Here is a 133,274-nt window from a genome sequence, read left to right as displayed (position 1 = left end):
AGGCGAAGAGGGTGTCCCGCATGCAAGGTCACTGGTGGTGAGTGCTCATCTGTAACTCCAAGCACCAGTCACATTGACTGATGTGCTGCTGGCGCAGAGGGGAAACAAGGAAGGAATGTGTGTGTGTCTCCATACAGCAAGTGCGGGGTGGCAGTGTCAGTGTCCTTCTGCTTTGGGAGATGGCTTGCTGAATACTGCATTAGCCAGCTGCCACGAGGAGGTAAGAGTGCTCCTCTGTGTCTGTCCCTCTACCCCTTTACCGCACTCTGCCTCTCACTCAATGACATTTACGCAAGACACTATTATTGCGACAGTCAAAATCTGAGTAGATCTGAGACATCAGACTCAGAGACTGCAGTTTGCATAAATTGAATTGGGCAGACTGTTTTCTTTTTCACTAATTGCTATTTTGACCATCAGATCAGCTCGGAAAAAATGTCTTGACGGGAAAATATCTGTTATTGGTCAAAAGACCAATTAGTGGAAAACATATCAGAATTGGGCTGTCTGTAAATGCAGCCACAGTGTGGGCACACACACAATTACACAGTCACGCGTTCGCATCTTCCTGTCACTGCAGTGAGCGTCCACTTCGACACGCAGTTAAATAGCTTGAAAAAAGGATCTTTCATTGTTTCAAGTGGATACTTTTTAAACATTGATAGATGTTTCCTTTGAACAGCTTTGTTGTTGAGGGCCTTGGATTATTGAACAGTATTGAATATTTATATCACAATTATAGCAGGCCAAGCCTATGCTGGATCCTCTGAGTTCTTTCTACAGTAATTAGAATGTTGATTTGGTTTGCGACTGGTGATTGTTGGAGGTCATTGCTTGAAACACTCAGTGTGTGGTCTTTTTGTGCTAATTAAAAGCTGTTGTTTCCTTTTTAACAAATTCAAATCATTCCTATAATAAGGACATATTCCTCTTTAGTTGGCTCCCCTACGTCCTCTGCATATACTTTATTGCATGCCAATGAAAGGGATTAGAAGCGTGCATAGTCTTTGCATAACCTCTCATAGATGTATCGTAAATGATTCCTCCGTTGTTTGTTTTATTGGTAAAAACTCATTTTGTAAAACTAATTAATTCCTAGCTCAGCATTAATTTGTCTGAGATGTGTAATGCAAAGCGAGGCAACTACAGCAGTGCATCGGTTTCTGGCCTAAAATGCATTTATGCGATTGTTGACATTGTAGTTTCTAATACCTTGAATATAAACAGCAGGTTTCCTGCAGTTTCTCTTCACCCCGCACCCATTCACCCCTATAACCACGAGTCATAACTATCAGTCTACCCCCATCCCCTACTGTGACAGGCTCTCAGACAGAGAGCGGCTGTGCATCGATTCAGTGGCTAAAAAGGCATTTTGAATTCACATGCCATTTACCCCCGCCCCACACACACACACACACACTTTACTCCTGCAATTCCATTAACCTCGCCCTCCCCTCTGGCACAACCCCCCCTCTTCTATTGCTCTCTCTTTCCCCCCTGTCCCCTTTTTCCCTAACTCTTCATTTCTGGTTCATTTGAGAGAGAAAAATGAGAGCGATGACCCCTGTCTTTCTTACTCTCTTTGACCCCCAACCTTAACACCAATTATCTTCATCCTGCCCCTCTCTGCCCTGACCGACCACCTCTCTCTCTCTCTCTCTCTCTCTCTCCATCTCTCTCTCTCTCTCTCTCTCTCTCTGACCGGTCAAATGAATGAAAAGCAAACTGATGTTATCACTAACGGAAAGTCCCTTAAACACTGATTAATTCATATGCATATTCATACATTCCGACAAATGCACCAGGTGGGGCCGGCTGCGGCTGACACACTGACCCAGTTGGCCGAGGAAGTGTAGTGTGTGCGTGAGGAACAGACACAGAATCAGGGCAGTAAAAAAAAAAGAGGAATCCATTTAGCTGGAGGGTATGAAAAAGCACCGTAGGGCCAGCACCGTAGGGCCAGCACCGTAGGGCCAGCACCGTAGGGCCAGCACCGTAGGGCCAGCACCGTAGGGCCAGCGTCGAGGAGAGGATGAGACGTCAGCTAAAGGTGTCAAACATGTCAAATTAGAGGAGAAGAGGTGAAGAGGAAGGGCACAAAGTGAGAGGGGGCTTCAGACATGTGCCCTTTGGTTGGTATAATTTCTAAATCATTTCCACAAAATAACGACTCATATCTGTCATTGTTAAGTGCACCTCCCCCAGTATCTGATCTACAGGGCCGTGAGCAGTTTATTAAAAAGTGAAAGTCATTCTAAATGAGCTTATAATGCTCACCCCTCTCTGGAAACAGCAGACAGACACTAATGGGATGCTGCAGTGCATCTCTGACAAGGTTAAACACAATGGGACGGACAGTCGGGAGATGGGGGATGTAGGACCGTAGGGGGTGGGATGAACTAGCCAACACAAACCATATTTCTGTTCTCAAATAAATAAGCTGCCCCACCCATTAGTACTTTACCTACTGTCCCTTATGTGGGCGATCGTTGAGGGGAGCTCAATGCAAGCCTGACGGCGTCAGACACTGAGGCTGTGAAGTGGTCGGCCTGTCTACTGGGACGTGGAGCATTCAAAAGGATGAACCGTCATGAATTGTCGTGTCCCTCTGTGATTTAGGTCAAGGCCATCTCTCTCATGTGTGTGCATTTTAAGGGTCCAGTCCGACAAGCGCAGAGACGACTCGTGTCGGGCCACCATTTCAAAGGCAGCACAATCGACTGCATTGGGGAGACACCGCTGCTCTTATTAGCGTCCTCTCTCGCCATCTCTCTCTCTCTATTGATCTGAAGCTGAATTGCATTCACAGTGCATACAGTCACAGAGTCCTCACAGGCCTGATGCCTTTAATAGGTTGCCTGTGTGCTGGAGCTAGCTCAAACCACTGAGGGATGCACTGACTACATTCTCACCCTTGTGCACAAACAGAGTGTCAGTGTAGCATCATGATTACCATTGAGGTGATTCATACCAGGGTTACGAGGCAGGGCGGAGTGGGGAGTAGGGGACATGTAGAGCAGAAGGGAACCAAGCAGTTGGACTGGAGTGCAACCCCCCCCCCCTCTCATTATCATTATCATCGTTGTCTCTGCTCTCACAATCTAGTTTGTCAGGATAAAACAGTTTGGGGCAGTCATCATAACAGTTGTGCCCAACGGAAAACAGGTCAGATGGATTTCAGACACTCCCTCACTCTGCCAGCTAGGACTGCACTCTGAAGGACTGAAACCATTAGAGCAGCTGTGTCGTCTTCTCATACCCTACGTGGTACAGTATATGTCACGCCTGTCAATCCTGCTCTGGACTGTATATCTGAATGCATTCAAGTGCCATCATCGGAGAGGTTTTCTTCTCAAAAGATACACAGCACGTCTAACCATATGTATCTATGGCAACACCTCCAACCTTCTCCACCTCCGATATTTCCGTCCCCTATGCTCCGTGACGGAGTAAGTCGACCCAGTGGTGTGGAAAATTAGATCTCTAATTGGGAATCTTCAAGAAGGAATCCTTGATTAGTAATTTCACACGTCTTTGGAGTCTGTGGGGGATGAGCCCTGTGTTGAGAATAACTCACCACCCAGACAGGCGTGCGGTGACGATAACCCACAAACACACAGGGTGCGGTGACGATAACCCACAAACACACAGGGTGCGGTGACGATAACCCACAAACACACAGGGTGCGGTGACGATAACCCACAAACACACAGGGTGCGGTGACGATAACCCACAAACACACAGGGTGCGGTGACGATAACCCACAAACACACAGGGTGCGGTGACGATAACCCACAAACACACAGGGTGCGGTGACGATAACCCACCAACACACAGGGTGCGGTGACAACCCACCAACACACAGGGTGCGGTGACAATAACCCACCAACACACAGGGTGCGGTGACGATAACCCACCAACACACAGGGTGCGGTGACGATAACCCACCAACACACAGGGTGCGGTGACGATAACCCACCAACACACAGGGTGCGGTGACGATAACACACAGGGTGCAGTGATGATAACCCACAAACACACAGGGTGCGGTGACGATAACCTGTTTCCTCTGACACATTGGTGCGGCTGGCTTCCGGGTTAAGTGGGCATTGTGTCAAGAAGCAGTGCGGCTTGGTTGGGTTGCGTTTCGGACGACGCAAGGGGGGGGATGACAAAATAAAAAATAAACTGCCAGGCAAGACTGACTCAACACAACTCCCTGTCCCCCTCACCCCCCTGTCGCTACCTTACTATAGCAGTCCCAGTGTGACGCCTTTTAATCTCCCCCCAGAAACAACAACAGCAGGAACAAGAGTCCTAAGGACAAACACAATGGACCTGCTGGGATCAACCTATTAATCATACAGTATCATATATCACACCAATAACACAGATGACATCACCAAGGCTGCATACTAAACAGGTCTAAAATACTTTGACCGTGTGGCTAGTTATCTGTTAATCTCAGTTCTGTATTGCTCATTGGAGTGTTTCCTGTCAAGTCAAATGTTCATTTGACTTCTGGCACCAGATTTGATCAGAGTGGTTCAGTGATATTGCTCAGTCCCCTCCGGTCCTCTAAAAGGTCTGCGGCGTAACAAAATGATGATGAAAGGGGGAGCCGTGTGATTTTATTGATTGCATTGACAGACAAATTAGATATTAAAGCAGGAAATGAAAAAGGAACTCCTCTCCTCCTCCGCCCCTTTCTGGCTGTCCTGTTCCTCTGCCACGACGGCTTATTTACAACCTCGTTCCACTCCTGTTTACAGCATCGATTGGCCCCGTGTTTGTTTTACCTGTCACCTAGGCCATACATCAACAGAGCGTGAGAGAGAGAGAGAGAGTGTATGCATGTCAGAGAGAAGGTGTGAAAGGGAGAGGAAGTGAGATAGCATTAGCGAATTGTTTGCTCATCAATTTGATTGAGATGGAAATGTGTACCGCACACTCAGAGTGAACAGAATCGCTCAGTAGTGCTGTTGTTAGTTATGTCTCAGCACCAATTCAAATTGAAACATCTCAAGGGCATGTGTGCGGGCGCAGATTTGCTTGCAGAAGGCCGGTTTATTTATAATGCAGCGAGTGGTTGTACTTTTGTTGTCAGTGGTGGTATGGGACAGCGAGATGGCCTCACCAGTATCGCCACTCCCCATTGGTGCTCAGCAGAGCAGACACAGTGACCATACAGTGCCACAAAAGCATCCCTGGCCTCATTCCCTTTGGCTATCTGCTCATTTTACCCCTGCTGTTCTCTTTCACTGTCCTGCCTCCCCCGTAGCCCTGTCTCCTCTCCTGCCATATGTTTCTCTCAGGTGACCAGCCAACGAAAAGAGGCAGATATGAAGAGGAGAAAAGGCACTTGAGTTGAGACCAGAGAATAAAAGAGATAAATAATTAAAATTATAAAAGGATGGATTTGGTGGCCTTTCTGTCTGCCTGTCTGGGAGCTTAAATTACCTCCCCTCTTTCTGCTTCCATCTAAAACCATTCAAATCCAGACCTTTCGTGACTTAAGGGGTTTTAATGTTTTTCTGAGGGGGTTTTCCCTCAAAGCTATCCATAACAATGAAGAAACTGTCATATCAAAATGCAGTCAACGATAGAGAGGGCATAGTGCAATGCAAAGCACGCTGCCTATATGAAGTTTTGCCACAAGATAAGTTAGGTTTATATATATATACACACAATATATCACAAAAGTGAGTACACCCCTCACATTTTTGTAAATATATTTTCATGTCACATATATATTTTTCAACATTGAAGAAATGACACTTTGCTACAATGTAAAGTAGTGAGTGTACAGCTTGTATAACCGTGTAAATTTGCTGTCCCCTCAAAAATAACTCAACATACAGCCATTAATGTCTAAACCGCTGGCAACAAAAGTGAGTACACCCCTAAGTGAAAATGTCCAAATTGGGCCCAAAGTGTCAATATTTTGTGTGTTAACCCTCTTGGGCATGGAGTTCACCAGAGCTTCACAGGTTGCCACTGGAGTCTTCTTCCACTCCTCCATGACGACATCACGGAGCTGGTGGATGTTAGAGACCTTGCACTCCTCCACCTTCCATTTGAGGATGCCCCACAGATGCTCAATAGGGTTTAGGTCTGGAGACAATGCTTAGCCAGTCCATCAACTTTACCCTCAGCTTCTTTAGCAAGGCAGTGGTCGTCTTGGAGGTGTGTTTGGGGTCGTTATCATGTTGGAATACTGCCCTGTGACCCAGTCTCCAAAGGGAGGGGATCATGCGCTGCTTCAGTATGTCACAGTACATGTTGGCATTCATGGTTCCCTCAATGAACTGTAGCTCCCCAGTGCCGGCAGCACTCATGCAGCCTCAGACCATGACACTCCCACCACCATGCTTGACTGTAGGCAAGACACACTTGTCTTTGTACTCCTCACCTGGTTGCCGCCCCACACGCTTGACACCATCTGAACCAAATAAATGTATCTTGGTCTCAACAGATCACAGGACATGGTTCAGTAATCCATGTCCTTAGTCTGCTTGTCTTCAGCAAACGGTTTGCATCTTTAGAAGAGGCTTCCTCCTGGGTCGACAGCCATGCAGACCAATTTGATGTAAGTGTACGGCGTACGGTCTGAGCGCTGACAGGCTGACCTCCCACCCCTTCAACCTCTGCAGCAATGCTGGCAGCACTCATACTTCTATTTCCCAAAGACAACCTCTGGATATGATGCTGAGCACGTGCACTCAACTTCTTTGGTCGACCATGGCGAGGCCTGTTCTGAGTGGAACCTGTCCAGTTAAACCGCTGTATGGTCTTGGCCACTGTGCTGCAGCTCAGTTTCAGGGTCTTGGCAATCTTCTTATAGCCCAGGCCATCTTTATGTAGAGCAACAATTTTTTTTTCAGATCCTCAGAGAGTTCTTTGCTATGAGGTGCCATGTTGAACTTCCAGTGACCAGTCAGTATGAGGGAGTGTGAGAGCAATGACACCACATTTGACATACCTGCTCCCCATTCACACCTGAGACCTTGTAACACTAACGAGTCACATGACACCGGGGAGGGAAAATGGCTAATTGGGCCCAATTTGGACATTTTCACTTAGGGGTGTACTCACTTTTGTTGCTAGCGGTTTAGACATTAACGGCTGTGTGTTGAGTTATTTTGAGGGGACGGCAAATTTACACGGTTATACAAGCTGTACACTCACTACTTTACATTGTAGCAAAGTGTCATTTCTTCTGTGTTGTCACATGAAGAGGTATACTCAAATATTTACACAAATGTGAGGGGTGTACTCACTTTTGTGATATACTGTAGGTACATATTGTATATTTGATTTTTTTTTTTTATGTTTTATTCAGGTTGATATGTTGATTGTTTCACCACTGGAACATTGCTTTTTAAAACAGATTAAAGTAGATGAAGGGAATGAGAAGTAACTGTTAGAAAAACACTGAGGTGGACAGATGAAATGCTTGGGTTGATGGAAGAAGCTACAGACTAACAGGAGGAGCACAGTTCCCATAACTCATTGTAACAATACAACGGTGCGACATGACAGACAACAAAATAACAATACCACAGCTCTAATCTGCATTTCATGAATGACATTATAGGTGTAGGACCTTAGTTTGATCACTCTGTTGCAGGAGAACTTTCCTGCAATGCAGGACATTTTATACTTGTAGTGTATTTGAGGTTTAAAACGGCTTCTGAAATTTGTTATTTCCACTTTGGATATTTCAGACTTAAGAAAAATGTATCAACCCCTACAAAAATGTCCATGAATTATAATCCACATAATAATTCACATATACTGTTGCTGCAGGATTATTTTCCAGCTGTAGCAAACTGTGTCAAATTAAGATCCTAAATCTGTATTTGTCGCCACACCCCTTCAGAACTTTCTCTTAACAACATTTGAATGTGTAACATCATTGATATTCTCTGCTTTAGAAGGGGTTTCATTCGAGATAAGTATATAGTTAAGTGTCATAGCGGGAGGAATTTTTTATTTTTATACATACAGTCCCAGTCAAACGTTTGGACACACCTACTCATTCCAGGGTTTTTCTTTCTTTTTCTATTTTATACATTGTAGGATAATAGTGAAGACATCAAAACTATAAAATAACACATATGGATTCATGTAGTAACCAGAAAAGGGTTAAACAAATTAAAATATATTTTATATTTGAGAAAGTAGCCCCCCTTTGCCTTTGACAGCTTTGCACACTCTTGACATTCTCTCAACCAGCTTCATGAGGTAGTCACCTGGAATGCATTTCAATTGACAGGTCTCTCTTGTTAAAGGTTCTTAATGCGTTTGAGACAATCAGTTGTGTTGTGACAAAGTAGCGGTGGTATACAGAAGACAGCTCTATTTGGTAAAAGACCCAGCCTATATTATGGCAAGAACAGCTCAAATAGGCAAAGAGAAACGTTAGTCCATCATTACTTTAAGACATGAAGGTCAGTCAATTCAGAAAATGTAAGGAACTTTGAAGGTTTCTTCAAGTGCAGTCGCAAAAACCATCAAGCACTATGATGACACTGGCTCTCATGAGGAAGACCCAGAGTTCCCTCTGCTGCAGAGGATAAGTTCATTATTAACTGCACATTAGATTTCAGCCCAAATAAATGTGTGAATCAGGCCTTCTTGGTTGAATTGCTGCAAAGAAACCACTACTAAAGGACACCAATAATAAGAAGAGACTTGCTTGGGCCAAGAAACATGAGCAATACATTTTTGGTTCCAACTGCTGTTCCTTTGTGAGACGCAGAGTCGGTGAACGGATGATCTCCGCATGTGTTGTACCCACCGTGAAGCATGGAGGAGGAGGTGTGATGGTGCTTTGCAGGTGACACTGTCTGCTTTATTTAGAATTCCAGGCACACTTAAACAGCATGGCTACCACAGCAGCGATACGCCATCCCATCTGGTTGCGCTTAATGGAACTATCATTTGTTTTTCAACAGGATAATAACCCAACACACATCCAGACACTGTAAGGGCTATTTGACCAAGAAGAAGAGTGATGGAGTGATGCATCAGATGACCTGGCCTCCACAATCACCCGACCTCAAACCAATTGAGATGGTTTGGGATGAGTTGGACCGCAAAGTGAAGGAAAAGCAACCATCAAGTGCTCAGCATATGTGGGAACTCCTTCAAGACTGTTGGAAAAGCATTATCTATATACACTAACATGCAAAGGTTTGGGGTGTCCTTGTTTTTGAAAGAAAAGCAAATTTTTTGTCCATTAAAATAACATTAAATTGATCAGAAATACAATATAGAAATTGTTAATGTTTTATATGACTACTGTAGCTGGAAACAGCTGATTTTTAATGGAATATCTACATAGGCGTACAGAGGCCCACTTTCAGAAACCATCACTCCTGTGTTCCAATGGCACGTTGTGTTAGCTAATCCAAGTTTATCATTTGAAAAGGCTAATTGATCATTAGAAAACCCTTTTGCAATTATGTTGAAAACTGATTCCTGATTGAAGAAGCAGGTACTATTTAATGAAGTCAAAAACAAGGACATTTCTAACTGACCCCAAACTTTTGAACGGTAGTGTGTGTGTGCAGAGAAAGAGAGAGAGAGAAAGAGGAAAAAAAGAACCTTGGGGATATGTTTGTGTTAGGCCACGGGGGCATTCACTGATGTTAATTACACAGACGGTAGAGAGACCAGACTCCAGGTCCCCTTGATAATGAATGCTGTTTGTTTCTCTCTCCGTCTCTCCCTGCTCCACTGGGGTGAGCCTTCCGATGGTACACAGGTTGGTTCAGGGACTCCTATCACCATGAACACCCAAAAAGTAATAAACACAAGACCAGGCCCCTCCTGTCTTTTACTGGCTTTCAACTCTAAACTACAATGTCTCCCTGCTGCACATACAGTACCCCTCCTGCTACCCTCCCACCGCCCCTGTCCCTCACTAGGAGCAGCCCCATGCTGCGACCCAGCAGTGAAACAACACCCTCCAGGGGCCACCAGGCCTGCTAACAGACTGACAACCCTCCCTCTCCCCATGCTCAGCCCAAGCTCTATCCATGCTGACACCAGAATAGAGAACACCTACTCTACATGTCACGTCCATGTCTGACACAGGATATCTGGGGACCAGTTCTCTCGACCCAGATTAAGCTTTACTCTTCGACTAAAAAAGTATCCTTCCTGAATGGAGAATCGACCTTCTCCTTCTTCCTTAAAGTAAACGATGGTTATCCCCAGTCTAGCGATACACCATGCATCTCCCACTCAAAAGTCTATTAGACACAAACACTCTGGGAGCCCATGGAAAACACACAACATGAGTACATAACACTCTCGCTTTCCCCCTGGGGACAGAGGCTCTCTGTAGATATGAAGTCCAAACACTAAAAGGCTGGACTGACGACACCACTTAATGCCCAGACAGAGTGCCTCTCTCTCATGCTGTTCGCTCTGGCCTCCGTGGTGGATGGGGGTCCTCTGACTGTCAATATTGAGTGTATGAAGTACTAACTCCCACAGCAAGACTACCATTAACCACAATGCTAATGGCCACAAAGTCATTGATTGTTTTGGAATCACATTGATAGAGCACGACATGTTATTCATAACTCATCTTTAACTCCATTATTGCTTTCTGTAAAAAAAATATGGAGAGAAAGGTATTTTTTAAAGCAGACAATAATGCCTTGAATATAAATGTTTGGCCAAAGCGTTGTTCAGAGTGAAAGGTGTTGCATGGGTTTTAAGTGGAGAGATGAATAATGACCAGACATTGCGCTCATCCCACGCCCATTATTGATCTGTCTGTAGCTAAACGTGGCGTTTGACGTCATCGAAACACAGTGTCTGAAATGTCATTGCATGCCGTCCAGCTCGTCACACTGGAGATGTTGTTAACCGGTGATAATGAAGCCTAAGAGGAGTGGTGCGAAGTAACTAGGTTAAAACAACTTTAAGTACTGCTAAAAGTTGATTTTTGGGGCAATCTCTACTTTACTAATCATATTTTGACTACTTTTACTTTTACTCCACTACGTTCCTAAAGAAGATATCTACTTTTTATTCCATACGTTTTGAAAGCTTAGCAAGTCAGGAACATGTTTTTTAATTCACACACTTATCAAGATAATGCGTGGTCATCCGCTACTGTCTCGGATCTGGTGACTCACTAAACACACATACTTTGTTTGTTAATCATGAGTGTTGGAGTGTGCTCCTTGGCCTCCATAAATATAAACAGATTTATAAAAATCGTTCTGTCTGGTTCACTTAATATAAAGAATTTGAAATGATTCACAGCATTTACAATTGCATTTACTTTTGATACTTAAGTACAGTCAATTCAAAAACCAAATACTGTTTTACTTTTACTCAAGTGGTATTTTACTGAGTAATTTTCTATTGTTTCTTCACTTTCATTCAAGTATGACAATTGGGTACTTTTCCCACCACTGCACAGCAGTCAGCACACAAACACCACATACTTTCCGGGGACATGAATGAATGGACAGATTTATGGGTCATGTTAAAGTAGATCGTTTGGGTTGTTTCCCTTTCCACTAAAGCTCGGTGGCCGGCTGTAGGGGTGCGTCCTACACCACTGATTCCAATTGGTTTCAACGGAGGAAAGTCCCTTAAAATTTCCTGTGGGTTGAAATCTTTCAATAGAACTGAAACATTCAAAGGAAAAGGCCTAAAAATCTGAAACAGATTGTTAGATCTCTTAAAGTATAGTAGTGTGCAGAGTGTAGGGTTGATACTTTAATATACATTGAGTGTGAAAAACATTAAGAACACCTTCCTAATATTGAGTTGCAACCCCCCTTTGTCCTCAGAACAGCCTCAATTTGTCGGGGCATGGTCTCTACAAAGTGTCGAAAGTGTTCCACAGGGATCCTGGCCCATGTTGACTTCTGGCACCAGAAAAACCCAGGAGCGTTGCAGTTCTTGACACAAACCAGTGCGCCTGGCACCTACTACCATACCCTTTTCAAAGGTACTTAAATATTTTGTCTTGCCCATTCACCCTCTGAATGGCACACATACGCAATCCATGTCTCAATTGTCTTTTAGGCTTAAAAATAATTCTCTAACCCGTCTCCTCCCCTTCAGCTCCACTGATTGAAGTGGATTTAACAGGAGACATCAATAAGGGATCATAGCTTTTACCTGGATTCACCTGGTCAGTCTATGTCATGGAAAGAGCAGGTGTTCATAATGTTTTGTACACTCAGTGTATGCTCTCTCCATCTCCCTCTCCCTCTCTCTCTCTCTCCCTGGGGTGGGGAGCTATAAATTAAAGTGGGGAATTACTGCTAACTGTTGGAATAAATTAAATAGCTTTTTCATCTGTAAACACAGTCTGACTGTGTAATTACTGCACACTCCCACTGAGAGACAGAGGAGAGAGAGAGAGGGATGAGGGAATAAATAGGATAGGAGGGAAAGAGAGGGCAGTGGGGGAAGAACATGAAGGGGGAACTGACTCGGGCCTCATGAGTGGGGATTGGATAGTAGATTTATTCACTAACTTTGTTTATCTTGTTGTTGAGTGTAAACGAGAGCTGAATAATTTTGAGGTCATAATCAAAAGGCACAGATTCATAATATCAATATTACACACATTAACAACAGCTGTGTCCTCACTGCTTATGGAAAAGAGGGCTACTGCATTGTGTAGGTTTAGCCAGACATTCATGGGATCCAAAGAGAGGAAAATGAGCCCCATGTCAAGTAACTTTAAGCATCAGCTGTCAGAGCAGCTCACAGATCACTGCACCTGTACATAGCCAATCTGTAAATAGCCCATCCAACTACCTCATCCCCATATTGTATTTGTTATTTATTTTGCTCCTTTGCACCCCAGTATCTCTACTTGCACATTCATCTTCTGCACATCTATTCACTCCAGTGTTTAATTGCTAAATTGTAATTACTTCGCCACTACTACCTATTTATTGCCTTACCTCCCAAATCTTACCTCATTTGCACACACAGTGTATATAGATTGTTTTTATTGTGTTATTGACTGTACGTTTGTTTATTCCATGTGCAACTCTGTGTTGTTGTTTGTTGTCGCACTGCTTTGCTTTATCCTGGCCAGGTCGCAGTTCTAAATGACATCTTGTTCTCACCTGGCCTACCTGGTTAAATAAAGGTGAAATATATATATATTTTTAAAGTGTAACATTTATGACGTGTTTATTTTTACTGTGATTGGCCAGGCACATTTTTGGGGGGGGGGGGGGGGGGGGGGGGGGGGTGCAATTGATCTTTGCTGCCCTGCAGGTAGAAGCATAGTTTGATATAATCAGGCAGGAACCAAAGGGCTTGAGCATGCTCAATCAGTAATCAAAGAGAGGATTATTCATGTCACTCACAATAAAAGGATAATGATGACAGCCAATCAAATAGGATATAGTTCCATCAGGCTGACTAAAGGGGCAGACACCACAAAGACTTGAGGGAGAGATAATATGAGGATGAGTTGATGTGGTACACTCTTACAAATAGAGGTGCAAGCTAGAGCCAAATAAGGTTATTGGGAGCTATGTCATAGGGAAACCATTTTAGGGTCTCTGAAGAACCAACCATAAATGGGATGGTTCTTTAAGGAACCATAAGAAAATCCCAAACCAGAAATGTTTTGGCCGTCCAGGACCGGATTTGAATAGCACGGCTGTATGGTTTTAAGCCTTTCACGCTGACCACACCACTCGTGTCGCATGCAAAATAAATGTAGACATTCAATCTGTGTACAGGCGCTAAAATAGAAATTGGTTTTATTTGTGACACTCAACACCACTGCAAGTCCAGCCTCTCCCATCTCCTCATTGGTTTTTAGGAGCATATACCCACATGGGTGATTGAAAGATTAACTCAGGTCCACACTCTGGTCAGTTTATTTAACTAGACAAGTCAGTTAAGAACAAATTCCTATTTACAATGACGGCCTAGGAACAGTGGGTTAACTGCATTGTTTAGGGGTAGAACGACAGATTTAACTTTGTCAGCTCAGGGATTTGATCTAGCAGTCTTTCAGTTACTGGCCCAATGCCCTAACCACTAGGCTACCTGCTGCCCCAGCAAATTGGCCAGTGTAGTAATGTTGTAAAATTGGTTGCCAACTGCCATATAAAGTCCAAAGAAGAAAAAGAAGCCTGAAGGAAGGAGGAGGATTCGGTTTACCGTTTTATCTGTGGATTCAATGTCGGAGTAGAGGATCTTGTGCATTTCAGGTAAAATAACAACCCAGGACAAATTAGCTAGCCAGCTACATTGCTATAAATGTTTCATGCTTTTTGACTTGAACCCAAATTAATATAATTAGTTCAACCTGTGTGTTTCAACCTGGTGTGGGTGAACAAACAACTTGCGTGTGTGGTTTGGTCAGTATGTTACTTGCATGTTTCCCAGGGTGCCTTTCGAGTCTATTTTACAGTTACCAGTACAACCCATGACCGTGTTTGCTAGTGACAGAGATATGGTTGTTGCGTTCATTGATTTCCAGTCCTGTAGCCTTCACAAGTGAGATCATAAGTGAATACGGCGTCGTAAAAAAATAAGACAATTAATAATGTGCAGTTCGCGAACGTTTCACGACTGTTTTTATTGACCCGAGAGTCATGTTTTTGTTTTCTAGTGACTCATTAATTTAAGTCACCGGCTCAGCAGCTCCAGACTAACATATATAAGGAAATAAAAATGGATCATGCAGGCGGCATAGAGAATAAAAAATATATGATCATATACATTAATTGATCGCATGGTGCAAGAATTAATTATATTAATTGATTATTTAACGTTATCGACGGACAAAGCTTTGAACCAAAACCTATAGCCTGACTGTTTAACAAGCTCGAACTCCATAGCGAATCATTCGTTTTGCGGGGCTTCTGCAGTTCGATATGCAGTTCGATCTGCAGTTCGATATTGTGCTCATCTCCCTCACCGCAGTCAAGCAATTGCATTCTGACAAAAATTGTTTAACAATCTAGTCCGGCTGCGGCCGCAAATATACCTTGTTTCAAATGTATCAATAACTAACCTTATTTGAATGCCTAGCAATCACAAAAGTGTATTGTTTGATGCACACTTTTATAAATAATTTGCCATTTTGACCGAACGAGTTGGAAAGATCCAAGTCAGTAAAAATAGTTGAACTTCCCATAAAGACAACACTATACATATTTAATAGAGCCTTCATTTAAGGGCCTAGTTATACCTTAATCCAGTGGCATGAAACTCACAGTTTAACAGGCCACACCAGGCCTGCAAGTCACATTATGCTGGCTTGCAAAGTGATGTATAATTCCTATTGGATTCCGGCCAGAGTGAGGATATTCAACATTTTGGATTTTTATTCACCTGAAACCTGCATTCAGAATGACTGCCAGATTGGGAAGACTAAGATATGAGACTACCTTAAACATATAAACTGGAACAACCATTTCAGTAATGGGTGCATTAAGTACAAGTAACAGATAGGAATAGTTTAGAAAAATGTATGTTATGTATATCTGAGAGAGCGTAAGATTAATCAATCAATCAATGTACATACAAAATCAACCTGCATGCTGGAAAATATGATAATGATGGGCGTGGTTTTAGTTCAACTTTGGTTATTAACGCCAAAACTGGGGTTCTTTTACACCACAGTGTTAATTTAACTACCGAATCAATGCTATAAATGTTTCGCTGAGAAATCAACACTAACACCCCCCAATTTGCTGTGTGCTATGAAAGGGACACATTTGCAGGCTTCCACAAATTTCAAGAACCTTTTAGAATTCTGAAGAACCGTAGATGCAACGTCAAGGACCCCACACTTAACTCAAAAGGTTATTTATCGGGCAAGAGTTCTCCAAAGAACCTTAATAAGAGCTGAGAAAGAGCCATTTTAAGAACCTTCATTTTTTTCAGTGTATGTGAACAAAACCACAGGGGTATAAACATGGCAAGGATGAGGAAACATCAACACTGCAGTAAGAGCAAGAAGAAAGACAACAAAACTGGACGAGAGCAACAAATACAACTGGTCATGTTAAAAAAACGTTTAGAAAATGGAAGAGAGAGATTATCTAGGGGGAAACAGCGAGCGAGGGACCTGTGGGGTGTAGAGGACGGAGGGAGAGAAAGGAAGAGAGCAGACATGTTGGAGTTGATTGAGGGGCTGTGCAGTGTGGCTCTCAGTGAGTCAGTGCGAGAGCAGCGGTGGTCTTGGGGATCATGGGCTTCTCTGTTTCACACACATCCTACACCTCCGATTCACATAGGCACAATGAGCACACACACACACACACACATACATATCCATATATATATATATATATATATATATATAAACCCATACACACAGGCTCATTAGCAGGTGCAAATAGGCAAAGCACGAAGTAGCCAACAAGGCCTGGAGCCTGCAACCAGTTGTGAGACCTTATTTAGAAACCTGGCATGTATATATATATTCATATTTTCTACATTGCTATTGTCTGAATAGTTTGGCTGTCGGTGCCAACATGTCTTGCTGACTTTTCCTGATGTTTTATCACAACTCCACTCTGTCTCTCTCACAGACTAGCTCTCTTTCCTCCCACTCTACCTTTCACTCCCCATCCCTTCTCTCTCGCTTCATCAGGCATACTGTATCCCTTGGAAATGATCTCCTCTCTTCTCTCTCTGTCCCTCAATAATTAACACCGAGGTTCTATGCTTGTCTGCTCTCAGCAAAACCCAGGATGACATGAGAAAGAGAGCGAGGGATGTAGGGATGATGTACTTTTCACTCTGTCTCCAGGTACATGACCAGTAACCATCAAGGCATTACTGAAACTAGTGTTGTTGATAAAGGACATGTTCCATCAATAGAAACGTCAGTTCAAACGCTGATCTTTCCCCCTCTGAACAGAGAATACTCATATGGTCTCCGTCAGTGAGTTTGCTTGCATAGATATATGGGCAGAATGGAATGTGTATGGGCTTTTAGTACGACGTCTAACTAGAAAGCCCATACGGTCTGTAAATGTGACTTGATCACAAAATCTCTGAGGCACAACAAGAGTCTGAGTCACAAATGGAAACAGAAATCTATACAATAGGCCACAGTAACGCCAGGAACTGAAACAGAAATCTATACAATAGGCCACAGTAACGCCAGGAACTGAAACAGAAATCTATACAATAGGCCACAGTAACGCCAGGAACTGAAACAGAAATCTATACAATAGGCCACAGTAACGCCAGGAACTGAAACAGAAATCTATACAATAGGCCACAGTAACGCCAGGAACTGAAACAGAAATCTATACAATAGGCCACAGTAACGCCAGGAACTGAAACAGAAATCTATACAATAGGCCACAGTAACGCCAGGAACTGAAACAGAAATCTATACAATAGGCCACAGTAACGCCAGGAACTGAAACAGAAATCTATACAATAGGCCACAGTAACGCCAGGAACTGAAACAGAAATCTATACAATAGGCCACAGTAACGCCAGGAATTGAAACAGAAATCTATACAATAGGCCACAGTAACGCCAGGAACTGAAACAGAAATCTATACAATAGGCCACAGTAACGCCAGGAACTGAAACAGAAATCTATACAATAGGCCACAGTAACGCCAGGAACTGAAACAGAAATCTATACAATAGGCCACAGTAACGCCAGGAACTGAAACAGAAATCTATACAATAGGCCACAGTAACGCCAGGAACTGAAACAGAAATCTATACAATAGGCCACAGTAACGCCAGGAACTGAAACAGAAATCTATACAATAGGCCACAGTAACGCCAGGAACTGAAACAGAAATCTATACAATAGGCCACAGTAACGCCAGGAACTGAAACAGAAATCTATACAATAGGCCACAGTAACGCCAGGAACTGAAACAGAGCTCGCTTTGAAACGTGTGGTCACAGTTACTGACAATGACCATCGCAAACATAGACACAAATAGTGTCAACGCACTGTGTTCAAAAAGCCTGCAGTGCCAAATCGCATAGGACCTGCCTCCCAGATATCAGTCCTGAAAGAGAGCAGTGTGCTCTTGGATGCCTCTTCAAGGAGTTGACTCACTGTCTTACCACGCCAGTGTTCACTGTTCCCACCACTGGGCTCCAAAGACAAAACTCCCCGCAGCAAAATAAATACAAATGCATCTGCCATTGCAACAGCATCTCTGCAGTAGCCAAACATGCCAGGATGTAAGGCAAGTCGAATAAACATAGCTTCCCTTCACCAATTTACCAAATGAGAGTTTCGACATGATGAAGTGGAGAACATACTTTGTCTAGAGGAATTTCTCAATATTTTTTTGGATCGTTTGTTGTTCTATTGGCAAAACTAAGTTGACAGGCTAAGATGAATATAAGTGAGAAGGTCAATGAGAGGCAGAAGCAAAGGAGGTGGTGGAGGAGGAGGAGAGGGATGGATTTTGATGAGTAGGAATTAGCAGCGCAGATTTATCACTGATATAAACGTGTACGCAACCAATAACATTTTATTTTATTGATTAGCACACAGCAAGGCACTTAACACCCACCCACCCCCCCCTCACACACACACACACAACACCCCAAAGAGTACTGAGTCAACACTCCACTATTATTTAATATTTACACAGCGGTGCGTTACACCCATAAATTACACTTACATGACACACAAAAGAAGTCGCTGCTGCACAGATGCATCACACATCCTCTGTCTCCCTCTCTCTCTTTCAAACCTACAAATACTCTAAACCCACACACATAAAACCCACAGGTACAAATAGAGCGCTTGTTGAAAGCTTGTCTACTCCCATGATGCACATTTAGCTAATGCACATTTATATAGCCAGGCACCTGGGTTTTGCCATATCAGACACACCATCATCCTTGCACCTCAGGCAAAGCCATGTGTAGAACCTACCAGTACGCATGCTAAAGGAACAGAATAAAATGAAGAGGGGAGAGAGCAGAGCGAGCCACATAGTAACTGTGACATACATAGAAGTACAGATACACTATGTATACAAAAGTATGTGGACACCCATTCAAATGAGTGGATTCAGGTATTTCAGCCACACCCATTGCTGACCAGGTGCATAAAATCGAGCACAGCGCCATGCAATCTCCATAGGAGATAGAATAGCCTTATTGAAGAGCTTAATGACTTTCAACGTGGCACCGTCATATGATGCCACCTTTCCAACAAGTCTGTTGGTCATATTTCTACCCTGCAGAGCTGCCCTGGTCAAGTGTAAGTGCTGTTATTGTGAAGTGGAAATGTCTAGGAGCAACAATGGTTGCAACATACACTACCGAGTTCCAAATTTCCTCTGGAAGCAACGCCAGTACAAGAACTGTTCGTTGGGAGCTTCATGAAATGGGTTTCCATGACTGAGCAGCCACACACAAGCTTAAGATCACCATCCGCAATGCCAAGTGTTGGCTGGAGTGGTGTAAAGCTTGCCACCATCTGGCAGTCCGACAGACGAATCTGGGTTTTGGAGGATGCCAGAAGAACGCTACCTGCCCCAAAGTATAGTGCCAACTGTAACATTTGGTGGAGAAGGAATAATGGTCTGGGGCAATAACAAAAAAATGTTATGGTTCGAGCTCGGCCCCTTAGTTCCAGTGAATGGAAATCTTAACTCTACAGCAATGACATTCTGGACAATTCTATGCTTCCAACGTTGTTGCAACAGTTTGGGGAAGGCCCTTTCCTGATTCAGCATGACAATACCCCTGTGTACAAAGCGAGGTCCATGCATTAATGCTCTTGTGGCTGAATGGAAGCAATCCTGTAGCAGTGTTCCAGTATCTAGTGGAAAGCCTTCCCAGAAGAGTGGAGGTTGTTGTAGCAGCAAACAAGGGACCAAGTCCATATTAATACCCATCATTTTGAAATGAGATGTTCGACGAGCAGGTGTCCACATACTTTTGGTCATGTAGTGTAGCACATGGATCATTGACCACACTTGCTTTAATATACACTATTCATGCAGAGTTTGATACTCACTATCAGCCCTACTGGCTGTACAGCATGTCCTTTAGAAATGTCGTTCAGATGTCCTAACTGTGGTCATTAAAGGTCCCTTGATACGGAGGAAGGGTGTTGCCGTAATCAAGACCCCCTGGTTTACTTCCCAATCTAGCCATCCACATAATTGCTGTACCTTTGCCAGCCAATCAGCGACTAGTTCAACAGCTGTGTATCTGGTGCTCTGATTGGATTCCCAGCCTCTGTAACCCTCCACCCCCCTGGTGAACACTTCCTTTAACAAAACCACAGATGAGATGTAGAGTTGGGTACATGAAAGAGATGGAAATAAAATGGACTGACATCATCCTCTATCTAGTGTCGTCCTTTTGATGTCACTTTGTTGCATAGCCACCGTGGCCACTATGGACCCTTTGTATGGAAATACACAACATTATGTAACCTAGACACCAGAGAGAAGATAGTGAGATTGTATACACAGATTCGTACGAACAAATGACATCAATGGGCAATAATACTATCACGATCATTTGTATTTTACTTTGAAGTTATGCTCTAGTGTAGTTCAAAAGCCCATGTGCAGACAAACACGACCTAGTGTATAATAGGCTGAGGTAGACACTGACCTACTGGAGCTTTGCAGAGATTCAAAACTACATGAGTCCAAAGACTAGGCTTGGGTTTGATGTGTTCTGAATCCTTATTAAAATGATTGGCGGCTACAAGTATGTTGGTGTGTATGTGCAAGTGAGTTTTCTGTGTCTGTGTGACAGGAATCAAAATAGAGGGGGGTGATAGAGACAGGGAGTATCCAAGCACATACACAGTCAGACACACAGATGAAAAAAATTGGGGATGGGGTAGCTATGGCAACGGCGAGGCCTAAAGGATAGCCACTGAAGCCAAGTTAATTATGGAGAGGATGGAGATGTATCTGTCTCTGGTGGCACCTCTCTTTTCCCCCCTTCACTCTGTCACAGCAATACTGACAAGTGGTTAAAAAATATGGTTGAAATGAATGAAAGGAGCGACAAAGACGGAGACAGAGGGCAAAAGTACAGACTGAGTAAGAGGGAGAGAGGAAGATGATGACATAAGATGCTGCTATTACTCTGGACATGGAACACCATCTCACAGCATGGACTGAGGGTCTGAATGTACTCCACAGTGTGCAGATTTAGCATTTACATGTACTGTTTCAGAAATGAATAAAGGAAAGGAATAAAGGAAAGCATAGCTAAACCATGGGACTGTCTTTATTTACACTTAGCTTTACGTAAGACAACTATATTGGGTCTTGTTGTTCAGGCCCTTGTGTCAATTTCTCTCTCACTCTCTGTGTGTGTGTGTGTGTGTGTGTGTGTGTCTGTCTCTCTCGTTCTTTCTCTCCCTTTTTTACATGCCCATTGAGACTATTACCAAAATGTTCCTGTGATGTAATATTTATAAGTCCTAGCCTCCGTTCTTCCATCCATCTTTTCCTCCTCCCTCTGCAGCTGCTGCTGCTACCGCTCTCAGCTTAATTGCTTGCATTGTCAAGTCCACTCTTTAAGTTCTGACATAACAGGAGGAAGAAGAAATAAAACGGTGCCACAGCGAATCTTTTCTTTTCCTCCCGTATGCATTCCTACCGCAGAGAGAAACAAGCGAACAGTGAGAGAAAGAAAGAGGGAGGAGAAGAGAGAAATGCATTTATATAATCACTCAGGCAAACAGGCTGATGTATCTGAACGTCTCTATACAGTGTCTCATCGTGACTCTACTATGCCATAAAGGGTTAAATCCATGTTGTTCCTCATACTCCTCATACTTCGTTTCAATTGTATATAAGAACCAGAGCATTCAATCCTACTAACTGTAATTATATGCATATTAAATCCCTTAAACTGTTAATATGAATTATTGCATTTCAATGTTGCATAATAATGGTCAGCTCTGTAATTATCCATGAATATATCTGATGACGTTTTATTACAGGAAATTAGTCATAGTCTCCAGCAGTAACAGTATGCATGCAATATGCCCTAAGGACATTTTAGGAACGCTACGTATCCTATTTCCAGACAAATTGCATCAAAACTGCCCCGTCTCAAGTTGAAAGCAGGAACATGCAGTCACACTGTCTGGGCTGGATGGTCGTCAATAGATACCACAGCAACAAAGTCACAATGATGTTGAACCTAGCTACAGATTTTTACACCAGATAATGTGATTTAACTAAATAGGTTTGGTATCAGTACTGGGAGTACTGACAGGTACTGTTTGGTGTAGCACAGAGAATTGTCGACCAACCTTATCTTAAGGTTGGTGATACTGTCTCTATCCTAGATTTGTGGAAACGAGTCTCATAAAATGTCTGTTTCCAGTTTTCCAATCGGATTACTTTTGATTTACAATAGGAAAAAAGTAGTTCAATGGGATTTTGATAGAGGTGACACAAATTCTATAGGATTGCAAGAATCCCATAGGGTCTAATGGGATTACGTTTGATTCCCAATGGGAAAAGAGGGATTCCACAAGAATTCTGATAGCAGTGGCACCGTGTGAATAAAAACATGGCACACATCTACCGCTGGCAATGTATCAGGTATTGAAGCGTTCACTCAACTGCAACAAAAATTCAATAAAATTGCTGTGTGAGCATGCTGCCACCTGTGGGGTTCACAACATACACTTTACTCGAAAGCTCAGCCCACCTGGTGAGCCAAACAGAGTCTTCGGTGTTCTGAGGTCCAACCCAATCAGAGGGCTGCAAAATATGTCCAACCTCTCTATTAACCTCAAAAACACCCTCTTCAAGCTCTGACTGACCGCCATGGTGGTGAATCTATCATCCACATTCATCATCCACAAGGGACCTGTCTTGTTTCAATGCTCTCAAACTGCACCTTTCCTTTCTTCCTTCCTCTGTAGATATGTGAAAGCTAGTTTACAATGTGAACTTTGTGCTTTATTATCAAGGAAAAAATAAGGCATTGCTGTGGATAGAAATAACAAGATATTATGGTGTGCATGTTTTCAGCTTTTTGTTTTTACATTTTTTTGTCATTTCCATCTGAAAATAGCAGATGCAAACTTTATTCAAGTACAAACGCGTGTGGGCCAGAGGTTTGTGCTACCTTGCGCTTTATTCATCTGCGTCTATGTGAAAGAAAACTAGAGACATGGATATGATTCACGACATTTTGCATTTCTTTTCGTGTGTGTGTGTGTTCGATAGTCACATCTGTTTTCAGGCACAGAACATGGGCTTTGTCAAAAGCACTCTTCACTCTCCCTCGAAGGCATGCTGAGAAGTCACCTCTCTCCTTTGAGTCCCCCTCTCCTCGCGACAGCAGAGCCGCTTTTGCTTTCCTTCAGCACCACTTCCCATCCTATTCTCTCTCTGTCCCCTACATCCCCGAAACGCTTACCAGCTCGCGTCAGCGCAGAGAGATGACGAGCAATTTGGGGAAATAAATCACGTTTCAGCGCAATTTATTCCTTCGAAAAATAGAGGATGATGAGAACGTAGAAGAAAATAACATAGGCAGTAAAGAAGCAAAAGAAGGAATCACTAATTATTATAACCTAACGCACAAGTTCGTCAGCGGTCCAGCTGTCGGCATATTTAATTTATTTCGGGTTAATTGCACATTTACTGTAGACTAGCTATGTCGCAGCGGGAGGATATTGAAAAAGGCAGAGGGGGGTAGGCTGCTGAGAGAGAGGGAGATAGCCTTGGCAGCACATTATTATAATGATGCTGAGTGAGTGACTGATCCACGCATTCAAATTGCGCTGGCGACTTTAATTTGGAACTACAATTCAGCAAGGGCGATATTGTATTTTTGTCTGCTTCTGGAAGGCATCGGGAGGAACCTGCAAATTGCCCGAACAATGCTCCAAGTGGCGCCTTTTATCAGGCTCGGAAGAAAGAAAACGGAGCAAAGGACGACTGCTATAGAGGTAAGGTGAATGTTGATCGTTTCGCCAGGGGAGGATTGTCAGTAGTCTAGTTTGGTACTTCATTGTGGATTAGTTTGGGTGAGGCTTGCGTGCAGATCGTCTAACAAGTCAAAACTACAGTGTTGTCTAAAGTAGGCCTACTAAATGCACAAAACTACAGTGTTGTCTAAAGTAGGCCTACTAAATGCACAAAACTTGTTTGGAAGGTAAACATCCACAAAACAAATTCACGTGGAAGGTATTATTATTATTATATTTTTAAAAAAAGGTTGTAAATGTGGTTAGCTTCTCGGTTTTGCATTCCCCCAAAATCAAGCGATTCTTTCATATGAATAGCGTACTAAAGGAACATAGCCTACCAGAGGACCAATTGATGGATGCACTTTCAATAGCAAGTTAATGCACACTTGAATTGCTCATAGAACGTTATAATTAGGCGACATTTCGTGCATTTGGCCTATTCAGGTGCTAATGGCAGCGCTAACAGGTCGGGAGAGTGGTTACTTCCCGTGTAGGTTACCGGTGCGTGACAAATTCTGCTTGTGTGGCTGTGTTTGCGTGCGTGTGCCAGTGTGCGTGTCGCTATCGATGCAGAACATCAGCAGATAAGACAGTCAACCAGGGTGCTATAGCCTATGGATAACATGTATTTGGTTGCGGCACTAATTTTCAGTGATACTGCTGTGTATTCTCTCCCCTCTATATGACAGGTGTGATATCAGGCCCTTTGGGTTGGCTATACTGGCTATACGGGGGTGCCAGTAAAGGTTGAAAGGCTCAATGAAGTGGGTCCACATAGTACCTTTACAATATCCCACTTACACATGTTCTGGCCAGAAAACCCCCAAATATACCGATAACAATTACCTGACAAAAAAAAAAAACGAACTAAAATATCAATGTGTAAATTATGACAAATACCAATAAGCTCTTTAGCGACTAGGCCTATCCGATGGATTCCCTAGGCTCACTTGCGGTTTGAAGATTACCGTCTCTGTATTTCACCCTCACACAATATCTCATCTGCTCAGTCAGTCCCACCCCTTAATCAGACGTTTGTGCTATTTCCTCGACTTGGCACAACACATCGGGGAGATTGACTGACACGGACTCCACCGGTTAAGCTTTAGAAAACAGGGATACAGCCCAACGAGGAACTCATTCTTTGTGAGATTGCTTTTCCTTGACATTTTTACGTCGCATGTGGCGTGAGCTTAGGCGCTTCTTAGGTTTTCCATCACAACAGAGCAGCTCTAAATGCCTGTAGATGTATTAGAGTTGCAGTGTAATGATTTATCTATCCTTTTAGAGGCTGAGTTCCCCCCTGAGCCCCCTCTCTCTACTGGACCCATCAGCCTACCCTCTCCATTTCGCTCTTTCTCATTTGCTCTACCTCCTTTCCTCTCTCCTCTCTCTCTTTACCTCTTGTCTTTTTCTCTGTCGATGAGCACATGCATCATTTATGGCTGTTGGAGGATGGTCTTAAAGTCAGAGAAAAACTCCCCAGGTATTGACAATGACTTAAGACAGAAGTATAGCGCCTCATCCATTGAGGGGCAGAACAGCAGGCACCATTATGAATGATCAATCACACTCTTTTCTTCCTTCCTTACCTAAATGGAGTATACAAGGATCTGGTTGGAGGCACTCAGAAACGAATGAATCATTTGGGAATGGGTCTTGATTTCTTCATGCAAATATATACCTTGCTTAACTCTCTGAATATGCACTGAGAACAAATATAAACGCAACTGTGTTGGTCCCACGTATCATGAGCTGAGATAAATGATCCAAGACATACGCACAAAAAAGCTCAACTTGTTCAACTTGTGCCACTCTAAAATGTGCAGTTTTGTCGCACAACACAATGCCACAGATGTCTCAAGGTTTGAGGGAGCGTGCAATTGGCATGCTGACTGCAGGAATGTCATTCAGAGCGGTTGCCAGAGAATTGAATGTTCATTTCTCTACTATAAGCCTACATCGTTTGAGAGAATTTGTCAGTACGTCCAACCAGCCTAAACACGCCATCCCAGGACCTCTGCATCCGTTTATTCTCTCACTTGCGGGATGATCTGAGACCAGCTGATGAAACTTTGGGTTTTGCACAACCAAAGAATTTTGTCACAAACTGTCAGAAACCGTCTCAGGAAAGCGCATCTGCGTGCTCATCGTCCTCACCAGGGTCTTGCTCTGACTGCAATTAGGCGTCCTAACCGACTTCAGTGGGCAAATGCTCACCTTCGATGACCACTGGCAGGCTGGAGAAGTGTGCTCTTCACGGATGAATCCCAGTTTCAACTGTACCTGGGAGATGGCAAACAGCATGTTCACGAGCGGTTTGCTGATGTCAGCGTTGTGAACAGAGTGCATCATGGTGGCGGTGGGGTTATGATATGGGCAGGCATAAGCTACGGACAACGAACACAATTTCATTTTATCAATGGCCTATTTTGAATGCACAGAGATACTGTGACAAGTCGTGTCATTCATCCCCCCCCGCCATCACCTCATGTTTCAGCATGATAATGCATGGCCCCATGTTGCAAGGATCTGTATATGATTCCTGGAATCTGAAAATGTCCCACTTCTTCCATGGCCTGCATACTCACCAGACATGTCACCCATTGAGCATGTTTGGGATGCTCTGGATTGACGTGTACGACAGCATGTTCCAGTCCCCGCCAATATCCAGCAACTTTGCACAGCCATTGAAGAGAAGTGGGACAACATTCCAAAGGCCACAATCAACATCCTGATCAACTCTATGTGTCGCGCTGCATGAGGAAAATGGTGGTCACACCAGATACTGACTGGTTCTCTGATCCACGCCCATACCTTTTTTTTAAAGGTATCTGTGACCAACAGATGCATATCTTTATTCCCAGTCATGTGAAATCCATAGATTAGGGCCTAATAAATGTATTTCAATTGACTGATTTCCTTATGAACTGTAATTTTGATATTGTTGCATGTTGTGTTTTATATTTTTTGTTCAGTATAAATTCCTCCCATTTAAAACTGGGTTATTATGGCAGAGTTTTCCTGGTGTCGTTTGAGGCAAAACCTTTCTTTAAGAATCCTGGGCTTTTCTATTTATACAGAGAACGAAGCCAAATTTATTCTTGGGCAGTTTATCCTTATTACTCAGTGAAGTCATTTGAATATGACATGGGCACATTAACGGAGAGAGGTTGAACACGTACTTCCTCTGCAAACACAGTGATGAAAATGTGTGCATAATGATAGTATATTGTTATTATCTTTACTGAGGGCCTCTGCAAACATGAACGTACAGTATAATCAGCATATGCATTTACCAGCCACCCTAATTACATTACTACTCAATGTTCAGTACTGTTGTCATTAGCATATGCATTTACCAGTACTATGATATGCTAATTACATTACTACTCAGTGTAGTGGTTAGAGCGATAGGCTACTAACCGGAAGGTTGCTGGATCGAATCCCCGAGCTGACATGGTCAAAATCTGTCGTTCTGCCCCTGAGCAAGTCAGTTAACCCACTGTTCCCTGGGCGCTGAAGACGTGGATGTTGATTAAGGCAGCCCCCCGTGCCACTCTGATTCAGAGGGGGTTGGGTTAAATGTTTAGTTGAAGGCATTCAGTTGTACAACTGACTAGGTATCCTCTTTTCCTTTTCAGTATGGTTAGCATTAGCAATAGGCAGTTGCAACTTTCTGTCAAACCATTCTTTGCCCATCCGAAGCATCCGGTTGGCGTTCCCACTCACTACCAAGTACTGTATGGTGATGAGATGAAGCATAGTGGTTGGCAGTGGGAGAAGATAGTGAGAGATGGATTTTGGCCGACATTCTGCACATTTTTTCATTGATGAAAGATTTGATCTCCATACAGTTTTCTCTTTCCAAAACTAGAATCTGTAACAAACAGGGTGGACTGCGTTATGTAGACATTAGCCTTTGCCGAAGTTGTTTATAAGTGCATTGTTTAAGAGTGCAAGGGCAAATTTAGTTATTGCACACGCGCACTTCACAGAGTAGGTGTTCCCTAACTGAAATATACAAATAAATGCTAGAATGCACCAATAGGATCTCACTAGTTTGTGCTTGGCTCTGCCCACTATGATTCATTTACTCCCATTGGAAAGGACAGGCTCTGGTGTACCTGCCTCTGAGCAGCCATGTTGCCTACGTCATCAGGAAGGGGAAAAAATAAGAGGCAAAGAGAGAAGAGAGCCTTAGGGTTTGTGTCCTCACATTGACACCCCTCCCTCGATTCCTCTCTTCTCCTCCATCCTCCTCTCTCACTCAGTGACAGCTGGCAGCCAGTAGGGCACAGTGGACATGCCAGCACAAGTGCAGACATTTGCCAACTCACAGAGACATACATATAGAACATGACTAATTCACACACAGCTCTCTCTCTCACACTCACTCTCCCTTTTTCCTCACACACACATACCGTACACACTCAATGGAGCGTACATATACATATTACGCAAAGCCCAGAGTCAATACGCTGCACCATATTGAGAAACTGGATTATATTAACAGGATTCAGTGTACTCTAATTGTTGATAAAAATGCAGTCAGTGTATTAAGACCACACTAGCTGAGCTGAGTGTCCCCTTCCTCCTAAATCCCTGACAGAGTGTACATTGCTCTCCTGGTCTCGTCCTTTAGAGCATTGACCCCATTTAATTCAACAATTTACACAAGGAACACGTTCTCCTATCACTTTAGCATGCTACCGGCCATTCTGCACATCATGTAGTGTCTCGGGTCCTTGAAGTCCAACAGCACAGTTCTTTTTAGGTTATTCCACAGCCATCCTGGTTAATTGGTCCTGGAAAGTCCGGCTTTTGAAGAATGCACAATAACTTTTGATTAAGTGTCGGATTAAAAAAATAACCTGCTGTTGGTTGTTTATTTTTAATTGGTGTGTCACACTTACAGTCACAATTCTTCAAACCTCTGCACTGGTTTTAAGAAGACTTTCGGGAAATAGTGTTGCCAATGAAAACGAGTGGGGTTTTGTTTTCGGGGGATGACAATTACCAAACCATCACTGCTGCTGCGGAGGTGAGAATATATTTCCATAATTAGCCTAAATGCATATCAGTGGTGCATGTTGGCCTGAAATGGTAATTCAGCACTTAAGGCATTTTGACTCTGAAACCCTCAAGTGTTTCGAGACTTGCATGCAAAATGGGATACGATTTTAGATGCTCCCGAAATGAAAACAAAAAGTGAGAAGGCATTTCTTGATCAAACACAGCAACAAACAGAACCAGTCAAAAGTTTGGACTCAACTACTATTTCAAGGGTTTTTCTTTGTTTTTACTATTTTCTACATTGTAGAATAATAGTGAAGACATCAGAACTATGAAATAACACAAATGGAATCATGTAGTAATAAAAAAAAAGTATATTTAGATTTTATATTCTTGAAAGTAGCCACCCTTTGCCTTGATGACCACTTTGTACACTCTTGGCATTCTCTCAACCAGCTTCATCTGGAGTGCTTTTCCAACAGTCTTGAAGGAGTTCCCACATTAGCTGAGCACCTGTTGGCTGCTTCTCCTTCACTCTGCGCTCCAACTCATCCAAAACCATCTCAATTGGGTTGTCAGGTGATTGTGGATGCCAGGTCATCTGATGCAGCACTCCATCACTCTCCTTCTTGATCAAATAGCCCTTACACAGCCTGGAGGTGTGTTTTGGGTCATTGTCCTGTTGAAAAACAAATGATCGTCCCACTAAGCGCAAACCAGATGGGATGTCGTATCGCTGCTGAATGCTGTGGTAGTCATGCTGGTTATCTGCCTTGAATTCTAAATAAATCACGACAGTGTCACCAGCAAAGCACCTCCACATCATCACACCTCCTCCTCCATGCTTCACGGTGGGAACTACACATGCGGCGATCATCCGTTAACCTACTCTGCGTCTCACAAAGACACAGCAGTTGGAACCAAAAATCGGAAATTTGGACTCATCAGACCAAAGGACAGATTTCCACCAGCCTAATGTCCATTGCTCATGTTTCTTCCCAAGAAAGTATCTTGTTCTTATTGGTGTCCTTTTGTAGTGGTTTCTTTGCAACAATTCGACCATGAAGGCCTGATTCACACAATCTCATTACATTTACATTACATTGAACAGTTGATGTTGAGATGTGTCTGTTACTTGAACTCTGTGAAGCATTTATTAAGGGCTGCAATATCTTAGGCTGGTAACTCTAATGAACTTATCCTCTGCAGCAGAGGTAACTCTGGGTCTTCCTTTCCTTTGGTGGTCCCCAGTTTCATCATAGCGCTTGATGGTTTTTTGCGACTGCGGTTCTTGAAATTTTCCGGATTAACTGACCTTCATGTCTTAAAGTAATGATGGTCTGGCGTTTCTCTTTGATTAGTTGAACTGTTCTTGCCATAATATGGACTTGGCCTTTTACCAAATAGGTCCTTGTCACAACACAACTGATTGGCTCAAACGCATTAAGAAGGAAAGAAATTCCACAAATGAACTTTTAACAAGGCACACCTGTTAATTGAAATACATTCCAGGTGACTACCTCATGAAGCTGGTTGAGAGAATGCCAAGAGTGTGCAAAGCGGTCTTTAATGCAAAGGGTGGCTACTTTGAAGAATATCAAATGTATCAAATATATTTTATTTGTTTAACACTTTTTTGGTTACTGCATGAAGAAGCCAGATAGAAATATGTGTTGTTTCATAGTTTTGATGTCTTCACTATTATTCTACAGTGTAGAAAATAGTACAAAACCTTTGAATGAGTAGTGTGTCCAAACATTCGACTGGTACTGTAATACATTCAGAATCAGACCTTTACTAAAAAACTCACACAAAAACCAAGAAGAAAAGCACAATGTTTTATTAAAGATTAGAAATTTCACTGAGCAAAAAAATATAAACACAACATCCAACAATTTCTAATATGTTACTGAGTTACAGTTTATATAAGGAAATCAGTCAATTTAAATACATTCATTAAGTCCTAACCTATGGATTTCACATGACTGGGGCGTGGATCAGAAAACCGGTCAGTATCTGGCGTGACCTCTATTTGCCTCATGCATTGCGACATATCTCCTTCGCATAGAAATGCTCACTAACAGGGATGTAAACAAATTTGTGTTCAAACATTTTAAGAAATCATATTTTTACGTGTATAGAAAATGTATGGGATCTTTTATTTCAGATCATAAAATATGGTTAGGTTTCTTTGATCAAACCTGCAGACAACTCTGTAAAGGTATTGTCAAGGAAAGGTCTCCACAGACTCTTTGTGGTTCTGATAATGATATTTCAACACTTCGCGGCAATGTTTTCATATCAAAATTCTGACAGACTGTTGATTTCAAATTCCCAGAGATAGGTTCGAGCCCTCTTCCGCAAATGGGACATGACATTTGGGTTGGTTTGATGTTTGTGAGGGGGCTGGAGGTTTAAAAAGAAACGTTGATCTGATCACTCTGGGCTTTCTGTAGGGCTGGGTTTACAGACCTCTCCACCAGATTATGAAAGTACAGATGCCAGCCATTGCAAACACATGAGATTACGGAAATACAGAGTGGCCGCAGACAAGATTATAGTACAAGGACCATGCATGGTCTCACACACACACACTTTCTCGCACACATATTAACACCCCTACACATTTTTACAGTTGTGCCCGGAAACACATCTACGTGAGTTTCCACGTATAAAACGCACACGTAACACACATGCATTCAATGGCTATGTGTAATCCGGGATTATTACGGGCAGTGCTTGTCCAACACTTCATATTAAAGCCACACACAATGCAGTAGCAGATTAGAGGGAGGTAGAAATAGAAAGAAAATGAAGTAGACAGACAGGATCAAGCTGAAGATGAAAACACAGGGACGAGAGCGTGGATACAATAATGAATAGAGGGGGAGGAAGACTTGGTGTGTGTGTGTGTGTGTGTGTGTGTGTGTGTGTGTGTGTGTGTGTGTGTGTGTGTGTGTGTGTGTGTGTGTGTGTGTGTGTGTGTGTGTGTGTGTGTGTGTGTGTGTGTGTGTGTGTGTGTGTGTGTGTGTGTGTGTGTGTGTGTGTGTGTGAGAGAGAGAAGGATCTGTCAGGGCTCTGTGGAAGTGTGTGACAGTTTGCATGCCTTCCCGCCATCCTATCAGGTGGATTTCTTGTGACCGCTATTTTAATCATCAACATGAATTAATGACAGGCGAGCTGGCATGTTTGCTCTAATTTGGCTTGGTTGGTTTTCTGATGCTGTGAGTTGCATCATGGATTTCTCCCGCGAGGCTTCCAGTTCCTCTACTCCTTGAGGGAACTACAGGTCTTTGGGTTAAACATGTAGATCAAATGCTGTGTGATTACAGCTCTGGCAGGTCAAAACTTAAAGGATATGTTCATAAAACTCATTTACTAAGTATTTTTTGTTTTCTTTCGAAGGAAATGGTAGATCAATCATTTATTCCCCTGTGTCTGGTTATAAAGTGTCTGGGAAAGAAGCATGCATTAATCCAATCACAAAGTACATTTTTCGAAAATAAATCAGGTGAGCAAATGTAGCACAATGGTTTCTTGGATTCCAACAGTTCAGAGCCGCCGGGAAAATGTGTGGTGAGAATTTGCCCCGGTACCTTTTCAATCTGGTGTGGTGCACCACTTTCAAAGCAGCCGCTCCAAACTCGTTTGCAAGACATGTTCATTAGTTCATGTCATAGATAAACATAGAAAGAAAAAATAAGTTTTGCAACGAAAAAGAACGCAGGCGTTTCTTATTGGGCAAGTTGACATAGTATCTCCCCCAAACTAGCTCTTATTGGCAGAGAGGTTTCCCACTGGGCACAGATGTCAGTTCAAGGTAGTTTTGATTTACATTTGGTTGAGTTGTCAACTGACGTGAATTCAATGTGAAATCAACAAAACATTTCACCATGTCTTTGGATTTAAATTAAAAGTTGGGTGAAAAAAATGAGGAAATTCCCTTTACATTGAGGACTTTTTTTCAAATGCTATCAGTTTTCCACATTGATTCACACGTCACATGACATGGAAACAACATGGATTAAACCAGTTTTTGCCCAGTGGGTTGTAACTCTCTCTCTTATTGGTCTATTAACTCATTTGTGGTGGCACCAGGCTGGCCAAAACCCCATCCCACCAAAACAGGCTGAAATTTCAGGCAGTCTTTTCAAACAGCTCCTACACTAAAAGGGCATTATCATACTTTTCACAATTTCACACTATTGTTCCAACCTCATAATATGTAAATACTGTATATATAAAACACAGAAATTCACGTTTTTGAGTGCACTGTGCCTTTAAAGACATTCTTTGCATATTGCTCAGCTCTGCTATAGTAGTTCACAAAACTACAGAGTATAGGTTCTCTATTGAAGTTGTCTTTGGCTTTTACATATATATATATATATATATATATATATATATATATATATATATATATATATATATATATATCAGATTCAGATTGAATATTAACAAGGTTTGTGGTAGTTTGAAAGGCCTTGATCCACGTTAGGCCAGGAGTGTTTCCAATTCACCCGACAAGAAAAACCTCAGCCCTATAGTCACAGCACAGATGAAAAGGGAAGCCATCTATACTAATAATATTTTGTCATAGCCTACGAATAGGACCCAGAGTTTTACCTTACCAGGTCACGAGATCAGGAAAAACTCCAAGCTGCAGAAAAGACACTTCCGAATTTTGCCACAACACTTTTGAACCTGTGGTGCCACCTCTGTACCGGTTACCCTATATAGCTGGTTATCTCTCTACCATTTTCCAGAGAGACCCATTCTGAGCCACAGTTTGAGGAATTGACAGGAGACTGAGTGTAGACTAAAGAGATATTCAGAGGTAACTGAGCCCACAGCCAGTCCCAGCTGTTTTATAGCGCCCCTGAGACGTCTGTGTGTGGATTACCTCAAATGATTGCCCTTCACCTGACCTCTAAAGAATTTAAACCCACACTTGTGTTTTACTAGCCATATGGGGACATTTTCTCTATCAACCGACCAATCAATCAATCCTTCAATTCAACCCCTCGATCAATCATGTCTTAGTGGATGATGTGCGTTAAGCGGCAGACGAGCCGTCACGGGGATCTTAACGTAATGAGATAAGGCAGAGGACCGCACCTAATTGGATTACATTAGCAGACCGCATTCACAACAACAGAGGAAGGCTTGAATTAAATACGTCCCATTTAAACACACATACGGTTTGTTGTAAAGATGAGACTGGATCAGGTGCAGGTGGATGGCCTTCCAGAAAGCTGCACTGGGTGGTGTGTGTGTGTGTGTGTGTGTGTGTGTGTGTGTGTGTGTGTGTGTGTGTGTGTGTGTGGTGTGTGTGTGTGGCGAGTACAAACAGGCCCATGTGCACACAGACCTATCTCTCCAGCAGCTTGGACAGGTTCATCCCTCCCTCCCTAGTTGCCTCCTGCCACTGAGAAGTCCTCTCTGTGGTTCCGGCTCTGTCATCTCATTTGTGAAATGAACTACGATCATCAGTTGTTCCCGGGGTTCAAATAGAGTCTCCCGGCTGTTTTTGTCTTCTTCTTCTCTCTGTCCTTGTATAGCCAGAGTGCAATTTTAACAATGCTTCGGAATGAAACGTCTAACCACTAATCGTTTCTACCTCAGTCTGTTACGTTTCTTCGGTCGTCTGGCTGCTGCCTTTCCTGTTGCGTTCAGAGGCCGTGAAGAGAGTTCACACTCAAACACAAAGGTTCCAGTGTGTAGTCGGGTTCAGGTGACGCATTGGCAAAAACCAACATGGATCAAAAGAACATCTATGAGAGTGCATTGTACCCCCCTGTCACTGTGCGACTCATCTAGCTGGGAATGGGAGGGGGAGGGGGCGGTGTCTGAGTAACAGGCGTCTTTTTTCTCCTGAAATAATACAGAAGCATTGAGAGAGTGGCGCCTTGAAACCTTGATGTGCAATTTTGCAAAGTGTCTGACAACTAGAATGCTTCAGTGGAGGACACTCATAGGGAACCATACGGGTGTGGATTCGTCCCTGCACGTGGTCTGGAAAGAAAGGAGGGGCGGTGGGTTCTAGAAATACTGGCTTGGCAAACACAGGAAGTTGTCTCAACGTGGAAGGGAAATTATTGCCCTTTGTGGCGGTGTTATTAAGGGAGTGGGTTTATGACGAGCAGCTTTTGAAGGGCTAACGGGAGACAATGGAAGCTGCACTCACTTTCAATTGTAAAAAAAAAGGCAATATAGCTAATGGAATATTGCCTTGTGGTCCGTTTGGGGAAGGACCCACAAGATGAAAGTTGACACAGAGAGAGTGTGCGTGCATCTGTGTGGGTGCTGAGGTAGAGCGGGGGATTGGCGGAGTGGACCGCAGGAAGAAAAGCAATTGAGAGAGAAATAGGAAAAGCCAAGGGAACAAGAGAAGAGACCGAGGGAGAGTGACAAATTCGAAATCAAGTGGGAATGTGGAGACTGCGATGTAGAAGAAACGGCATTAGAGATGTTCAGTCAAAGAGAGAGAGGATCAAGACCTCGAGAATTAAATGGGAACTCTGCCAATGTCCCCCTCTTCCCTCCTTACTGCCGTCTCCTTCCATTTGTCTCTCTCTGCTGTCTCTTTCGATCCCTCATTCTCTTTCTCCATTAGCGCGTGTATGTAGAGTATGGTGGCTCAAGTGGCCCAAAGCCTATGGGATGTGTCAACATGCGAACCCATTAAATCATTAGAGTCTATTTATTATTAACTCAGAAGCACACATAACTGGGGCTGCAACCTTTTAATATTCATGCAGTCTGACTGAACAGAAGTGATACTAACAGGGGGAACTGGGATGAGAGAAACACACGCACACACACACACACACACACTTGAAGAGCATCCTCCATCGACTCAGCATTCGGAGGTTGGTGGGGTTGATGTGGCTGGTTAACTCAGACTGGGTGGTTGTTTGTGCCTTTGTTGTCAGAGCTAGCTGCCTGCAGGCTTTCAGAGGTTGGAGGCTAGCACAGTTCATTGGGCTGAGTGGTTAGGACAGGGTGACCCATCATTCAAACTGCGGAGACTTTTTAAATGGAAGTCACAGACCGAGTGCTGCTCACTCAGCTCTCCCCCCGCTCTACCTTGCTGCACCATCAATCAAAGCTGCCATGTCATTTTTCACACCCTCCCAAATGTGGAATTGACCAAAAACAGAGTCTATATTGATCAAACAACCTGGGAACAGAGGTGGCGACAATGGTTTAGTGGATGACACCCTGTTGCCCTCCTGAGGGGTTTAAAGATGTCATTTAAAGGTGTCATCCAAATATGAGTCACAGATCAGATTAGACTGTGTTCTCTGATCACCCTCTGTCCCTCTGTCCCTCACCACTTTCTCTGTGCATCTACCTTGTCCCCCCTTCCTCCACTTGTGTGTGACTCTGGGACTTCTGCATTAGATAATGAAGGTAGAGAGGAAGCATATAGGCAGAGAGGAGGTAGAGAGAGGAGGAGCAGAGAGGAGGGGGAGCAGAGAGGAGGTAGAGAGAGGAGGAGCAGAGAGGAGGTAGAGAGAGGAGGAGCAGAGAGGAGGTAGAGAGAGGAGGAGCAGAGAGGAGGTAGAGAGAGGAGGAGCAGAGAGGAGGTAGAGAGGAGGAGCAGAGAGGAGGGGGAGCAGAGAGGAGGTAGAGAGAGGAGGAGCAGAGAGGAGGGGGAGCAGAGAGGAGGAGCAGAGAGGAGGAGCAGAGAGGAGGTAGAGAGAGGAGGAGCAGAGAGGAGGTAGAGAGAGGAGGAGCAGAGAGGAGAGAGGAGGTAGAGAGAGGAGGAGCAGAGAGGAGGGGGAGCAGAGAGGAGGTAGAGAGAGGAGGAGCAGAGAGGAGGAGCAGAGAGGAGGAGCAGAGAGGAGGTAGAGAGAGGAGGAGCAGAGAGGAGGGGAGCAGAGAGGAGGTAGAGAGAGGAGGAGCAGAGAGGAGGTAGAGAGAGGAGGAGCAGAGAGGAGGGGAGCAGAGAGGAGGAGCAGAGAGGAGGGGGAGCAGAGAGGAGGGGGAGCAGAGAGGAGGTAGAGAGGAGGTAGAGAGAGGAGGAGCAGAGAGGAGGTAGAGAGAGGAGGAGCAGAGAGGAGGGGGAGCAGAGAGGTGGAGCAGAGAGGAGGTAGAGCGGAGAGGAGATAGAGAGAGGAGGAGCAGAGAGGTGGAGCAGAGAGGAGGTAGAGAGAGGTGGAGCGGAGAGGAGGTAGAAAGAGGTGGAGCAGAGAGGAGGTAGAGAGAGGAGGAGCAGAGAGGAGGTAGAAAGAGGTGGAGCAGAGAGGAGGTAGAGAGAGGAGGAGCAGAGAGGAGGTTGAGAGAGGTGGAGCAGAGAGGAGGTAGAGAGAGGAGAAGCAGAGAGGGGGAGCAGAGAGGTGGAGCAGAGAGGAGGTAGAGAGAGGGGAGCAGAGGAGGTAGAGAGAGGGGGAGCCGAGAGGAGGTAGAGAGAGTTGGAGCAGAGAGGAGGTAGAGAGAGGGGAGCAGAGAGGAGGTAGAGAGAGGGGGAGCAGAGGAGGTAGAGAGAGGTGGAGCAGAGAGGAGGTAGAGAGAGGGGGAGCAGAGAGGAGGTAGAGAGAGGTGGAGCAGAGAGGAGGTAGAGGCAGAGGGGGGGCAGAGAGGAGGGGGAGAGAGGTAGAGCAGAGAGGAGGTAGAGAGAGGGGGAGCAGAGAGGAGGGGGAGAGACAGAGGGGGAGCAGAGAGGAGGAGAGAGAGAGAGGGGGAGAGAGAGGGGGAGCAGCGAGAGAGTGGGGAGCAGAGAGGAGGGGGAGAGAGGTGGAGCAGAGAGGAGGTAGAGAGAGGGGGGGGAGCAGAGAGAGAGAGAGGGGGAGCATAGAGGAGGGGGAGAGAGAGAGGGGGAGCAGAGAGGAGGGGGAGAGAGAGAGAGGGGGAGAGAGAGAGGGGGAGCAGAGGGAGGGGGAGAGAGAGAGAGTGGGGGAGCAGAGAGGAGGGGGGAGAGAGGGGGAGCAGAGGAGGTAGAGAGAGGGGGAGCAGAGGAGGTAGAGAGAGGGGGAGCAGAGGAGTAGAGAGAGGGGGAGCAGAGAGAGAGGGCGGAGCAGAGAGAGAGGTGGAGAGAGAGAGGGGGAGCAGCGATAGAGGGGGAGCAGAGAGGAGGGGGAGAGAGGTGGAGCAGAGAGGAGGGGGAGCAGAGAGGAGGTAGAGAGAGAAAGAGGGGGGAGCAGAGAGGAGGGGGAGAGAGGTGGAGCAGAGAGGAGGGGGAGCAGAGAGGAGGGGGAACAGAGAGAGAGGGGGAGCAGAGAGGAGGGGGAGCAGAGAGGAGGTGAGAGAGAGAGGGGGGAGCAGAGAGGAGGTGGGGAGCAGAGAGGGGGAGCAGGGGAGCAGAGAGGAGGTGGAGAGAGAGAGAGAGGGGGGGGAGCAGAGAGGAGGGGGAGCAGAGAGGAGGTAGAGAGAGGGGGAGCAGAGAGGAGGGAGAGAGAGGGGGAGCAGAGGAGGGAGCGAGAGAGAGAGGGAGCAGAGAGAGAGGGCGGGGCAGAGGGGGGCAGAGAGAGAGGGGGAGCAGAGAGGAGGGGGAGAGAGGTGGAGAGAGAGAGGGGGAGCAGAGGAGGGAGAGAGAGAGAGGGGGAGCAGAGAGAGAGGGCGGAGCAGAGAGAGAGGGGGAGCAGAGAGGAGGAGGAGAGAGGTGGAGAGAGAGAGGGGGAGCAGCGATAGAGGGGGAGCAGAGAGGAGGGGGAGAGAGGTGGAGCACAGAGGAGGGGGAGCAGAGAGGAGGTGGAGAGAGAGAGAGAGGGGGAGCAGAGAGGAGGGGGAGAGAGAGAGAGAGGGGGAGCAGAGAGAGAGGGGGAGCAGAGAGGAGGGGGAGGGAGAGAGAGAGAGGGGGAGCAGAGAGAGAGGGGGGAGCAGAGAGGAGGGGGAGCAGAGAGGAGGGGGGAGAGAGAGAGAGAGAGAGAGAGGGGGGGCGAGAGAGAAGGGGGAGAGAGAGAGAGGGGGAGCAGAGAGGAGGTGGAGAGAAAGAGAGAGAGGGGGGCGCAGAGAGGAGGGGGAGAGAGAGAGAGGGGGCGCCGAGAGGAGGGGGAGAGAGAGAGGGGGAGCAGAGAGGAGGGGAGAGAGAGAGAGAGAGAGTGGGGCGCAGAGAGGAGGGGGAGAGAGAGAGAGAGAGGAGGTGGAGAGAAAAGAGAGAGAGGGGGGCGCAGAGAGGAGGGGGAGAGAGAGAGAGGGGGGCGCAGAGAGGAGGGGGTGAGAGAGAGAGAGAGAGAGAGGGGGAGCAGAGAGGAGGTGGAGAGAGAGAGAGAGAGAGAGAGGGGGGAGCAGAGAGGAGGGGAGAGAGAGAGAGACAGAGGGGGCGCAGAGAGGGGGGAGAGAGAGAGAGGAGGGGGAGCAGAGAGGAGGTGGAGAGAGAGAGAGAGGGGGAGCAGAGAGGAGGGGGAGCAGAGAGGAGGGGGAGAGAGAGAGGGGAGCAGAGAGGAGGTGAGAGAGAGAGAGAGAGAGAGAGAGAGAGAGAGAGAGAGAGAGAGAGGGCGCAGAGAGGAGGGGGAGAGAGAGAGGGGGGGCGCAGAGAGGAGGGGGAGAGAGAGAGGGGGGCAGAGAGGAGGTGGAGAGAGAGAGAGGGGGGGGGAGCAGAGAGGAGGGGAGCAGAGAGGAGGGGGAGAGAGAGAGGGGGCGCAGAGAGGAGGGGGAGAGAGAGAGAGAGAGGGGGCGCAGAGAGGAGGTGAGAGAGAGAGAGAGAGGGGGTCGCAGAGAGGAGGGGAGAGAGAGAGAGAGGGGGCGCAGAGAGGAGGGGGAGAGAGAGAGAGGGGGGGGGCGCAGAGAGGAGGGGGAGCAGAGAGGAGGTGGAGAGAGAGAGAGGGGGGAGCAGAGAGGAGGGGGAGAGAGAGAGAGAGAGAGAGAGAGAGAGAGAGAGAGAGAGAGAGAGAGAGAGAGAGGGAGCAGAGAGGAGGGGGAGAGAGAGAGAGGGGGAGCAGAGGGAGGGGGGAGAGAGAGAGAGAGGGGGGCAGAGAGAGAGAGAGAGGGGGAGCAGAGAGGAAGGAGAGAGAGAAGGTAGAGAGAGAGAGGGGGATCAGAGAGGAAGTAGAGAGAGGGGGAGAGAGAGAGAGAGAGAGAGGGGGGAGCAGAGAGGAGGGAGAGAGAGAGGAGGTAGAGAGAGAGAGAGAGGGGGAGCAGAGAGGATGTAGATAGAGTGAGCAGTGAGGTGTCCAGCACTTAAATTGCCTGTTTATTTCCAGTCAATGCATCAATTACACTGATACAGAGAGCAGGAGAGAGAAAGGGCAGAGAGAGTGTGTGAGTGAGTGTGTCATGGACATGTTTGTATCTGAGTGTGTTATCCAGAAAGAACACAAGGAGGATAGAGAAGAGAGATGTGGTCTATATTTGTTTTGTTACAGGGGAGACATGGAGAGGATATTATACCATGTGCAAGAGGGGGTATAGAGGGATGATGTGGTTAGGTGGTCAGTGCACTGACGCACACAGTGTATGTGTGTGTGTGTGTCGAAGGGGTGCCAGTATGTGGATCGGCAGCAGAACCTTTCCTCTCGGGGGAGAAAGGGGCGTGTCTGTGCCTGGGATAGGCTCCAGTGATTAGTGGAGCTCAGCAGACAGAATTGATCAAACTCAGCTGAGGGCACAAGCCGTTTCTGCCTGCAACTCTGCAATCTGTCTCCCACTTACACATCATAAGAGAGGGACAAATGGGGACTGTTCCATATGCCTTCTTACAGCCTCACATGTTAGACTGGTGATGTCCTTTTCTCCCAGGTACTTTAGCTACATATCTGGTTATGTCAGACCGTGTTGACGGTAGTAGTTGTTACTATAGTGTTGTCACAGTGGCACTACACAGGTAGAAAAACAACTGTACGTAAAGGGAATGGCGATTGTTTTTAGTCACATTCTGTGACAGGGAGCGCTGAACCCGTCATCTAGGGATTGTTAATGGATACTCTTGAATTACGCTGCTGAGTGCAGGACCGCGTTTGGGAAACACCGAACAGCCAATCCTGTAAAATGGAGGGAAAAGATCTCATTTGATGAGAATAAGAGTAGCTGCTGCTTCTGCAAAAGCGAATGGATCCAAATGAGCAAATAAAACCAAGTAGACGTGGCAACTTGAGCACCTTGGAGCAAAGCTTTCCCACACTGATCCTTGTAATCGGGAGGTGGTCTCTTCAACCACAAATCTGACTGGTACGCTCACCTCTGTGTGCTATATTAGCGTGTGGCACATGGACAGTGTGTGTGTGTGTGTGTGTGTGTGTGTGTGTGTGTGTGTGTGTGTGTGTGTGTGTGTGTGTGTGTGTGTGTGTGTGTGTGTGTGTGTGTGTGTGTGTGTGTGTGTGTGTGTGTGTGTGTGTGTGTGTGTGTGTGTGTGTGTGTGTGTGTGTGTGTGTGTGTGTTTAGTGACCGGTCCTCGTCCCCCAGGGATGGCTCACACAGCCCTTTTATGACCAGTGAAATAATGAATCATCTGATCATGAATCTGAGAATGTTATTAATTAGAGCTCCGGCACAAGGATGAACGTTTCAAAATCTCTCCCTCCATCACCCCCTCTGATTCTCTACCCTCCTATCTATGTCACCTTTCTCATTTCCTACCTTCCTCTCTCATATCCTTTAAAACATGGCCCGCCTGTCCCTCTTGCTCCTTACACACCCACATCCTTCCCCGTCCCTCTTTTTTTTACCCCCCTCTTGACATTAGTCTCACTTGCTACTCTATTTGGCTCAGTCCGCACCAATATTTGTATTTCCGACGAAGACCTGACGCTATCTCGTCACTTAATATTTCCCCCCGCCTTTTCATTCTTTTTCCCCACATTTCCCCTGCAACCACTTTCTTCTTCACCCTCTCTCCTCCGCCTGAATAAGGCGCATCCAATCTCATCTAGTTAAGCATTTAGAGAGACGGCTGATCGCAGAATAGAGAACTGTCTGAAGGGCTCAAAATGGCACCGGCACAAAAGGGTAGATGAAACAGAAAGGCCAGACTGCAGACAGAGAAGAGGGATGGAGGGAGAGATTTATGGAGAGAAATCTGCAAATGAGGAGAAAGGGAGTCACAGAGAACGATTTTGAATGAGATTAGAGGGAGGCAGAGCTGGGGAGAGAGAGCAAATGAGAGAGACAGAGAGAATGAGAGAGACCGAGAGAATGAGAGAGAATGGGAGACCGAGAGAATGAGAGAGACAGAGAGAATGAGAGACACAGAATGAGAGAGACAGAGAGGATGAGAGAGACAGAGAGAATGAGAGAGACCGATTGAATGAGAGAGAATGAGAGAGACAGAGAGGATGAGAGAGACAGAGAGGATGAGAGAGACAGAGAGGATGAGAGAGACAGAGAGGATGAGAGAGACCGAGAGGATGAGAGAGACCGAGAGGATGAGAGAGACCGAGAGGATGAGAGAGACCGAGAGGATGAGAGAGACAGAGAGGATGAGAGAGCCAGAGAGGATGAGAGAGCCAGAGAGGATGAGAGAGACAGAGAGGATGAGAGAGACCGAGGATGAGAGAGACCAAGAGGATGAGAGAGACAGAGAGGATGAGAGAGACAGAGAGACAGAGAGGATGAGAGAGACAGAGAGACAGAGAGGATGAGAGAGACCGAGGATGAGAGAGACAGAGAGGATGAGAGAGACAGAGAGGATGAGAGAGACAGAGAGACAGAGAGGATGAGAGAGACAGAGAGACATAGAGGATGAGAGAGACAGAGAGACAGAGAGGATGAGAGAGACAGAGAGCATGAGAGAGACAGAGAGACAGAGAGGATGAGAGAGGGGAAATTGAGCATCACATGCTGCATATGGGTCTCTTAATTAACTGTGCTAAAAGCTTTCTTATTAGGACTGATGCTCTACAGTGGAGGGAGGAAGAGAAAACACTCTCTTTCAGCTGCCTGCCGAGCCCAGCCTCAGAGACAGAGACAGGGAATAAGGAGGAGTTTACTGTAAATGTTGTCCTAGGTGTGAAAGAAGAAAAGTTTGTGGTCATCTGAAAATGTGAGTTAATCTCACATACTTTCTCTCTTTGCTCTGTATTTATAATTGCTGTTATTCTCCCACTCCGCTGCTCTCTCGCTCTCTCTCTCCTATCTCTCTCTCTCTCTCTCTCCCCCCCCCCCTCTCTCTCTCTCTCTCTCTCTCTCTCTCTCTCTCTCTCTCTCTCTCTCTCTCTCTCTCTCTCTCTCTCCCTCTCTCTCCACTGCCAGTGAATAGATGTTATGTGCAGCACCATGTTAAAAGTCCAGTCACATCGCACCGTGTCTGTGCGAGAGAGTATGTGTGTGTCCAATCATTTCAGGTTACTGCGTCTCCGCTGTCTCCAATGACTGATTCACATGAAATCAGAGTGACTAACAAACGGACACACACTGTATTGTATTCTCCGTTTATGTACTCGAACACCTCTTTGCCAAAACAGTATAGGATTTTCCTTTCTCTAATGCCTTTGGGAACAATAAAAGGCAAAATGGAGAGAGAGGAAGAGGAAGGCAGGCAGAAGGGAAAAGAGCTGTGATGCTTCAATGCAATTTTAATAATAGAATAAGCTAATAAACACAGAGCAAAACAACCGGCTCATCTTTCCATTTTACTGCTGACTGGGGACTGTTGGCAGTCTCTTGGTGGCTGTTCTGCATCCAGTACCCACACATCATACCCATAATTCATATACTGACAGATGGCCTAATTCAGCCGATCACAACATTATCACATTCGTGTATTCACAATCACATGAAGCTGCAGAAGACCCACGTGGGAAGAAAAGATGCAAGCGTACACAGCATCTGATCACACATTCCGAGCACACACACACACAACAAATACAAAAGCAATAATCCTGAAAATCACATTCATAACACACACACACGTTAGCGAGGGATTGGGCATGCTTGTGTTTTGCCTTAGGATTGACCAGTGTCCCTTCCCTGTCACTCGTTGAGTTGAGCCTAATTGAACCGTTGCTGAGGCTGACCGTAATTCCTGCTTCCAACCTATCCTCCAATGAGTTCATGACCCCTCCCCTCCTCTCTTCCCTGTCATCTCCCTCACCCACTCCCTTCCCACCTCGATTTCCCCCATCCCTCACTAAATGATCAATTGAGAGGCAGAGATGAGGGGATGGTGTGTACAGAATAGTTGAAGAGCTAGAGGGAGGAACACACTGAGCCGTACACACACACACACACACACACACACACACACACACACACACACACACACACACACACACACACACACACACACACACACACACACACACACACACACACACACACACACACACACACACACACACACACACACACACACACACACACACACACACACTCACACAGCTATAAACCTACATAAATGTAGTATTATTCACACAGAGATTTCACACACCCATATGTGAATGTTATTAACACTTCAGCAAGGTCTCTCTCATACTTCCCACTGCTTAGGAAGGGTGTTATCACAGCTGTTTTTCCTCACACATCACGACAGTCCAATGTGCGACGCGGGGTCTACGTTTTTGCATCCATTTGAATGTTAATCCTCCAACGTGCTCATCGTTCCTCACCCAGCATGACCCCATTCCCCATAGGTGCGTAGGCTAAATGCTGTTGAGCGTATAAAAGAGGTGTATGAAGGGCGATACTAAAATCCCTGAAGCATAAGAGGACAATACCTATGTGATGAGATTCTGATTGTTGCTGTATCCCGGCCTCTTCTGCTCTCACATCAATGGCGTCCCCCAGAGCTCCGTGTGTGGTATTATTACAGGGTGTTATAACGGCCACCTGGAGAGTTTACACTGTAAATCAGGGTTGGGGTCAATTCCAATTCAAAAACACTCGACTCTGAAGTGAACGTAAAACTTCAATTGTTTTAAACAAATAGCTTCTCCTTTTCAGTTTATTGAGACACCACTGACAATGCATTTCTATTTTTTTCTTCTTCAATTATTCAAATTGGAGTTTGAGTTTACTTGACTGACATTTCAAATTGACCCCAACCCTGCTTTAAATACAACCGATCGGTACTGTGCATATTGATTCATGAATGGGTTGCTAGATGGTCAAATGATTCCATGGTACTTATTCAGATTGATGCGGTATCTCGTTCGGCTTTTTTCGTCATTCGTTAATCATAGCAACACATCAAGTTGTCGCGGTACACATTATAGCCGGTGGCCCTTTCGTCAAGCTCAAGTATTATTGAACACGACTGTGCGTCATTGTTTCTGTGTCTATGGCGTATGGTTGTGGCGCGCCCTCGCGGATGGCCTTTTCTGTTTTCTCCACAGAGAGTCACTGTGAAAGGCTGAGGCCACAGTGGAGCATCAAACGACAGGTGTGACTGAAGAGGCATTTCATCCCCTCTGATCAACAACAGAGAGGAATCTGTCTCTACTGGCGTCAGGACAGGTCGACCTGAAAAAAAAAACGATTTTCAAAAGTTTCAAGAACGCTACCCTCAAACAAGCAAGGCTGACGATATCAAGTCTTTGAATGGGACTGAGTATCATGTCTTCATGATTGGCCTCAGTTCATTTGTTTTCAAATACCAAAGCCTAATAATGGTTGACATGGTTTAATGTTCGCAATGTTGTTAGTTCAAGAACACTTTTCTGTCTCCTAGAAGACTAATATATTTGGTGGGATTCCTTTTTGGTAAAGGAACTGAGGCATAGAATAGAATAGAATAGAATAGAATAGAATAGAATAGAATAGGGCAACAGGATCTTAGGCTAAACCTACTTTTAATCTTTTTAGATCCGTCGAAATATTCAGTCTCCTTAGTATATTCCGTCCCCATTCTGCCCAGCTCTGAGAGGGAAACGGATAAGATGATGTGGACTCCGCTCCGATTGGGATATGGCTTTGAGATCAGACATTCCGGGAATCGAAGCGAGGGCTCTACTGAGATAGAGCGCACCCGGTTACTCCCACAGCCAGCAGCATTTTCTCTGAAGGATTTTTTTCTTGGGAAAATCCAAGCCCACACCAAGGCCTAAGGCAAGTGTAAAGTAGGGCTGCCTGGGAATAGTCTGAATCCTGGAGGTGGACTGGATCTATTTAACCACTGCACCAGGACCCACAGGCTCCAGGGGAGACAGACTCACAGCTCCAGCTTGGACAAGACGAGGTGAGAGAGCTGTGTTCACATCATCTCCACTAACAATTAGCCATGGATTTAATTAGCACTTTCTCGCTACCACAAATCTGTATAATGTACAACACAAAGAGGCCTTTTTTATTCAAAGTAACACATTTAGATCGCACATCAGCCTGTAATAGACTAACAGATTGATGAATTGTGTTGTGGTTTCCAGATCGGTGCAATAGTAATTAGTGTACGGGACTGGAAGAGATGCTGAATGTTATTATCCAGTGTTTGTTTATTGGGAGGGTTTGTCAGAGAGAGGGTTTCCGTGCTTTTTCCCTTTTAGGTATTCATCATCTGAAGGAGAAAGGGACAGCAAGACTGGATTAAAGAAGCACCGCCATAGACCAGAGAGAGAGCGAGAGAGAGAGAGAGACAGAACGAGAGGGAGAGAAAAAAAGAGAGAGAGAGAGAGGTATGGGAAGAGAGGAGCGAGTAGTGCACTGGTCACACACCAAAGGATGCATAGAAATTTGCAGAGAGAGGGAGAGGAAGAGGGACGGATGAAATGGGAGAATCAAAGGGAGACGAGGAGTAGGCGATAAAAAGAGCCACTTACTCATCAAACAGAGAGAATGAAGGATTAAGACAGGTTTTGATATAAATACATAGAGGTGCAGGGAGACGAAGAAGGAACTTTGTGAATAGCAAGAGTAGGGGAGAGAGGGAAGAGGTTGTGAAACAGGGCAGCGTGGTGAGAGAGAGAGAGAGAGAGAGAGAGAGAGAGAGAGAGAGAGAGAGAGAGAGAGAGAGAGAGAGAGAGAGAGAGAGAGAGAGAGAACCAGGGAGAAATTGTGACTCAATCAGCCACCTCATTGCTCACGCAGGGCACGTGCAGGAGAGGAGTGTGACAAGGAAGGCAGAGCGAGGAAAGGAAAGAGAGAGAGAGAGAGAGAGAGACGGTGTCTTCAATTAGACATGTTACACAAACCTCTCTCTTTATATTGCACATTAGAACATTGGCTTGAATCGTCCCCACACACATGCATAAACAACGGCAAATATGTGCATGCAGTAGTAGACACAAATACAGTGGAGGCTTGCAGGAGGACTTATAGGAGGACGGGCTCATTGTAAATGGCTGGAGTGGAATGGAGTAAAACACATGGTTTCCATATGTTTGATGTGTTTGATACCGTTCCGTTGAGTCCATTCCAGCCATTCCAATGAGCCCGTCCTCCTATAGCTCCTCCCACCAGCCTCTGACATACACACACAGGTCATTTCCTGTGTAATTTGTATGTCTATTTTATCTCTACACTGGGCAGTGTACTGTATGCCAACAGAGCTGGGGAGGGAGGATGAGCAGGTGATACAGAAGATACAGGCTGTCTCAGGTTCTGCCTGTCCTCTGCACGTCCAGTTCAACCGCTCCAAACCACCACCATGCTCAAACTGAGAAGCAGGGCCAGGGTGATGGCAGCAAAAAACGATTTCCTGTACAGTAATCCATCTAAAAGATATATTCTGCCCCCATCCGACCATTACTCAGTGTTAGCTAACACCCCCCCCCCCCTGTCCTGTCCTGTCCTGAAATCTAAATAGTGGATTTGATTTATTAATGGGTATTCTCTGCTTTTAATTTCTACTTTGGTTAAAAGTGTTGCCAACTCAACTAATAAAAAATGTACTCCCGGATGTACTCCCGGAATATAAGTATGTGAGACGGAAAGAGAGATAGAGTCAGAGAGAGAGAGAGGGAGAGAAATTGAGAGTTTTAAATCTAGTGTCTTTCCTGTAATTGCCAACTAACATAAGTGGATAAAAGAAAGTTCATGCATAGATATTGAGTTTTCTAAAAACCCGTGTTTGTGCAGTATTGCCTTATAAGCTAGTGGAATCTATAGCAGGTTGTGTGTGTGTCCACTACAGTACTTCTAGTCTGGCTGGGAAATGCAATAACAGAGAGAGTGAAGTGCCAACATGGCAAAACGTCCATGATGATGGAGCACCTCTTTCAATTCAGATCGAACAGCCAACCTGGACATATCACAGTCAGGAATTCGTCAGCACCAGAAATCACATGCACCATTTCATATTCATATATTCCTATTTTATATCATCTGATGTATTTGGTATTCGCCTCTGCTCATGTGTCAGAGTGGCCCTCCACTCCATGCGGCAGCATTGTGCTGCAGGGGGGGGGGGGAGCAACGACTCCTCTGTTAATACTTACAGGATTTGCTTTTAATCTGGGGTTCCTGGGGTAGAGACATGGAGCCAAATGACTTCATAGAGCAGCAGTGACAGTAGTAACAGCAGCAGCAGTGACAGTAGTAACAGCAGAGGCAGAGACAGTAGTAACAGCAGAGGCAGAGACAGTAGTAACAGCAGCAGCAGAGACAGTAGTAACAGCAGCAGCAGTGACAGTAGTAACAGCAGCAGCAGAGACAGTAGTAACAGCAGCAGCAGTGACAGTAGTAACAGCAGCAGCAACAGTAGTAACAGCAGCGGCAGTGACAGTAGTAACAGCAGCAGAGACAGTAGTAACAGCAGCAGCAGAGACAGTAGTAACAGCAGCAGCAACAGTAGTAACAGCAGCGGCAGTGACAGTAGTAACAGCAGCAGCAGAGACAGTAGTAACAGCAGAGGCAGAGACAGTAGTAACAGCAGCAGCAGTGACAGTAGTAACAGCAGCAGTGACAGTAGTAACAGCAGCAGCAGAGACAGTAGTAACAGCAGCAGCAGAGACAGTAGTAACAGCAGCAGAGACAGTAGTAACAGCAGCAGCAGTGACAGTAGTAACAGCAGCAGCAGAGACAGTAGTAACAGCAGCAGCAGTGACAGTCTTAACAGCAGCAGCAGAGACAGTAGTAACAGCAGCAGCAGTGACAGTAATAAGAGCAGCAGCAGAGACAGTAGTAACAGCAGCAGCAGAGACAGTAGTAACAGCAGCAGCAGAGACAGTAGTAACAGCACCAGCAGAGACAGTAGTAACAGCAGCAGCAGAGACAGTAGTAACAGCAGCAGCAACAGTAGTAACAGCAGCAGCAGTGACAGTAGTAACAGCAGCAGGAGAGACAGTAGTAACAGCAGCAGCAGTGACAGTAGTAACAGCAGCAGCAACAGTAGTAACAGCAGCAGCAGAGACAGTAGTAACAGCACCAGCAGAGACAGTAGTAACAGCAGCAGCAGAGACAGTAGTAACAGCAGCAGCAGTGACAGTAGTAACAGCAGCAGCAACAGTAGTAACAGCAGCAGCAGTGACAGTAGTAACAGCAGCAGCAGAGACAATAGTAACAGCAGCAGCAGAGACAGTAGTAACAGCAGCAGCAGTGACAGTAGTAACAGCAGCAGCAGTGACAGTAGTAACAGCAGCAGCAGAGACAGTAGTAACAGCAGCAGCAGTGACAGTAGTAACAGCAGCAGCAGTGACAGTAGTAACAGCAGCAGCAACAGTAGTAACAGCAGCAGGAGAGACAGTAGTAACAGCAGCAGCAGAGACAATAGTAACAGCAGCAGCAGAGACAGTAGTAACAGCAGCAGCAGTGACAGTAGTAACAGCAGCAGCAGTGACAGTAGTAACAGCAGCAGCAGAGACAGTAGTAACAGCAGCAGCAGTGACAGTAGTAACAGCAGCAGCAGTGACAGTAGTAACAGCAGCAGCAGTGACAGTAGTAACAGCAGCAGCAGTGACAGTAGTAACAGCAGCAGCAGAGACAGTAGTAACAGCAGCAGCAGAGACAGTAGTAACAGCAGCAGCAGTGACAGTAGTAACAGCAGCAGCAGTGACAGTAGTAACAGCAGCAGCAGCAGTGACAGTAGTAACAGCAGCAGCAGAGACAGTAGTAACAGCAGCAGCAGAGACAGTAGTAACAGCACCAGCAGTGGCAGTAGTAACAGCAGCAGCAGAGACAGTAGTAACAGCAGCAGCAGTGACAGTCGTAACAGCAGCAGCAGAGACAGTAGTAACAGCAGCAGCAGTGACAGTAATAAGAGCAGCAGCAGAGACAGTAGTAACAGCAGCAGCAGTGACAGTAGTAACAGCAGCAGCAGAGACAGTAGTAACAGCAGCAGCAGAGACAGTAGTAACAGCAGCAGCAGTGACAGTAGTAACAGCAGCAGCAGTGACAATAGTAACAGCAGCAGCAGAGACAGTAGTAACAGCAGCAGCAGAGACAGTAGTAACAGCAGCAGAAGAGACAGTAGTAACAGCAGCAGCAGTGACAGTAGTAACAGCAGCAGAAGAGACAGTAGTAACAGCAGCAGAAGAGACAGTAGTAACAGCAGCAGCAGTGACAGTAGTAACAGCAGCAGCAGAGACAGTAGTAACAGCAGCAGCAGAGACAGTAGTAACAGCAGCAGCAGTGACAGTAGTAACAGCAGCAGCAGAGACAGTAGTAACAGCAGCAGAGACAGTAGTAACAGCAGCAGCAGAGACAGTAGTAACAACAGCAGCAGAGACAGTAGTAACAGCAGAGGCAGAGACAGTAGTAACAGCAGCAGCAGCAGTGACAGTAGTAACAGCAGCAGCAGAGACAGTAGTAACAGCAGCAGCAGAGACAGTAGTAACAGCACCAGCAGTGGCAGTAGTAACAGCAGCAGCAGAGACAGTAGTAACAGCAGCAGCAGTGACAGTAATAAGAGCAGCAGCAGAGACAGTAGTAACAGCAGCAGCAGTGACAGACGTAACAGCAGCAGCAGAGACAGTAGTAACAGCAGCAGCAGAGACAGTAGTAACAGCAGCAGCAGTGACAGTCGTAACAGCAGCAGCAGAGACAGTAGTAACAGCAGCAGCAGTGACAATAGTAACAGCAGCAGAAGAGACAGTAGTAACAGCAGCAGCAGTGACAGTAGTAACAGCAGCAGCAGAGACAGTAGTAACAGCAGCAGCAGAGACAGTAGTAACAGCAGCAGCAGTGACAGTAGTAACAGCAGCAGCAGTGACAATAGTAACAGCAGCAGAAGAGACAGTAGTAACAGCAGCAGCAGAGACAGTAGTAACAGCAGCAGAGACAGTAGTAACAGCAGCAGCAGTGACAGTAATAAGAGCAGCAGGAGAGACAGTAGTAACAGCAGCAGCAGTGACAGTCGTAACAGCAGCAGCAGAGACAGTAGTAACAGCAGCAGCAGTGACAATAGTAACAGCAGCAGAAGAGACAGTAGTAACAGCAGCAGCAGTGACAGTAGTAACAGCAGCAGCAGTGACAATAGTAACAGCAGCAGAAGAGACAGTAGTAACAGCAGCAGCAGAGACAGTAGTAACAGCAGCAGAGACAGTAGTAACAGCAGCAGCAGAGACAGTAGTAACAACAGCAGCAGAGACAGTAGTAACAGCAGCAGCAGAGACAGTAGTAACAGCAGCATCAGCAGCGAGTCGGGAAAAATGGCCACAAGATGGATGCTGTCTCAGATCCCAGGTGGAACATGCATAGTGGTGTAGTGCTCACATCAAGGCACTTATCCTCAATGGCTCATGGGTAACATTCTAATCTGACATTCACGGCTGTTACTGAAACGTTCACAGAAATCATGTCATACGGTCACTGGGAGATTTGACTTAAGAGTTGAATGTGCGTATCTCGTGTTTGGATTTGGCGCTAAGGGACAGTATTCAGATGAAAGGCAAGACAAGGTAACAGTATCGTCTGCACGTTACTTTGATTTTAAGCATCTGCTCTGAGTTTATAAATTGAGTGGATTAGGTACGTTCATGTAGTTATTTATAAATTGATGTGTGCATATTTCAAGCCATTAATAGTGATATATTTTAAATGTATTTAATACAATCATGTGTTTTTGGAGACTACAGGACATTTTGAAGGCAGCTGATTCAGATTTACTAGCAGTAGCATCAGTTCAGAACTAATGACTCTGAAGAGGCCCAGGGTCTTTTCCAGACAAGCAATGAGGCTCACTGATTGGACTCTGCTGACTCAAGCACAATGAATGGGGTTCTAATAGTTTCTCTCTCACAGAAAATACTATATACACTGTACATTACTGCCAAAGACAAGGCCTTGCAGAATGGTTCATTCATCCTATATTGAGATGCATACAAACAATAATCTACGGGCATTCGATTTTGGGGAGTAGATAGTACAAGGATGACTGAATCGGGCCGTATTGTAGCATAGCAAAAGTATATGGGGAATGTTTTTTTCTTCTCAGCCTCCTCTGTTTTGACCATCCTTTGATTTATTTATTTCCTTCATCACCTTGGCCTTCTCTTGTTTGCATCACGCCTTCCTCTGCACCAATCCCTAAATTTGAAATTAGATTCAAGGACATGGGCATGTAAGATAAGCTTCGTGCCAGTATTATCTCCACTCTGCCATCAATCGAGGGGATTTCCCGATACACTGCCATCGTCTTTGGTTATCATTCCCAGATTTTCCTTATCATGAATATGTGAATGTGAGTGCTGCTAGATATGGTTTCTGTGGTGGATATCATGGTGAAGATAGCAACAGTCAATGTGCTCATTCTAGAACTGCTCTCTCTCTCCTTCCTCTCCCTCCTATGTCTCTCTCTCTCTCTCTCTCTCTCTCTTTCTGTCTCCCTCCTCTCTCTCTCCTATGTGTGTCTGTCTCTCTCTCTCTCTGTCTCTCCTTTTTCTGTCTCTTTCGCTCTCTCTCTTATTCCTCTGTCTCTCTCTCTCCTTCCTCTGTCTCTCTCTCCCTCTGTCTGTCTCTCTCTCTCCCTCTGTCTGTCTCTCTCTCTCCGTCTCTCTCCCCCTCTCCCTCCCTATGTCTCTCTCCCCCTCTCCCTCCCTATGTCTCTCTCCCCCCCTCTCCCTCCCTATGTGTCTCTCTCTCCCCCTCTCCCTCCCTATGTGTCTCTCTCTCCCCCTCTCCCTCCCTATGTGTCTCTCTCTCTCTCTCTCTCTCTCTCTCTCTCTCTCTCTCTCTCTCTCTCTCTCTCTCTCTCTCTCTCTCTCTCTCTCTCTCTCTCTCTCTCTCTCTCTCTCTCTCTCTCTCTCTCTCTCTCTCTCTCTCGTTCTCTCTCGTCTCTCTCTGTCTCTCTCGTTCCCTCTCTCCCTCCTCTCTGTCTCTCTCTCCCTCCTCTCTGTCTCTCTCTCCCTCTCTGTCTCTCTCTCTCCTCTCTATGTAAATTGATCCGGCTGTCCTCTCCATCTTGCTCCAGTTCCAGTATTGGAAAATGTAGGGCTGTTTTGTGTACTGTACCCTGCCTTAGGCGACTGCCTGTCTGGCCAGCCCATTTCCACACAAACACCCTCCCCATTCCCTTCACGCAGCCCCACATTGCCTGACGTCTCCCGAATACAGATGACTGTAACTTTGACTGCAGCAACGTGTGGGGACACATGCAGTACGTGTCGTGTACAGCTTGGCTCATGCTCACACACGTCTATAGACATCTGTGACTGTACACTGCCACACAGCGTGTACCCCTACAATTATACACAGACACACACAGTCTCTCACAACCTTAATGCATCTGCACCGTAGCTGTAAATGAGGTCATTTTCTGTGGATTGGACCAGCCCTGAAAGCATAAGCCAAATGAGTAACCATGGAATGAACAAACTAATGTAACAGTAGGAAGTGCTTAATATAGATAAACTATGTGCCATTCTTTCTGACGCCTGCTTAATCCACCCAATCACAACTCAATATGTTCCCCTAATCCCTCCCACTCTCTCTGCCACATCAATCAATCTTGCCTTTAAAGGGACTGACCCAAATACACTCTTATTTGCACAGCTGCTCAGACTCAAAAATACACACAGCGACTCGCTCTACACTGCCACAAACACATACTGTACACTCATGCTTACACACACACAAACACATACTGTACACTCATGCTTACACACACACAAACACATACTGTACACTCATGCTTACACACACACAAACACATACTGTACACTCATGCTTACACACACACAAACACATACTGTACACTCATGCTTACACACACACAAACACATACTGTACACTCATGCTTACACACACACAAACACATACTGTACACTCATGCTTACACACACACATACTGTACACTCATGCTTACACACACACATACTGTACACTCATGCTTACACACACAAACACATACTGTACACACACACACACACACACACACACACACACACACACACACACACACACACACACACACACACACACACACACACACACACACACACACACACACACACGGAATAGTTCATGTAAAAATTGTGGGATGTTCTGTTTACACAATGTGCTTGGCCAGTGTGTCCTGGAAGAATTCAAACAAATACACTAGTGTGTATGTTATAGGGCCTGGAGATGTCCCTGAACATGTGGTCAGACCAGCAATAACAGGCCCTAGTTATTGGATTTAACCAGGCCCGGTTCTTTCAGGAGACAGATCACAAAACTGTATGGATTGTGTTGTAATTTCCCTTTACCGCCTGACTCAATTTCTCAAAATGATTTGATATATTTGATATATTTCATTGTTTCTTTTACTGAAAGAAAAATACTCTACAACTCCTGCTGGAAGCAGATTACAATACTGCCACTTCACCATGACAAGGGGATTGTAGTCGAGATATTAAAAGGGATTATAATACTGTAGCAGTTCAATTTCCATGTGACCATGAATCATTTGTTGGATATGGTTTAGGCAGAATTAAATAAGGGTACATTGTCAAGCTTGTTATATCCTGGCAATTTGAAGTGATTTTGGAATTTCAATGAAACCTTCTTAGTAATCTGGTCACTTGAGCGGATTGTTAACTAAAACCTGTCCTTTTCATTCTTTCCAGGGCTGGCCTGATTTGAGCTCATCATTAGGATTCAAGGAGCTAAGACGTTGAGACCGAGAGGAAGGGAAGTTGAGACCGAGAGGAAGGGAAGTCGATCATCAGCACCATGGCGCCGGAGGGAGTGGCCGAGCTGCGTGATTGGCTGTTCCTCCTGATGCTCTGCCTGACTCTGTTGGCCGAGGTGCTGGAGGTTGCTGCAGCCACAGGCTACGAGGAGGAGGAAGACTTGGTGTGCCCCTCAGTGTGCCGATGTGATGAGGACTTCATCTACTGCAATGACCGTGGCCTGAGCTCTATCCCCCCTCTGCCCCCCTCTGCCACTGTGCTCTACCTTCAGAACAACCACATAGACAACGCCGGGCTTCCCACCTCCCTGGAGCGACACCTAACCGTCCGAGTGGTCTACCTGTACGATAACGAGCTGGATGACTTCCCCATGCACCTGCCCCCTTCCCTCCGGGAGCTGCACCTGCAGGACAACAACATCCGTACGCTTCCCCGCGCCACCCTGGCCCGCATGCCACTGCTGGAGAAATTGCACCTGGACGACAACTCTGTCTCCACCGTCAGCATCGAAGACAAGGCCTTCGTTGACAACCCGCGGCTGCGTCTGCTCTTCCTGTCTCGTAACCACCTGTCCAGCATCCCCTCTGGGCTCCCGGCCTCCCTGGAGGAGCTGAGGCTGGACGACAACCGCATCTCCACCATCCCCACCCACGCCTTCCGCGGCCTCTCCTCCCTGCGACGCCTCGTCCTGGACGGAAACCTCCTGGCCAATCAGCGCATCGCAGACGACACCTTCTCCCGCCTCTCCAACCTGACGGAGCTTTCGCTGGTGCGTAACTCCCTCCTGACACCGCCACTCAACCTGCCCAGCGCCCACTTGCAACGTCTCTCCCTGCAGGACAATGCTCTGATCCACATGCCCCGTGGCTCCTTGGACGGCATGAGGAGGCTCCAAAGACTAGACCTGTCTGGCAACAACCTGACCACCCTGCCTCGGGGCCTGTTCAAAGACCTGGACAGCCTGGGACAACTGCTGGCGCGGGGGAATCCCTGGCACTGTGGCTGTAACCTGCGCTGGCTACATGACTGGCTGCACGCTAGGGGTAACTCCATCACGGTGAGGGGCCTCACCTGCCAGGCACCCGAAAAGGTTAGAGACATGACCCTCAAGGACCTGACCAGCCAGATGGAGGAGTGTGAAGTCACAGGGGTAGTGCCTGCCGGGGCCGGGGCTGGAGCCACAGGCAGTGGGACCAGAGACAGAGTGGGTGGAGTAGGAGGAGTTGCCGCTAGCTCCACCACCCTTTCCCCTCCACAGGGCTCCCTCTTCACCCTGCGCTCCAAGCGGCCCGGCCTGGGGCTACCAGACTCTGGTCTAGACTACACCCTGGGTAGCAGTGGAGTGGGTAAGAGCCTGGCCCTGAATGTCAAGCCCCTGGCCCACGACAGCATTCGTGTCACCTGGAGCGTGGCCCAGCCCACCTCCTCCTTCAGACTCAGCTGGCTGCGGCTGGGCACCAGCGCTGCCATGGGCTCCATCACAGAGACCCTGGTGAGAGGAGACCGCAGAGAGTACCTGCTCACCTCCCTGCAACCCCGCTCCAGCTACATCATCTGCATGGTGCCCCTGGCGGCCAGCTCCGGGGGTAAAGGAGCCATGGCAGGTGAAGACACTGACTCAGATGAAGCTCCAGTGTGTGCTAAAGCTGAGACGTCAGACCCCGGTCAGCCAGATGTGGGCCATGACAACCAGGACCCAGAACACATGGCTACTCTGCCTCTGGCTGGGATCATTGGAGGAGCTACTGTCATCGTTTCTCTGGCCCTCATATTCGCCATCTTCTGCTGGTACGGGCATCGGGCCGGACGCCTGTCTCCTCGTGATCAATACAGCCGCGGCAGCTCCAGGAAGAGCAAGCACTACGATGACTACATTGAGTCAGGCACAAAGAAGGACACCACCATCCTGGAGATCCGAGGCCCAGGGTTCCAGATGACGCCCATGGTTACCCACCAGCCGTCCAAGCCCCTCCGGGAGGATTACATCATCCACACTATATTCCCCTCCAATGGCACCGGCCTCTACAAAGGTGCCCACCAAGTGTCCAATGCAGGGTATGGCACCAACCGTGGCTATAGAGAAAGAGGGATCCCAGATATAGACTACTGTTACACGTGATCGACCTGGCCCGTTCCACACTGTTCTAGATGTACTGTATGGATACTGTATTTTGTCCGCATGGGTTCTTCTGAAGAGCCACTTCGTGCCTTCCTCTTCTAGTCTCCCATTCTAACTAAGCCAGCGGTTCACTGCACTGACACTATTTGAATAATTGGCTGGCGGGCCTGCAGGAAACAGCTAGCTGGTACACAAGCAGCAGGAGCGAACGAACGGCCCATTCCAGGTGTTCACACGGACTGCTTCTTCACACACTTAGTAATGATCAGTGAATGTTTTCCTTCACTGCTCCCTCTCTCTCAGTGACACAAGTGAGAAGAATGTGCCCTCTGTGTTGAGACTGCAGGATATTGTCACTTACAGTGCAGTTCCATTCCAGGTCTTACGTTTGGCAAAGCCACACCAAGATAGAAGGTTCAAAAGTCCTGAAAAGGGTCAGAGAGACAAACCTCTTAGATACACATCACTTGGCCCACTGGCCATATTTTGCCCTCTTGTCTCGTCCGTTTAAAATGCCTCAACTATCCTGTGGCGCCCAGTGTGTCCTATCAGTTACCTGAAGACAGGGCTCTGTAAAAGCTGTGAATAGTTCTCTTTCAAACAGCCCACATAACCGCTTGTCTTAAAGCAGACTAGTTGTGGCCTGGTCCAGTGGTTCCACCGGGCGAGGGTCTTGTCAGGGGCGAGGGTCTTGTCAGGGGCGAGGGTCTTGTCAGGGGTGAGGGTCTTGTCAGGGGCCAGGGTCTCGTCAGGGGTGAGGGTCTTGTCAGGGGCGAGGGTCTCGTCAGGGGCGAGGGTCTCGTCAGGGGTGAGGGTCTTGTCAGGGGCGAGGGTCTCGTCAGGGGCGAGGGTCTCGTCAGGGGTGAGGGTCTTGTCAGGGGCGAGGGTCTCGTCAGGGGCGAGGGTCTCGTCAGGGGCGAGGGTCCTTGATGATATCCCTGCTGACTTTCGCAAGTTGACGGAACAATGCATTGAATTCAATTGCAGCCCAGGCTTGTAGACACTTTACTTAGATAGACATCCACTGGACTGTGTTTGGAGAAGTCATTGTTCCCTGCGTGTTTCTTTGATCAGTCTCTCACTGCTACCCTTATTTATTGGTTTTGTTTTTGGGGATTTTGGGGGGACTCACACTGGACCTGGACTTTTGTGATTGGGAAGTTACTCCTTCTTTCTTTTTTTGAACAAGAAGAAGATACAAAACAACTCTTGAGGTCCAACTGATGGTTAAAATTGTTCTTGACTGCACCAGCTTGAATGTTTATCTACACCTTTTTAATGAAACTTTCTGCAGCAAGAGAGACACTGTCCGATTACAATGCAGAAGTTGGTTAATAAGAGCCCCCCCAAGACTGACAAATCACTCCTTTGAGACATAAGAGTCCAACCTCCATTCTCCCTCTTGTGCCTGTGTACTTATCCAGTTACCTTAGAAGGTGGTGGTATTCGGGTGAGAAGGGGAGCCTCCCTCACTAGATGGCATTCTGTGTTGTTCCCCAGTGGGCCCGATTCCCAACAGGACAGAGGACTTCTGTGGTGCATCCTGTGGACAGACACAGCATTCATGTAAACGGGAATCGGGAAAATGAGTGTGTAAACAGCGAGATATATCAGGTAGATGATCAAAACCGTAACACTGTGGACCTGCACTGTGGGAGGGGGTGAGGGAGGTGGAGGATCTGAGGTGGGGGTGAGACGAACAGTGGGGTGAGTTCTATTTTACTTTGTGTAGGCACTAGTGATAGTCCTCAACTCAGTCCACTTCTCCTTCCAAGTAGCACTACAAATGTAAATGAATCAGCACTTACAGCAACGTAACAGGGAGGGAGGAGGGCAGAGAAATAGACCTTGGGAGATACAGGGGAAAGGCGAGAGACAGATTCAGAAGACGGCACAGAAATGATGCCTCTGGAACGACGGACTTCATCCGTGCATAAACCTATTTGTCATAGCCTGCTACTCCACATTGCTGTAATATTTTCCATTGCTTGTTAATCACTTTATGGTTTCCAAGGTGGAAACGAAATCGTGCTTCCTTGGCTGTTCTGTCTGATAGGATTTCATAGTAGGCCGACTGTCAGACAATATGTCTGAGGAGTGTTCATTTTATTTTAAATACAAAATGTGAAACTGGAACAACCATCACTGTTGGTGGCAGGTTTATATTTTGGAAAATGTTGATAGAAATTAGAGCAATTTAATGTTATTCATTTTATGCTGTTAACATGACAATCACTCAGTTCCACTTTGAGATATCATCCACACCTGTCTCTACAGGAAAAACTAAAATACTGAGCCTTTAAAAAAAAAAAGTGTACATTTTTTGTGGTAGTGTCCCTGTTAAGTGTACACCTGCTTAGAGATCCATTCTTACAGAGGGGTCACAATTAAAGTATAAATCGATCACATTACAGCAACAACGTCGCCATTTCACCTCATGCAAGAATACAAAGAACTGTTCAAATATTGTTTTCCTGATCTGAAAGTAGCCACACATTGGGTTATTAGTGAGGGGAAGAATCATATCACAGTTTACATACAGAAACCAGGCATATTTCACTGTTCATTCCTCGTCGCCTCTATTACTCCACCACTCTCCTATAAAACACATGGCATTTCTTTGGTGTGCAATTATTGTTCCTAGTTGAGCTTGCATGCCTAGATGTGTATGTTTGGGCAAAATTGAGAGAGAGAGAGAAAGTACCACTTCCATTTTAGCTGACACTTTTATACATTTTCATATTGGTCCCCTGTGGGAATCAAACCCACAACCATGGTGTTGCAAGCACCATGCTCTACCAACTGAGCAACACAGAACCTTAGTAGGTATGCAGATTGTGTGCGTCGCCGTAAGAGCAGGCGGCACGTGCGGTCATTTTGTTTAGTTATTTTGACCATCTGCATATTTTACTGTTCCTGCTGACTGGCCCAGCAGTTGGTGTGTGTGTGTGTGTGTGTGTGTGTGTGTGTGTGTGTGTGTGTGTGTGTGTGTGTGTGTGTGTGTGTGTGTGTGTGTGTGTGTGTGTGTGTGTGTGTGTGTGTGCACACTGTATGTGTGTGTGTGTGTGTACACTGTATGTGTGTGTGTACACTGTATGCGTGTGTATGTGTACTGTATGTGTGTGTGTGTCAGATCGTGTGGCTCCTGAAGAATCAGAGGAGCAGTTGTTCCACCTGCAGCCCATTAACACAGACGTCTCCTCACCTTGTTTGCCGAGTCGGTGTTTCTGTCAAGAGAATATACTTCTGCTGTCGATGCTCAGACCGATGCGAATCGCACAATAACAGAGAGCGCAAAAGGGGTCAGCTTGGGAGTCGTCACCCAGCACACTTTTTGTAAGCTTTTTTGTAAGCTTGCTCTCATTATGATCATCATTATCATCCTTTCATTGCACATTTAAATCCACATTCAGCGCGCCCTCTTCATGCCCCTTCCCTTCGTGGAGTGCCCATCACCCAACCCACACAGGAGGTGGATAGCCTTTGGTATGCTGAGTGGATCCAGGTTTCAGGCGCCAACAAAACACAAGGGTCCGTGGTTTGATGGTTTAAGAATCCGAGCAAGGAATTATTTGACTGTTATCAGTAGTGTGCGTTCTGTCCTTTTCTTTTGGTCTGCCCTTCCATATTTTCCCTGTGTACTTTTTGTAGGTTGCTGCTTTTGAAAACATCCTCCTTTGTTGGACTCTGTGTTATACTGGGGAACAATGAACTATTTTGTATAAAGATGTCTCTTTTCTATGTGAATAAAGGAGACGTGCAAAGCCTTGTGGAGTCCAGAGCCCGGTTTGTTTGTGTGTGTGTGTGTGTGTGTGTGTGTGTGTGTGTGTGTGTGTGTGTGTGTGTGTGTGTGTGTGTGTGTGTGTGTGTGTGTGTGTGTGTGTGTGTGTGTGTGTGTGTGTTCCTCATTAAAGTTGTCTACCTAACACAGTTGTTCTCAACAGAAGCCAAGCAGCTCTGTTAGCTGTGGTGTAGATGTTTTGATTTCCACTGCTTCTGCCCCCTCATATCCCACAGGCAAATACACACACACACACGGCCGATAGACCCACAATGATTACCATTACTCATGGTCCTCTGTTCTTGATTTCCTCTGTTCAAACACACGCAGCTACTAGAACAGACCTGTTCTCCCTGGCCTGTTTATGAGCATTTTTAAACTACGTCCCATGCTACTGGACTCCCTAATACTGAAGGGACATTATCACAGCAATTCTGCTGACTATAAGAATGTGACAAACAAGGGAATCAAATCAAATGTAATTATATAGCCCTTTGTACATCAGCTGATATCTCAAAGTGCTGTACAGAAACCCAGCCTAAAACCCCAAACAGCAAGCAATGCAGGTGTAGAAGCATGGTGGCTAGGAAAAACTCACTAGAAAGGCCAAAACCTAGAGAGGAACCAGGCTATGAGGGGTGGCCAGTCCTCTTCTGGCTCTGCCGGGTGGAGATTATAACAGAACATGGCCAAGATGTTCAAATGCTCATAAATGACCAGCATGGTCAAATAATAATAATCACAGTAGTTGTCGAGGGTGCAGCAAGTCAGCACCTCGGGAGTAAATGTCAGTTGGCTTTTCATAGCTGATCATTAAGAGTATCCCTACCACTCCTGCTGTCTCTAGAGAGTTGAAAACAGCAGGTCTAGGACAGGTAGCACATCCGGTGAACAGGTCAGGATTCCATAGCCGCAGGCAGAACAGTTGAATTCGTCTGCTGGGACAAGCTGCTAAGAACAGTAGGCACCTTCCAAGGAACCAATTTAGCTCTCGGTTGCCTCTTTCCTCTCGGTTCTGTGCTTAGCTGTCCGAAGGAGGAAGTAACCATTTTGTATTTTATCATCTCAGGCAGAGATGTACGCTGGCATATACTGTATGCATTCCTGTAGATTTAGTCCATTTTGATGAACACACTTGACTGGAAAGGAAGGAAACAGACGTGTTGGCCCGGGGAATAAATCATTTGTCCCCCATCCTCTAGAGGACAGACTAAGTGCTCCAGGCCTCTTGTCTTTCATAGGATTACCAGGATACCATGTTAAATAGAAACATGTCACAAGCGAGGTTGGAGGGGGGGGGGGAGACTGGCGAGCACAATGTCACTGTTTTTACGATCTTTATTGGGAGTGACACAAACAGCCCCCCCCACCACCAATCCCCCCTGTATTGATTATCTGAGAGAGTAGAGGTGAGGTCAGCAGGCATGAGTCGGAGTTTCTTTCCCTCGTGTCACACTCCATTGGTCTCTGTCTCTTTCTATACCCCACCACCCTAATCCACTGCCTCTGCTTCATCCATCCATCCATCCGTGATTCCCCTCCTCTTTCCCTCTCTTGCTCTGCGTGGAACTTCTCTGTCCGTGTGTCCTTCATTTGACATACATAAATCAATCAGTCAATCCAATTTCATTCTGCTCAAAGCCCAATGGACTCGACTTCGAGCCATAGCCCTGGAAAAGTAACGGAACCCGCCGACTAATTACATTCCAAATCATATTACGATAGTCATTGTGGATTGAATTAAAATATGTAATTCTGTTTGATTCTTAGATACAATGCAGCCAATTAGGTGTAAAGAAGTCCAGTTAGGATAAATGAAGCGCAGGCACAAGTTCTCAACCGCATCAAATGTGATTGTCATAATAAGCATGCAAACAGCTCTGTGTTTGTATCTATTGTGGGTTAAGGCCACCTGGCACAAGCAGGCAGTCTCTGCATGGGGACTGACTCATTGGGAAGCAACTGTTGTTGCCTCATTGTTACTGCCTAAGCACACACACACACACCTTGTTGTACCTCGTTCATGTGTCTTGGGCCCATGTGGATGCTCAAAACCACACTGATTTAGTGCCAGCCCCTCTCTCCCCACTCCAGGAACCTCATGCATTACACAAGCCAGTGCCTTAATCCTCATGCTTTCCTTCACGGGACAGGGCTGTCGGTTGATCGATACAACCGGAATAAATCAATCGATGCCTCCGCCACACAAACTGACCCCCCCCCCCCCCTGTCCTCTACCCACAACCTACCATGTTGTTGTTCCTCTCCCCAGCTCTCAGGCTGACCTCCCCTCTACCCCTTTGTCATTAGTCTTTAGAGTCCCTCCCCCTACCCTGAAAGCGCCACTCTTTCAAAATCCTCTATTCACCCTCCGTCCTCCTCTCTCAGTGATTCATGTGTTTGCTTCATGTCATTAGATAGCACCACATCAAATGCCATGTAATTTCACAATTGCTGTTGTGTTTTTCTAACACATACTGTGTCTCTGTCTAAAACGAGGTATACATATCACATATCTTTCCTCCCATACTTACCCCTTCTTAGGGTGTTGCCCTCTTCTCTTCTGGCTCTGCCTCTCTCATTTTTCTCTCATTGCTGTCACCTCTTCTGCAGGCAATCTAGCTGTGCAGTGAGCTGTGAAAGACTCTCCCTCACTCTCCATCACTCACAAACACACGCACGTCAATATGCGCACGTGCGAACACATACAGGAATATATATTATATATATATATATAGACACACTTTTATGCTGACACTCACACGCGTACAGTACGCTCTACAAATTCATCGACTATCGCATACAAATATTGTGATTCAAAAGGTGACTGAATAAGGTTTATGGGAAAACATTTTGAAACTAAACGTTACATCCCTGCAAGTGCAGTTCTGAAGGTTGATTCAGCAGTATTTGGGGCATCGAAGTGATGGGACATATGACATTTTGATGAATATGCAGTGAGTCATGGACAAGTCAAGCTTTTTTTTTTTTTTCCATCTCATGCAGAGCCAAACCCAATACCCTGTCTGTATTCTTCATCTCTGCAGTTCTGTTTTTGACATTGTCATGTATTTTTTCTGACAAGCTATTCAGTGGGTTTTTAAAGGTGCAACAATACATTTAGGATGGGATCATTTAGACTGACGTATAGCAGCATTAGACAGCCTCGTTCATGGTTTATGTCCCCTCTCTTTAACTTCGCACAGACACACACACACACACCTCTTTTGGCCATCATTAATTAATTCAGCAAGGCAGTGTGTATGCTGAGCTCTTGCTGCCATCTGCTGATATACAGGGGTAACTGCAACTCAGCAGCAAGGCATTGCAAAGGATCGAAGATCCTTGATCAGGACCAGCCTGGTCTCAGACTAGACATACCATAGTAAATGGAAATCTGAGACACTTAAATTAGTATGATATGTTACGTTTGGTATAGTTACATAAAACAGACGGTTACTTCAGTTGGTTGGGGTGGATAGGTGGGTGTATAACACAAACGTCTAGCAACCCAAAGGTTGCGTGTTGGAATCTCACCATGCACAATTTTTAGCATTATAGCTAATTAGCAACTACTTGGTGTCGGATGCCGAGCAGTTGCCATACCAAGCAGTGATGCAACAAGTCAGGATGCTCTCGATGGTGCAGCAGTAGAACTTATTTGAGGATCTGAGGACCCATGCCAAATCAGTCGGAGGGGGAATAGGCGTTGCCGTGCACTCTTCAAATCCAATTGTATTTGTCACATGCGCCGAATACAACACCGTGAAATGCTTATTTACAAGCCCTTAACCAATAATGAAGTTAAGAAAAATGACTAAATATGTTAAAAAAAAAAAAAGAGCAACAATAATTAGGCTATATACAGGGGGTACCGGTACCGAGTGAATGTGCGGGGGGGTACAGGTTAGTCGAGGTAATATGTACATGTAGGTAGGGGTAAAGTGACTATGCATAGATTATAAACAGCGAGTAGCAGGAGCGTAAAAAAAGGGGGGGTGGGGTCAATGCAAATAGTTCTGGTAGCCATTTGATTAGCTGTTCAGCAGTCTTATGGCTTGGGGGTAGAAGCTGTTAAGAAGTCTTTTGGACTTAGACTTGGTGCTCTGGTACCGCTTGCCGTGCGGTAGCAAAGATGATAGTCTATGACTGGGGTGGTTGGAGTCTTTGGCCATTTTTAGAGCCTTCCTCTGACACCGCCTGGTATGGAGGTCCTGGATGGCAGGAAGCTTGGCCCCAGTGATGTACTGGGCTGTATGCACTACCCTCTGTAGCGACTTGTGATCGGAGGTCGAGCAGTTGCCATACCAGGCGGTGATGCAACTGGTCAGGATGCTCTCGATGATGCAGCTGTATAACTTTTTGAAGATTTGAGGACCCATGCCAAATCTTTTCGGTCTCCTGAGTGGGAATAGGCGTGGCTGTGCCCTCTTCACAACTGTTTTGGTGTTTCTGGACCATAATAATTTGTTGATGATGTGGACACCAAGGAACTTGAAGCTTTCAACTCTACTACAGCCCAGTCGATGAGAATGGCCCTCCTTTTCCTGTATTCCACGATCATCTCCTGTGTATTGATTACGTTGAGGGAGAGGTTGTTGTCCTGGCACCACACTGCCAGGTCACGGCCCTCCTCCCTATAAGCTGTCTCATCGTTGTCAGTGATCAGACAGACCACCGTTGTGTCGTCGGAAAATGTAATGACAGTGTTGATGTTCCTTTTGTCCAGTTGGGAAAGGGCAGTTTTGAGTGCAATAGAGATTGTGCCATCTGTGGATCTGTTGGGAGAGTGTGCAAATTGAAGTGGGTCTAGGGTTTATGTGATGATGGTGTTGTGAGCCATGACCACCCTTTCAAAGCGCTTTGTGGCTACAGATGTGAGAGCTACAGGTCGGTAGTCATTTAGGCAGGTTACCACCACGGTCTTGGTGTGTTTGGAACATGATAGTTTGTTTGTGATGTGGACACAAAGGAACTTGACGCTCTCGACCCGTTCCACTACAGCCCCGTCGATGTGAATGTGGGTGTCTTTGCCCCTCCTTTTCCTGTAATCCACGATCGTTGAGGGAGAGGTTGTCCTGGCACCACACTGCCAGGTCTCTGACCTCCTCCCTATAGGCTGTCTCATCGTTATCTGTGATCAAGCCTACCAATGTTGTGTTGTCTACAAATGTAATGATGGTGTTGGAGTCATGCTTGGCCACGCAGTCGTGGGTGACCAGGGAGTACTGGAGGGGACTAAGCATGCACCGCTGAAGGGCCCCCGTGTTGAGGATCAGCGTGGCATGTGTTGTTGCCTACCTACCCTTACCACCTGGGGACGGCCTGTCAAGAAGTCCGGGATCCAGTTGCAGAGGGAGGTGTTTAGTCCCAGGGTACTTAGCTTAGTGATGAGCTTTGAGGGCATTATTGGTGTTGAACGCTGAGCTGTAGTCAACGAACAGCATTCTCACGTAGTTGTTCCTTTTGTCCAGGTGGGAAAGGGCAATGCGGTGTGCAATAGAGATGGCTTCATTGTGAATTGTAATGGGTCTAGAGTTTCTGGGATGATGGTGTTGATGTGAGCCATGACCAGCCTTTCAAAGCACTTCATGGCTACAGATATGTGTGCTATGGGGCGATAGTCATTTAGCCAGGTTACCTTGTTGTTGGGCACTGGGACTATGGTGGTCTGCTTGAAACATTGAAAATGTTGAAACTGTCAGTGAAGACACTTCAAATCACATTTTATTGGTCACATACAGGTTTAGCAGATGTTATTGTGGGTTTAGCGAAATGCTTGTGTTTTCTAACTCCAACTGTGCAGTAATATCTAACAAGTAATATCTAACAATTTCACAACATATACCCAATACACACAAATCTAAGTAATGGAATGGAATTAAGTATATATAAATATATGGATGAGCAATGTCAGAGCGGCATAGACAAAGATACAGTAGAATAGAATACAGTATATACATATGAGATGAGTAACACAAAATATGTAAACATTATTAAAGTGACCAGTGATTTCAAGTCTATGTATATAGGCAGCAGCCTCTAATGTGCTAGGGATGGCTATTTAACAGTCTGATGGCCTTGAGATAGAAGCTGTTTTTTGTCTCTCGGTCCCAGCTTTGATGCACCTGTACTGACCTCGCCTTCTGGATGAAAGCAGGGGGAATGGGCAGTGGCTTGAGTGGTTGTTGTCCTTGATGATCTTTCTGGACATCCTGTGACATCGGGTGCTGTAGGTGTCCTGGAGGGCAGGTAGTTTGCCCCCGGTGATGCGTTGTGTAGACCGCACCACCCTCTGGAGGTTGTGGTTGCGGGTGGTGCAGTTGCCGTATCAGGCGGTGATACAGCTCGACAGGACGCTCTCAATTGTGCATCTGTAAAGGTTTGTGAGGGTTTTAGTTGCCAAGCCACATTTCTGAGGTTGCTGTTGCGCCTTCTTCACCACACACCTGTCTGTGTGGACCATTTCAGTTGGTGAGTGATGTGTACGCCAAGGAACTTTAAGTTGTCCACCTTCTCCACTGCAGTCCCGTCGATGTGGATAGGGGAGTGCTCCAGCAGCTTTTTCGTGAAGTCCATGATCATCTCCTTTGTTTTGTTGATGTTGAGAGAGAGGTTATTTTCCTGGCACCACACTCCCAGAGCCCTCCCCTCCTCCCTGTAGGCCGTCTCGTCATTGTTGGTAATCAAGCCTACTACTGTGGTGTCGTCTGCAAACTTGATGATTAATTTGGAGGCCTGCGTGGCCACGTAATCATGGGTGAACAGGAAGTACAGGAGGGGGCTGAGCATGAACCCTTGTGGGGCCCCAGTGTTGAGTATCAGAGAAGTGGAGGTGTTGTTTCCTACCGTCCCCACCTGGGCCCAGGACCCAGTTGCACAGGGCAGGGTTCAGACCCAAGGCCTCGAGCTTAATGAGGAGTTGAGGGTACTATGGTGTTGAATGCTGAGATGTAGTCAATGAACAGCATTCTTACATAGGTATTCCTCTTGTCCAGATGGAATAGGGCAGGGTGCAGTGTGATGGCGATTGTATCGTCTGTGGATCTGTTGGGGCGGTAAGCAAATTTAAGTGGGTCTAGGGAGACAAGTAAGGTAGAGGTGATATGATCCTTGACTAGTCTCTCAAAGCACTTCATGATGACAGGAGTGCTATGGGGCAATAGTCATTTAGTTCAGTTACCTTTGCTTTCTTGGGTATAGGAACAATGGTGGCCACCTTGAAGCATGTGGGGACAGCAGGAGAAATTGAATATGTTCGTAAACACACCAGACATCTGGTCTTCGCATGCTCTGAGGATGTGGCTAGGGATGCCGTCTGGGCCGGCAGCCTTGCGAGGGTTAACACGCTTAAATGTCTTACTCACGTCAGCCATGGAGGAGAACCCACAGTCCTTGGTAGCGGGCCGTGTCGGTGGCACTGTGTTGTCCTCAAAGCGGGCAAAGAAAGTGTTTAGCTTGTCCGGAAGCAAGACGTCGGTGTCCGGGACAAGGCTGTTTTTTCTTTTGTTGTCCATGATTGTCTGTAGACCCTGCCACATACACCTGAGCCGTGTCTGAGCTGTTGAATTGAGACTCCACTTTGTCTCTATACTAACCATTTGCCTGTTTGATTGCCTTGCGGAGGGAATAACTGTTTGTACTCTGCCATATTCCCAGTCACCTTGCCATGATTAAATGCGGTGGTTCGTGCTTTCAGTTTGCACGAATTCTGCTATCTATCCACGGTTTTTGGTTAGGGTAGGTTTTAATAGTCACAATGGGTACAACATCTCCTATACACTTCCTGATAAACTCAGTCCCGTATCAGTATATTCGTCAGTATTATTATCATCAAAGGCTACCCGGAACATATCCCAGTCCTCGTTATCAAAATATTCTTGAAGTGTGGATTCCGATTGGTCAGACCAGCGTTGAATAGTACTTAGCACAGGTACTTCCTGTTTGACTTTCTGCCTATAGGAAGGGCAGAGCAAAATGGAGTTGTGGACAGATTTCCAGAAAGGCGGGTGGGGGAGGCGCGTGAGTACTACAGTCAATGTGTTGATAGAACTTCGGCAGACTTTTTCTCAAATGTGCTTTGTTAAAATCCCCAGCTACAATAAATGCCGCCTCAGGATATGTGGTTTCCAGTTTGCATGAAGTCCAGTGAAGTTCTTTAAGGGCCGTTGTATATCCCCCCTCAAGCCGATACCACACGGCTGTGACTAACCGAAGAGAATTCTCTTGGGAGATAATATGGTCAGCATAAGATTGTGTGGTATTCTAGGTCGGGTGAACAAAAGGATTTGAGTTCCTGCATGCTATCACAATAACACCATGAGTCATTAACCATGAAACATACACGCCCACCCTTCTATTTATTTCTGTTTGCGCGATGAACTGAGAACCCAACTGGCTGGTCGGACTCAGATAGTATATCCCGAAAGAGCCATGTTTCCATGAAACAGAGACTGAACATTGGCGAGTATTATACTTGGAAGCGGTGGGTAGTGTGCACGCCTCTAAGTCGGACTAGAAATCCCCTCCAAGTACCTCTCCTCCACCGGCAGTGTTTTGAGTAGGCTTCTGGAATCAGTTCAATTACCCTGGGGGTTGCAAACAAAGGATCCGATTCTAGAAAGTCTGGTGAGTTGCCAGCTATATGCACGGCAGCCCTCTGTCAGCACCATTTTCAGTCAACATGTCTCATGTTGACTGTTCCCTTGCTAGTTGGTCAGCGCAAGATCTAGGTACTCATCCTGGATATCCATCTGGCCCTGCAGCCTTGTGAATGTTGACCTGTTTATAGGTCTTATTAACATCGGCTACAGAGTGTGAGATAATACAGTCGTCCAGATCAGGTGGTGCCCTCATGCATGGTTCGTCAGAGGGCATGGCAGGATTTCTTGTAAGCGTCCGGATTAGAGTCCCACTCCTTGAAAGTGGCAGCTCTAGCCTTTAGCTCAGTGCAGATGTTGCCTGTAATCCTTGGCTTCTGGTTGGGATATGTACGTATGGTCACTGTGGGGACGACGTCGTCGATGCACTTATTGAGGAAGCAGGTGACGGATGTGGCATACTCCTCAATGCCATCGGAAGAATCCCGGAACATATTCCCAGTGGTTGGAAACGTAACAAATTGTGATACTTAAGTAAAAGTATAGATACCATAATTAATAGAAAGTCACCCAGTAAAATACTACTTGAGTAAAAGTCTAAAAGTATTTGGTTCTCAATATACTTATTATCAAATGTAAAAGTATAAATCACTTCAAATTCCTTATGTTAAGCAAACCAGATGACACCATTTATTGTTTTTAAAATTTACAGATAGCAAGGGGCACACCCAAACATAGACAAATTATGCATTTGTGTTTATTGAGCCCAGCAGATCAGAGGCTGACCACGTGTTCACTTGATAAGTGCATAAATTTTACAATTATCCTGTCTGTTAAGCATTCAAAATGTAACAAGTACTTTGGGTGTCAGGGAAAATGTATGAAGTAAAAAGTACATTATTTTCAAGAAATGTAGTGAAGTAAAATTAAAAGTGGTCAAAAAAATTAAAGTTCAGATACCCCATAAAACGACATAAGTAGTACTTTAAATGATTTACTTTACACCACTGCATATTCCAATCTGTGCTAACAAAACAGTCCTGTAGTCTGACCACTTCCGTATTGAGCGAGACACTGGTACTTCCTGCTTTAGATTGTCCTTGTAAACAGGAGTCAGGATAGAATTCTGGTCAGATTTGCCTCTGTGTGTGAAGTAAAGGTGGTCTACAGTTTTTTTCTCTCTGGTTGCACATGTGACATGCTCGTAGAAATGAGATAAAACGAATTGAAGTTTTCCTGCATCACATGTACATGCCATTCTTTATTATATACTCAGGGCTTTCTAAGAGATTTGGCTCTAAATGATTTTGTCCATTTGTTATATCAGGACAACTGACAACTTATCACACTCAACTGATGATTGATAAGAACAACCAGTGTTTAGCAATACGTTTAGATATAATTATCTAGAAATTATTAGGATATTAACCCGTTTAGGGAACATTAAAAAACACCAGAAAGCAAACGTGTGCCCTATTTCACCTCCCTCCTATCCGGCACAACTAGTGAAGAGGTTCTAGAACCCTAAATAAAATATCAATAGAAAACATCTAGTGAACAGTCGTTAATGTGATTTTTCTATTGTTATTATTTGTTTACTTTAGTTTATTTTAGTAAATACTTTAACACTTATGCACAATTGCCCCAGCGTCATCCGGGTTTGCCGGGGTAAGCCGTCATTGTAAATAAAAATGAGTTCTTAACTGACTTGCCTGGTTAAAAAAAAAAACCTACAGAGCCTTCTAGAACAAGGTAACTTGACGCTTGTTTTACTCGTCGCACTCAACGCGAACTAGCCTCTGGTTTGCTGAGATTTCCTCGATTCACTCAACTAAACCAATCACACATCGTAACGCAATATTCCAAAAATATATGGGAAAGCAATAGCGTTACAATGCATACCAGAGTGATCATAAGGTTAGTGTATGAGCACAGTTTGGTTCTCAACCTCATCTTTATAAACACTTTAATATTGATACATTTTCTAATACATAGCTACATACCATATAAATAAGACAAACCAATTAGAAGAAACTGAGACTGTTGGATTTAAACAAGTAAAAATTATCTTGCATAGAATCTGGCAACCAAGATTCATATTCTGCAGGGGGTGGAGCTCTCATCCTGTCGTCTCACAGTAGTTTCTGGAACCTCATGGTTACAACATGGAGAAAGTGAGTATCGAGAAATTGTCAATGTTATGGTCAAACTATTTTCTCTGCGAGATTTACAGTATTGTCGCACCGTTTATAACGATATTGGTGATCAATAAGGGGTGTTTAACTTATTTTGCGATTGACAAAGCAGTAGCTAGATATTTTACTATGCGGACTCAAGTGCGATTGTTAGCTAGCTAACCGGTAATGTTTCTATATTATTAGCTGGCTATACAACAGAGTTCAATTGTATCTACAATCGAATCTAATTTAGACGGCAAATATGTTTTGTCCACAGCGAGTGTCATTTACAGTGAGTATAACCAGACAGTTTACCCAGCCGATTAGATAGTTCGCTAACTAACGTTACTGATGTATGTACCTAGCTAATATAACGTTAACTAGCTAACGTAGGCCTGTTCTGTCGCTCAGGTGCGGCCACGATGACCATGCTCTGAAATTGCTATAATTTGCTAGCTAGGTAGCTCGCTAATTCAAGTTTACTAACGTTATCACGATTATATATCAAGCTAGCTAGGGTACTGGTTAGCGAGCAAGAGGACATGGCTGACAAATTAACCAGCTAGCTAACAGTTAGCGTTGCGCAGGACTACAAGACCGTCAGAAATCGCATTTACTAGCTAGCTATCAAATAGCAGTTCACCTCAGGAAATCATCTTTCAAATGTGCGTTAACCTACATGGTTTAGCTGAAACATGGCTAATGTGCATCATGGTAAAGGATAGGTTTCTGCGTTCATCGTCATGGCATATAAGTGTCAGGAACAGGTGACTGACGGGTTAAACCTTACAGCTAGTTCCTACAGACCTTGTCTGCTTTAGGAATCAGATTGTTGTTTACAGATCTCAAATAGACCCAAACTAGATTACGTTTTTTTCCACTAAGCTGACAAGTAAATAAGTACTAGACCAGGCAATATGTTTACAATTTTACTAAAGTGAATTTATCAAAGTCCCTTTTTCCACTCACAGGTGTCACAGTTGAAAGATCAGGGCAACAAGGCACTGAGTGCAGGGAAAATCGACGAGGCCATACGCTGCTACACCGAAGCATTGGCCCTCGACCCCTCAAACCACGTCCTTTTCAGCAATCGCTCTGCTGCCCATGCCAAGAATGGTAACTACGAGAGCGCTCTGGAGGACGCCTGCCAGACCATCAAGATTAAACCTGACTGGGGAAAGGTGAGACGACATCACAGCAGTTGTCCAGAGAGGGCGTTGTAGATTTGCACTTGCTGTTGTCAAAAGTGACATGCCTCCATTACCATGATCTTTGCTTGCACAGGGGTACTCGAGGAAAGCAGCAGCCCAGGAGTTCCTTGGAAGGTTTGAGGATGCTAAAGCGACTTACCAAGAGGGATTCAGACAAGAACCCACTAATCAGCAGCTCAAGGAGGGACTGCAGAACATAGAAGCCCGGCTAGCAGGTAGAAATATTTGAACGTCACACTCCCTCACATGATTATAACGAAAGCACAATGGGATCTTGTTTGCGCACCATTCTTTATTTGGCCTGTGGTGAATTTCACCTCATCTTGCCTCACCAGAAAAAAAGATGATGAACCCCTTTGCCATGCCCAACATGTTTGCGAAGCTGGAGAGTGACTCTCGAACCCATGCCCTGATGAAAGATCCAGAGTACAGAGCGCTACTGGAGCGGCTGAGGGATAAACCGTCTGAGCTTGGCTCGTGAGTGTTCCCATGGATACCACTGGTCTTGTTGCACTACATCTGTACATTTAGAAATATACTGCATACTTTGATGCAGTCCCCTTCCTAATGCAAAATTAATTCAGCACAAAGATCATGCCAGACGGTCTGACTAGTAATATGCCCCAGAACACTAAATTCATTTGTAGCTCCTATTACTTTTCTGTGATCTGAATCAAATACTCTTTGCCTCTGTCCCTCTTCCTGTAGGAAGCTCCAGGACCCGAGAGTAATGACCACCCTGTCAGTCCTACTGGGGTTAGACTTGGCAGGCATGGATGAAGACGACGAGCCCACTCCACCCCCTCCTCCCAAACCCAAAGAGACTCAGCCACCTCCTCCCAAGGAGGAAGACTTACCTGAGAACAAGAGACAGGTAAGTAGATGGACCAGGGGTATTCAACTTCTACCCTACAAGTTTCGGAGCCTGCTGCTTTTCTGGTCTACCAAATAATTAATTGCACACACCTGGTGTCCCAGGTCTAAAGCAGTCCCTGATTAGAGTAACATTTAAAAAAAAAAATCTAGTGGAACTGGCTTCGGGGTCCAGAGTTTGAGGGCTATAGACCTTCAGTCTGGGGTAAATAGTAATTCATGCATGCATCTCCTCTCTGCACACAGACTGATTTGCAGTATTTATTGCCCTCTCAGCACTTTGTCTTTTACAGCTTAAATGTCCATTCTGCTTTCACAGGCTCTGAAGGAGAAGGACCTGGGGAACGAGGCCTACAAGAAGAAAGACTTTGCTACTGCACTGAAACATTATGAAGAAGCCCTCACGCACGACCCAACCAACATGACGTATATTTCAAACCAAGCAGGTATAGAATCATCACTACACAGACCGAGACGATGGTGTGCGAGTGTATTCTAGAATCTTCTACAACTCGCTCTAGCTGCCGCCTTAGACTCAAATATGGTTTTAGGAGTGGCGTTAATATTTCATGACTTGCTGTACTTACCATTTTAACTATCCACAGTGATGCATTTCTGAAGTCTGTATAGTTAAGTCATTTTATCCATGATATAACTAATTAGCTTTGTAATTATTTGGCTTAATCAGAATTGTGATTAACTGAGTGAACATTTATACCCCTTGATCCGGGGTAAATGGATTTCCATGTGATCAAGGGCAGATAAAATTATTAAATGTTATGCTGCTTTATGTGGATCCTCAGCAAGTGATTTTGCAGAATAGTTTTCTGGTTTATACGAATAATTATTGTCAAAAGGCTAAACGGTACTCAATAACGTTCCAAGTGAGAGCTTTTCCTACCATGGCACCATCATACAGTCAATGTAATGCCATATGATTGTTTTTGTAATCTTTAAAATCAGATTGATAATGAATTAGTTGCATTGGTTTCTAAAGTGTCTCTCTTTCTGTGTCCATCCTAGCTGTGTTCTTTGAGAAGGCAGAGTATGAGAAGTGTAGGGAGCTGTGTGACAAGGCCATCGAGGTGGGCAGAGAGAACCGGGAGGACTACAGACAGATTGCCAAGTGAGTTCCTTCTCCATTCACTGAAAGTAATTATACATGCGAGTCACCCTCTAGGTTATAAACTGCTAGGTGTCTGCTGGGGACAAACAATCATGGGATGAGGGAAGATGAGGTCTCCTGAATAAGCAGCCAATTAAGTCGTATTCACCATTGCCGGGTAATGGTGGGCTCTGCTACAAACCAGGGAAATGTAAATGTCAGCATGAGTCATCCAGCTTTCCAGCAATGCTTAATGTCTCTTTATCCCCATCCTCCTCTCTCAGGGCCTTGGCTAGGATTGGCAACTCGTACTTCAAGCAGGAGAAATACAAAGAAGCAGTCCAATTTTACAACAAGAGTCTGACAGAGCATCGCACTCCTGATGTCCTTAAGAAGTGCCAGCAGGTACAGAACGTGTTGCCAGTATTGAATGAGGGTTGACGGGATGTATTGTTCTGGGGTAGATGACCAATCTGACCAATCGTTGCTCACTAGCCCCTCACTGTCTCACTATCCCGTCGTTGTGTCTGCAGGCGGAGAAGGTATTGAAGGAGCAGGAGAAGCTGGCCTACATCAACCCAGAGCAGGCCTTGGAAGAGAAGAACAAGGGCAACGAGTCCTTCCAGAAAGGTGTGTTTTGAGCTACAGTGATTGAAAGTATGCCATTCCTATTGGTGCGCTTAGTGGTATGGTTTCTCTAGTTGTCTGCATACCATTTTAGATTATCAACGAGCGGTTGTGCAGAGCTGCGAACTCTCACGCATTGGCCATGACACACGTTTGACCGTTCTCATGTCACCTCTATCGCACGCATTGGAAAGTACTGCTTTTTTATTTGTCTAATTAGTCCATTGTATATAGTGCGTTTAACTTTTCAACTGTGCTCTAAATCGTTGCATCCGTTCCTGCAATTTTATCATCCCGAGCGGATCCTCTCATTGTCCCGTCTTGCCACAGCATTGTGAACCGCTGCACATTGAATAATATGATCGGTCTAGTTCTGTAAGGGATGATTGGGATTGGACGCGCACGTTTTAAAGAAACGCCCCTCAAGATTAGAGTGGAGTTTAATGGAGAAAATAAACGTTCTGAGTTTATAAAACTGGAAAAGGGGCAGCACGGTAGCGCTGTTTTATGTACAATGTTGTCAACGAGGTTGCTGTAATTCCCGTCCCTATTGCAGAATGCAGTGTTTTGACAGCATGTACTAAAGCCTGTTTAATTCTCATTTAAATTAGTCCCCTCGTTTCAAGAATGGCTTTTAGACTGTGACAATGAAAAGGCAGCAAACAGACCTACAGTATGTTTTAGCAGGGAAGTTTGGCAGAGTGACCTGATTTGGAACTATGAAAATAATTTTGTCAAACATTGTGAACCCAAAAGTGTAAGTCTGATTTGTAGAGGGATAAATGGACAAATAATTTGGTTAGGTGTAGGGGAAGATTATTAATCTTGTCTTCAGGAGATTTATTTATACCGAACAACAACATGAAGGCAACAATTTCAGTTAAAGTTCATAAGGAAATCAGTCAATTGAAATAAATCCATTAGGCCCTAATCTATGGATTTCATATGGCTGGGAGGGGCGCAGCCAAACCCACATACTGAGGAGCTAGGCCCAGCCAGTCAGAATGACTTCATCCCCACAACAGGGCATTTTTACAAACAAATACTTGTGTCATCAGCTGTCTGGGTAGCTAAAATATAGGGTAATTATTGTTGTCAGCAAGAACACTTCCCCACACTTGTCTTATTATTCCACTACCCAATTTTGCCAGTGTAATCACATTTGAAATTGGATATGCCGACTTGCCTTGTTGGGCTTTGTTGCGCCCTCTTCAGAACTGTCTTGGTGTGTTTGGTCCATTCTAGTTTGTTGGTGATGTGGACACCAAGGAACTTGAAGCTCTCAACCAAGGTTGGGTTGAGTGATTGAGAAAGGTTGGTCTGATTGAGAAACGTATTCAAACACCCAGCACTTAGGGAAACAAAATCAGGGGTGGCCAACCCTCCTGGAGCTAGCAGGATTTTCTTGAAGCCTTAATTTAAGAGTTCAGCCAAATGACTAAGTGTTGAAGGCAGTCTATGATTTGGTTACCAACTGCCATCAACCATTTTCCTGTGCAGAGCTTCAGTGTAGTGGTATTACATTCTCCAGCAAGAAAACCAAATGTCTCTCAAAGCACGGGTTTTGAACTGACTAGCAACAACTGGGATTGAAAAGACACCCACTAAATCTGCCCAAGAAGAGGCAAACAAAAGAAAAATCCACACCAAACTTAGACAGGAGAAATGGAAGCAACAGGAGACATCAGATGAAGGATTTGTTTTTCCAGAAATCAAATAGGGAGCGCCAACTATAGGTGTTAATCCTCCACAGCTCTCAAGACTGGAGTACTGGCCAGCCACTCTTAAATATCCCCTGGGCCAGCCCAGGTGAAACACATTCCCACTAACGAGATGACAAACCAGCACAGGTGTAACACATACTGACTAACGAGGTAACACCAATTGTTGAGCTCCAAGTGCAAATGTCCAACCAAAGCCTGTAACAGTGGCAACACTGCCAGGATGTCACATACAACTTTCCACCTGAGAACGGGGATCAATTCCTGCTTCCAACCTTCCCACTTTTTCTAGCATTTGCCGGTCTCCCCCTTCTCATTACTATCTGAATATAATGTCAAACCACCTAAAAAATATATATATAGTTTATTTATCCACCAAAAATCTAAAAGTAACAAGGTTGTCAAACGTTTTTGTTCATTTAATGTTCAAAGTATTCTGAATACACCTGACCTGTGGTTAAAAATATAAACTCAGCAAAAAAGGAAGCGTCCTCTCACTGTCAACTGCATTTCTTTTCAGCAAACTTGAAGTGTAAATATTTGTATGAACATAAGATTCAACAACTGAGACAAACTTGACATGTGACCTAACATAAATGGAATAATGTGTCCCTGAACAAAGGAGGGGGCAAAGGTAACAGTCAGTATCTGGTGTGGCCACCAGCTGCATTAACTACTGTAGTGTATCTCCTCGTGGACTGCACCAGATTTGCCAGTTCTTGCTCTGAGATGTTACCCCTCTCTTCCACCAAGGCACCTGCAAATTCCTGGATATTTCTGGTGGGAATGGCCCTAGCCCTCACCCTCCGATCCAACAGGTCCCAGACGTGCTCAATGGGATTGAGATCGATTTCTGGGCTCTTCACTGGACATGGCAGAACACTGACATTCCTGTCTTCCAGGAAATCACGCACAGAACGAGCAATATGGCTGGTGGCATTGTCATGCTGGGGGGGGTCATGTCAGGATGAGCCTGCAGGAAAGGTAACACATGAGGGAGGGGGATGTCTTCCCTGTAACACACAGCGTTGAGATTGCCTGCAATGACAACAAGCTCAGTCCGATGATTCTTTGATGCACCGCCCCAAACCATGATTGACCCTCCACCTCCAAATCGATCCCGCTCCAGAGTACAGGCCTCGGTGTAACGATAAACGCGCATCCGACCATCACCCCTGATGAGACAAAACCGCGACTCATCAGTGAAGAGCACTTTGTGCCAGTCCTGTCTGGTCCAGCGGTGGGTTTGTGCCTACAGGTGACATTGTTGCCAGTGATGTCTGGTGAGGACCTGCCTTACAACAGACCTACAAGCCCTCAGTCCAGCCTCTCTCAGCCTATTGTGGACAGTCTCAGCACTGATGGAGGGATTGTGCGTTCCTGGTGTAACTCGGGCAGTTGTTCTTGCCATCCTGTACTTGTCCCGAAGGTGTGCTGTTCGGATGTACCGATCTTGTGCAGGTGTTGTTACACGTGGTCTGCCACTGCAAGGACAATCAGCTGTCCGCCCTGTCTCCCTGTAGCGCTGTCTTATGCGTCTCACAGTACGGACATTGCAATTTATTGCCCTGGCCACATCTGCAGTTGAACAAGCATGGGAAACAGTGTTTAAACCCTTTACAATGAAGATCTGTGGTTATTTGATGAAGTTTAAGTGGAAAACCACACTACAGGCTGATCCAACTTTGATGTAATGTCCTTAAAACAAGTCAAAATGAGGCTCAGTAGTGTGTGTGTGTGGTGTGTGTGTGTGTGTGGCCTCCACGTGCCTGTATGACCTCCCTACAACGCCTGGGCATGCTCCTGATGAGGTGACGGATGGTCTCCTGAGGGATCTCCTCCCAGACCTGGACTAAAGCATCTGCCAACTCCTGGAGAGTCTGTGGTGCAACGTGGCATTGGTGGTTGGAGCGAGACATGATGTGCTCAATTGGATTCAGGTCTGGGGAATGGGCGGGCCAGTCCATAGCATCAATGCCTTCCTCTTGCAGGAACTGCTGACACACTCCAGCCACATGAGGTCCAGCATTGTCTTGCTTTAGGAGGAACCCAGGGCCAACCGCACCAGCATATGGTCTCACCCCCCCCCCCAGAGAAATGCCACACCATGACTGACCCACCGCCAAACCGGTCATGCTGGAGGATGTTGCAGGCAGCAGAATGTTCTCCACGGCGTCTCCAGACTCTGTCACGTGCTCAGTGTGAACCTGCTTTCATCTGTGAAGAGCACAGGGTGCCAGTGGCGAATTTGCCAATCTTGGTGTTCTCTGGCAAATCCCACCTGTGGACGTCGGGCCCTCATACCACCCTCATGGAGTCTGTTTCTGACCGTTTGAACAGACACATGCACATTTGTGGCCTGCTGGAGGTAATTTTGCAGGGCTCTGGCAGTGGTCCTTCTGCTCCTCCTTGCACAAAGGCGGAGGTAGCGGTCCTGCTGCTGGGTTGTTGCCCTCCTACGGCCTCCTCCACGTCTCCTGATGTCTGAGGCCTGTCTCCTGGTAGCGCCTCCATGCTCTGGACACTACGCTGACAGACACAGCAAACCTTCTTGCCACAGCTCGCATTGATGTGCCATCCTGGATGAGCTGCACTACCTGAGCCACTTGTGTGGGTTGTAGACTCCGTCTCATGCTACCACTAGAGTGAAAGCACCGCCAGCATTCAAAAGTGACCAGAACATCAGCCAGGAAGCAAAGGAACTGAGAAGTGGTCTATTGTCACCACCTGCAGAAACACTCCTTTATAATTTCCACCTATTGTCTATTCCATTTGCACAACAGCATGTGAAATTTATTGTCAGTGTTGCTTCCTAAGTGGACAGTTTGATTTCACAGAAGTGTGATTGACTTGGAGTTACATTGTGCTGTTTAAGTGTTCCCTTTATTTTTTTGAGCAGTGTGTGTGTATATGTATGTGTGTGTATGTGTATGTATGTATATATATATATATATATATTAATTAATTACACCCTGGTCATGGGCCTAAGCCATGTCAAAATATATAGAATTGCAGGAAATTTGCTTTAACACAGTAAAATATTCTGGTCTTGGGGTTGTGCCAGGGGGTAATGAAATTCGCATAGCAAATCTCACTCCGAACTTTCTTCAAATGTTGGCAGCCCTGAGTTGTGCGTGTGATCCAAAGATTCCCTGGGAGTGTGAGGATATCTGACATGATGCGTTTATCCTCTCTGTTCTACAGGAGACTATCCTTCAGCCATGAGACATTACTCAGAGGCCATCAAGAGGAACCCCAATGACGCCAAGCTCTTCAGTAACAGAGCTGCCTGCTACACGAAGCTGCTGGAGTTCCAGCTTGCCCTGAAGGTACAGCACACTTCACTACAGTCGTGCCATGCATTTATGAGCTTCATCCTCGCCATTACTCATTTATAAACACCAGCTTGATTATCGTATTATATGTTATATCCACTAGTACTTCATCAATCAAAAAGGACTGACTGATATTTCCTTTCTCCTATCTTTTAGGATTGCGAGGACTGTATCAAACTTGACCCTGCCTTCAGTATGTATTGAGCTTTGAAACTGCTTTATATTTGTGTTAAAGATGTTATTAAGGTTTTGTCGACTTTATGCCAGTAGTTTTGAAAGTACCACTCAAGACTCGAAAAGAGTCTCTGAAAATTGTGAATTTTGTGTAACACGTCGTGGCTCTCGAGCCCTGCTGGGGTGTGCACAATGAGATGTTTTGGGCCCACCCCACAACCTCATTGGACAATACTCGGCAACTTAAATTTTTTTTTTTAAACATTTTATTTGACCCTTTTTTTCCTCCCCGATTTTCGTGGTATCCAATTGTTTTAGTAGCTACTATCTTGTCTCATCGCTACAACTCCCGTACGGTTGAAAGTCATGCGTCCTCCGATACACAACCCAACCAAGCCCACCGCTTCTTAACACAGCGCGTCACCAACCCGGAAGCCAGCCGCACCAATGTGTCAGAGGAAACACAGTGCACCTGGCAACCTTGGCTAGCGTGCACTGCGCCCAGCCCGCCACAGGAGTCGCTGGTGCACGATGAGACAAGGATATCCCTACCGGCCAAGCCCTCCCAAACCCAGACGACGCTAGGCCAATTGTGCGTCGCCCCACGGACCTCTCAATGTGATAATGTAATTTTGTAGGCTACATTGGAAAAGTTATAGGCTACTTCTATGTTTGCATCAAATACCCTACTCTCTGCAAGTCCGGTAGCCTATATATTGTAGATAAGCCTTAGACTACATGATGGACAACTGGAGTAATCGATAGCTGCAGTGTGTTTTGGACTACCATTGGATACCATTGGATAGCCGTTTGGTGTTAATAAACTCACAAAGGACAAATGCAATTATTGATTTGGGTTATTGACATTACAGGAAGGTAGGCCACAATGTTATAATCTATAAAGGGGGGGAAAACACTTCTATAGCCAATGCTTGTATGGCGCGAATAAAAATGTGTGTTGCGAACGGGTTCTCTAAATGGATGGAAGTAAGCAAAATCCTTAGCACCCAAATTCATCAAGACACGTCAGTGATACCATTTAGGAAGCAAGATTGTGACCACAATGCTTCTGATCGGGTTGAAATGATCTTCTAATGTATTTGCGGCTGAAATGCCAACTCATCTGTAGCCTGCATATTTGCTGGTCCAAAAAGCATATTTTTTTGAGTGGGCTACTTTGTTTCCGGATCCATGCATTGAAAGATAAGTGACGTTAACTGTCAAGGTCTACTATATCTAACTGTTCATTTGTGATGCGTTCAACTTTGGATGCCTTCATATAGTTAAATTAATTTATTCTCGCTTTGAGTTGATTTCAAACCTTGATAATACCTCCCTTTTTTTCCCTCTTTTACTTTGCACATACAGGTCCCATAGCTTTTCTAAATACTGGCCTGTTTACATTTTGCTCTTACTTGATTTTGGGCGTCAGGACACTGAAAGCAATAGGCTGTGTCTTGAGTACTTGACTGCTGACGTGCAGTTGTTTTGAACTGCATCGAACGGGGGCCATTTAAAAGCATAGACCTCTTAACTTCTCTCTCCACAGTAAAGGGATACACACGGAAGGCAGCAGCTTTGGAGGCCATGAAAGATTTCACTAAAGCGATGGTTGCCTACGAGAAGGCTCTGGAGCTTGACTCTACCTCCAAGGTACAGTATGACAGATTTATATTGGTACACTAGCAGGATCTCCTTTACTCTATTTGAACAAACATAACGCAACGGTAAATCTAATAGGTCTGGGGGGGGGGGGTGTAAGTATAATATTTTAGTAGTTTTCACAGCCAGTTATTATGAGCACAATCGCTGTTGGTGGTGCTGCGAAAGAGCTGGGTTCTGATGAATAAAGAAGTTGTAGGTGTGACGAGGGCTTGGCCACTCACTGGCCAATCAAGGTGTTCCATGGCTTAATACTGCATGTGCTCGTCTCAAGTTCTGTAGATTATTGACGGGCTTTATGTTGTCATCAATTTCAAATCGGCTGCGGGCACGGAATTTTCTCGTCCTAATCCACTGTGGACTGATATGACAGTTTATTTAATAGCATAGGCTACAGTAACAAGTAATTTAAAATAAAAAACATCCAGTGTTGGGATCCCTACTGGCTGTAAGCGAACAAGTAATGTGCGTTTGGAGCAATACTAGTGGCTGTATCCAAGGCTCAGCCAATCGTTCACATAACAACAGAATGCAGAGCAGCACCCGACTGAAGAAAGAAGAGACGACTAATTTACTTGTTGCAGCATAAGTGCGCGCTAACTCACTTTTGTATATCACGCTGGTCTGTACACTTGACCTTCATTTTAGTGCCCCAAAAACGTAATTCTTCCAGATCAACTGTAATATCAATACCATTGTAAAGCACAATTTCTCCCCTTTCCAACAAAATCAATGACGAGACCTTCATGATGCCCATCCCTACATGATTCAAGAAGGCAATGAGCTCCGTCGGGTCTTTTTAAAAATGGCGGGTGGGAAAGCTAAACCTAATGCGTGATAGTGAGAAGGAGAGATGTCGTGTGGGAAAATGGCCTTTTTTCACTTGATCTGTCCAACTTATCACCTTATCGTCTCTAAAATGTAAATAAAACACTATAAAGAGTTTATATAATGTGTCGTTACATATCTATTTTAAGGTTTGTGTCGAATTTGGAGCAGTGCTAAAGTGATCTTCAGAAGTAAACAGCGGCTTTTGAGAGTCATGATAGCTTGCACTGATGACACAAATGACTAGGTATCCCACCTTACCCTGTCTCTTTCTTGTTTTTAAATGGTGAGAGAAGTGCTACACCTGGTGGACAGAGGCTGTAAGCAGAATTAGTTGCTTTTTGCGTGCTGTATGTTACGATGTAACGTACAGCGTCAGTTTACACTATAGAGCCATTACCATGTCAGTCAACGTTTGAATAGAAACCTTGTTCACACCCCAGATTTTGATGTCAACACAGTCGCTACAGTCCCATTCGTTTTCTTTTGCAGCCTCGTTTGAACGTCGCGTTTGCGCACATTTGTACGGAATGGGGTTAGTGTACGTTACGTCATGAGCTGTAACTGAAAAACAACTGGCATTTGGAAAGTTTGAGGTGAGGGAGAAAGTATGGTGGAACAAGTATTAGCATTGTTAAGTATCTTGCTAGCTGGATTGAATTATCCGTTAGCTAGCCAGAGTAATGTTGAGCAACATTCGCCAATTTAACGGATCAAATAATTGAGTTTATGGTGTGAAATTAGCTTGCTAATAAAGTCAGATGGCTCAGATGAGCTAACATTAGAACCTAACCAATTCGCTATAGTATTAACTGGTATACGACTCCTTGCAGGTCCTCGAGTTCTAACTCGTTAGTTGCTTACTGGACCCTGGCAATCTGTGTGAAACTAGCTAACGAACTAACCCACTACCTGTTAAGGGGTAGCCCCCCCCTATTTTTTTCTCCAATTTTCGCCTAAAATTACATACCCAAATCTAACTGCATGTAGCTCAGGCCCTGAAGCAAGGATATGCATATTATTGGTTCCATTTGAAAGGAAGCACTTTGAAGTTTGTGGAAATGTGAATGGAATGTAGGAGAATATAACACAATAGATCTGGTACCACCATCTTTGAAATGCAACAAAGATCCCTATTCTAACCATCACTCTGGTTGTAATTCCAATGGTGTCTACAAGATGACAGCAGTGTATGTGCAAGGTTTCAGACGGATAACTTGAAGTATGAGCGAACTACATGACATTTAGTGTGAAGTCACCCAGGTACATTTGGGCAAATCGTGAAGGAGACATTTGCATTCATATAAAACAATTCTGCAAGAATATCGTCAAATCTGTAAACTTGGACTTTGATTTGGCTTTTCCAGTATTAGTAGCCATATTATAAGTTCAACTTTTGCAAAACAACCAGTTTTCATAACTCTGAATATTCTTATAATTTTAGTCCAAAAGGAAAAGGCATGCTGTCGCACATGGTTAGCAGCTCCATTTTCCAGATACTCCCGTAAAGCCCAGCTCATTGGCTATCTATATCGCATTGTTTGACCCCGATTGGAGCTTATTTGACGAAGTTAGTCGATCAAGTGAAGACCGCCCTCGTCATCGGCGTGCCATGAAGGCATCGCTCTCTGACCAAATGTGATGTCCTATAGGATATACTACACCCCCGAATGATATAGTGAAGTCTGGTTACATTCTAGGATCTCTGAGGAATACATACGAATGTGATTTGACTGGTTGAAACAACGTTTAGGTTTAGATTTTCCTTCCTTTCTTTGCAAATTGAACGAGTGGAAATACAAAATCGATCGTGCATGCTATATGGACCTTTTTTAGGACATGAGAAATTATTTTATCTAACAAAACGACACTTCGTGTTATCTCTGGGACCCTTTGGATGATAAATCAGAGCAAGATTTCAGAATATAAGTACACATTTCACCTTCAGAGGTGAATTTATCAAACCTATCACGGTGGGAAAAGTGTTTTGATGTTCGGAGCTCTCCTCAAACGATAGCATGCCATTTTTTTTTCGCAGTAAAAGCTTCTGTAAATTGTACAGTGCAGTTATATTAACAAGAACTTAAGCTTTCAGCAGATATAAGACACTTATGTAAGACACTTAAATGTTTTCCATCAACAGTATGTGGTTAAGCTGGATGCCACTAGAGTTGAAAAGAACACCACACACTTCCCTCTTTCCCTCTTCTTCAATACAGTGGATAAAAGGGGTATGCCAGGTGTACTCTCTGCCTGAAAGAGATCTATTATGCTGACAAAGGGTATCATGCTCTGCTGGGACATTGCACAGTAGAACAGATGTCCACAGGCAGAAAGTGTATAATGTGCAGCGTAGCCCAAAGACATAGTTTTTGTTGTGTTGAACTTGACCGTAACACGTGGGGGGGGGGGGGGGATTATAATTTTGTAAATCTCTGACCTTTATTTTTGCACACATGCAGCCTTGTGCACTTGATCAATGTCTACTATAGTGGCCACTATAATAGAGCAAAAATAGAATGCCTGTTTCATTCTATTCTACTTTAAAATGTTTTTCTCCCAAGTGCAATATTTAGATGTGTGTGTGTGGTCACAAGCGTTCTATTATAAAGGCTGTCATGACTAACTGCAATAATGTATTGGTTTTTTTCTCAAGACTTGAGTGTCATTTGCAGTAAAGTCTAGGAAACAAATAACATCGGGTTGTTTTCTTTGCATTTTTTTAGCTGTGAGTTGGGTTCACATTAACCACTTTTTAATTTACACAATAGACTGATCATGTAGATCATATTCTTTGTTTAATTAGTTAGTGTCACTTTTTTGGCCCCTCAGCAGTTTACATCCCTGTCTATTCCATGTGCGCCACGGCTGGATAGGCTGCGCTTCTGTTGTCAAAATCCATGCGTTACCTCAAAGACCAGCTTTCGGTTGGTCTTAAATACCCCCACCAGTGCATGCTGAAATTGGTACTTTGGCGCATGATTTTTAAGGACACGCCGTAGATATTTCCACCTCAGCGCAAGCGAGCTCATTATAAAACAAGTAAAAACAAATCCTGGCACTAGGGTTTGAAATTAGGAGTGCTGGCTTTCTGGTTGAAAATTGCAAACCATCGTGCGTTTGACAATTACGCCGACAGTAGAGCCCTAGAAATATCTATTAAATATGACTCCATGGCTTTTAGTTCTTCTACCTTTTTGTTTGTTTGTTGTTGGTGTCACTGACCAAGCTGAGGCTAACAGCTGAGGCTAACAGCTGAGGCTAACAGCTGAGGCTAACAGCTGAGGCTAACAGCTGAGGCTAACAGCTGAGGCTAACAGCTGAGGCTAACAGCTGAGGCTAACAGCTGAACTATCTGGCTCTCCATTCTGGGTGCAGGAGGCCACAGAGGGCATTCAGCGCTGCCTGATGAGCCAGCACGTGAGGAACGACGACAGTCCAGAGGATGTGAAGAGGAGGGCCATGGCTGACCCGGAAGTGCAGCAGATCATGAGTGACCCAGCCATGCGCATGATCCTGGAGCAGATGCAGAAAGATCCACAGGCACTCAGCGAGTAAGCGGGCCAGCTCTATGCATCATCACACGCACATGTACACACTCACTACACAGTATACAGCACATGCACCATAATCACACACTAATTGGCTTTTTAAAATTGGTTTTCCCTCCCTTATTTCTCCCTCTCAGTCACCTTAAGAATCCAGGCATTGCTCAGAAGATCCAGAAACTGATAGATGTGGGACTTATAGCCATCCGGTGATGAGTAAGGAGAGAACAGGCCCAGACCCATGAAGAACAGCAAGACTACAGTGGATCAAGATTCCGTTCCCTACAGTTATAACAACACCCCCCTCTCCCTCCCACCCTCAAAATTATACTGTACGCCATCTTCCCGAAACTTCAACCAACAAAGGGTTTCATTTTTTACTTTGTCCATCTTATGGCCTTTAATGAAATTGTACTTAATCTATTCCTCATCAGAGAACTTTCTGAAATAAATAATTGAATTAGGAAAAGGTATCAAAGCCCTGTTGAAGTAGCTGAAGACAAGGCTAGAGCTTTGTTTGGTACGATGATACTGCAGCTAATAACAAAAATACTTCAGCTAAATAACTTATGCTCTATTTTGTAGTCTCTGTTGGGTGTTCGAACAATGTCACGGTGCAATATGACTGCTTCGTTTTTCACTTCCTATGCGTATTTAAAACTGCTGGTTCCTGCTTGGATCAGATAGCCAGTCAATATCTATGTAGGGCGCCTGACTGATGACCCCCCCCCCCCAGGATATCTTTCATAACTTGAGGTCAATGTAGTTTTGCTACCGGTGTACAGAGACGGGCTTACAATCTCACATTACTGTGCTTTCCAGATCTTTAGAATTAAATGTTGTTCGGTCTTGTAAGTACTGATCTTGGGATCAGGTGTTCAAACTGGATTAAAGGTGATTGAACGTTGAATCTCTTCTCCCTTCATTAAACCCCTTTGACTGACAATACAGAGCTGGGAAAAGTAGCCTCTAGTTGGGTGTTTTGTATAAAAGCTCTTCTACTTCACATGGTGCACAAAATGGCTGCCAGCCAACAACCGCAGGACACCGTTTCCTGAAGGTCTGCGATGTCATACCCATAGATGTTTTGTCTTGTTTCAAAGAGTAATGGGGGGAGGATTGTGTTTAAAATATATGTACTGTTCCCTTCAAGCTTCCAAACTGGGAAAAACCTTCAAGCATGTTCCACTTTTGCTAATCAGTATGGCTTTTCGTACTGCTTGGTTTAAAAAAAAGTTACTGTTCTTTCTAAATGTACGGGACAGTGATTCCCTAATGCCCTGAAAACAAACCTTGCATCTCATGATTAACCTGTAATTGACCACTAGAGGGTCTTCCTCAGGAGTGTCTAAACTCCACCGACCCATTAACAGACTTTTTTTTTTTTTTTTTTTTTTCTCCAGTAGTTTTGCAAGTAGTGCTCTAGTCAAAAACGTGTCCCTGAACATTGTGTGCTACGTCGTCCATTTCGTATGATATGTTACGTCCTGCATAAAAAATGTTACAATTTCCAATTCGTACAATATTTTAAATGTTTAAGCGCTTAAGATCCTGGATTGCATCTTTAACCATCCATTTTTTTTTCTCCAATTTTTATTGTAGAATATATATTTTTTAGATGGCAATTAATCAAGTTGTTCTTATATCTATCCCAATACCAATATGTGTTTACACATATGGAAAATGATTATTGCATGTTTGTCTAAACAGTAGTTGCTCAGCAACAGTATCTGATAACTCCCCCTTTAAAACAACCACCTACAGCCCTGATGGTATGTGAAAGAGGAACAGTCCTCTATCTCTTGACATTTTACACAGGATATGACCGCAGCCACTAAGACCGAGAGGGAGATAGACAGGAGGAAGTGAACGAGATATTTCACAAGCTGCAATGACCACCCAACAGTGGTAGAGACTGAGGGCACCTGGTGTTTGACTCTAAATAACATTTGGTTTGGGACTACAACTAGGTAAGGGAACAACAATGTCCTCCCGGGGCAGAGACTATAGAGATACTCTATGAAAATGGAGACAGACAGGGTGATGAGACACAGGCCAGTAATAGAATTGCCCAAACTGAATAGTGGCTTACTGGTGTAACGTTTTATGATAATCAAATTTATTTATATAGCCCTTCGTACATCAGCTGATGCCTCAAAGTGCTGTACAGAAACCCAGCCTAAAACTCCAAACAGCAAGCAATGCAGGTGTAGAAGCACGGTGGCTAGGAAAAACTCCCTAGAAAGGCCAAAACCTAGGAAGAAACCTAGAGAGGAACCAGGCTATGTGGGGTGGCCAGTACTCTGCTGGGTGGAGATTATAACAGAACATGGCCAAGATGTTCAAATGTTCATAAATGACCAGCATGGTCCAATAATAAGGCAGAACAGTTGAAACTGGAGCAGCAGCACGGCCAGGTGGACTGGGGACAGCAAGGAGTCATGTCAGGTAGTCCTGAGGCATGGTCCTAGGGCTCAGGTCCTCCGAGAGAAAGAGAGAACACACTTTAATTCACACAGGACACCGAATAGGACAGGAGAAGTACTCCAGATATAACAAACTGACCCTAGCCTCCCGACACAAACTACTGCAGCATAAATACTGGAGGCTGAGACAGGAGGGGTCAGGAGACACTGTGGCCCCATCCGAGGACACCCCCAGACAGGGCCAAACAGGAAGGATATAACCCCACCCGCTTTGCCAAAGCACAGCCCCCACTTAAATGGCCCCCGCTTAAATTCACACAGGACACCGAATAGGACAGGAGAGGGATATCTTCAACCACCAACTTACCATCCTGTGACAAGGCTGAGTATAGCCCACAAAGATCTCCGCCACGGCACAACCCAAGGTGGGGGGGGGACAGGATGATCACATCAGTGACTCAACCCACTCAGGTGACGCACCCCTCCCAGGGACGGTATGAGAGAGCCCCAGTAAGCCAGTGACTCAGCCCCTGTAATAGGGTTAGAGGCAAAGAATCCCAGGGGAAAGAGGGGAACCGGCCAGGCAGAGACAGCAAGGGCGGTTCGTTGCTCCAGAGCCTTTCCGTTTACCTTCCCACTCCTGGGCCAGACTACACTCAATCTTATGACCCACTGAAGAAATGAGTCTTATATTAAAGGTTGAGACCGAGTTTGAGTCTCTGACATGGGTAGGCAGACCGTTCCATAAAAATGGAGCTCTATAGGAGAAAGCCCTCCCTCCAGCTGTTTGCTTAGAAATTCTAGGGACAATTAGGAGGCCTGCGTCTTGTGACCGTAGCGTACGTGTAGGTATGTACGGCAGGACCAAATCAGAGAGATAGGTAGGAGCAAGCCCATGTAATGCTTTGTAGGTTAGCAGTAAAACCTTGAAATCAGCCCTTGCTTTGACAGGAAGCCAGTGTAGGGAGGCTAGCACTGGAGTAATATGATCAAAGTTCTAGTCAGGATTCTAGCAGCCGTATTTAGCACTAACTGAAGTTTATTTAGTGCTTTATCCGGGTAGCCGGAAAGTAGAGCATTGCAGCAGTCTAACCTAGAAGTGACAAAAACATGGATTATTTTTTCTGCATCACTTTTGGACAGAAAGTTTCTGATTTTTGCAATGTTACGTAGATGGAAAAAAGCTGTCCTTGAAATGGTCTTGATACGTTCTTCAAAAGAGAGATCAGGGTCCAGAGTAACGCCGAGGTCCTTCACAGTTTCATTTGAGACGACTGTACAACCATTAAGATTAATTGTCAGATTCAATATTCTAACAGTCCAATTGGCCTTGTCCTAAAAGGAGGGGCAGATATAAAGCTTGGATAGGGGGTATGGGGGTAATTGAACTGATGACTAAGAAAGGGGTCATTCATTTACAGGAAGGAATATGATTTTGCTCTGTCTTATTATAATTGGTGGAGTACATTATTACAATATATTTTAATGTGGGGAATAGCCAAGACTAGGGTTGCCTAAGATTTTACCTGTAGTTTGATTCAGGGCATTACCATGTTCTGTTTATAAATAACCGTACACTATCAGAATTCAGCATTTTACTTGACTTTTTGCTTTAATTGAAAAAAATGTGTTAATGTGTGTTACTATCTTAAATGTGGCATAACCCGATGGTTGTATTACCACATTGTAATACAGCGTCTTCAAACGAGAGTTTATTGTTAAAGCCATAATGTAGCATCACTTATCACAATTAATACCAATAATAAAAGATGAGTGCTATATTTTCCCTCTGTAAGTATGGCTGCTTGGGGTCTGTCTGTGACAGTGGAGGAGCTTGGCCTTGAGGCTACACCCTTCAAAGTTAGCGTGACCTCAGACCTGCACATTGGTGGTGTTGTATTCAGAATTGTGGAGAAGACACGTGAGTTCCCTACCAACGTACACTTCAACTTCCATCTTGGGACTATATTTAAGATACATATATTTTTAGATTGCATATGAGTATCTATTTTGTCATTTCTCAGCGTTGTTGATATCTTTTAATTGCGGGGTGTAGTAAGTGATTATAGATGTACTCCACAATCTGTAAATCAGAACATGAATATTGATTTCAAAACTAAGATTCAAAGTGTCTATGAGACACGCCATAAATGTGTTAATATAAAGCACTGACAGACTCCTCTGTCCACCCCAGAGATAAACTGGTTGTGGGAGCAGAAGCAGCAGTAGCTGCTCCAGCTCTCGTGGACCCTTGAGAAGTATGAGATCCATGCCGATGTTCACCTGAGCCCCCCCCAGCACAAGCCCCTGACACTGGGCCTACCCAACGGAACCACTCTGAGGCTGCAGGCCTGCTTCTCTCGTCCAGTCTTCCAAACTGTTATGGGAGTCTGTCGTCTGCTGAGTAAGTACATGTATGAGGAGTTCCTACCTAAATAAACGTAAGAAGTTATTGTTGCAGATATTATTGTAATTGGAACACATAAAAGCAGAACATTATCTACAGTAACAAACATGATACAACATCAGGTAGAATAACTAAATTCCCTGTTACACCTGGACGCATCAATGAAGATTACATGGGTACTATCCTATGGAACCGCTGGTGGAAATGAAGGAGAGGAACAACCAAATATAATAAGACAAGGGGGGGTGCAGGGGCTACATTAAGTTCTCAGCAGAGAGGTTGCTCTCAAAGTAGTCGAGGAATGGCTGCCAGACCTTGTAAAACTAACTTTTGAGTGGAGCCACGAGTGAAATATTTGAGCTTTGAGATGGGCCATAACATTCCATAACCCAGTGAGCATGTGATGGCTTGGTATCGGACTTCCAATTAAAAACAAGAAGGCATAAAAATTGTGGTTGAAATCAATGATGTATATAAACCCTGGATTGCTGATGCTACGTATGTATTGGCCAATTAGTTATATATGAAACAATCAAATATTCTGGTAAATGTTTTTATACACTGACCAAAAATATAAATGCAAAGTGTAACAAATTAAAATACTTTACTGAGTTACAGTTCACATAAGCAAATCAGTCCATTAAAATAAATTCAATAGGCCCTAATCTCCTGTGTGGATTTCACATTTCTGGGAATACAGATATGCATCTAATGGTCACAGATACCTTTTAAAAAATGTCTTCAATGGCTTTGTGAACACCATCTACTGCATCTTGCCTATGCTGTTCTGTACCATCACTCATTCATATATCTTTATGTACATATTCTTTATCCCTTTACACTTGTGTGTATAAGGTAGTAGTTGTGGAATTGTTAGGTTAGATTACTCGTTTGTTATTACTGCATTGTCGGAACTAGAAGCACAAGCTTTTCTCTACACTCGCATTGACATCTGCTAACCATATGTATGTGACAAATAAAATGTGATTTGAAGTTGCTGAATATTGGCGGGAACAGGAACACGCTGCCGTACACGTCGATCCAGAGCATCCCAAACATGCTCAATGGATAACATGTCTGGTGAGTATGCAGGCCATGAAAAAATTGGGCCATTTTCAGCTTCCAGGAATTGTGCACAGATTCTCATGACATGGGGCCGTGCATTATCATGCTGAAACGTGAGGTGATGGCGGCAGATGATTGACACGACAATGGGCCTCAGGATCTCGTCAAGGTATCTCTGTGCATTCAAATTGCCATTGATAAAATGTAAAATGCCTGTCCATATCATAACCCCACCGCCACCATGGGGGACTCTGTTTACAATGTTGACATCAGCAAACCGCACGCCCACATGACATCATCTGTCCGGTACAGTTGAAACCGGGATTCATACTTGAAGAGCACACTTCTCCACCATGCCAGTGGTCATCGTAGGTGAGCATTTGTCCACTGAAGTGGGTTACATTGCCAAACTTCTGTCAGGTCAAGACCCTGGGTAGGATGACAAGCAGGCAGATGAGCTTCCTTGAGACGGTTTATGACAGTTTGTGCAGAAGTTCTTTGGTTGTGCAAACCCACAGTTTCATCAGCTGTCTGGGTGATTGGTCTCAGACCATCCTACATGTGAAGAAGTCACATGTGGAGGTGCTGGGCTGGCGTGGTTACACGTGGTCTGAGATTTTGAGGCCGGTTGGATGTACTGCCAAATTTGCTGTTTTAATCAGCTTCTTGATATGCCACACCTGTCAGATGAATGGCTTGGCTTGTCTTGGAAAAGGAAAAATACTCACTCACCGGTATGTAAACAAGTTTGTGCACAAAATTCAAGCAAAATAAGGTTTTTGAGCATATGGAACATTTCTGGGATCTTTTATTTCAGCACATTAAACATGGGACTAACACTTTACATGTTTCGTTTATATTTTTAGCTCACATAGTACGTTTTTTCATGTTTTATTTGTTTGTTTAATATAATGTAAAAGTATGCATTAAGGTGTCTAATAGAATAAACGTGGCAAAAACCAATTTCCATAGCTTGATAGGGGAGTGCCAAGATGGAGGCGCGGTGGTTTCAAAACAGCGCTGTCTGTCAGAAATCTAGTGTATATATAAAACATTTAGTAACATAGACACAATAAAAATGAAAATTTTTCCACATATTTTTACATTTTATTTAACCAGGTAGGCCAGTTGAGAACAAGTTATCATTTACAACTGTGACCTGGCCAAAATAATGCAAAGCAGTGTGATTAAAAACAACAACACAGTTACACATAAACAAACTTACAGTCAATAATACAATAGAAAAATCACAGTGTGTTCAAATGTACAGTGTGTTCAAATGTAGTAGAGTAGGGAGGTAAGGCAATAAATAGGCCATAGAGGTGAAATAATTACAATTTAGAAATAATTACAATTTAGTATTAACACTGGAGTGATAGATATGCAGATGATGATGTGCAAGTTGAGATTCTGGGGTGCAAAAGAGCAAGAGGATAAATAGCAATATGGGGATGAGGTAGTTGGGTGCGCTATTTACAGATTGGCTGTGTACAGGTACAGTGATCGGTAAGCTGCTCCGACAGCTGATGCTTAAAGTTAGAGAGGGAGATATAAGACTCCAGCTTCAGTGATTTTTGCAATTCGTTCCAGTCATTGGCAGCAGAGAACTGGAAGGAAAGGCGGCCAAAGTAAGTGTTGGCTTTGGGGATGACCAGTGAAATATACCTGCTGGAGCGCGTGCTATGGGTTGGTGTTGCTATGGTGACCAGTGAGCTGAGATAAGGCAGGGCTTTACCTAATAAAGACTTAGATGACCTGGAGCCAGTGGGTTTGGCAACGATTATGTAGTGAGGGCCAGCCAACGAGAGCATACAGGTCGCAGTGGTGGGTAGTATATGGTGCTTTGGTGACAAAACGGATGTCACTGTATTAGACTACAACCAGTTTGCTGAGTAGAGTGTTGGAGGCTATTTTGTAAATGACATCGCCAAAGTCAAGGATCGGTAGGATAGTCAGTTTTACGAGGGTATATTTGGCGGCATGAGTGAAGGAGGCTTTGCTGTGAAATTGGAAGCTGATACTAGATTTAATTTTGGATTGGAGATGCTTAATGTGAGTCTGGAAGGAGAGTTTACAGTCTAACCAGACACCTAGATATTTGTAGTTGTCCACATATTCTAAGTCAGAACCGTCCAGAGTAGTGATGCTAGTCGGGCGGGCGGGTGTGGGCAGTAATCGGTTGAAGAGCATGCATTTAGTTTCACTAGCATTTAAAAGCAGTTGGAGGCCACGGAAGGAGTGTTGTATGCCATTGAAGCTTGTTTGGAGGTTTGTTAACACAGTGTCCAAAGAAAGGCCAGATGTATACAGAATGGTGTCGTCTGGGTAGAGTTGGATCAGAGAATCACCAGCAGCAAGAGCGACATCATTGATATATACTGAGAAAAGAGTCAGCCCGAGAATTGAACCCTGTGGCACACCCATAGAGACAGCAACAGGTCCAGACAACAGACCCTCCGATTTGACACAATGAACTCTGTCTGCGAAGTAGTTGGTGAACAAGGCGAGGCAGTCATTTGAGAAGCCAAGGCTATTGAGTCTGCCGATAAAAATGCGGTGATTGACTGAGACGAAAGCCTTGGCCAGGTCGCTGAAAACAGCTGCACAGTACAGTCTTTTATCGATGGCGGTTAGGATATCATTTAGGACCTTGATCGTGGCTGAGATGTACCAATGACCAGCTCGGAAACCAGATTGCATAGTGGAGAATGTGCGGTGGGATTTGAAATGGTCGGTGATCTGTTTGTTAACTTGGCTTTCAAAGATTTTTAGAAAGGCGTGGCAGGATGGATATATGTATATAACAGTTTGGGACTAGAGTGAAGAAGAAGGGGATGACCACGGCAGCTTTCCAATCTTTGGGGATCTCAGACGATGCGAAAGATTGAATAGGCTAGTAATAACGGTTGCAACAATTTCGGTGGATAATTTTAGAAAGAGATTGTCTAGCCCAGCTATAACATACCTCCTCAGTGTAATCCCTCTTCCCTTTTCGGGAGAATGGTTCAAGAAGTTTGTTACTTTTTTCAGGAAGTTTCTCTGGCGAGAGAAAGAAACCCCCTTGAGTCAGCCATTCAAAATGATCATTGGACAGAAATAGAGGTGGCCTGGGCCTTCCTGATATTCAGAAAAAACTATTTGTTATTTATTGCAAGGTACCCTCTTAAATGGGCTTATAACAACAATCCCACTCCTTGGAAGGTCATAGAACAAGAGGTCTTTGACATTAACAAATGTTTGTTGTCTCTGCGGGCCCTGTGGTACAATCCAAAGTACTGGGAAGGAATAAAGAATCTCATTTTAAAATGTTTCTGTGAGATTATACATACATACAACTTTGAGCTTTGTTGGAATCATTCTTCCCAAGCCCCTCTTTGGTCAAATTGGGGTTTGTTGAATAATGGAAAACCTTGTGGTAAATAGAGAATTTATTTGATGAGAACAATATGGGATCATTTGAACAAATCAGAAATGAATGACATTTTCCCAATAAAGTCTTCCTACTCTACTTACAAATAAGGTCACATTTTTCTAAACATGTGGGAGAGAAGATCTCCAAAGTCTACTGAATTGGAAAACTGAAATGTTAAGTACAATAGTCACTTAGCTAATCAATTTGATCAAATCCTTTCTCACTCCAGATCTTGTGTATGCCACGTGTAGAATTGTGCTGGGAGAATGATTTAGGTGTCCACCTTTCTTCTCAAACATGGGAACATATCTGGAAAGAAATTATGTTTTGAATAATTGTATCCATTTCAAATTTCTGTATAGAGAATATTTGACCCCTAGGAAATTGAAACTCATGCAAACCTTCTGTGTCTGACAAATGTTGGCACTGTTGTAGGGGCTATGGACAATTTATACATATGGTCTGGAAATGCCCTAAATGTATTCGATATTGGTCCATGGTATTGAAATCATTTTTAGTCATTACCGGAATACAGGAATACAGTGCATTTGGAAAGTATTCAGATCCCTCAACTTTTTTCCACATGTTGTTATGTTTACAGTTTTTTTCTAAAATTGATTAAATATGTTTTTCCCCCTTATCAATCTACACACAATACCAGATGATTACAAAGCAAAAACAGGCTTTCAGAAATTTTTGCAAATGTATTAAAAATAAAAAACTGAAACACCTTATTTACATAAGTATTCAGACCCTTTACTCAGAAATCTCACCTCCAATCTCACCTCCCATGAATGCTTTACATGGTCAAGAGTGGGGCATATCATATTCTGAATAATGTCTTACACCATAGAAAGACTGTATGTCCCTTTACATGCGGATCCAGGATCAAACATGCATCAAGCCAGCTGGTGGGTGGGAGAGATGGTAAAGAGGGGAAATCTTTTTTTGTAAAGTTGCGAATCTGCAGGTACCTGAAGAAGTGCATCTGGGCTATACAGAGCTCTCTAACTAGAGGTTTATTGTTGCAGGTGTTAATCAGTATTCCCTCGCACTGCTCATTCTCAGACATGCGCCACCCAGAGGAGCGGTCGTTGTTACGGCCGGTGGAGGAGAACAAAAAGAAGAAAGACACGGAGGAGGAAGTAGTAGTATATGATCTAACAAGCCTTCGTATCTCATCAGGTAGGTCCAGTGGAATTGGTGGTACACATCAAATTTCAAAATGGATGGGCAACATTAAGTACAATAGCTTTCGCTGTACAGTACATACCAAATGTCATGTAACATATCCCAACTGCATGTGTAATAACGACAGGTCCAGCTCACACCCTGTCCAATGGCATGCCTGTGCACTTTGCTGACTCACCCCAGACTGAGGCTGTGTATAAGATGTTGTCTGTCAGCCTACCTGCTCCTGAGACTATCACCACGATGCCCCGTCCCACCAGCCTTGTGGACAAGGCCCAAGTTCACAGCAGGTGAGTGTCTGTGTGTTCACAACACACATAGATATGTTTAGGTATGCGTATGTTACTCTGTGTATTGTTAGTAAAAAATAACGGAGTGTAAATTCAATGAATTACATGTGTTTTATTGTGGACTGGATTCGTCTCGTTCTCTGCTCCAACAGGGAGTGCAGGAGCATGACAGGCTGCTGCTACACTTCAAATACTACTGTTTCCATGACCTGCAGCCCAAGGTAGGCCTGCAACATGCCTTCTGAGGGTCTATCAATTATTTCCTTCTTCTACCTCATGGTGGCCATGAATTGTGCTGTGTGTAATCGGTCACTTTATCTACCTTGTCTCCGTCTCCAGTATGACGCAGTCCATCTGACCCAGATGTTTGAGCAGGCTCGCTGGGCCATCTTGTTGGAGGATGTTGGCTGCACAGAGGGAGAGATGATGCTCTTTGCTGCCCTTCAGGTAAACAAACAAGAACTGTCCCCAAAGGTTATTCTCTGTCTATGACACATTGCTCACCTTATCTTTCACACTGTTATACATTTGTGCGTGTGCTATCCTCAGGACCAGATTGGTAAAGGTGTCTCTGTCAGAGCCCCGGCTGATGACATCATGTCCTGCCATGGATGACCTTGACTCCGCCCTTCAGTGTTTGGAGGTGAAGATGGATGCAGAGGAGAGCAGCGCTGAAGACATGCTGGTTAGTCCCTCTGATTCTCCACCATACTGTAGCAGTCTGTAATGGTGATCAGGGCTGGTTTGTAAGGAAGCAAAACAAGTGACATGGAAAAAGTTGAATTGAAACCGCACATGACACAAAATAGACACAGGGTTTTATCTCTTCACAGGAAACAATGAGGGTAGCACCAGAGCTGCATGACTACTTGAACATCTTCCAGGTAAGATGGGTTGAGAACATACATCACTGCTGGCTGGCTGAACGCCCTCTGACTCACATCCATCTTTCTGCCGGTGACCACCTTTTCCTGCCATGGATTTTAGATTGGATATCGATCACACAAGATATATGAGACTCTGATAGTCTGGATTAGTTTTTATAGACACACACACACAAGCAAACACACACTGCGGTTATATTGACATGCTCACTCACACAGACCCACGCGTACCCTTTCCAATGTTGCTGAAAACCCTTAGCATTCTAGTTTGTTTCATCTCACTCTCTCCTAGACCAAAGAAACTGACACTAAAGGGCTATCAGCAGTTCTGGTTCACGTTCAACAACACATCCATCTCCTACTGCAAGAGTAAAGAGGAGAGCCTCACGGAGCCCATTCAGCAGATGAACCTCAAAGGTCATATGTACTGACATTCACTGTGGTGAAAATGCCCACCCACATGCCCATACTCTACATTCAGACCACATTTTCACATAGAACCACAACCACACAAGTTGAAAGGAAGATGTGTAGTACGTAGAGCATCAGAAAGGACATTCTAAATATAATGACGTTTCTTCACTGGTGACTTTATTAACAAGCCAAATGAGTCCAAACTGGTCCCATAAGGAAGTGCTGTGCTCCCCAGGCTGTGAAGTGGTCCCAGACGTTAGTGTGGCTGGTCAGAAGTTCTGCATCAGACTGCTGATTCCTGGGGCTCAGGGCATGAATGAGGTCTACCTACGCTGTGAGAATGGAAGGAACTCAATGATCAGCTCACTCTGTTCGAAGCACTCTTCATATAAGTAAAAAGCTATTCGAATTTGACCACTGATTAATGTACATGTATATACAGTGGGGCAAAAAAGTATTTAGTCAGCCACCAATTGTGCATGTTCTCCCACTTAAAAAAATGAGAGAGGCCTGTAATTTTCATCATAGCTACACATCAACTATGACAGACAAAATAACAAAATAAAATCCAGAAAATCCCATTGTAGGATTTTTACTGAATTTATTTGCAAATTATGGTGGAAAATAAGTATTTGGTCAATAACAAAAGTTTATCTCAATACTTTGTTATATACCCTTTGTTGGCAATGACAGAGGTCAAATGTTTTCTCTAAGTCTTCACAAGGTTTTCACACACTGTTGCTGGTATTTTGGCCCATTCCTCCATGCAGATCTCCTCTAGAGCAGTGATGTTTTGGGGCTGTTGCTGGGCAACACAGACTTTCAACTCCCTACAAAGATTTTTATGGGGTTGAGAAGCCACTCCTTCGTTGCCCGGGCGGTGTGTTTGGGATCATTGTCATGCTGAAAGACCCAGCCACATTTCATCTTCAATGCCCTTGCTGATGGAAGGAGGTTTTCACTCGAAATCTCACGATACATGGCCCCATTCATTCTTTCCTTTACACGGATCAGTCGTCCTGGTCCCTTTGCAGAAAAACAGCCCCAAAGCATGATGTTTCCACCCCCATGCTTCACAGTAGGTATGGTGTTCTTTGGATGCAACTCAGCATTCTTTGTCCTCCAAACACGACGAGTTGAGTTTTTACCAAAAAGTTCTATTTTGGTTTCATCTGACCATATGACATTCTCCCAATCTTCTTTTGGATCATCCAAATGCTCTCTAGCAAACTTCAGACGGGCCTGGACATGTACTGGCTTAAGCAGGGGGACACGTCTGGCACTGCAGGATTTGAGTCCCTGGTGGCGTAGTGTTTTACTGATGGTAGGCTTTGTTACTTTGGTCCCAGCTCTCTGCAGGTCATTCACTAGGTCCCCCCGTGTGGTTCTGGGATTTTTTCTCACCGTTCTTGTGAGATCTTGCGTGGAGCCCCAGATCGAGGGAGATTATCAGTGGTCTTGTATGTCTTCCATTTCCTAATAATTGCTCCCACAGTTGATTTCTTCAAACCAAGCTGCTTACCTATTGCAGATTCAGTCTTCCCAGCCTGGTGCAGGTCTACAATTTTGTTTCTGGTGTCCTTTGACAGCTCTTTGGTCTTGGCCATAGTGGAGTTTGGAGTGTGACTGTTTGAGGTTGTGGACAGGTGTCTTTTATACTGATAACAAGTTCAAACAGGTGCCATTAATACAGGTAACGAGTGGAGGACAGAGGAGCCTCTTAAAGAAGAAGTTACAGGTCTGTGAGAGCCAGACATCTTGCTTGTTTGTAGGTGACCAAATACTTATTTTCCAACATAATTTGCAAATAAATTCATTAAAAATCCTAAAATGTGATTTTCTGGATTTTTTTTCTCATTTCGTCTGTCATAGTTGAAGTGTACCTATGATGAAAATTACAGGCCTCTCTCTCATCTTTTTAAGTGGGAGAACTTGCACAATTGGTGGCTGACTAAATACTTTTTTTGCCCCACTGTAACCTGTCCCAAGGAATAGACCCAACTGCTATGAGAACAGTTTCCTCTTCAGTGTCACCCTGACCCTACATATAAATGTACTATATCCCACTATGCTATGTTTTTTTTCCATCTTTCCATATGTCCATTCCTCCCCCTTCCACTAGGAGCTGCAGTACAGCAGGTGGATGGCAGCTTGCCTCCAAGGGGAAGACCCTAGCAGACAGCTCCTTCTCTAATGAGGTGCAGAATATCCAGTCCTTCCTGGCCATGCAGCGAACCACCCCCGGGTCAATGCTGCTCAGACTGATGACATCATCAACACACACGACCTTGTATCCCCACGCTACCACAAAAAGTACAAGTCCAAACAGGTAAGAGTCATGTGATCTGGGCGGAACTCGAATGTATGGTAAGAGAAGCAAACAATACGATTCCGTCTCCATGGCTTGGGGGTAGAAGCTGTTAAGAAGCCCTTTGGACCTCAACCTGGCGCTCCGGTACTGCTTGCCAAGCGGTAGCAGAGAGTACAGTCTATGACTATGGTGGCTGGAGTCTGACAATTTCTATGGCTTGATATGACACTGCCTGATATAGAGGTCCTGGATGGCAGGAAGCTTGGCTCCAGTGATGTACTGGGCCGTACGCACTAACCTCTGTAGTGCCTTGCGGTCAGAGTCCGAGCAGTTGCCATACCAGGCAGCGATGCACCATCTAGATGCAGCTGTAGAACCTTTTGAGGATCTGAGGACCCATGCCAAATCTTTTCAGTCTCCTGAGGGGGAATAGTTTACAGATATCTGCCTTGTCAACACAGCACTAAATCTGATCTCACTTGAAATTACCCAAATTCGACACATTTCCTGTATAAACACGGGTTTAAGGGATGCCATAAAGATGAGGTCCTCGGTGTCACCAACAACCGTCTCATCTGCATGTTTTACTTTTACCTTTATTTAACAAGGCAAGTCAGTTAAGAACAAATTCTTATTTTCAATGACGGCCTAGGAACAGCGGGTTAACTGCCTGTTCAGGGGCTGAACAACAGATTTGTACCTTGTCAGCTCTGGGATTTGAACTTGAAACCTTCAACACCATGAAGCAGTGGAATGTCAACTGAGATATCCAGCAGGTACACGTCTCACGTTCTACCTAATTATGTTTCTTCATGTATCTGTTACTTGGTCTGTATTCTATAAAATATGTAATAATAATAATAATATTTAATTTGTAAATTGCATTTCCCAGGCTCAATGTGCATAAGGTATAAAACAAAACACATAAAAATGAATGTGCGGGTAGAACATTCCAGAGCCGAGAGGCCACATTAAGGCCTGTTGCTGCACCCATGCTGCACAGATTTGTGGACTAGTGTGACCAGGGCCTGTTACCCATTCTGCACAGATTTGTGGACTGGTGTGACCAGAGCCTGTCACCCATGCTGCACAGATTTGTAGACTGGTGTGACCAGGGCCTGTCACCCATGCTGCACAGATTTGTGGACTGGTGTGACCAGGGCCTGTCACCCATGCTGCATAGATTTGTGGACTGGTGTGACCAGGGCCTGTCACCCATGCTGCACAGATTTGTGGACTGGGTGACCAGGGCCTGTCACCCATTCTGCACAGATTTGTGGACTGGTGTGACCAGGGCCTGTCACCCATGCTGCACAGATTTGTGGACTGGTGTGACCAGGGCCTGTCACCCATGCTGCACAGATTTGTAGACTGGTGTGACCAGGGCCTGTCACCCATGCTGCACAGATTTGTAGACTGGTGTGACCAGGGCCTGTCACCCATGCTGCACAGATTTGTAGACTGGTGTGACCAGGGCCTGTCACCCATGCTGTACAGATTTGTAGACTGGTGTGACCAGGGCCTTTCACCCATGCTGCACAGATTTGTAGACTGGTGTGACCAGGGCCTGTCACCCATGCTGCACAGATTTGTAGACTGGTGTGACCAGGGCCTGTCACCCATGCTGCACAGATTTGTAGACTGGTGTGACCAGGGCCTGTCACCCATGCTGCACAGATTTGTGGACTGGTGTGACCAGGGCCTGTCACCCATGCTGCACAGATTTGTAGACTGGTGTGACCAGGGCCTGTCACCCATGCTGCACAGATTTGTGGACTGGTGTGACCAGGGCCTGTCACCCATGCTGCCCAGATTTGTAGACTGGTGTGACCAGGGCCTGTCACCCATGCTGCCCAGATTTGTATACTGGTGTGACCAGGGCCTGTCACCCATGCTGCACAGATTTGTGGACTGGTGTGACCAGGGCCTGTCACCCATGCTGCACAGATTTGTGGACTGGTGTGACCAGGGCCTGTCACCCATGCTGCACAGATTTGTGGACTGGTGTGACCAGGGCCTGTCACCCATGCTGCACAGATTTGTAGACTGGTGTGACCAGGGCCTGTCACCCATGCTGCACAGATTTGTGGACTGGTGTGACCAGGGCCTGTCACCCATGCTGCACAGATTTGTGGACTGGTGTGACCAGGGCCTGTCACCCATGCTGCACAGATTTGTAGACTGGTGTGACCAGGGCCTGTCACCCATGCTGCACAGATTTGTAGACTGGTGTGACCAGGGCCTGTCACCCATGCTGCACAGATTTGTAGACTGGTGTGACCAGGGCCTGTCACCCATGCTGCACAGATTTGTAGACTGGTGTGACCAGGGCCTGTCACCCATGCTGCACAGATTTGTAGACTGGTGTGACCAGGGCCTGTCACCCATGCTGCACAGATTTGTAGACTGGTGTGACCAGGGCCTGTCACCCATGCTGCACAGATTTGTAGACTGGTGTGACCAGGGCCTGTCACCCATGCTGCACAGATTTGTAGACTGGTGTGACCAGGGCCTGTCACCCATGCTGCACAGATTTGTGGACTGGTGTGACCAGGGCCTGTTACCCATTCTGCACAGATTTGTGGACTGGTGTGACCAGGGCCTGTCACCCATGCTGCACAGATTTGTAGACTGGTGTGACCAGGGCCTGTCACCCATGCTGCACAGATTTGTAGACTGGTGTGACCAGGGCCTGTCACCCATGCTGCACAGATTTGTAGACTGGTGTGACCAGGGCCTGTCACCCATGCTGCACAGATTTGTAGACTGGTGTGACCAGGGCCTGTCACCCATGCTGCACAGATTTGTAGACTGGTGTGACCAGGGCCTGTCACCCATGCTGCACAGATTTGTAGACTGGTGTGACCAGGGCCTGTCACCCATGCTGCACAGATTTGTAGACTGGTGTGACCAGGGCCTGTCACCCATGCTGCACAGATTTGTAGACTGGTGTGACCAGGGCCTGTCACCCATGCTGCACAGATTTGTAGACTGGTGTGACCAGGGCCTGTCACCCATGCTGCACAGATTTGTGGACTGGTGTGACCAGGGCCTGTCACCCATGCTGCACAGATTTGTGGACTGGTGTGACCAGGGCCTGGTTTCCCGATAGCAATGGAACTTAGGCTTACGAGTATTTTAAAGATGCAGCTTTCCTATAAAGGCCAAAGATTTAACATGTGTTACCCAAAACACCATGCAGAGAGAACGGTCAGTCGCTACGTGCGTCATTAAGGAATGTGTCGATACTGATAGGTTCGAAAGAAAAGCAGTGCTGCTCTCAGATCCGCTTTCTCCATTTAAATCTTACCTTAATATTATTCCACAATACTGACGATGGATCAGCTCCTAGAGAGATATTAACACCTATGGTTGCAAATATTGAGGTGGCTTATTCTAATGCTAACCTTGTAATAATGCCCTTAATTAGGATTTGGCACATCATTGCGCACGTTAGGCTACATATCATGAAATATATTGAGGCAAAAATGACAGAAAGTAGCCAAATAATAAATAAACAAACTTGAATGAATATGAAATACTGGCCTATGTAGCTTGTACTGTAGGTAGTGTTGAGTCTTTACTATCATTAAATTGAAGACTTAGTTTTTATCAAAGATTCTCTGTAATTAGTGTATTATGCGATCAAACTGATTAATCATTTAACCGTAATTAACTAGTAAGTCGGGCACCAAAGAAAATATTCAGATTACAAAGGTATAATTTCCCAATATAACCTTTCAGATAGTTTTATATCTGATCAATAGTCTTCTGATTAATTAATGATCTATTTGACCTCGCGTTAGTTCCATTCCAAACGTCGTAAATGGTTGGTTATCTGCACGAACCCAGTCTTCACTATGAGTCATCCATACATCAATTGTCTTAAATAATTTCTTTATTACTAACTAAGTAATTCACAGAAATGCATAAACAAAATAACAAGGTAAATATGGTTACAAGAAATGGGCTAAACCGGCATCACGGCTTGTTAGACAAAAGGGAAGTGGGTGTAGACTAAGAAGTCACTACAGAGTTAATAATTATAACAATTGAAATGCTAATCCTTTACACATGAATGCTCACTCATTCAATCAATATATATATTTACGGTCAGTGTGTCGTCTTGATCGCTGTTGAAAAGTTTGTTTCTTTTGTAGAATTGCCTGTCTCTCTCTCTCTCTCTCTCTCTCTCTCTCTCTCTCTCTCTCTCTCTCTCTCTCTCTCTCTCTCTCTCTCTCTCTCTCTCTCTCTCTCTCTCTGTGTGTTTTGGTTATAGTAGATAGTTCAGAGTGACATTCATTCAAGTTGTTGTAGAATGGATGTTTCAGCGGTTGTCGTTCTTCACGTTCAATGATACCGAATTCCTTGCTGCAGACTAGTAATTAATATCAAAGACTTGTTCTTATTCTGTCGGTATTGATAGTCTAAGAGTTTAACCACGTGGTATGGTTAAAATATTCAGCAATGGTCTGCAACCTTTGTACTCCTGTGATTAAGAGAAACATGGTCTGCCTGAGGATTTCTCAAAGTTGGGTTTTGTTCGGAATTGCAGAAAAGGGGCTGTCCCAGGATGCCTGACCCCAATTGGGCTCATGGGCGGTCCTCTGATTTAGTTAAACTCAAAAGGGAATTGGAGTTTCCTTCATTAAACATTCCAAAATCATATTACACAATTTTACAAACAGTATCATACTCACTCATTCATCTTATACAACAATAAGAAATAAACCTCATATCTGAGGCTATTATATAAACAGCGTTATGGTAATGTGGCCACACCGTCTCCCATGAGCTTCCCCAAGTTGTAACAAACGGACCAGTTAGTAGCTCCATTCTTCACCGATCTTTTATACCTTCTCCGGAACATGAAATTTGTTCGGACCTCAAGTTCTGTGAGGTGGAAGAAATTCCTATGTTCTCTATGAAAATGTACTCTGTCTCTTATACTGTGGCCATGAGGCAGGGTCTTCTCATCAGGAATTTACAACCTCTCTCTGACCACAGCAGTCTGGTTGTAGAAGCAGAGAGCGGGGGATGGTGCTCGCTGTACCCAAAGAGGGCAACGTCATGACAGTAGGCTACTTATATTTTAATGCAGTGATCTCAGTTTTTCATTTGAAGCATCTTTTTGTTCTTCTCTTGTTTGTAACAATTGCAAAGACATTGGCAGCTTTGTATTTGTCGTCGACTTCGTTGTGAAGTTATGGGTGGTCACCGAGAGACAGATAAACATATTTATTTTATGTTTAGCAGTGATCTTCTGTGTATAAAGTGATGCAGTAAGGGGGAAAATGCATCTAACAACTCACTTAGCTGTTATAATAATACATGGGACTCACTGCACTTTTCAATTACCCAAAATCGCTTTACAGTTGTAGAAAGGAAATGAAAAACAGGAGTCAAAACAAAACATCAGAATATGAGTAAAGAGAGGGGCTGGCTCAAAGAAGGGAAAGAGTGTGATGTATCAGTATGGGGAGGGGAGTATTGGGATTTGGATACAAACCTGGTTTAGGATAAGGGGTGGGATTGGTCGTTAGATGTGAACCCGGTTTAAGGTAAGGGGTAGAGTAAGGGTTAGGTGCTGCTCAGTATGTTGAAAAAAGGAGTGTCTTTGTAGTGTATTTCTTAGCTTGTGTGTGTGTGTGTGTGTGTGTGTGGAGGGGGGAGGGGCTTAAGGGTAGGCCTTATCAAAGAGGTGGGGCTTTAGGAGAGACTGAAAGATAGTGATGGACTCATGGATGGCTAGAGGGAGGAGTTCCAGAGCCCAGGAGAAACCCTGGAGAAGGCCCTGTCGCCGAAGTTCTGGAGCTTTGGTGGAACCGAGTGCGTGTGTGGGTTGGCAGGGGAAATGAAGGTCTGAGAGGATCTTGTAATCGGCGTTGGGAGACTGGGAACCAGTGAAGTTGATGGAAGAACAGGGGGGAGATGTGCTGCCAGGACTGTGGGTGAGGAGTCGGGCTGCAGGGTTTTGAAGATTTTGGAGCTTATGGAGGGAGCTTGAGTTGATGCCGGAGAGAAATGAATTGTAGTAGTCAAGACGGAAGGAGATGAATGCATGTATGCAGGTTTCAGGGGCAGGACGGGAGAGGGAGGACCTGACTTTGGCAATGTTGTGGAGGTGGAAGAATGAGGATTTGACAGTCTCTTATTTGGTGCCTATGAGGAGTTCCATTTTATCACTGTTGAGCTTGAGGAAGTTTTTTTACATTTATGTTTTTATTGCAGAGAGGCAGGATTCAATGTGGGTTAGAGGTGGGTTGACGAGGACTCCCGAGTTTGTACAGTGGTCTAAGGCACTGTATCGCAGTGTTGCGGCGTCACTACAGCCTTGGGTTTGATCCCAGGCTGTGTCACAACCGGCCGTGAAAAGTTCTGGGTTGTCAGTAGAATGGCCTTAGTGAAGAGCTCAGTGACTTTCAACGTGGCACCGTCATAGGATGCCACCTTTCCAACGAGTCAGTTCATCAAATTCCTGGTCTGCTGGAGCTGCCCCGGTCAACTGTAAGTGCTGTTATTGTGAAGTGGAAATGTCTAGGAGCAACAACGGCTCAGCCGCAAAGTGGTAAGCCACACAAGCTCACAGAACGGGGCCGCCGAGTGCTGAAGCGCTTAGCGTATAAAAATCATCTGTCCTCTGTGAGGTTGCCAGCTTTGGTGAAGGTGGATTTGGTGCCTATGAGGAGTTCCATTTTATCACTGTTGAGCTTGAGGAAGTTTTTTTGCATTTATGTTTTTATTGCAGAGAGGCAGGATTCAATGGAACACTCACTACAGAGTTCCAAACTGTCTCTAGAAGCAACGTCAGCACAAGAACTGTTCGTCAGAAACTTCATGAAATGGGGTTCCATGGCCGAGCAGCTGCACACAAGCCTAAGGTCACAATGCGCAACTCCAAGCATCGGCTGGAGTGGTGTAAAGCTCGCCGCCTTTGGTCTCTGGAGCAGTGGAAACACGTTCTCTGGAGTGATGAATCACGTTTCACCATCTGGCAGTCCGACGGACTGGTTTGGCGGATGCCAGGAGAACGCTACCTGCCCGAATGAATAGTGCCAACTGTAATGTTTAGTGGAGAGGGAATAATGGTCTGGGGCTGTTTTTCATTATTCAGGCTAGGCCCCTTATTTCTAGTGAAGAGACACATTAACACTACAGCATATAATGGCATTCTAGATGATTCTGTGCTTCCAACTTTGTGGCAACAGTTTAGGGAAGGCCCTTTCCTGTTTTAGCATGACAATACTCCCCTGCACAAAGCGAGGTCCATACAGAAATGGTTTGTCGAGATCAGTGTGGAAGAGCTTCACTGGCCTGCACAGAGCCATGACCACAACCATCGAACACCTATGGATTGAATTGGAACGCCAACTGCGAGCCAGGCCTAATCGCCCAACATCAGTGCCCGATCTCACTAATGCTCCCCACAGCAATGTTCCAACATCTAGTGTAAAGCCATCCCAGAAGAGTGAAGGCTGTAATAGCAGCAATGGGAGACCAACTCCATTTTTAATGCCCATGATTTTCGACATCCAGGTGTCTACACCTGCATTGCTTGCTGTTTGGGGTTTTAGGCTGGGTTTCTGTACAGCACTTTGAGATATAAGCTGATCTAAGAAGGGCTATATACGTTGATTTGATTTGATCCACATACTTTTCGTAATGTAGTGTATTTTTGTGTGTCATCTGCATAAATATTAAAGTTTCATCCAGATCTTCAGATTAGTATGCCAAGTGCTAGCATGTATATAGAGAACAAGAGTGGCCCCCAGAACAGAGTGTCATGTTTTGTCATTTATTATCTTGTCTTGTCCCTGTGCTTCCCATTCTATTCGTTTCCCTCTGCTGGTCTTATTAGGTTCTTTCCCTCTTTCTATCCCTCTCTCTCCCCCTCCCTCTCTCACTCTCTCGCTCTCTCTTCTCTCTATCGTTCCGTTCCTGCTCCCAGCTGTTCCTATTCCCCTAATCAATCATTTAGTCTTCCCACACCTGTTCCCGATCCTTTCCCCTGATTAGAGTCCCTATTTCTTCCTTTGTGTTCCGTTCCTGTCCTGTCGGTTCCTTGTCTAGAATTCACCGTGCTGTGTTTGTGTATCGCCCTGTCGTGTCGTGTTTTCCTCAGATGCTGCGTGGTGAGCAGGTGTCTGAGTCTGTCTGGTTCAAGTGCCTTCCCGAGGCAACCTGCTGTTCACCTGCTGTTCAAGATCGAGTCTCCAGTTTGTCCTCGTCATTTCGAGTGAAAGTTGTGTTTTTTGTTTGTATTTACTTTACTGGATTAAAGACTCTGTTTTCGCCAAGTCGCTTTTGGGTCCTCTTTCACCTGCATGACAGAAGGAACCGACCAAGGAATGGACCCAGCGACTTCAGACGCTCGTTACACTGCCGTCGAGATCCAAGGAGCCATGCTCGGCAGACACGAGCAGGAATTGTCTGCTGCTCGCCATGCCGTGGAGAACCTGGCCGCTCAGGTTTCCGACCTCTCTGGACAGTTCCAGAGTCTACGTCTCGTGCCACCTGTTACTTCCTGGCTGCCGAGCCTCCAGAACCTAGGGTTAATAACCCACCTTGCTACTCCGGGCAGCCCACTGAGTGCCGCTCCTTTCTCACGCAGTGTGAGATTGTGTTCTCTCTCAACCCAACACATACTCTAGAGAGAGCTCGGGTTGCTTACGTCATTTCACTCCTTACTGGCCGGGCTCGAGAATGGGGCACAGCTATCTGGGAGGCAAGGGCTGATTGCTCTAACAAGTTCCAGAACTTTAAAGAGGAGATGATTCGGGTTTTTGACCGTTCAGTTTTTGGTAGGGAGGCTTCTAGGGCCCTGGCTTCCTTATGCCAAGGTGAACGGTCCATAACGGATTATTCTATTGAGTTTCGCACTCTTGCTGCCTCTAGTGAGTGGAACGAGCCGGCGCTGCTCGCTCGTTTTCTGGAGGGACTCCACGCAGTGGTTAAGGATGAGATTCTCTCCCGGGAGGTTCCTTCAGATGTGGACTCTTTGATTGCTCTCGCCATCCGCATAGAACGACGGGTAGATCTTCGTCACCGGGCTCGTGGAAGAGAGCTCGCATCAACGGTGTTTCCCTGCTCCGCATCGCAACCATCTCCCTCCTCTGGCTCAGAGACTGAGCCCATGCAGCTGGGAGGGATTCGCATCTCGACTAAGGAGAGGGAACGGAGGATCACCAACCGCCTGTGCCTCTATTGCGGAGTTGCTGGACATTTTGTTAATTCATGTCCAGTAAAAGCCAGAGCTCATCTGTAAGCGGAGGGCTACAGGTGAGCGCAACTACTCAAGTCTCTCCATCAAAATCCTGTACTACTTTGTCGGTCCATCTACGCTGGACCGGTTCGGGTGCTACATGTAGTGCCTTGATAGACTCTGGGGCTGAGGGTTGTTTCATGGACGAAGCATGGGTTCGGAAACATGACATTCCTTTCAGAGAGTTAGAGAAGCCTACGCCCATGTTCGCCTTAGATGGTAGTCATCTTCCCAGTATCAGATTTGAGACACTACCTTTAACCCTCACAGTATCTGGTAACCACAGTGAGACTATTTCTTTTTGATTTTCCGTTCACCGTTTACACCTGTTGTTTTGGGTCATCCCTGGCTAGTATGTCATAATCCTTCTATTAATTGGTCTAGTAATTCTATCCTATCCTGGAACGTTTCTTGTCATGTGAAGTGTTTAATGTCTGCCATCCCTCCCGTTTCTTCTGTCCCTACTTCTCAGGAGGAACCTGGCGATTTGACAGGAGTGCCGGAGGAATATCATGATCTGCGCACGGTCTTCAGTCGGTCCCGAGCCAACTCCCTTCCTCCTCACCGGTCGTATGATTGTAGTATTGATCTCCTTCCGGGGACCACTCCTCCTCGGGGTAGACTATACTCTCTGTCGGCTCCCGAACGTAAGGCTCTCGAGGATTATTTGTCTGTGTCTCTTGACGCCGGTACCATAGTGCCTTCTTCCTTCCGGCCGGGCGGGGTTCTTTTTGTTAAGAAGAAGGACGGTACTCTGCGCCCTGCGTGGATTATCGAGGGCTGAATGACATAACGGTTAAGAATCGTTATCCGCTTCCCCTTATGTCATCAGCCTTCGAGATTCTGCAGGGAGCCAGGTGCTTTACTAAGTTGGACCTTCGTAACGCTTACCATCTCGTGCGCATCAGAGAGGGGGACGAGTGGAAAACGGCGTTTAACACTCCGTTAGGGCATTTTGAGTACCGGGTTCTGCCGTTCGGTCTCGCCAATGCGCCAGCTGTTTTTCAGGCATTAGTTAATGATGTTCTGAGAGACATGCTGAACATCTTTGTTTTTGTCTATCTTGACGATATCCTGATTTTTCTCCGTCACTCGAGATTCATGTTCAGCACGTTCGACGTGTTCTACAGCGCCTTTTAGAGAATTGTCTCTACGTAAAGGCTGAGAAGTGCTCTTTTCATGTCTCCTCCGTTACTTTTCTCGGTTCCGTTATTTCCGCTGAAGGCATTCAGATGGATTCCGCTAAGGTCCAAGCTGTCAGTGATTGGCCCGTTCCAAGGTCACGTGTCGAGTTGCAGCGCTTTTTAGGTTTCGCTAATTTCTATCGGCGTTTCATTCGTAATTTCGGTCAAGTTGCTGCCCCTCTCACAGCTCTTACTTCTGTCAAGACGTGTTTTAAGTGGTCCGGTTCCGCCCAGGGAGCTTTTGATCTTCTAAAAGAACGTTTACGTCCGCTCCTATCCTCGTTACTCCTGACGTCACTAGACAATTCATTGTCGAGGTTGACGCTTCAGAGGTAGGCGTGGGAGCCATTCTATCCCAGCGCTTCCAGTCTGACGATAAGGTTCATCCTTGCGCTTATTTTCTCATCGCCTGTCGCCATCTGAGCGCAACTATGATGTGGGTAACCGTGAACTGCTCGCCATCCGCTTAGCCCTAGGCGAATGGCGACAGTGGTTGGAGGGGCGACCGTTCCTTTTGTCGTTTGGACAGACCATAAGAACCTTGAGTACATCCGTTCTGCCAAACGACTTAATGCCCGTCAAGCTCGTTGGGCGTTGTTTTTCGCTCGTTTCGAGTTTGTGATTTCTTACCGTCCGGGTAGCAAGAACACCAAGCCTGATGCCTTATCCCGTCTGTTTAGTTCTTCTGTGGCTTCTACTGATCCCGAGGGATTCTTCCTTATGGGCGTGTTGTCGGGTTAACAGTCTGGGGAATTGAAAGACAGGTTAAGCAAGCACTCACGCACACTCGTCGCCGCGCGCTTGTCCTAGTAACCTCCTTTTCGTTCCTGTTTCCACTCGTCTGGCTGTTCTTCAGTGGGCTCACTCTGCCAAGTTAGCTGGTCATCCCGGTGTTCGAGGCACTCTTGCGTCTATTCGCCAGCGCTTTTGGTGGCCGACTCAGGAGCGTGACACGCGCCGTTTCGTGGCTGCTTGTTCGGACTGCGCGCAGACTAAGTCGGGTAACTCTCCTCCTGCCGGTCGTCTCAGACCGCTCCCCATTCCTTCTCGACCATGGTCTCACATCGCCCTAGACTTCATTACCGGTCTGCCTTTGTCTGCGGGGAAGACTGTGATTCTTACGGTTGTCGATAGGTTCTCTAAGGCGGCACATTTCATTCCCCTCGCTAAACTTCCTTCCGCTAAGGAGACGGCACAAATCATTATCGAGAATGTATTCAGAATTCATGGCCTCCCGTTAGACGCCGTTTCAGACAGAGGCCCGCAATTCACGTCACAGTTTTGGAGGGAGTTCTGTCGTTTGATTGGTGCGTCCGTCAGTCTCTCTTCCGGGTTTCATCCCCAGTCTAACGGTCAAGCAGAGAGGGCCAATCAGACGATTGGTCGCATACTACGCAGCCTTTCTTTCAGAAACCCTGCGTCTTGGGCAGAACAGCTCCCCTGGGCAGAATACGCTCAATTCGCTTCCTTCGTCTGCTACCGGGTTATCTCCGTTTCAGAGTAGTCTGGGTTACCAGCCTCCTCTGTTCTCATCCCAGCTTGCCGAGTCCAGCGTTCCCTCCGCTCAAGCGTTTGTCCAACGTTGTGAGCGCACCTGGAGGAGGGTGAGGTCTGCACTTTGCCGTTACAGGGCACAGACTGTGAGAGCCGCCAATAAACGCAGGATTAAGAGTCCAAGGTATTGTTGCGGCCAGAGAGTGTGGCTTTCCACTCGCAACCTTCCTCTTACGACAGCTTCTCGTAAGTTGACTCCGCGGTTCATTGGTCCGTTCCGTGTCTCCCAGGTCGTCAATCCTGTCGCTGTGCGACTGCTTCTTCCGCGACATCTTCGTCGCGTCCATCCTGTCTTCCATGTCTCCTGTGTCAAGCCCTTTCTTCGCACCCCGTTCGTCTTCCCTCCCCCCTCCCGTCCTTGTCGAGAGCGCACCTATTTACAAGGTACATAAGATCATGGACATGCGTTCTCGGGGACGGGGTCACCAATACTTAGTGGATTGGGAGGGTTACGGTCCTGAGGAGAGGAGTTGGGTTCCGTCTCGGGACGTGCTGGACCGTTCACTCATTGATGATTTCCTCCGTTGCCGCCAGGATTCCTCCTCGAGTGCGCCAGGAGGCGCTCGGTGAGTGGGGGGTACTGTCATGTTTTGTCATTTATTATCTTGTCTTGTCCCTGTGCTTCCCATTCTATTCGTTTCCCTCTGCTGGTCTTATTAGGTTCTTTCCCTCTTTCTATCCCTCTCTCTCCCCTCCCTCTCTCACTCTCTCGCTCTCTCTTCTCTCTATCGTTCCGTTCCTGCTCCCAGCTGTTCCTATTCCCCTAATCAATCATTTAGTCTTCCCACACCTGTTCCCGATCCTTTCCCCTGATTAGAGTCCCTATTTCTTCCTTTGTGTTCCGTTCCTGTCCTGTCGGTTCCTTGTCTAGAATTCACCGTGCTGTGTTTGTGTATCGCCCTGTCGTGTCGTGTTTTCCTCAGATGCTGCGTGGTGAGCAGGTGTCTGAGTCTGTCTGGTTCAAGTGCCTTCCCGAGGCAACCTGCTGTTCACCTGCTGTTCAAGATCGAGTCTCCAGTTTGTCCTCGTCATTTCGAGTGAAAGTTGTGTTTTTTGTTTGTATTTACTTTACTGGATTAAAGACTCTGTTTTCGCCAAGTCGCTTTTGGGTCCTCTTTCACCTGCATGACACAGAGCCCTGTGGAACCCCTTGAGTGACTGTGGCAGGGTTGGATTTATAATTACCAAGAGTCACAAATTCTTGTCTGTCAGTCTCTGTGCCAGAGAATCCAAGCAAGTTCTTACGTCTGCTGATGAGAATCTCATGATTCGGTGTGTCAAATGCTGCTGTCATGCCCAGAAATAAAAGGATACTAGTGTCTCCATCATCAGCTGCCATCAACAAGCTATTTGTTACTTTTACCAGGGCTGTCTTTGTTCTCTGCCATGCACAGAAGCCGGACTAGAAGGGTTCATGCAGATTGTTGGTTGAAAGGTAGTTATGTAGCTGTATTGAGACCACACATACAAGGACCTTTCATAGAAATGGCAAGTTGGAAATTGGTATGTAATTGCTTAGGGTGTTGGGGTCCAGTCCAGGTTTTTTCAATGTTAGTATAATGGAGGCAGTTTTCTGATAAGAATGAGGCTGGATTTAATGATTGCTGTTAGAATAGGGACAGGGGCAGATAGTTTAACTCATAGTTTGGACAATTTCAGAGACAGATGTTGGGGTTGTCAATTAGAATTTGTTTAAACTACAGCTGGGAGGCTCAGTCTGAAGCAGAGGGGCAGGACCTAAGCAAGGTGTAGTTTGTACAGTGCAGTAGTAGTCCTTGATTTTGTATTGGGGAAATTAAATAAAACGGTTGCATTGCTCAATGGAGGGGGTAAAGGATCTGGGGTTTTAACTAATTTCTTTACAACAAAAATCTGGGTTTCCCCTCACTATTTGCAATGAGATCTGTATATTATGACTTGTTACAGTGTTCAGTGTCTCTGTGTGTGTACATCTGACGATATGCCAGGGCCTGGCCCAACTAATTATGACTTGAATGTTTATCTGAAGACCATTAAAGGGATACTTCAGGATTTTGGCAATGAAGCCCTTTATCTACTTCCCAGAGTCACTTGTGGATACCATCTTTATGCTTCTGCGTGCAGTTTGAAGGAATTTGCTAACTAGCATAAGAGCAATTGCAAACTAGCGTTAGCACAATGACTGGAAATCTATGGTAACTGCTAGCATGGTAGTAGATATATACCATATACTTCTAGTAATTGTGCTAACGCTAGTTAGCATTGGCTCGAAAAACTACCTCTAACTTCCTTCATACTGGATGCCGAGATACATTTTTATCCATGAGTTTATATGACTCTGGTGATGTAGAGAAAGGGCTTCATTGCCAAAATCCTCTATTCTTTATTCCAGGTGGCCATCAAGTTCAATGGCAATGTGAACATTGCCTTCAGCTGTGTGACTGCTACCTGCAAGATTGTGCATGAGTACATTGGGGGCGACATCTTCATTACCACACACACCAGAGAGCAGACAGAGGTGTTGAACCAGGAGCTCTTTTACAAGCTGACCGGTGGCCATGAAGCCCTCTAAATATCCATGAGATGAAGCTCTGGAACTCTCTTTATGGTTTCATCATACTGTCATAGACAGCTAGCTGGTCTGACCAGCATGGTCTAGCTGGTTATGCTTGTTGTTCAGCCTGTTCTAGCTGGTCTGACCAGCATGGTCTAGCTGGTTATGCTTGTTGTCCAGCATAGTCTAGCTGGTTATGCTTGTTGTCCAGCATAGTCTAGCTGGTTATGCTTGTTGTCCAGCATAGTCTAGCCGGTTATGCTTGTTGTCCAGCATAGTCTAGCTGGTCTGACCAGCATGGTCTAGCTGGTTATGCTTGTTGTTCAACCTGTTCTAGCTGGTCTGACCAGCATGGTCTAGCTGGTTATGCTTGTTGTCCAGCATAGTCTAGCTGGTCTGACCAGCATGGTCTAGCTGGTTATGCTTGTTGTCCAGCATAGTCTAGCTGGTTATGCTTGTTGTCCAGCATAGTCTAGCCGGTTATGCTTGTTGTCCAGCATAGTCTAGCTGGTCTGACCAGCATGGTCTAGCTGGTTATGCTTGTTGTCCAGCATAGTCTAGCTGGTCTGACCAGCATGGTCTAGCTGGTTATGCTTGTTGTCCAGCATAGTCTAGCTGGTCTGACCAGCATAGTCTAGCTGGTTATGCTTGTTGTCCAGCATAGTCTAGCTGGTCTGACCAGCATGGTCTAGCTGGTTATGCTTGTTGTTCAGCCTGTTCTAGCTGGTCTGACCAGCATGGTCTAGCTGGTTATGCTTGTTGTCCAGCATAGTCTAGCTGGTCTGACCAGCATGGTCTAGCTGGTTATGCTTGTTGTCCAGCATAGTCTAGCTGGTTATGCTTGTTGTCCAGCATAGTCTAGCCGGTTATGCTTGTTGTCCAGCATAGTCTAGCTGGTCTGACCAGCATGGTCTAGCTGGTTATGCTTGTTGTCCAGCATAGTCTAGCTGGTCTGACCAGCATGGTCTAGCTGGTTATGCTTGTTGTCCAGCATAGTCTAGCTGGTCTGACCAGCATAGTCTAGCTGGTTATGCTTGTTGTCCAGCATAGTCTAGCTGGTCTGACCAGCATGGTCTAGCTGGTTATGCTTGTTGTCCAGCATAGTCTAGCTGGTCTGACCAGCATGGTCTAGCTGGTTATGCTTGTTGTGCAGCATAGTCTAGCTGGTTATGCTTGTTGTCCAGCATAGTCTAGCTGGTTATGCTTGTTGTCCACCATAGTCTAGCTGGTTATGCTTGTTGTCCAGCATAGTCTAGCTGGTTATGCTTGTTGTCCAGCATAGTCTAGCTGGTTATGCTTGTTGTCCAGCATAGTCTAGCTGGTTATGCTTGTTGTCCAGCATAGTCTAGCTGGTTATGCTTGTTGTCCAGCATAGTCTAGCTGGTTATGTTTGTTGTCCAGCATAGTCTAGCTGGTTATGCTTGTCGTCCAGCATAGTCTAGCCGGTTATGCTTGTCGTCCAGCATAGTCTAGCCGGTTATGCTTGTCGTCCAGCATAGTCTAGCCGGTTATGCTTGTCGTCCAGCATAGTCTAGCCGGTTATGCTTGTCGTCCAGCATGGTCTAGCTGATCTGACCAGCATGGGCTAGCTGGTTATGCTTGTTGTTCAGCATGGTCTAGCTGGTCAGACCAGCATGGTCTAGCTTGCTATCCTGGTTTACCAGCATAGTCTAGCTGATTACCCATATGGAAAAGAATCATGAAAATCAAATAAGAATCTTGTATGGCAGAAGAAGAGTATTTGTACCAATATCTAACAAGGATCTGGTAAGATTTTGTATGTTTTCCCTTATATGTCAGTGATGTACTTGTATATGTTTTATATGCCTTATATGACATACACAATTGAATACATGATTGTGGTGAATTTACAACATAGATATGGTATGACCTATTTGAGTAAAATATATGAATTATGAGTCATCTATGAATATTATAAGAAAGGTGTATGTTCTACAAAATAAATGCTTTCCTTATGGGTTTCACATAGTATTTTTTACATGTCAACATATAAAAAACATGAGAATTACTATAAGAAGAATACAATATTTGTATATACATTTTCCAGTATGAGTTTCCATAGTTAAAGCTGGGCAGCACCTCCTATCCAGGGTTTTAACCAAGCCCAGCTTAGCTTTGATATTTGTCACTGACTACTACCAATGTGCTATTGTGAGAATGATAGTTGAGAGAGCACCACTATCTAAATAGATTCACTGCTGCTATCAAAGTCATTCTTCCCCTTCCTCCTCCTCCTGCTTTCCCCCGTCCCCTTCCTCCTCCTCCTGCTTCTCCCGTCCCCTTCCTCCTCCTCCTCCTGCTTTCCCCCGTCCCCTTCCTCCTCCTCCTCCTCCTGCTTTCCCCCATCCCCTTCCTCCTCCTGCTTTCCCCGTCCCCTTCCTCCTCCTCCTGCTTTCCCCCGTCCCCCTCCTCCTCCTCCTGCTTCCCCTGTCACCTTCCTCCTCCTCCTCCTGCTTCCCCGTCCCCTTCCTCCTCCTCCTCCTGCTTTCCCCAGTCCCCTTCCTCCCCTCCTCCTGCTTTCCCCAGTCCCCTTCCTCCCCCTCCTCCTGCTTTCCCCAGTCCCCTTCCTCCCCCTCCTCCTGCTTTCCCGTGTCCCCCTTCCTCCCCCTGCTCCTCCTCTTCTCCCCCTCCTGCTTTCCCCCTTCCTCCAGCTGCTCCTCCTCCCCTCCTACTTTCCCCCATCCTACTTCCTCCTCCATCTGCTCCTCCTCCTCTCCTCCCCTCCTTCCTCCTCCTCCTGCTCTCCCCATCCTGCTTTCCCCCGTCCCCTTCCTCCACCTGCTCCTCCCCCTCCTTCCCACTCCTGCTCCTCCTCTTCTTTTCCCCCTTTCTTCCTCCTGCTCCTCCTTGCGGCGGACTCTCCATCTTTCTTGAATTAGTGTGTCGTTGCGTGCGCTAGTGACGTCAGACAGTGGCATGCAAGTAATTTGAAATGTGTATGTCCCATATGTGAGACCTTAGAAGGCTAAATTAAAATGTCTGTTGTATGTTTTTTTTATAGAATACACTTAAAATGTATGTTATGTCAAATGTTACCCACCCATATACTGTAATTCAGATATTACAAGAATTTCCTATGGTTATTGTAAGTATATTTGCTGCCATATGTATTTCTTACAAGTTCCAGGTATAACATATAAAATATTGTTAAATTCTTCTATATCTTTTCCATATGGTTATGCTGGTATGTCATTTATTGTCTTAAATAATTCCTTTTTTAGATGCCTTCAGCTGTGTGACTGCTACCTGCAAGATTGTGCACGTGTACATTGGTGGCTACATCTTCATTGCCACACGCACCAGAGAGCAGACAGAGGTGTTGAACCAGGAGCTCTTTTACAAGCTGACCGGTGGCCATGAAGCCCTCTAAATATCCATGAGATGAAGCTCTGGAACTCTCTTTATGGTTTCATCATACTGTCATAGACAGCTAGCTGGTGTGTCAATCTAAGTAACACAGACAGCTAGCGGGTGTGTCAATCTGTGTCAATCTAAGTAACATAATAAAAATCCTTCAGTTTAAGCTACAGATATCAGTTTCTCAATCCACCACAGCCTCCTATGTCAGCCTTCCGCATCTGCGGTGGAAGGTGGCCGTGTGTCACGAAACTTGTCTGAAGGTAAGCCATACAGACAAATGGAGGTAGTTTTGTGTCCCCCCAAAAATTCAGTTAAATATGTGTTAAAAAAATATATATACAGTATGTATATTTCCTGAGCATTCACAAATGTGGGAAAGACACTTCAAAAATGTATTCCTTATGATACATTTTTTTACTGTCTATTTTGCCATTTATTTCTGTGTTATTCAATGCATTTCTATGGGCTAGACCAAATTCAATATTTCATCAAATAATTTAGTAATATTCTTTTTGGAAACCTACCTTTTTGGATACCCCCCTCCCTCTACAGCTCAGACTTTTAGAGGTTAAACACTTTGATGCTGGTTTTGCTGGTGGCCAGTTTAAGCTGGTACGCTGCAGCATCACCAGCATCAAAGTGTCTAAAACACAATGAAGGCTGGTCACCAGCAAAACCAGCACGTTAGTTACCCAGCCTGGCCTCATAGACTAAATGTAACAAAGTAAATGAAAATCCAGGACATTCAAATGAGTATGATATGTTACGTTTGGTATTGTTACATAAGACAGAAGGTTACTTACATGAAAGTCTACCAACCCAAAGGTTGCGTGTTTGAATCTCATCACGGACAACTTTAGCATTTTAGCTAATTAGTAAAATTACCAGCATCACCAGCTTATCCAGCTAGTCGACCAGCCTAACCAGTCTACCACCCAAAGGTTGTGTGTTCAAATATCATCACGGACAACTTTAACATTTGAGCTAATTAGCAACTTTGCAACCATTGTTCCCTCTAAACTGCGCGAATCACAAGAACTTCACTCAGCTTTCTAGAGTTTTCCCACTATCAATGTTTCCCTTTACTGTGGCAATTGTGATTGAATCAACGCAATATTAGCCACTTTCAATGCAACATACCGAAACAAAACCAACTATTCAAGACTTAGTATGCACAACTAACTATGCAAGACAATTTGTTGTAAGCACAGCGCATTGGAATAGGATTCTATTGCATTGACAGGTGCAACTCAGGCCTATACTCTACACGGACTAATGTGCTATGACCAATCAGAGCTGCAGTAGGCTTATATGCAAATAGACCATTGCCCAATATGGATTTGTACCATTCACTGGACTGTCTTACAGCATGAGCGGGTGCGATTATTACGAGCTTGTTTTGAGATCAAAGTGAAGGCTGCATGTAGCCACGTGCACATTTGTTAATATTCTTTGCTAGTTAGTGAATTATTAGCCCACCTGTCAGGCTGTATCACAGTCTGATATGGCAATTCTACCGTCTACAACCGCAGAGGGTGGTACGGTCTGCCCAACTCATCTTTGTGGGCACACTGACTGCCTGCCAGGACATCTACAGCACCTGCCATCACAGGAAGGCCAAGAAGGTCATCAAGGACCTCAGCCACCCAAGCCACGGTCTTTTCACCCCACTTCCATCCAGCAATGTCAGAGTCTGTAATATATATTATTCCGGACTCTGACATCTGACATTGTTCGTTCTGATATTATTTTTTAATAAAAAAAACCTTTTGGGATTATGTGCGTATTGCTAAGAATTATTACTGCAGTCAGAGATAGAAACGCAAGCATTTCGCTGCACCTGCGATAACATCTGCAAATCTGTGTATGTGACCAATAAACTTTGATTTAACTATGCATACTGCCTAAATGACTAAAAGAAAGGTTTCTATTTGTGTTAAGGACTCACTGCTTTATTTATTCGTTTAAGTTTAAGACTGCGGACATGGTTCTTGTGATTATGTACATGTAGCCAGTACTTTTAGTAGTCTTCCAATGATAGTGAAGTAAACGACCCGTATCAATGCTGCGTAAACAATTGACTCCCTCGAACATACCCACAACCATTGAGCAGGCCATTTTCCCATAACTACTTGCGCGCTTCTACATTGTACGTTCGCAGATGACCAAAATGGCGGATTCGTCGGTGGGTACTCGATAGTCCCAAGTCATTATACAACTACAACGTTTTTATCCAGATATGTTCCCTCAACTTTCGTGAATATATATTTTCAATATATTATCTTTCGACAGGTCGATGTTGTCGAGGGCTGTAGGCTCCCTGTTCTCCGAAAGAATCAGGAAAACGAAGATGAGTGGCGTGAGTATCGTCCTCTTGGCTACCACTAGGGTAACTGGCGCAAAGGTTAATAGATGCTTAATAAAACAACTGGCATGACTGAATGTTTGAAAACACAGGCGACTAGTTACGGTCGTGGCACATAGTAAACAAAGGCACTGGTGACGTTTAATGGACATTTCAATTGTTTACTTATTGTCTTATCAGTTACGAAAGCATTAACGTTATAGCTAGATAAGTATTTCGATTCTGTAGCTATGCTGAAGTTAGTTACATTTAACATAACGATGTTGTGTTTTGTAGACAACTTCGCTAGCTTGCTTCGTAGCCAATGTATATATTCAGATAGCGAAGAAACCCACAGATTGGATAGGTTTCTAGATCTGTCATGTCGTGTGATGTTTTCCTTGCAGCCTTGGCTGAAATTCTCAGTGTGAAAGAGATCCCTGGGAGAAAACTCTACTATGTCCACTATATTGACTGTGAGTAGCCTATACTTCATGTAAATGTGAATGTATAACTCCAACATTGCCATCAGTGATATTGACAGAAGAAGCCGATATGGGTAAATGTCAAGTTTGACTAGAGATCAACTCAGGTGTGTTATGTGTTTGTGCTTTTGCTTGTTTAAAGTCAACAAGCGTCTGGATGAGTGGGTTACGCCGGACAGGCTTGACATGAAGAAGCTCCAGTTCCCTAAGAAGGAAGCTAAAACGCCCACTAAGAACGGGCTTCCGGGGTCGCGGCCCAGCTCCCCGGAGAGTGAAGTGGTAAGAGTGGCCGGAGCTGGCCCCCAACATACCCCCAGCAGGCCCCCACAGCTGCAAGCCCAGCAGAAGTCTATACCCACCAAAACTTCTCTACCAGACTTTCAAGTGTTGCAACAACAAGCTCAGGTTTGGTAGTAGTGTCTTAAGCCCAGTCCTGGCAATTGTACCCTGTTTGCTTGCTATCTACATTATAACCAATGTTCTTTTCCTGCAGTCGTGGGTCATACTTAATGCTGAGATCTTGGAACGCTGTTTTTGTTAAACAACTACTCTACTGTACAACCCAATTGTTATCACCACCATTTGGTCTGCAGTCTTTTGGAGCTATGATGTTTTAGTTAAATTAGACCAATGAACATGATGAAATGATAGGCCTTGCAATTTGTGCTTCATGAATCATTTCAAAGATCTGTGAAATGCTACTTCCAGTAGCTTAATTCAAGATTTCTGTGAAATAACGTTTCTCTGGTCTTGCCTCTGTGATGAGACAGAATTGTCAAAATAAGGGTGTTGTATTTCTTCAGTTGGATGATATACAAATGCATTTACATATGTTTTAGCCTAAGGCCAGACAAAAGTGATTCACTGTTTAACGGATTTTCCCCCCAGAAAAGTGTGGCGGGCAAGCTACAAAACAAAAAACTTGTTACGGTGATAATGAATAACAGTACTTTACCACATTGTGGTAGTCTAAAAAATACATGAGTGGTTAACAATAAATCATTGTAATACAATTAAAATGTTGATGCATAATAATGAGTTCATTACCTGAATGCATCTCTATAGCCTATAGGTGTTATCAAAATATTCATACAAATATGATCAGGCCTCTCAGACTAGGCCTTGTAGAAAGAGGGTCAATCAAGTTAGGTCTGCCAAATGAATGTAGCATTGGAAATATATACATAAATCCAGCTATAGAGTATAACTCATCATCATCAAAAAAATGTTGTTTTATAACATGCACAATTGGAAACATCAATCTATATAGATCAAGCGTGAATAAATTCGAGCCCAGTAACGTCTCACCGCATCCTCCTCCAATTGTCTCGTCTGGCGGCCACGAAAAGCCCCCACCTGCTGATTTGTGTGCGTGCCACTGGCGATGTACTTTACTGGACATGCTAGCTCTTCTCGGCGGTGCATCATCACTTTAAACGCATTCCGTCGTGGTATTATCGGTTGGCCTACTGCTACTGGTAGTACCGGTAAAATGTAAGTTATGAATTGCAAATCACCATACAGCTGACACACTTTGATTTCATCGATCAATTTGGTTGTCCAAAATACTATCAGCTTGCACTGCGTCTTTGCTGATGAATGCCCTAATCTCTCACCAGCCAATTGGTTAAATTACATTGTTTCATCTATTAATCGCTTCCAATAGATCTGAAAATGATGCAATACCATGGATTTAATTGACTGTTTATAATGAGGGACGTCCCACGTTTAACCTGGACACATAAGTAGTAGGACTTTGCGCTGACTTCCGTCATGAGCGAGAAATGAAACATCTGCACGTCGCCTGCAGGTGCCAGCGTGTGTTTCACTGTCCAATCCGAGGCTCGAACATGATCTGAGGCTGTTTGGTCTCTTGGGCATCAACTTGGGAAAGCCTCAAGGGAGAACGGACAGTGCATTTAATATAAACAAAGTGCTGCATACAGTTGAAGTCGGAAGTTTACATACACTTAGGTTGGAGTCATTAAAACTAGTTTTTCAACCACTCCACAAATTTATTGTTAACAAATTATATTTTTGGCAAGTCTGTTAGGACATCTATTTTGTTTACAGTCGGATTATTTCACTTATAATTCACTGTATTACAATTCCAGTGAGTCAGAAGTTTACATGCACTAGGTTGACTGTGCCTTTAAACAGCTTGGAAAATTCCAGAAAAGGATGTCATGGCTTTAGAAGCTTATGATAGGCTAATTGATATAATTTGAGTCAATTGGAGGTGTACCTGTGGATATATTTCAAGGCCTACCTTCAAACTCAGTGCCTCTTTGCTTATTATTTTTCTATTTGGGGGGGTGGAGATAAGTGAGGCGGGGCATCCGTTGAACAGTAATTCAACGTTGTCCGGCCTAAGTTTATTATGAAACATAAACAGGTTTGTATTGTCTTGACCTTTTTATTAGGTCATTCTATTTTTAAATCATGCTCAGTCTCTGCAAACCATATGTTTTTGTTTTGATCTACTCAAGTATATGCTATCTTGACTGGGTTATTGATTAGGCTTTTATTACAATGTTCAATGAATAACATAAGTTGAAGCGAAAATACAGCGCATTGTTTGAGTGTGACTGTCAGTTAATCCCCCTTCTTTCTGTTCAAATTCAGAGGAAGAGTCTAGACCTCAATCTTCAAACTGCCACAGCTCCTTCCAGAGGCAAAACTCTCCCCACGCCGGTACAGCATCAATTTACCCATTCTACACAGCCATGATTAAGACCTGTTTGGTCCACAAAGTCAGAATAGGTTCATAGCTGCACTTGAATAGTAACGACAACAAACACATTTATGTAAGAACTCCTACAGTTGTATATTTCTAAAATCAAGGAGAAACATCTTAAAGTAGATGATTTCTAAGTAAGTGATATTGATAACTGTGTGGGGGGGGGTTGTCCCAGACCTAGTATATGACTGGTAATGTAAAATATAGCTAGAACACCTGTTATGTCTGTGGTGTGGTTGGGATTGGAAATCTCATCAACATAATCTTTAAATATTCATTATTTTCAGTTGCTCCAGAGCTTTTTCTCATGTCTGCCCATGTCTCATCTCTCATACAGAAGAGGAAAGCAGAGTCTGTGTCCCTGGCAACACAAGTGTCCCCGGCAACCCCCGTGCCGTCCTTGCCAGGTTTGGCTGAAGCCTCCCAGGCATCTGTTTACCCTGCTGTAAGGGACACCAACACCTTCAACCTCAAATCCAACACCCGCGATGACCATGAGCAGCTTACCTCTCTCACCACGGTAAACCAACATTTGATAACTTTGCGTTTCAGTAATGATCAATCGCTAGTCTCCCACATTTACTCTGTTGGTGTTTGGTTTCTTATCTCCCCCCTTTTCAAATGATCCCAGAATGGTACTGCCCGTCGCCCCATGCCCAATCAGCCAGGCAGGAAGAGGAAGCAGCCTCCCAACTGCGGGGGAACCGATGAGGTATGGAACACTTTAGGGATTATGGGAATTGCTTCTTTAACCAAGTCATTATTTGCCCTCATTTCAACTGTAGACCGCCGTATCTGCTCCCATCATTCACATTTGTAGAGTAACACACTTTAGAGACATACTGGCATAAACAAGTCATTCTTCTGTTTTCAGAAATTGCGTCAGCATCCTTTTAGCTTGATCAGCATCCTTTTAGCTTGGATAAGTCAAAAAGAAAACAGATTTTAATACAGGACAAACTTCTTATGGGTGTCACTAATACCCAGTTAGCGATAGGGCCCTTACTATGCTAGACTAGTATGAGCCGGGATACTAGATTAGCGTTGACTAACAGGATTGTACTTTCCTAGTCCTATACGTTTACCTTTCATGGTTATATGCTTTCAGTTAGACAGTAATCTGAGCAAGCCGAGTCAATTCAATGTTGGTATCAGCACAAGCACATTTTCAACAATGTTACTTGCAGCATTGTAGCGAGTGATAGTGTGAGAAGGCGGAACTGCGTTTTACATAATTATGTGTGAATTCTGGAATTATTGACCATTGTGAATTATTGCCTTCCCCTTTCTGTTTTAATGTTAAGATATCCCTCCCAAATTAACAAGTAAATAAAGAACAGGTCAATATAATGTATGCAGAAATATCCCTGGTGACCTTTTAACTCCTGAATCTTCCCACATTGATAAAATTAGTGTAAGCAATAATAATTTTCCTTCCCTTTTTAAATCAGTGTCCAAAAGCCCTCGTCCGCTTGTGTTTTTCTGCTAGATAATAAAGGTTTTCCAGTATAACAACAGCCCTCGATGTGCCAATGTCTATCTGCAGCCAGGAGAGGTCCGTCTCATTTCCTTCTCATTGCCTGTCTCTCTTTGTTTATGGAATTATTTTAAGGTTATGGCCTTCAATCAGACCTTTGGTATCTCATGTGAGAGCTTTGTAAGGAATGCTCCCTATTTTTAATCAGTTATTTCATCTTTATTAGTTCCCTTTTATTTTGACAAGATTCTAAGCGATGTGTCAGATATTGTAATAATATCGTTCTCTTCCTTTCCGCTGCTCCCTTCCTACCATCTTGCATCAGGACTCGCAGGACAGCTCTGATGGCATCCCCTCCACCCCTCGCATGACTGGCAGTCTGGTGTCGGACCGTAGCCATGACGACATTGTCACGCGTATGAAGAACATTGACTGCATTGAACTGGGCCGCCACAGGCTGAAGCCCTGGTACTTCTCGCCCTACCCACAGGAACTGACCACATTGCCTATTCTCTACCTCTGTGAGTTCTGCTTGAAGTACCTCAAGAGCCTCAAGTGTCTGCAGAGGCATCTGGTGAGATACTAGATTGGAATATCTCAATTAAATGTATGTAACACCAATACAAGAGCCAGAGGGGAGAGAGTTGCTGTGCAGTCGTAGTATTGTGTTTGAACTGCAGAACATGTCGTCACATATTATTCTCCTCCTCTCTCATTCAGACCAAGTGTAATCTTCGGCATCCACCTGGCAATGAGATCTACCGCAAGGGCACTATCTCCTTTTTTGAAATAGATGGCAGAAAAAACAAAGTGAGTAATGTCCATGATCCTCCCTGCTGCCTGGTCACACCTCGTCACTGTAATGAGTTTCTCGCTTAACAACTCTTGTTTCTTCCATGTTTGCCAGACATACTCTCAGAACCTGTGTTTACTGGCCAAGTGTTTCCTGGACCACAAGACGCTGTACTATGACACAGACCCCTTCCTCTTCTACGTCATGACAGAGTACGACGCCAAGGGCTTCCACATAGTGGGCTACTTCTCAAAGGTACATGAAAGGCTTCTTATCACCTGGTGCTTGCAGTTAAACCCATTGCTCATGAAGATCAGCAATAATACTGTGTAATACTTGACATTTACAACTAAACCCTTAGACATGTTGAAAATGCAGCCGACTTACTCTTTTTTTTTTTTTTTTTCCTCTCTTCTGTGCTCAGGAGAAAGAGTCGACAGAAGATTACAACGTGGCCTGTATCCTCACCTTACCTCCCTACCAGCGGAGAGGCTACGGCAAATTGCTCATTGAGTTCAGTAAGTGAACCAGAAAGAAGTTACTGACTTTAAAACGTGGATTTTAATTTTGGATCTAGGGCGTTCAAACCCACTGGCTCCAGGTCATCTATACGTCTTTGCTAGGTAAAGCCCCGCCTTATCTCAGCTCACTAGTCACCATAGCAACAACCACCCGTAGCATGCGCTCCAGCAGGTATATTGCACTTGTCATCCCCAAAGCCAAAACTCCTGCCTTTCCTTCCAGTTCTCTGCTGCAAATGACTGGAACAAATTGCAAAAATCTCTGAAGCTGGAGACTTATATCTCCCGCTCTAACTTTAAGCATCAGCTTACCGATCACTGTACCTGTACACAGCCAATCTGTAATAGCACACCCAACTACCTCATCCCCATATTATTACACCCTCTTGCTCTTTTGCACCCCAGAATCTCTACTTGCACATCATCATCTGCATATCTATCACTACAATATTAATGCTACATTTGAATTATTTTTGCCTCTAGGGCCTATTTATTGCCTACCTCCCTACTCGTCTACATTTGCACACACTACATAGATTTTTCTATTTTTCTTTTCTTTTGTGTTATTGACTGTGCTTTGGTTTGTAACTCTGTGTTGTTTTTGTCGCACTGCTTTGCTTTATCTTGGCCAGGTTGCAGTTGTAAATGAGAACTTGTTCTCAACTGGCCTACCTGGTTAAATAAAGGTGAAATAAACATTTTAAATCTGTACAAACAGTCTACACAGTGTTCTACCTGTGTGGGAGTGTGTTGAAATGTGGCCATTCAGTCTGCCATAACTGAAGGTGTTGTCTTTTGGTCATAAGGTTATGAGCTGTCTAAGGTAGAGGGGAAGACTGGCACACCAGAGAAGCCTCTGTCTGATCTGGGGCTGCTCTCCTACCGCTCCTACTGGTCCCAGACCATCCTGGAGATACTCATGGACCTCAAGCCTGACAACGGGGAGCGGCCGCAGATCACCATCAAGTACGCCTCTGTCCTGTTGTTCTCCCAGCTTGTTCTCTCTTATAGCTCAATCTGCTGTTATTTCTGTAACCTAATATAATGCGTCTTGTGTATTTCCAGTGACATCAGCGAGATCACCAGTGTGAAGAAAGAGGATGTCATATCTACACTTCAGTACCTTAACCTAATTAATTACTATAAGGTGAGGGATACTAGTGCAGGGAACAGCACTTCACTTTTTCTTTTTTCTTTTTATGAAAGGGCAATCTTGATCTGCATATTTGAACCTCTTCTCTTCCTGTGGCTTCTCAGGGCCAGTATATCCTGACTCTTTCGGAGGACATAGTGGAGGGGCATGAGAGGGCAATGCAGAAGCGTCACCTGCGCATTGACTCCAAATGCCTTCACTTCACCCCTAAAGACTGGAGCAAGAGGGGCAAGTGGTAGGACCCTATCTGGTTCTCCTGGTCTCTCTTTCTCTCTTACCGCATACTTTCCTGAAGCACTCCGGGTGAAGAGCACCACACAGGTCTCCCCAGAGAGGATCAAAGATTTAAAAATGAACAAGAACTGTGTTTATATTCAGCATCATTTTTCTGAATCATGTCAATCCTCCTATTGCCCTCACCAGATTATCTCTGTCATTAGCAACAGTAGATCCATTTGCTTAGTCTCAGTAGTAGGAATTGTCATCTATTAATGTTGGATAGATGACTCCTACCTTCTGTTTCTTTGCCTTCCTGGCATTTGTCTTACTCAGCTTTCAACACTCTTGGACAGTAATTAGTTAGTTATTTTTCACCTACATAAGCACATAATACTATTATTGTTTTGCATGTCATCTTGAATAATGACTGCACATATCCAGTCTCGTTGATCCAACGCACTATGAGAATTACAGATCTAACTGCTTGGGACCAGTAGTATTTGTATATACTGTGATATACTTTTTTATAAAGGATTTTTTTTAAGGTGTGATTCATTTCTGTATGTTAAATGAGATGTGCGGGGATGCTCAGTACAGAAAATAAGCCGTGTTGAACTCTTACAAGAATGTATATTTGGATACCGCTACAGTTGTTTGTCCTTTAAAAAAAATGGAATGTAAACTAACACGTTTGGCACAATAGCGTGTCATTTAATTTAATGAGACTATTTACTGTACATTTGTGTGTGTTCATTTGTAACAAGTGATTCATACTTTGTTATTGTGTTCAATGGTTAGACAGCTATTCTATTTCCCTTCATATTTAAGTGTAAATTCTACATGGAATCATCTTCTCTTTGTAAGTGGTTTACAGTTAAGGAATGGGTGATTCAAATTGTTTTATTAGATGTTTGGTTATATATTGAAAAAGACTAAATCTGACCAACAGATGGGATTTGATATAAGAGCCTTACGGAGAGATGGCTTTACACATCTAATAAACCAGGACACTTTTACTATGTTTCATGGCTTTAATGAGTTCTCAAAGGATAAAATCTGACTGAGTTGTCATCACTCACATGGAGAAATATGTTGTTTTTTAAAGTTTCATCCATGTCATTCCCCTGAATGTCCTCATTTGACTGAAAAGGAGGTCAAAACAACAGTTTAGGAACTGAATCAAAGATCTATTCCTGGGCTGTTTAGACATTCTTAGGCAGCAGACACATACATTTATATGGAAGTAAAATGTATCTAGTGTGCTCTGCTGTCTTTGTGTACAAAGAAAAGAACGCTTAGTCTCTTATCTCTTTCCATACTTCTTGTCACTAGGTCAATTTGAGAAACTCAATTTCATAGAACGAACTCCTCTCGTCTGTGGTTTACTGGAGCTCTACAGGCAGGTACCGTGAAGGGGAGTCAGTTCGGTCTTCTGCCTATTGGTTGCATTTAGCCTCGCCTACGTGCTATGTGGGAGCCTTTTGAAATTGTAGGACCAACCTAACTTCTTCATTGACTGCATCTCGTCCTCATATAAGCTCATCAAAAAAAGAAACGTCCTCTCACTATCGACTGCGTTTATTTTCAGCAAACGTCACGTGTAAATATTTGTATAAACACAAGATGCAACAGCTGAGACATAAACAGAACAAGTTCCACAGACGTGGGACTAACAGAAATGGAATAATGTGTCCCTGAACAAAGGAGGGGTCAAAAGTAATAGTATCTGGTGTGGCCACCAGCTGCATTAAGTACTGCAGTGCATCTCCTCATGGACTGCACCAGATTTGCCAGTTCTTACTGTGAGATGTTACCCCACTCTTCCAACAAGGCACCTGCAAGTTCCCGGACATTTCTGGGGAGGAATGGCCCTAGCCCTCACCCTCCGATCCAATAGGTCCCAGGCGTGCTCAATAGGATTGAGATCCAGGCTCTTCGCTGGCCATGGCAGAACACTGACATTCCTGTCTTGCAGGAAATCCCACACAAAACGAGCAGTATGGCTGGTGGCATTGTCATGCTGGAGGGTCATATCAGGATGAGCCTGCAGGAAGGGTACCGCATGAGGGAGGAGGATGTCTTCCCTGTAACGCACAGCGTTGAGAATGCCTGCAATGTCAACAAGCTTTGTCCGATGATGCTGTGACACACCGCCAGAGACCATGACGGACCCTCCAAATCGATCCCGCTCCGGAGTACAGGCCTCAGTGTAATGCTCATCCCTTCAACGATAAACGCGAATCTGACCATCACCTCTGGTGAGGCAAAAACACAACTCGTCAGTGAAGAGCACTTCTTACCAGTCCTGTCTGGTCCAACGACAGTGGGTTTATGTCCATAGGCAACGTTGTTGCCTGTAATGTCTGGTGAGGACCTGCCTTACAATAGGCCTACAAGCACTTGGGCCTCTCACAGTACGGACATTGCAATATATTGCCCTGGTCACATCTGCAGTCCTCATGCCTCCTTGCAGAATGCCTAAGGCAAGTTTACGCAGATGAGCAGGGACCCTGGGCATCTTTCTTTTTGTGTTTTTCAGAGTAAGTAGAAAGGCCTCTTTAGTGTCCTAAGTTTTCTTAACTGTGACCTTAATTGCCTATCGTCTGTAAGCTGTTAGTGTGTTAACGACCGTTCCACAGGTGCATGTTCATTAGTTGTTTATGGTTCATTGAACAAGCATGGGAAACAGTGTTTAATCCCTTTACAATGAAGATCTGTGAAGTTATTTGGATTTTTATGAATTATCTTTGAAAGACAGGGTCCTGAAATAGGGCTGTTTCCTTTTTTTGCTGAGTTTATGTCCTTTAAAGTAGAAAAGAATAGAGAAAGAATGTAATGTTCAGCTAAATCTACTCCAGTATCTGTCTTGCCTTATTGTTTGTCATGGTCTGAATAGCTTTTGGATCTTTTGACGTTATCCGTTTCTTGATTGTCAGTTGGAAGTTGTCGACAAGGACAGCAATGAATAGACTATGCAGGGAAAATCACAATGTACAATAAACATACGGTAGTGTCTTTGTTGCAACATTTCTAAGCTTACTCACTTGAGGAAAGTGAAGTATTCCACCATAATGTACAGGACAAGGAAGATTAGAATGTGGGTTGACCTTTCATAAAAATTAAAGAAAATGTACGTCATGAACTCAGGTATTTACATGGTGATGATGACTGATGATGCCCATCTTCTAGACCATGCTTCACACAAACATTAGTGTTTCCTCACCGAGGTCTTGGCGGGTAGAGGAGATGAAAACCCAGTCATCCAGCGTGAGCAGCTGGAACAGGGTGCGAAGCTCTCCGGGTCAGGCTCATTGAACATCTCTCGGAAAATGGCAGCAAACATGAAAAGGAATGTGAACATGAGGATGATGGACTGGAGGCGGGTTGACATGATGGACTGGAGATTTTGGAGAAAGATGTCAAGGAAAGAATGACGTTACTGAACCGTTATGAAAGATATACAGAACACAAGGTTACATTCTGAAAGTATGCAGACTCCATGACTTTTTGCACACGTTACAGCCTTATTATAAAATTGACCAACAGATGGGATTGATTAAAAATCATCAGCCACACATTACCCCGTAATGACAGAGCGAAAACAGATTTTAAGACATTTTTGCAAATGTGTTCAAAATGAAAACAGAAATACTTTAAATACACAAGTATTCAGATCATTTGCTATGAGACTTGAAATTGAACTCAGGTGCATCCTGTTTCGATTGGTCATCCTTGAGATGTTTCTACAACTTGATTGGAGTCCATCTATGGTAAATTAACATGATTTGGAAAGGCACACACCTGTCTATGTAAGGTCCCACAGTTGACAGTGCATGTCCGAGCAAGAACCAAGCCATGACCTCGAAGGAATTGTGACGAGGCACAGATCTGGGGAAGGGTACCAAAAAATGTCTGCAGCATTGAAGGTCCCCAAGAACACAGTGGCTTCCATCATTCTTAAATGGAAGAAGTTTGGAACCACCAAGACTCTTCCTAGAGCTGGCCGCCCGGCCAAATTGAGCAATCGGGAGAAGGGCCTTGGTCAGGGAGATGACCAAGAATCCGATGATCACTCTGACAGAGCTCCAGAGTTCTTCTGTGGAGTTGGGAGGCCACCAATCAGGCCTTTATGGTAGGGTGGCCAGATAGAAGCCACTCCTCAGTAAAAGGCCCACTTGGAGTTTGCCAAAAAGGCACCTAAAGGACTTTCAGACCATTAGAAACAAGATTCTCTGGTCTGATGAAACCAAGAACGAACTATTGTGCCTGAATACCAAGTATCATATCTGGAGGAAACCTGGCACCATCCCTATGGTGAAGCATGGTGATGGCAGCATCATGCTGCGGGGATGTTTTTCAGTGGCGGGAACTGGAAGACTAGTCAGGATAGAGGGACCAGCTCAGGACCTCAGAATGGGGCGAAGGTTCACCTTCCAACAAGACAACGACCCTAAACACACAGCTAAGACAATGCAGGAGTGGCTTCGGGTCAAGTCTCTGAATGTTTGTGAGTGGCCCAGCCGGAGCCCGGACTTGAACCCGATCGAAACATCTCTGGAGAGACCTGAAAATAGCTGTGCAGCTACACTCCCCATCAAACCTGACAGAGCTTGAGAGGATCAGCAGAGAAGAATGAGAGAAACAT

The 133,274-nt window shown here is 45.0% G+C and overlaps 3 protein-coding genes and 1 pseudogene across 7 annotated transcripts; all 4 read left to right on the top strand.

Moving 5' to 3' along the window:
- The first annotated feature begins 23,284 nt into the window (after nt 1-23,284).
- LOC124007496 (leucine-rich repeat transmembrane protein FLRT1-like) lies at nt 23,285-57,660 on the top strand. Of its 3 annotated transcripts, none has more exons than XM_046318124.1 (2): nt 23,285-23,926; nt 54,757-57,660. In XM_046318124.1, the coding sequence occupies exon 2, from the start codon at nt 54,863-54,865 to the stop codon at nt 56,939-56,941; it is 2,079 nt and encodes a 692-aa protein (XP_046174080.1). In that variant the 5' UTR covers nt 23,285-23,926; nt 54,757-54,862; the 3' UTR covers nt 56,942-57,660. The 3 variants fall into 3 exon arrangements, with proteins under 3 accessions (XP_046174080.1, XP_046174087.1, XP_046174096.1); XM_046318131.1 differs by lacking the exon at nt 23,285-23,926 and adding an exon at nt 45,660-46,016; XM_046318140.1 differs by lacking the exon at nt 23,285-23,926 and adding an exon at nt 46,344-46,449.
- Nucleotides 23,843-87,493, top strand: LOC124007513 (stress-induced-phosphoprotein 1-like). 3 transcript variants are annotated; one of them, XM_046318169.1, is made up of 15 exons: nt 71,214-71,239; nt 71,400-71,496; nt 72,471-72,680; nt 72,784-72,925; nt 73,046-73,187; nt 73,419-73,584; nt 73,903-74,029; nt 74,607-74,709; nt 74,973-75,093; nt 75,222-75,318; nt 80,241-80,365; nt 80,528-80,564; nt 82,095-82,198; nt 86,414-86,589; nt 86,724-87,493. In XM_046318169.1, the coding sequence occupies exons 2-15, from the start codon at nt 71,488-71,490 to the stop codon at nt 86,794-86,796; spliced, it is 1,632 nt and encodes a 543-aa protein (XP_046174125.1). In that variant the 5' UTR covers nt 71,214-71,239; nt 71,400-71,487; the 3' UTR covers nt 86,797-87,493. The 3 variants fall into 3 exon arrangements, with proteins under 3 accessions (XP_046174108.1, XP_046174125.1, XP_046174116.1); XM_046318152.1 differs by lacking the exons at nt 71,214-71,239; nt 71,400-71,496 and adding an exon at nt 23,843-23,926; XM_046318160.1 differs by lacking the exon at nt 71,214-71,239 and having other exon boundaries at nt 71,273-71,496.
- A 3,313-nt stretch (nt 87,494-90,806) lies between these two features.
- On the top strand, nt 90,807-115,534 carry LOC123990530 (annotated as a pseudogene).
- A 5,476-nt stretch (nt 115,535-121,010) lies between these two features.
- LOC124007492 (histone acetyltransferase KAT5-like) lies at nt 121,011-129,648 on the top strand. Its single transcript, XM_046318111.1, has 15 exons — nt 121,011-121,082; nt 121,190-121,256; nt 121,649-121,717; nt 121,869-122,131; nt 124,352-124,420; nt 124,804-124,986; nt 125,098-125,178; nt 125,956-126,021; nt 126,269-126,517; nt 126,664-126,753; nt 126,851-126,991; nt 127,161-127,254; nt 128,064-128,223; nt 128,323-128,404; nt 128,515-129,648. The coding sequence occupies exons 1-15, from the start codon at nt 121,059-121,061 to the stop codon at nt 128,647-128,649; spliced, it is 1,773 nt and encodes a 590-aa protein (XP_046174067.1). The 5' UTR covers nt 121,011-121,058; the 3' UTR covers nt 128,650-129,648.
- The last annotated feature ends 3,626 nt before the right edge of the window (nt 129,649-133,274 follow it).

The sequence above is a fragment of the Oncorhynchus gorbuscha genome, linkage group LG02 (assembly GCF_021184085.1).
Source record: "Oncorhynchus gorbuscha isolate QuinsamMale2020 ecotype Even-year linkage group LG02, OgorEven_v1.0, whole genome shotgun sequence".
In the NCBI taxonomy this organism is placed as follows: Eukaryota; Metazoa; Chordata; class Actinopteri; order Salmoniformes; family Salmonidae; genus Oncorhynchus; species Oncorhynchus gorbuscha.
This window is presented reverse-complemented; position numbering and strand designations above follow the sequence as displayed.

Coding starts and splice junctions, on each gene's coding strand:
- LOC124007513 (XM_046318152.1), top strand. CDS start 23,858: ATGCTCCAAGTGGCGCCTTTTATCAGGCTCGGAAGAAAGAAAACGGAG. Junction 75,319..80,240: donor CAACGAGTCCTTCCAGAAAG/GTGTGTTTTGAG, acceptor TCTGTTCTACAG/GAGACTATCCTTCAGCCATG. Junction 86,590..86,723: donor GATCCACAGGCACTCAGCGA/GTAAGCGGGCCA, acceptor TCTCCCTCTCAG/TCACCTTAAGAATCCAGGCA.
- LOC124007496 (XM_046318124.1), top strand. CDS start 54,863: ATGGCGCCGGAGGGAGTGGCCGAGCTGCGTGATTGGCTGTTCCTCCTG.
- LOC124007492 (XM_046318111.1), top strand. CDS start 121,059: ATGACCAAAATGGCGGATTCGTCG. Junction 121,718..121,868: donor CTATGTCCACTATATTGACT/GTGAGTAGCCTA, acceptor GCTTGTTTAAAG/TCAACAAGCGTCTGGATGAG. Junction 128,405..128,514: donor ACCTAATTAATTACTATAAG/GTGAGGGATACT, acceptor GTGGCTTCTCAG/GGCCAGTATATCCTGACTCT.